Source organism: Heptranchias perlo, chromosome 2 (genome assembly GCF_035084215.1).
Source record: "Heptranchias perlo isolate sHepPer1 chromosome 2, sHepPer1.hap1, whole genome shotgun sequence".
In the NCBI taxonomy this organism is placed as follows: Eukaryota; Metazoa; Chordata; class Chondrichthyes; order Hexanchiformes; family Hexanchidae; genus Heptranchias; species Heptranchias perlo.
In genome coordinates, this window is record NC_090326.1 from 158,923,390 (window position 1) to 159,067,568 (window position 144,179).

General features: G+C 48.6%; 1 protein-coding gene across 1 annotated transcript; it reads left to right on the forward strand.

Annotated features, from left to right (window-relative positions):
- Positions 1-31,510: 31,510 nt before the first annotated feature.
- hhatlb (hedgehog acyltransferase like, b) lies at positions 31,511-113,196 on the forward strand. Its single transcript, XM_067999387.1, has 12 exons — positions 31,511-31,646; positions 44,473-44,611; positions 52,563-52,630; positions 57,826-57,939; positions 59,387-59,581; positions 63,659-63,868; positions 65,821-65,992; positions 66,742-66,886; positions 74,696-74,731; positions 77,288-77,489; positions 79,962-80,106; positions 110,906-113,196. Exons 2-12 carry the CDS (start codon positions 44,506-44,508, stop codon positions 111,016-111,018), a joined length of 1,506 nt encoding a protein of 501 aa, XP_067855488.1. The 5' UTR covers positions 31,511-31,646; positions 44,473-44,505; the 3' UTR covers positions 111,019-113,196.
- The last annotated feature ends 30,983 nt before the right edge of the window (positions 113,197-144,179 follow it).

The following is a 144,179-nucleotide window of genomic DNA, read 5'->3' on the forward strand; positions in this document are numbered from 1 at the left end:
ATGGCTGATCGTCTAACTCAGTACCCTGTTCCTGCTTTTTCCCCATATCCCTTGATCCCTTTAGCATTAAGAAATATATCTATCTCCTTCTTGAATACATCTAATGACTTGGCCTCCACTGCCTTCTGTGGTAGAGAATTCCACAGGTTCACCACCCTCTGAGTGAAGAAATTTCTCCTCATCTCGGTTCTAAATAGCATATTCCGTATCCTGAGACTGTGACCCCTGGTTCTGGACTCCCCAGCCATCAGGAACATCCTCCCTGCATCTAGTCTGTCTAGTCCTGTTAGAATTTTATATGTTTCGATGAGATCACTTCTCATTCTTCTAAACTCTAGTGAATATAGGCCTAGTCAACCCAATCTCTCCTCATATGTCAGTCCTGCCATCCCGGGAATCAGTCTGGTAGACCTTCGTTGCACTCCCTCCATGGCAAGGACATCCTTCCTCAGATAAGGAGACCAAAACTGCACACAATACTCCAGATGTGGTCTCACCAAGGCCCTGTATAACTGCAGTAAGACATCCCTGCTCCTGTACTCAAATCCTCTTGCAATGAAGGCCAACAGACCATTCGCCTTCCTAACTGCTTGCTGCACCTGAATGCTCGCTTTCAGCGACTGGTGTACAAGGACACCCAGGTCTCGTTGCACCTCCCCTTTTCCCAATCTATCACCATTCAGATAATAATCTGCCTTTCTGTTTTTACAGCCAAAGTGGATAACCTCACATTTATCCATGTTATACTGCATCTGCCATGTTCTTGCCCACTCAGCCAACTTGTCTAAATCACATTGGAGCCTTTTTGCATCCTCCTCACAGCTCACATTCCACTCCAGCTTTGTGTCGTCTGCAAACTTGGAAATGTAACATTCAGTTCCCTCATCCAAATCATTGATATATATTGTGAATAGCTGGGGCCCAAGTACTGATCCCTGCGGTTCCCCCCTAGTCACTGACTGCCACCTGGAAAAAGACCCATTTATTCCTACTCTCTGTTTCCTGTCTGTCAACCAATTTTCAATCCATGCCAGTATATTCCCCCCAGTCCCATGTGCTTTAATTTTGCACACTAACCTCTTGTGTGGGACCTTATCAAAAGCCTTCTGAAAATCCAAATACACCACATCCACTGGTTCTCCCCTATCTATTCTACTAGTTACTTACTCAAAAAACTCCAGTAGATTTGTTAAGCATGATTTCCCTTTCATAAACCCATGCCGACTTTGTCCAATCCCGTTAATGCCCTCCAAGTGTTCTGTTATCACATCTTTTATAATAGACTAGCATTTTCCCCACTATTGATGTTAGGCTAACTGGTCTGTAATTCCCTGTTTTTTCTCTCCCTCCTTTTTTAAATAGTCGGGTTACATTTGCCACCCTCCAATCTGTAGGAACTGTTCTGGAGTCTATAGAATTTTGGAAGATGATCACCAATGCATCCACTATTTCCAGGGTCACTTCCTTTAGTACTCTGGGATGTAGATTATCAGGCCTTGGGGATTTGTCAGCCTTTAGTCCCATTAATTTCCCTAGCACTTTTTTTTACTAATACTGGTTTCCTTCAGTTCCTCCCTCTCACTGGAGCCTTGGTTCCCTAACATTTCCGGGAGGTTATTTGTGTCCTCCTTTGTGAAGACGGAACCAAAGTATGTGTTTAATTGTTCTGCCATTTCTTTGTTCCCCATTATAATTTCCCCCATTTCTGACTGTAAGGGACCTACATTTGTCTTCACTAATCTTTTTCTCTTGACATATTTATAGAAGCTTTTGCAGTCAGTTTTTATGTTCCCTGCTAGTTTACTCTATTTTTCCCCTCTTAATCAATCTCTTTGTCCTCCTTTGCTGAATTCTGAACTGCTCCCAATCCTCAGGCTTGCCGCTTTTGCTGGCAATTTTATATGTCTCCTCTTTGGATCTAATACTATCCCTAATTTCTTTTGTAAGCCACGGTTGAGCCACCTTTCCTGTTTTACTTTTGCACCAGACAGGAATGAATAATTGTTGTAATTCCTGCACACGTTCTTTAAATATTAGCCATTGCCTATCCACCATCATCCCTTTTAGTAAAGTTCCCCAATCTATCCTAGCCAACTCACACCTCATACTTTCATAATTTCCTTTATTTAGATTCAGGACCCTAGTTTCGGATTCAACTACTTCACTCACCATCTTAATGAGGAATTCTATCATGTTATGGTCGCTCTTCCCTAAGGGACCCCGCACAACAAGATTGTTAATTAATCCTTTCTCATTGCACAATACCCAGTCCAGGATTGCCTGTCCTCTAGTTGATTCCTCAACATATTGGTCTAGAAAACCATCACGTACACACTCGAGGAATTCCTCCCTCACAGTATTATTGCTAATTTGGTTTGACCAATCTATATGTAGATTAAAGTCACCCATGATTATAGTTGTACCCTTCTGGCATTCATCTCTAATTTCTTGTTTAATGCCCTCCCCTACATCTCCGCTACTGTTTGGGGGCCTATAGACAACCCCCACCAACGTTTTCTGCCCCTTGGTGTTTCTTAGCTCCACCCATACAGATTCCACATCATGATTTTCCGAACCAATATCCTTCCTCACTATTGCATTGATTTCCTCCTTTACTAACAACGCTACCCCACCTCCTTTCCCTTTTTGCCTGTCCTTCCTAAATATTGAATACCCCTGGATGTTCAGTTCCCATCCTTGGTCACCCTGCAGCCATGTCTCCGTAATCACAACTATATCATAACTGTTAATATCGATCTGCGCTGTTCATTCATCTAGCTTATTGCGAATGCTCCGTGCGTTTAGACACAATGCCTTTAGACTTGTCTTTTTAAGATTGCTAGTCATCTTAGTTTTATTTTGCACTATGGCCCTATTTGTTTTTCCCCCTTGTTTTTTCTGCCTTCCACTATTGCTTCTTCCCTTTCTGAATTTTGTTTCTATCCTTGTTTCCCCCTCCTCTGTCTCCCTGCTCAGGTTCCCATCCCCCTGCCATTCTAGTTACTTGGGGGAGAGGGAGTTTAAAATGTTAAAATGATTCGAGAGGGTAGGTACAAGGAAATGGCCTGTTGTCTGATAGGCAACCTCCTCTCTGTCACAGTATTCTTCGCCTTTCTCTATCTTGGTTGGTGCTCCTCCCAACTTCTATTTCCTGCTCTTCTTATGTTTGTAATGGACCATCCTACACTGCCCTCCTCCTGCCTACATCCTCTTTGGTGGATTCTCCAGCAGCAACACTGAATGTTGGCTTAGTAAACTCACTTCCTGGAGAGGTTCTTCAATCTAAACTATAGTGCCAATCACCTAACTTAAAAACGTGCTTTCTTTGTTGCTTGTGTATGAAGTGAAACTGCGTGTTTGAAATTTTGTGTCACGTGTTTATTATGTAACATTTGTGAACAATGCATATCTGGGAGAGAACACAAAAATATGAGCAGCAGACAACTTGGCTTAAAGGAGGGAACTCCTGGAAGAGCTGTACCATCATTCACCTAAGAGCAAGATAAACATAGGTGATGAAACCATCCAGTGTGTACCATTTACAAGATGCACTGCAGTAACTCGCCAAGGCTTCTTCAACAGCACCTCCCAAACCCGTGACCTCAACCACCTAGAAGGACAAGGGCAGCAGGTACATGGGAACAACACCACCTGCACGTTCCCCTCCAAGTCACACACCATCCTGACTTGGAAATATATCGCCGTTCCTTCATTGTCGCTGGGTCAAAATCCTGGAACTCCCTTCCTAACAGCACTGTGGGAGAACCTTCTCCACACGGACTGCAGCGGTTCAAGGCAGCGGCTCACCACCACCTTCTCAAGGGCAATTAGGGATGGGCAATAAATGCTGGCCTTGCCAGCGACGCCCGCATCCCATGAATGAATAAATATAATTTATACTGAAATAGCAGGGATACTGAAAGATCCCTTGCCTCAGTTTTCACTGAAGAGGCTTACAAAGAGGGAATGACATCAGCAGAAGAAGTCAAACAGAATATTACAACAGTTAAAATAGAAAGAAAGGAGATATTAGAAAAGCTAGCCAAACTCAAGGAGGATAAGACCCCGGGTCCAGATAGATTGCAACCGCTGAAAGAATCTAGAAAGGAGATAGCAGAGGAATTGGTATCCATATATAGAAATTCAATAGAAAAAGGGAACTAAATGGGGTATAAAAGCAAAGAAATCTGGGAATACAGACACATAAATTACTAAAAATAGCAACACAATTTGATAAGACCATAAAGAGTGCAAATAAAGTATTGGGATTCATTTCTAGAGAAGTACAAAAGCAGGGAAGTAATGTTAAATTTATATAGAACCTTGGTTAGACCATACTTGGAGTATTGTGTACAGTTCTGGTCTCCATACTACAAAAAGGAGAGTGAAACACTGGAGAAAGTGCAGAAAATATTTACGACGGTGTTATCAGAATTGAGAGGATACAACTAACAGGAAAGACTGAACAGGCTGGGGCTCTTCTCTCTGGAAAAGAAAAATGTAAGGAGTCTTACAACACCAGGTTATAGTCCAACAGCTTTATTTGAAATTACAAGCTTTCCTCCTTACTCACCTGACGAAGGAGGAAAGCTCCGAAAGCTTGCGATTTCAAATAAAACTGTTGGACTATAACCTGGTGTTGTAAGACTCCTTACATTTGTCCACCCCCAATCCATCACCGGCATCTCCACATCATGGAAAAGAAAAGACAAAGAGGAGATCAGATAGAGGACTTTAAGATTATAATAGGGTTCGATAGGGTGGATGTGGAGAAACTGTTTCCACTTGTGGATGAGTCCCAAACAAGGGGCATAAAAATAAGATAGTCACTAACAGGTCAAATAAAGATTTCAGGAGGAATTTCTTTACTCAGAAAGTGGTGAGAATGTGAAACTCACTGCCACATGGAGTGGTTAAAGCAGAGTGTATTGGTGCATTTAAGGGGAGGCTTGATGCATACATGAGGGAGAAAGGAGTAAAGGGATATGGAGGCAGAGTGGGAAGAGGTAATTAGAGTGGGAGGTGACTTGTGTGGAGTATAAAGATTGGCATAGACCGGTTGGGTCGAATTGCCTGTTTCTGTGCTGTAGATTCCATGCAATTCAAATCAAACTACTGCAAAAAACAATTGGGTAGGGTTTCTATTTGCTCTCTTTAGGGTGCACTCTCTCCCCTCCTAGGGATACACCCCACTTATCTACGTCCAGAGAACTTAGGTGTAGGTTAGCAAGATCCTAGGGACCTCTCAAGTGTGCACAAAGGTACTGCTGGAGTTTAACCAACTAAAACCACACAGTTCACCAGCACAGATCTTCCTGCTGCTCGTTCAGCTGGTACTGCCTACCCATTACACTAGGAACAGGAGTAGGCCATTCAGCCCCTCGAGCCTGTTCCGCCATTCAATTAGATCATGGCTGATCTGTATTTTAACTCCATCTTCCCGCCTTGGTTCCATAACCCTTAATATCCTCGCCTAACAAAAATCTTATCAATCTCAGTTTTGAAATTTTCAATTGACCCCCAGCCTCAATAGCTTTTTGGGGGAAGAGAGTTCCAGATTTCCACTCCCCTTTGTGTGAAGAAGTGCTTCCTGACATCACCCCTGAACGACCTGGCTCTCATTTTAAGGTTATGCCCCCTTTGTTCTGGACTCCCCCCCCCCACCAGAGGAAATAGTTTCTCTCTAACTACCCTATAAAATCCTTTAATATCTTAAACACTAACTCATTCTTTCCCCGGACCTCAAAAAATGGAACTATTTACCTCCCTCAGTCTTCCCTCCCTCATACAATCTACAAGCTTTTAAAGCCCAAGTTGGGCATCGCCACGTCGCCATTTTGTGAATTATCCGCTCTTTTCCTCCTCGATGCCGCCCTGCACTATGGGCCTTGGCCATTCAGCCTCGGTTTCTTGATATGTCAGAACTTCTAACTGTAATAAGCTCTCCTATTGGACAGCCTTAAGGTTGTTGTCTGGAAGTCAGCCCCACAAAACAATCGGGGAAATCTAAAAGTTATTTTTTTAAATGTAACTTTTGAAGTATGCAAAAGCAAAATATTGCCGATGCTGGAAATCTGAAATAAAAACAGAAAAGTGGGTCAGGCAGCATCTGTGGAGAGAGAAACAAGAGTTAACGTTTCGGGTCGATGACCTTTCTGGATGATGTTAGAGATGAATAGTGTTTTCCTACATCACCTCAGTGACTACACTTCACGTCATTGGCTGTAAAGTGGTTTGGGGACATCCTGAGGTCGTGAAAGGCGCTATATAAATGCAAGTTCTTTCCTTGAAGCAAATTCTGAACCAGGAAAAAAGGGCGGCAGGGCAAGAACGAAAGGGAACGGTTTTGCGATAGGTTGGAGGGTAGGAGTGATTAAGGATATGGCTGCTTGCTCTGGGCTACCCCACCAGAGATAGGCAGGAGGGCAGGCTCGTGGGGAGCGTAAACACCGGTATGAACCTGTTGGGCCGAATGGCCTGTTTCTGTGCTGTACATTCTATGTAATTCTATGTAAATGACGAAAGGAAATGATGCTGCAAGGCAGAATTAGGTGATAATGGGACAAAGTAAAGAAACAAAAGATGAATTGTACACTTTAAGGATGGTGAAAGAAAATGTTCTTTTCTGTAAGGAAAAGATGCGACTTGTCTCTCTCACACATCATCGTTGCTGTAAACACGGCCCCCAGAGAGCGAGCTAACTTGTGGTATTAAATCATTGGCACTCAACAGAAATTTAAACTCCAGCAAACAAGCGAAAGGTGATTTATAACTGTGCTGTCCTGGAGGACGGTGAATTCGCTGAATGACATTTATAGTGATTGCTTTTTATTTCTGTGCCGCTGAGGCTCCGGCCTGTCAGTTGATATATCCCGGCACTGAGCACCAGCTAGATCCCATAAAAGAAAGCCAGAAATGAGCACAGGTCCCACATTTCTTCTAACATCTGTGCAGGCTGGCTGACTTAGGTCAACATTGCCAGTGCATCTAACCATCAAAAAAAGAAAGAACTTGCATTTATATAGCGCCTTTCACAACCTCAGGACATCCCAAAGCGATTTACAGCCAATGAAGTACTTTTTTGAAGCATGGTCACTGTAGTAGGGAATAGAGGCAACCAATTTGTGCACAGCAAGCTCCCACAAACAGCAATGTGATAATGACCAGATAATCTATTTCTCACTGATTTAAATGGTCTCCTTTTCTGGCTCAAAGTAATATTTTGGGTTCATCCTACCCACACCATTTAATACTTTGAATACCTCGAGGAATCCGTCCATAACCTCCTTCTTTCTAGACTGTACATCTTAAGATTCTTTAGTCTTTCATCACAACTCATCCCATTTATGTTTTTGGATTAGCCTCATTGCTGTTCCCTTCTCCCTCTCCAGTGCTGGTGCATGCTTTTAGTGATGTGGTGACCAGGATTGAACACAATACTGCAAATGAGGCCTTACCAGTAAATGGTAGAGCCCCAGAATAACCTCTGGAGACTTGTACTCTACTTATGCCATTTTTTGTCAATCACAAACTGGAGAATTTAACAGTAGGAACAGGAGGAGGCCATTCATCCCCCTCGAATCTGCTCCGCCGTTCAATTAGATGTCATCCGTGGTTCAGTGGAAGCACTCTGAGCCAATAGATTGTGGGATCGTCCCACTCCAGAGACCTGATCACATAATCTAGTCTGACATTTCAGTATAGTACTGAGGGAGTGCTGTACTGTCTTTCGGATAAGACGCTAAACCGAGGTCCCATCTGCCCTCTCAGGTGGAAGTAAAAGATCCCATGGCACTATTTCAAAGAAGAACAGGGGAGTTCTCTCTGGTGTCCTGGCCAATATTTATCCCTCAACCGACATCACTCAAACAGGTTTTTCTGCTCATGTATCTCATTGCTGTTTGTGGGACCTTGCTGTGTGCAAATTGGCTGCTGCATTTCCTACTTCATTGGCTGTAAAGCGCTTTGGAATGTCCTGAGGTGGTGAAAGGCGCTATATAAATGCAAGTTGTTTCTGTCTTTCCTTACATCATGGCCGATCTGTATCTCAACTCCATTTACTCGCCTTTACTCCATATTCCTTGATACCCTTACCAATCAAAAACCTAATGATCTCAGTCTTGAAAGAGAGTTCCAGATTTCTACTACTCATTGTGTGAAAAAGTGCTTCCTGCTTTCGTTCCTGAATGGCCTAGGTCTAATTTTACAATTATGACCCCTTGTTCTGGATTCCCTCACCAGAGGAAATAGTTTCTATCTACCCTATCGATTCCTTTTAATATTTTAAACACCTCCATCAGATCACCCCTCAAGCTGCGAAACTCAAGGGAACCCAAGTTTATGCAACCTGTCCTCATAATTTAACCTCTCGTTCCCCGGTATCATTCTGAACTGGAGGAATTTCACCCCTTGACTTCCTTACCGTTGTGGCTGTAGGCGCCTGTCCCAATTCCCCAACGACTTGTCTTATTTCTCAGAGATTCACTATTGTCCGTACCTGCTGTGCCAAGTGGTTTTAACCAAGTGTGCCATTCTGAGTTACGGGGATAAAGCGGACACCCCTGATGTTCAGGGAGCGGCTCTCTCCTTGGTTGTGGAAGCAGCTGGCAGCCTTGAACTGACTCCACTATGAAGACTTGCTGTGGTGCTGTGGTTACTGTACAAAAAAAATTTGAGCAGACAGCAACACATTTCAGGTTAATTCGATCTCACTTGTCTCCAGTTAATGGGCAGGGCCAGAGATTTGGCACGACGTCTGCTACACAGTCCTGTAGCTGCCACAATTGGGCATAAAAAGTCCCAGAGGTGGTGAATATGCCGGTTTGTGATTGGATCTGTGTGGTGACACCTATTTATTGCCCTATTTATGAGCACAAACAAGACTGGTGAGTGGAGGATTGCACAGTCCGGTACTGAATTCATTGTAAAACAGGTTTTGCATTTATTTTGTAACTTGGTCCGACTTTGTGCTGATGAAGATGCTGGGGACAATTATAATCTTCATACCCAGCAGTAGGTAGTGCGCAGTGGGCTAGATGCAGTTCGGAACTCTATCTGACCTTGCAAAGTGGTGCTCTGCACACTCTCGAATTACTGCACGACATGTTGGAGGATCAGATGGCAGCTTTCTTTTATACGCAGGCACTGTGAGGACTGCAGCCCTGGGCTCAACGTGTGAGGGAGGCAGGCCGGCCCTCGGCTAGCGGGTCCCTGCTCCGCCACTGCCACCTTGACTTGCTGCTCCTCATTCATGCTCAGTGCTTCACCTGGTGCTCCCCCCTCAAACTGACTCTCTAAATTCCCTGGGGTGGATGTACTTGTGCTTGCGAGGTGGAGCGAGCGATGCGTGGTCCTGTGAGTTGAGGCTTCTTCTTCAGCACTAGTTCTTGAGGGAAAGAGAAGAGGAAGATTAGTTAGAATGTTGGCCGCAGGCACCCCTTCAAACGGAGCTTCTGCGGGTTGGCTATATACCGCGTGTCATGTGATGGTGTCAGCTGTGGCTCAGTTGGCAGCACTCTCACCTCTACAGCCAGAATAGTTGTGGGTTCAAGTCCCACTCCAGAGACTTGAACACAAATTCTAGACTGACGTTCCAGTGCAGTAACTGAGGGAGTGCTGCGCTGTTGGAGAGTGCCGTCCTTCGAAGGATACATTAAACCGAGGCCCCATCTGCCCTCTCAGGTGGATGTAAAAGATCCCACAGCATTATTTTGAAGAATAACAGGGGAGTTCTCTCTGGTGTCCTGAGCAAGTATTTATCCCTTAACTAACATCACTAAAACGGATTTTCTGATCATTATCACATTGCAGTTGGTGGGATCTTGCTGTGCGCAAATTGGCAGCCGCATTTCCTACTTTACAACAATGTCTACACTTTAAAAGTACTTCATTGGTTGTAAAGTGCTTTGCAATGTCCTGAGATCATGAAAGGCGCTATATAAATACAAGTTCTTTCTTTCTTTCTTCTAGTGAGTGACTGAGTAGGAGGGGAATGTATAATTGGCCTCCTGCTCCTCCTGGTTCCACAAGGAAAGTAAAAATAAAGTTAAAAAATCTTACCCGTCTGGGCCTCTTCTGGCCCCATCTCCTCTTCCTGCTAGATTGACCTGACGAGAAAGCCACAACCACTTCCCCACTCAGGCCACTGGTTAAAATCGCAGTCGGGCAGTGACGACATCATCGGAGCCCGATCTGCATATTTAAGGAAGGACCCCGTTGGTTTTTGCCAAGTGTCCTTCCGGCCTTCGAGGGACATAGGAACAGGAGTAGGCCATTCAGCCCCTCGAGCCTGTTCCGCCATTCAATTAGATCGTGGCTGATCTGTATCTTAACTCCATCTACCCGCCTTGGTTCCGTAACCCTTAATACTTTTGCCTAACAAAAATCTAGCGATCTCAGTTTTGCAATTTTCAATTGACCCCCAGCCTCAACAGCTTTTTGGGAGTGAGTTCCAGATTTTCACTACCCTTTGTGTGAAGAAGTGCTTCCTGACATCATCCCTGAATGGCCCAGCTCTAATTTTAAGGTTATGCCGCCTTGTTCTGGACCAGAGAAAATAGTTTCTCTCTACCTACCCTATCAACTCCTTTAATCATCTTAAACACCTCAATTAGATCACCCCTTAATCTTCTGTATTCAAGGGAATACAAGCCTAGTCTATGAAACCTGTCCTCATAATTTAACCCTTTTAGCCCCGGTATCATTCTGGTGAATCTGCGCTGTACCCCCTCCAAGGCCAATATATCCTTCCTGAGGTGCGGTGCACAGAACTGAATGCGCCGTATTCCAGATGGGGTCTAACCAGAGCTTTATATAACTGTTCTCAAAAGAGCAGGTTAAAATTGAAAACTGTGGGTCATCAGCGGGTAAGTCTCCTGGGCAATTTTAACTGCCCGCCTGTCCAGTTTCCAAGGAGCAGGGGGTTAAAATCACCTCCTTTGGTGCTGTAAACATGAAGTGAATACAAGGGGTGCAGCAGTTTCTCTCTTCTGCAGACCGAGCGAGGCCTGTCAGGGGAGAATTCCCTGCTGTGCTCAGCTTTGAAAGAGAACTAATCACATTTAAATTAACAAAGAGCAAAATCAAGTCCATGTTGTAAAGTTGGTTACTGCTTCACTCTATCGCCGTCCTACGATTGCTGTGGGCGAGCCTGCTCAGCTGCGTGGGCCACGGGAACCTCTGGCGTATGTGCTCAAGAAAGAGAAACGTCAAAAGGCCGGTTATACACCATTAGTTACAAAAAGATTTAAACGTTTAGCCCGGTTGTCTTTTTTCCAACAATATCACTTTCCACTGTCCTAACCTCTATCCTGGTGTCAGCCTTGGCTCAGTGGGTAACACTCTCACCTCTGAAATCAGAAGGCTTTGGGTTCAAGTCCCTACTCCAGAGACTTAAGCACAAAATCTTGGCTGCCAATGCAGTGCTGTCTTTTGGAGGAGATGTTAAATTAAGGCCCCGTCTGCTCTCTCAGGTGGACATAAAAGATCCCATAGAACAATTTGGAAGAAGAGCAGGGGAGTTCACCCCGTGTCCTGGCCAATATTTATCCTCAACCAACATCACTAAAACAGATGATCTGGTCATGTATCTCATTACTGTCTGTTTCCCCACTCTTGCAGACATCTTCAGAAGTCACTCCAGACGTATGTCTCAGTGCTGCTTCAGACCTGTTCTATATTTCTCCCTGCAAAGTTGTTGACCTGCAGTCATTCGAATTTCAGACAGACAAACTAGATATACAATACTGTCCCTCGGGAGATTGAGGGCTCTGGGCTTGACAGAAGCAATGCACAGATACATGTTCAATTCTCAACACTCAGGACACCCTGGGCTTCTGTTAATACCTGTCTGAGGATTCACGCTGGACGATGTTCCAATGGCTGGTGGTTGCTCCAGTCCAAGTGCCCATCCTTCTTGATGTGTCAGTCTAGGGAGTGAACCTGCTATTGGAACATGGAAGTCATCAACAGCTGCTCCCAACCGTGTCCTCACCTGACAGGCAGGGGTCAACTAGACAGAGGTGAAGACTAGGAAGCCTGACCATGTTTCTGCTCAGTGTACTGAGGGCAATTATAGCCCTGTCACAAATTCCCTGGCAGAGATTAACCAACTCAGTACAGGCCGGCCAGGAATTGAACTTGGCACCTTCCTCGGCCACATGGCCCAGTACCACACTTCCGCCACGCATTTACGCATTGATTCAAATTTGGGGGAACTCTGGCTCAAGTTTTCTGTTGGAGCCGATTAAAAAAAAATGACATTTCCCCACATCCCTTGAAAGCCCAAGGGAATTGGGAAAATTAATCCAGGCAAATTGATCATTATGTTGAAGGAATTGAATAGCAGTCGTAACTTAGGAAGTCATGAGGATGAAGGGAAGTGAGGCAGCTTATTTTCATCTAGAGGGTTATAGAGTTGTTGAATAGTTTGCCAGGCAAGGACACTGAGGCAGACATTATAAATGGTTTAAGAGGCAATTGGATGTGTTTCTGGAGAGAGAAAGGATTGAAGATTATGCCGAGGAAGTGGGTCGATCTCCAGCGGAAGGGATGGGCTTTTTAGATTCTAACAAGACTTTTCCTGATCCTAAAAATTCCCCTGAAAAGAAAGAACTTGCATTTATACAGCACCGTTCACATCCCAAAGCGCTTCACAGCCAATGAAGTACTTTTGAAGTGTAAACACAGCAGCTAATTTTGCATACAGCAAGGTACCAAAATAGCAATGAGATAATTGACCAGATAATCTGTTTTAATGGCGTTGACTGAGGGATAAATATTGGCCAGGACTCCGGGGAGAACCCCCCTGCCCTTCGGATGTGTCAGATTATGTGCTCAAGTCCCTAGAGTGGGGCTTGAACCAGGATTGACATCTTTTAACCTTACATGAATTAATTGAATTACAACATCTTCAACTATCCACTGCAAAGAGGCAGATAGATGAATAGATTAGATCGATACAGATGATAGATACAGACAGATAATATAAAAGAGCTTAAATGAATGCCTTAGCTGTGATCAGAATGAATGCACTGTGATCAAATGCAAAGGATAGTCACACCACTGCTAAGGCACTCATTTAAATTCTTACTTGTGGTTTACATTTGAATTTCTGTTAAACAAGATAGATATAGCAAAAATGGTCACTACTCTAAGTGATAATTTTGTTAAGCCTATTTCACTGTTCCAATTTATGAGTTTCAAAGATAATATTGATGAGTTCTCTTTTACTTGAAGGGAAAAAAATTCATAGGGCTCTGGGGAAAGAGCAGGGGAATGGGACTAATTGGATTGGATTGCCGGCACAGCTACAATGGGCTGAATGGCCTCCTCCTGTGCTGTACTTACTATGATACTATGATACACAACCTCTAAACTTTACTATTACTGTTATATACAAGCTGTTGCCTTGCTAGCCTTGGCTCAGTGGGAGCACTCCAGCCTCTGAGTCAGAAGGTTGTGAGTTCAACCCCCACTCCAAAGAGTTGAGCACAAAATCTAGGCTGAGACTTCAGTGCAGTACTTGGTCATTTATCTCATTGCTATTTATGGGACCTTTCTGTGAGCAAATTGGCTGCTGTGTTTACCTACATCACAACAATGACTGCAATTCAAAAGTACTTCATTGGCTGTGAAGCTCCTGAGGACAAGAAAGGTGCTATATAAAGAAGGCAGCTCACCACCACCTTCTCAAGGGCAATTAGGGATGGGCAATAAATGCCGGCCTCGCCAGTGACGCTCACATAAATGAATATAAAAAAAATGCAAATAATTTCTTTCTTAAACGGTCTCTCACATTGTTCTCTTTACGGTTTAGTGTTTGCTTTTATTTTGATAGCTTTACAGATCTTAATATTGTTTCTTGGCTCTTACCAAGTACATTATTTACTTAATCTTCTTCCTAGTTCTGTATTTTAATTTTGCTTTCCTTTGCTTCTTGGACTAAATGACTTTTACCCTTTCTTTTTTTGCCGCTCAGTAATTTTGACGGTTTCGGCCACTTCTCTTCAAGTCAATCTACTTGCATCCTTCTAAACTGTCAATTACTCACCTCTTTGCACCATTCTTTCTGCATTCTGGAACTTGACAATTTCAAATGTCAATGTTCCAGCCCCTGAGCCAATGTGCCTTTAAGTAATTTAAGAACATAAGAAATAGGAGCAGGAGTAGTCCATCTGGCCCCTCGAGCCTGCTCTGCCATTCAACAAGATCATGGCTGATCTTCTACCTCAACACCATTTTCCTGCACTATCCCCATATCCCTTGATGCCTTTAATATCTAAAAATCTTTTGATCTCTGTTTTGAATGTACTCAATGACTGAGCCTCCACAGCCCTCTGGGGTAGAGAATTCCAAAGATTCACCACCCTCTGAGTGAAGAAATTTCTCCTCATCTCAGTCCTAAATGGCCTCCCCTTTATTCTGAGACTGTGTGACCCCTGGTTCTAGATTCCCCAGCCAGGGGAAACATCCTCCCTGCATCTACCCTGTCGAGCCCTGTAAGAATTTTATATGTTTCAATGAGATACAAACACTTACATGAACAGCTGATTTTCAGACCATATATAAAGTGCTCGAACGCATACAATAACCATCAGTGTGACTCATCCTCACACCGACCCGTTTGCCTCTCACAGCCTGCCCCTTTAGTTAGACTTTTCCACCTCACTCTCCAGCTGAAAAAAATTTTGTGCCGAAAATTGCTGGAAGTGTGAGGTCAGTGGGGCATCAGGGACCTTGGTGAAACAACAGGTCAAACGGTCTATCCCCTTAACCAGTGAGATTTAAGGATTGAGAAAGAAAGAGAGCAAATGACAGAGAAGGAAATAGGGTGAATTAGAGTCAAATTAGATACAGATAGAGAAATAAAGAGAGGGAAAGAAAGAGTGATGATTAAGAGAGAGAGAAAAAAAAATTAAATTTTGAATTTTAAAAAATCTCTCGCAACAATTTACTACCTGTAGGACTGAGACTCCACTGTTGCAATTGTTCCCTTTCTGGGCTGGAGAGGTTGAGTGGCATTGCAGGAACATAAATCTCCTCATTAAAAAAATCCTTACGCTGTTAAGTACAAGCCTTAACTTTCTGTGGCGAGTATAATTGGCAATTAATGTACAAATGCATCAATTTCTTGAAACTCACAAGGAGGTTGAGGGTGAGCTGACGTTTTTGCGAGGCTAACGGCGGAGAGGCACAAATCGTCCAGCAATTTGTGGCAAGTCACAATTCACTGAGTATCTCTCCCTCGCCACAAGTTACTGGACAATTTATACATTAATAACAGCAAGCGCCATTAAACTTGCCATTATTTTGGCAGCAAATTCTGGCCCATGTCTTGAGTCTTAATTACAATATAGTAAAGATGTAAGGGGGAGGAAGAGTGTTTAGGATGGGGTATTTTGGAGCTTAGGGAAAACAAGAGAGGAAAATTCAGAAGAGTACTGACAATACTGGTGAAATGGGCAGACACATGGCGGATGAAATTAACACAGAGAATTGGAAGGAAGAATGAGGAGAGGTAATATAAACTAAATAGTACAATTTTAAAAGGAACAGAGAGACCTGGGGGTTTATGTACACAAATCTTTGCAGGTGGCAAGACAAGTTGAGAAGCCTGTTAAAAAAGCATATGGGACCCTTGGCTTTATAAATAGAGGCATGGAGTACAAAAGCAAGGAAGTTATGCTGAACCTTTATAAAACACTGGTTAGGCCTCAGCTGGAGTATTGTGTCCAGTTCTGGGCACCGGTGGTCTGGTAGGACTGGAGGACGAGGGGGAGCAGCGAAGAAGGCAAGAGAGCGGGAGCATCTGGCAGGAGGGAGGAAGTGGAGGGCACTGTGGAGGAGGTTATGCCCACTGTGGTTCTTCAGGGAGCACTTCTCCTACATGAACTTCACTGAGGAGCAATGTCTGAGGTGCCTGTGCTTCACCAAGGAGGCTGTCACCAAGTTACGTCACCTGCTGCGGCCACAACTGCAGCCCCAAACCAGGATATTGGCAGCACTGCCTGTGGCTGCCAAGGTCACCGTGGCCCTTAACTTTTATGCCACGAGGACGTTCCAGGCTGCAGCAGGTGACGTCAGCAACTTATTGCAGTTTCCACTGTCTCAGGGAGGTGAGCGAGGCTCTCTACACCAGGAATAACACCTACATCACATTCCCCAAGGGCAGGACGAGAGAGCACTAGGCTTCGCCCGCATTGCAGGCTTCCCCAGGGTGCAAGGTGCCATAGTCTGCCCCCACGTTGCTTTGCACGCTTCCTAGCATCAGCCTGGCATCTTTCTCAATAGAAAGGGATACCACTCCCTGGTATGTGCAGTTTGTTTGTGACTACGGGCAGCGCATCATGCAGGTCTGTGCCCGGTTTCCTGGCAGCAGTCATGACTCTTCCACCCTGCGCCATTCCTCTGTGCCGCTTTTGTTCCGACCAGGCCGTCAGGTCAGAGGACGGCCACCCGGTGACAAGGGATATCCCCTGAAGACATGGCCTAGGAACCCGGGCACAGATGCAGAGCATGCCAACGATGAGAGCCATGCCGCCACCAGAAACGTCATCGCGCGGATCATCGGCTTGCTCAAGCAATGCTTCCGCTGCCTGGACCGTTCGAGGGGAGCTCTGCAGTACATCTCATACCGTGTTTCCAGATTTGTGGTTGCGATGTTGCATAACTTCATTGCATCGAGGGAGCAGCCCTTACCACCACCTGGGGAGCACGAAGTGGAGGAGGAGGAGGAGAAGCATCGACCACCAGTGCTCAGATCGTAACAACTCGCTGTGTAAAATAATTCTCCTCATCTCCTCTCTGGATCTTTTGCCAATTATCTTAATTCTGTGTCCTCTGGTTACTGACCCTTCTACCAGTGGGAACAGTTTGTCCTTATTTACTCGATCAACCACATCATATTATTTTGAATACCTCTATTAGGTCTCCCCTTAACCTTCTCTGCTCTACGGAGAACAATCCCAGCTTCTCCAGCCTCTCCACATAACTGAAGTCGCTCATCCCTGATTCTAGTAATTGTATTTTTATTGTTATTATTATTATTACAAATGGTTATTGTACAGGAATGTCAGCGATGGTCTGATTTCAGTTGCTTTATTTGATTATTGCTATGCTGCTGTGTTCAAAGTTGTGCCCACTGTAATTACATAGAAGGTACATCACAGAAACAGGCCATTCGGCCCAACTGGTCTATGACGGTGGTTATGCTCCACATGAGCCTCCTCCCTCCCTATTTCATCTCACCCATCAGCTTGCTAACTTGTTGCTGGGTCTAAGTAAACTGATTCTGTCGTATTCAACTATGTCTAGCACATAGTGTCTGAACCTGGCATTGACAAGGGCCTCAGCCTGTGAGGGTTCAGGAACCCTGTTGCACATATATCCCTGCTTTTATTAATTAGCATAATTAGCATAAAGGTGTTGCTTTTAATTCAGCGATCCGTCGCGGGTCCCTGGTTAAGTGGATTCTTTCCATTCATTTGAATAGACGGCCCTTACTGCTTCCAGTGGCAGGAGGGTCGGTAACCAGAGGACACAGATTTAAAGTGATCGACAAAAGAGCTGGAGGTGACATGAGGAAACATTTTTGTTACACAGCGAGTTGTAATGATCGAGAATGCACTGTCTGAAAGGGCGGTGGAAGCAGATTCAATAATAACTTTCAAATTAGAAGGGGAATTAGATAAATACTTGAAGGGAAAAAATTTGCCGAGCTATGGGGAAAGAGCAGGGGAATGGGACTAATTGGATAGCTCTTTCAAAGAGCCGGCACAGGCACGATGGGCCGAATGGCCTCCTCCTGTGCTGCACCTACTATGATATGATACTTTAAATGCATTCCCTCTTGCTGAGCAACAGCTTGGGTTGTTTTTCAATCTACACAAGAGAAATATTATTCAGACAAGGGAAAGGCTCAGCCCAGATCTTCATCAGAAGGAGTAGGTGACAGAAAACTGCCCATAATCCAGCAGTGATTGGCACTGCATTGCCAGTCTCACTCAGAGAGGCCACATGGTGTGGGAAATGGGAAAATGTCACCGGTGCAATGGTGGGAGGGGAGGGTGTTCTTTTGAGGGTCAGGTTAAGGAACATTGTCGGAGGACTCTGAACATTATTCTGCATCTAACCCATGTTGCTCTTGACCTGCAAATGTTTGACGCTAGCAGTGAGTGCTCCACCATTGGCGGCCATACCTTCAGCTGCCTAGGCCCTAAGCTCTGGAATTCCCTCCCTAAACCTCTCCGCCTCTCTCTCCTCCTTTAAGACGCTCCTCAAAACCTATCCCTTTGACCAAGCCTTTGGTCACCTGTCCTAATTTCTCCTTATGTGGCTTGGTGTCAAATTTTGTTTGATAATCGCTCCTGTGAAGCACTTTGGGACGTTTTACTATGTTAAAGGGGCTATATAAATGCAAGTTGTTGTTGTTGTTCCTCACAAGGGCACTGATGGATGTCTTGTATCCAACCACTATCACAATGGTTTGCTACTGTTCTGGCCCCGAGTGTGAAGGTGTGAGCAATTCACGTGTGGAGACAGAAGCAGAAGGCATGATGGACCGTGTAAAAACTGAACAACTGTATCAAAAACAAAAAAAATCAGACATCTGACACATCGAAGCTGTATTAAACTGTTTTTTAAAAAAAGTAACCAATTGAAATCGCTCCCTGGTGGCTCAGCTGGTTAAGGCAGGAAGTGGGTACGATAGATCAAGAAGGCCGCAGGTTCGGTCCTTTGTCAACAATCAGGTTCAGTGATATGGTAACTACATGTGACCTGGGTTACAGAGAGGAGAATTGGTCTGGAGTCCCACTCCTGACTGTCATCCAATAACTCCTGCTGGACGCCAGCGAGGAGTCAACGCCTTCAGGCGGAGGAGAGAAAACTTGCAGAGAACAAAGGAAACAACTGGCTGAGAACCAAGAACTTTTGCGTATGTTACACAGGATCGGCTTTATGCGTTGATACAATGCATGTCGTACAGTGTGTGCTGATACTAGCTGAGAGACTCCAATATCATAGAAACATAGAATCATAGAATGGTTACAGCACGGAAGAAGGCCATTCACCCAATCGACGTGCCGGCTCTATGCAAGAGCAATCCAGCTACTCCCACTCCCCCGCCCTATCCCTGTAGCCCCGCAAATTTTTCCTTTCAAGTACTTATCCAGTTCCCTTTTGAAGGTCATGATTGAATCTGCCTCCACCACCCCCTCAGGCAGTGCATTCCAGATCCTAACCAATCACTGTGTAAAAAATGTTTTTCCTCATGTCACCTTTGGTTCTTTTGCCAATCACCTTAAATCTATGTCCTCTGATTCTTGACCCTTCCGCCAATGGGAACAGTTTCTCTCTATCTACTCTGTCTAGACCCGTCATGATTTTGAATACCTCTATCAAATCTCCTCTCAACCTTCTCTGTTCCAAGGAGAACAACTCCAGCTTCTCCAGTCTATCCACGTAACTAAAATCCCTCATCCCTGGAATCATTCTAGTAAATCTCTTCCACACCCTCTCTAAGGCCTTCACATCCTTGCTAAAGTGCGGTGCCCAGAGCTGGACACCCAGGATCCCGTATGCTTTTTTAACCATTTTCTCAATCTGCCCTGCCTCCTTCAACAATTTGTGTATATATACCCCCAGATCTCTCTGTTCCTGTACCCCTTTTGGAATTATACCCTTTAGTTTATATTGCCTCACCTCATTCTTCCTACCGAAATGTATCACCTCACATTTTTCTGCGTTAAATTTCATCTGCCACCTGGTCCGCCCTTGTCACCAGCCTAACTATGTCCTCTTGAAGTCTATCACTATCCTCCTCACTGTTCACTACACTTCCAAGTTTTGTGTCATCTGCAAACTTGGAAATTGTGCCCTGTACACCCAAGTCCAAGTCATTAATATATATCAAGAAAAGCAGTGGTCCCAGCACCGACCCCGGGGAACACCACGGTACACCTCCCTGCAGTCCGATAAACAACCGTTCACCACTACTCTCTGCTTCCTGTTACTTAGCCAATTCTGCATCCATGCTGCTACTGCCCCTTTTATTCCATGGGCTTCAATCTTGATGACAAGCCTATTATGCGGCACTTAATCAAACGCCTTTTGAAAGTCCATATACACCACATCAACTGCATTGCCCTCACCAACCCTCTCCGTTACCTCATCAAAAAACTCAATCAAGTTAGTTAAACAGGATTTGCCTTTAACAAATCCGTGCTGGCTTTCCCTAATCGATCCACACTTGTCCAAGTGACTGTTAATTCTGTCCCGGATTATCGTTTCTAAAAGCTTCCCCACCACCGAGGTTAAACTGACTGGCCTATAGTTGCTGGGTTTATCCTTACACTCTTTTTTGAACAAGGGTGTAACATTTGCAATTCTCCAGTCCTCTGGTACCACCCCCCCCCCGTATCTACGGATGTTTGGAAGATAATGGCCAGCATCTCCGTAATATCCACCCTTACTTCCCTCAGCAACCTATGATGAATCCTATCAGGACGGGTGACTTATCTACTTTAAGTACACTTAGCCTTTCTAGAACCTCCTTTATTTCAATTTTTAGCCCATCCAGTATCTCAACTACATCTTCCTTTACTGACTCTGGCAGCATCTCCTTCCTTGACAGAAGCAAAGTACTCATTTAGTACCTCAGTCATGCCCTCAACCTCCATGAGTAGATATTCTTTTTGGTCCCTAATTGGCCCCACTCCTCCTCTTGCTACCCGTTTACTGTTTACATGCCGATAGACTTTTGGATTCCCTTTTATGTTGGCTGCCATATCCGAAGTACGAGAATCAGAAAATGGGCCGGGTCCTTGTTCTATTAAGTTGAATAGCAGGGCTATCTTCAGTTCTTGTCCATGGCAATTTTTCTCCGCCCAAAACCAGCCCAATACCCAATCAGTGCTGGCATTTCCTTTAAACCCACGGGAACATTAGGAACAGGAGTAGGCCATTCAGTCCCTCAGGGCTGCTCCACCATTCAATTAGATCATGGCTGATCTGCACCTCAACTCCATTTTCCTGTCTTTACTCCATATCCCCCCAAATACATTCAAGCATTTTTCTTTGTAATAATTTCACTTCCAAGATGTAACTTATTCTCCCGCTATCAAAAGATCCTGATAGTACAATTTGAACTTGCTAAGATACATTTAACCATGTCTTCTGTAACAATTAGATAAAAGACTTAGATGGAGGCATAGAAAGTCTCATATCTAAGTTTGCTGATGACGCAAAGATCGGTGGCATTGTAAGCAGTGTAGATGAAAACATAAAATTACAAAGGGATATTGATAGATTAGGTGAATGGGCAAAACTGTGGCAAATGGAATTCAATGTAGACAAATGTGAGGTCATCCACTTTGGATCAAAAAAGGATAGAACAGGGTACTTTCTAAATGATAAAAAGTTAAAAACAGTGGATGTCCAAAGGGACTTAGGGGTTCAGGTACATAGATCATTGAAGTGTCATGAACAGGTGCAGAAAATAATCAAGAAGGCTAATGGAATGCTGGCCTTTATATCTAGAGGACTGGAGTACAAGGGGGCAGAAGTTATGCTGCAGCTATACAAAACCCTGGTTAGACCGCACCTGGAGTACTGTCAGCAGTTCTGGGCACCGCACCTTCGGAAAGACATATTGGTCTTGGAGGGAGTGCAGCGGAGGTTTACTAGAATGATACCCGGACTTCAAGGGTTAAGTTACGAGGAGCGATTACACAAATTGGGGTTGTATTCTCTGGAGTTTAGAAGGTTAAGGGGTGATCTGATCGAAGTTTATAAGATATTAAGGGGAACAGATAGGGTGGATAGAGAGAAACTATTTCCGCTGGTTGGGGATTTTAGGAGTAGGGGGCACAGTCTAAAAATTAGAGCCAGACCTTTCAGGAGCGAGATTAGAAAACATTTCTACACACAAAGGGTGGTAGAAGTTTGGAACTCTCTTCCGCAAACGGCAATTGATACTAGCTCAATTGCTAAATTTAAATCTGAGATAGATAGCTTTTTGGCAACCAAAGGTATTAAGGGATATGGGCCAAAGGCAGGTATATGGAGTTAGATCACAGATCAGCCATGATCTTATCAAATGGCAGAGCAGGCACGAGGGACTGAATGGCCTACTCCTGATCCTATGTTCCTAAGATGACAGAGGAAGGGACGATTTTATAATTCCAATAATTTTTAACTCCAAATTTGTGACTCAGGATGTTTTTAGTGATAGCTTTTGTTTAGATTAAATCCTAAATACAAACTAAACCGTCTCAGAAATTGAACCTTATCGAAAAATAGGAGATGGAAGGTTGCAAAATTGGAAATTGGACAGATTAGATTCTGAGAAGGGCAAGTGATTTGTCATTGCTTGGATTTGCTCAGAAACAAGCCTTTGGGACTTTGAATATACAAAAAATGTGGTACTAGCTCAGCAAATCGCACCACTCCCATTAATGTAGAAATTCAGGGAATTTTACGCCGGAAGAGCTGCACTGAGCCAATTTACTCCCCCTTAATAACAAGCAATTAACAAGGAGCTTTTGCGTCATGGGAGCTCCAGTGCAGTCCTGATGTGTTCAAATTTGCACCTGGGGCTGTCAGAAAGCAAAAGTGAACTAGACGAGATTCACGGTGCAGGGCTCAGATCCTTATGCTGTTGTATGTTTTTGTGTAGAGATGCGGATTTTGCTCTGTAGGACTGAGGACCATGTCACTCCGAGTTCCATCTAGCGGGGTGCTGCACTGCTGAGTTGGCCCATCGCACAGTGGGCCATCTTTGTGAAGGTAATGGTATATATTTTTTAAAAAGGGACGTGCTTTTCACAGGCTCTGAGTGTAGGGCTCTCTTCTCAACGTATGACTAGCATCTCAAAATGTTTTGTTTAGAAAGTTTTTAAAGCATTTATTATTCTATTCATGAGGAGGAGGAGAGAGTAGCACAACTGAAGGTTGATGTTTGCTCCCAGCCCCGCATTTAATACCTTAATAGGAAAAAGGGCCTTAACTCTTATTCAATGCAGTGCCTGATAAATCTATAGATGTTAAAACGTCGTCATGTCGAAGGGTAAATTGGCTCATAATCATATGATTTACATTGAATTAGGGATGGGCAATAAATGCTGGCCTTGCCAGCGACGCCCACATCCCATGAACAAATATTTTAAAAATTGTAACACACCTTGTGATTATTCACAACTCAGAACAGCTCATGTCTATTTGGGAGTAAACTGATGCCATTTAAACATATCAAAATTTACGTATATAACCCACTTATATAGTATATTATACATCATACAAATTAGTTAATCTCCACTGGCATTGCACACAGTGCATGCACTGTAAGTGTGATTGTTTACATGAGTTTGCTTAAAGCACTGGTATAGAGTACAGTATTATGTACAATGCTGATTAATATAGTTATAAGGCTATCTCTTGTGCTTATCCATCCATTAGTCCATCAATTTCAGCATGAACATCTTAGCCTAGGTTTTCCTCTGAGGCAAAATCATAGAATGGTACAGCACAGAAGGAGGCCATTCAACCCATCGTGTCTGTGCTAGCTCTTTGAAAGAGCTATCCTATTAGTACCACGGCCCTGCAAATTTTTTGCTTTTTCAGGTATTTATCCAATTCCCTTTTGAAAGTTACTATTGAATCTGCTTCCGCCGCCCTTTCAGGCAGTGCATTCCAGATCATAACAACTCGCTGTGTAAATAAAAAGTCTCCTCATCTCCCCTCATCTTAAATCTGTGTCCTCTGGTTACCGACCCTCCTGCCAGTGGAAATAGTTTCTCCATATTTAATCTATCAAAACCCTTGATAATTTTGAACACCTCTATTAAATGTTCCTTTACCCTTCTCTGCTCTAAGGGGAACAACCCCAGATTCTCCAGTCTCTCCACGTAATTGAAGTCCCTCATCCCTGGCACCATTCTAGTAAATCTCCTCTGCACCTTCTCCACGGTTTCGGTAGAAAAAGGCTGAGCGCCATTCATTTCCAGCCAACCAGAAGTGGGTTGATCCCATCACATTTTCCGGGGTCAGCCTATTTTAAAGAATTGTAAACAATTTTACAACACCAAGTTATAGTCCAGCAATTTTATTTTAAATTCACAAGCTTTCGGAGGCTTCCTCCTTCGTCAGGTGAACGATGTGAAAATGAATGTTTTAAAGAATGATGGCTAGCTCCTGGTGTTATGGAGATTTATCACTGGGACTTTCCCATTGGGGTGGTGGGGTATTACCGTACTTTTCATTACATAGAATTACATGGAACGTACAGCACAGAAACAGGCCATTCAGCCCAACAGGTTATACCGGTGTTTATGCTGCACACGAACCTCCTCCCACCCTACTTCATCTAACCCTATCAGCATAACCTTCTATTCCTTTCTCCCTCATGTGTTTATCTAACTTTCCCTTAAATGCATCTATGCTATTCGCCTCAGCTACTCCTTAGCGAGTTCCACATTCTAACCACACTCTGGGTAAAGAAGTTTCTCCTGAATTCCCTATTGGATTTATTAGTGATTATCTTATATTTATGGCCCCTATTTAAGACCATAAGAGATAAGAGCAGGAGTAGGCCATTTGGCCCTTCGAGCCTGAGATCATGATTCTTACCTCAACTCCACTTTCCTGCCTTTTCCCCATATCCTTTGACTCCCTTGCTGATCAAAAGCTTATCTAACTCAGCCTTGAATGTATTCAATGACTCGGCCTCCACAGCTTTTTGGGGTAAAGAATCCAAAGATTCACGACCCTCTGGGAGAAGAAATTCCTCCTCATTTCCGTCTTAAACGGGCGACCCCTTATTCTGAGACTATGCCCCCAGTTTTAGATTCCTCCATGAGGGGTAACATCCTCTCAGCATCTACCCTATCAAGTCCCCTCAGAATCTTATATGTTTCAATAAGATCTCCTCTCATTCTTCTAAACTCCAATGAGTATAGACCCAAACTGTTCAATCTTTCCTCATAAGACAACCCTTTCATAGCCGGAATCAACCTAGTGAACCTTCTCTGAACTGCCTCCAATGCAAGTATATCCTTCCTTAAATAAGGGCACTACAACTGTATGCTGTACTCCAGGTGTGGTCTCACCAGCACCCTGTACAGTATTTTTTTATTCATTCATGGGATGTGGGCGTCGCTGGCAAGGCCAGCATTTATTGCCCACCCCTAATTGCCCTTGAGAAGATGGTGGTGAGCTGCCTTCTTGAACCGCTGCAGTCGTGTGGTGAAGGTTCTCCCACAGTGCTGTTAGGTAGGAAGTTCCAGGATTTTGACCCAGCGACGACGAAGGAACGGCGATATATTTCCAAGTCGGGATGGTGTGTGACATGGAGGGGAACATGCAGGTGGTGTTGTTCCCATATGCCTGATGCCCTTGTCCTTCTAGATGGTAGAGGTCACGGGTTTGGGAGGTGCTGTCGAAGAAGCATTGGCGAGTTGCTGCAGTGCATCCTGTGGATGGTACACACTGCAGCCACGGTGCGCCGGTGGTGAAGGGAGTGAATGTTTAGGGTGGTGGATGGGGTGCCAATCAAATGGGCTGCTTTGTTCTGAATAGTGTTGAGCTTCTTGAGTGTTGTTGGAGCTGCACTCATCCAAGCAAGTGGAGAGTATTCCATCACACTCCTGACTTGTGCCTTGTTGATGGTGGAAAGGCTTTGGGGAGTCAGGAGGTGAGTCACTCGCCGCAGAATACCCAGCCTCTGACCTGCTCTTGTAGCCACAGTATTTATGTGGCTGGTCCAGTTAAGTTTCTGGTCAATGGTGACCCCTAGGATGTTGATGGTGGGGGATTCAGCAAAGGTAATGCCGTTGAATGTCAAGGGGAGGTGGTTAGACTCTCTCTTATTCGAGATGGTCATTGCCTGGCACTTGTCTGGCGCGAATGTTACTTGCCACTTATCAGCCCAAGCCTGGATGTTGTCCAGGTCTTGCTGCATGCGGGCACGGACTGCTTCATTATCTGAGGGGTTGCGAATGGTAGTTGTAGCATGATTTCCCTGCTTTTATACTCCATCCCCCTAGAAATAAAGGCCAATATTCCGTTTGCCTTCCGGATTACCTGCTGCACCTGTATGTTGACTTTTTGTGTTTCACGTACGAGGACACCCAGATCCCTCTGTACCGCAGCATTTTGTAGTATTTCTCCATTCAAATAATATTTTGCTTTTTTTATTTTTCCTCCCAATGTGGACGGCTTCATATTTTCCCACATTATATTCCATCTGCCAAATTTTTGCTCTTTCGCTTAACCCGTCAATATCCCTTTGCAGACACATTCTCCCCGCAACTTGCTTTTCCACCTATCTTTGTATCATCAGCAAATTTGGCCACAAATGGCAATGAGATAGTGACCAGATAATCTGTTTTAGTGATGTTGGGGTTGAGGGATAAATATTGACCAGGGCACCGGTGAGAACTACTCTGCTCTTCTTCAAAATAGTGCCATGGGGTCTTTTACGTCCACCTGAGAGGGCCGACAGGGCCTCAGTTTAATGTCTCATCCAAAAGATGGCACCTCCGACTGTGCAGCACTCCCTCAGTACTGCACTGAACCATGCTCCACCACCTGTGGCAAAATCTTCAGCCATCGCGTTCCTACTCTCGGAAACTCTCTCCCTAAATTTCTTCCTCCTCGACCATTAATTTTAATTACCTCCAATCATCTTGCTCTTACTTGCCGCTCGATGTCCATTTCTCCTATAAAGCACCATGGGATGTTTATTATATGAAAGATGCCATATAAATTTTAGTTATTGTTCTGTTACTGCTTTTGAAGCCATTAAAGAAATGAGAGGGGAAATAGGCAGGGCTATTGTTGATATTTTCAAGAGTTCCATAAATACAGAGGTTGATGCTGAGAACGGAAGATAACCCATATTGTCTCAACATTCAAATAAGGAGTTAGACATGAACCAGCTAATTATAAGCCAGTTAGTCTGACATCTACAGTTGGGAAAATGCCGGATGGTAATTTATAAGATATTCATCTAAAGAGCATAAAAGGTGTAAAGGGGAGGTCAACATGCTTTTGGAAGCAATAGTTCGAGCCTCACAAATTACTAAAATTCTTTCAGATAGCTGCTAAATTAGACAATGAGGGATATACAATGGACATACTATACTTAGATTTTCAGAAGGCATTTGATAAAGTTCCCCACCAGAGACTTTTAAAGAAGGTAAAGGTGTGTGAAATTACTGGCAAACTAATGATTTGGATAGAAAATTGGGTAAGCAGTAAGAAGCAGAAGGAGATGATAAATCTGGGGGCAGGAATTCCATCGGGGCCTGTTTTGGTCTTAAACGATATGAAAGTAGGTACTGCTAATATAGAAAATAGGAGCAGGAGTAGGCCATTCGGCTCTTCAAGCCTGCTCCGCCATTCAATATGATTATAAAATTAGCTGTTGACGCCAAGCTATGTGATCAGGTGTCCAGTGTAAGAGATGCTGAAAGTTTGGAAATAAATCTGGACAAATTAAGCAGAAGGGGAAAGGAATGGTAAATAGAGTTTAATGTCGAGAAGTGTAAGTTAATGCATATTGCTTCAGGAAATAAGGAACATGTGTATATAATGGATACAGTTCCATTAAAGGTGAAAAAGGAAATGTTAGTGTCATTGTTGAGATATTGTTCATATATTAAAGTATTTAATCAGTGTGAGGCTGTTACTTACAAGGTAAACCAGGTCATCATGGAATCATAGAAATTTACGGCACAGAAGGAGGTTATTCGGCCCATCGTGTCTGTGCCGGCCGAAAAAGAGCCATCCACTTTCCAGCTCTTGGTCCGTAGCCTTGTAGGTTGCGGCACTTCAAGTGCACATCCAGGTACTTTTTAAAAGTGATGAGGGTTTCTGCCTCTACCACCCTTTCAGGCAGTGAGTTCCAAACCCCACATCACCCTCTGGGTGAAAAAATTTCTCCTCAGCTCCCCTCTAATCTTTCTACCAATTACTTTAAATCTGTGCCCCCTGGTTATTGACCTCTCTGCTAAGGGAAACAGGTCCTTCCTGTCCACTCTATCTAGGCCCCTCATAATTTTATACACCTCAATTGAATCTCCCCTCAGTCTCCTCTGTTCCAATGAAAACAACCCCAGCCTATTCAATCTTTCCACATAGCTAAAATTCTCCAGTCCAGGCAACATTCTCGTAAATCTCCTGTGTACCCTTTCTGGTGCAATCACATCTTTCCTGTAATGTGGTGACCAGAACTGTACGCAGTACTCTAGCTGTGGCCTAACTAGCGATTTATACAGTTCTAGCATAACCTCCCTAATCTTATATTCTGTGCCTCGGCTAATAAAGGAAAGTACCACCTTATCTACCTGTCCTGCTACCTTCAGGGATTTGTGGACATGCATTCCAAGGTCCCTCTGTTCATCTACACTTCTCAGTATCCTCCCATTTATTGTGTACTCCCTTGCCTTGTTTGCCCTCCCCAAATGTATTACCTCACATTTTTCTGGATTGAATTCCATTTGCCACTTTTCTGCCCACCTGACCAGACAATTGATATCTTCCTGCAGTCTACAGCTTTATCCTTCACTATCAACCACACAGCCAATTTTTGTATCATCTGCAAACTTCTTGATCATGCCCCCTACATTTAAGTCTAACTCATTGATATATACTGCAAAAAGCAAGGGACCTAGAAGTGAGCCTTGCGGGACCCCACTGGAAACAACCTTCCAGTCACAAAAACTCCCGTCAACCTTTGCTTCCTGCCACTGAGCCAATTCTGGATCCAACTTGCCACTTTCCCTTGGATCCCATGGGCTTTTACTTTTCTGACCAGTCTGCCATGTGGGACCTTGTCAAAAGCCCTGCTAAAATCTATGTAGACTACATCAAACGTGCAACCCTCATCGACCCTCCTTCTTGCCTCCTCAAAAAATTCAATCAGGTTAGTCAGACACAACCTTTCCTTAACAAATCCATGCTGACTGTCCTTGATTAACCCATGCTTTTCCAAATGGCACTTAATCAGATAATCTCAATCTCAATTAAAAATTACACATCGTAATCTTAATTACAAATCAAAACACGTAATTCAAGTTGTTTATAACTGATTAGTGTGGCCACATTTGGTATACTGCAAGGAATTTTGATCACTTTATCTTCAAAAGGAAATGGATGCATCAGAGAGGGTTCACAGAAGAATGGCAAGATGATTCTGGAACTTAAAACTCTAAATTATAATAATGGGTTGTCAGAACTAAAATTGTTTTCATTGGCGTGAAGAGATTGAGAGGCAATGTAACCCATATCTCTACAATGGAGAAAGGAATGGATAGCTTGATGTAAATAGGGTTTTTTTCCTAAACTTCAGTTGTGATCACACAAGAAGACACAAGTACAAAATGTTCGAGCTTCATGTGGGACTAGTGATTTGCAGAATTTTTCCAAACTGGTTAACGTGCAGAATAGACATACATCAGAGTTGGTAAAACCAATGAACTCTTTGTTGGATGGTTATCTGGCTAGAAGTTAGAACGTTGTGGGTTCAAGTCCCACTCCAGAGACCTGAGAACAAAATCTAGGCAGACACTCCAGTGCAGTACCGAGGGAGTGCTGCACTGTCGGAGGTGCCGTCTTTCGGATGAGACATTAAACCGAGGCTCTGTCTGCCCTCTCAGGTGGACATAAAAGATCCCATTGCACTATTTTGAAGACGAGCAGGGGAGTTTTCCCCAGTGTCCTGATCAACATTTATCCCTCAACCAACATCACTAAAAACAGATTATCTGGTCATTATCACATTGCTGTTTGTGGGACCTTGCTGTGCACAAATTAGCTGCCGTGTTCCCTACATTATATCAGTGACTACACTTCAAAAGTATTTCATTGGCTGTAAATCGCTTTGGGATGTCCTGAGGTTGTGAAAGGCGCTATATAAATTCAAGTTCTTTCTTTAGAAATTGGATTGAAAGTAACAAGAGTAAATTTAGGCAGAGATGAGTACGTTGTTTTATGGAGCATTAAGAGGCACATTATTTAGGTCAAATTATCTGGAGAAAGTTTACAGTTTTAGCTCCTTGGACTGATTAATTACCTCCCTCAGGAACTTTAAATAAGGTAAGAAACCATGATAAAGCAACTTGTATACAGTCCATTGGAGAGAATGGGTCCGTTGGCATCATGGCTTTTTCCCATTCCACACTTTCTTATGTTCTCAATGTTGTGAAATAATTACAAGAACCAGATTACCTGGTCATTATCACATTGCTGTTTGTGGGACCTTGCTTTTCGCTAATTGGTTGCCACGTTTCCTACATTACAACAATGACTACACTTCAAAAGTACTTGGTTGGCTGTAAAGCGCTTTGGGACGACCTGAGGTCATGAAAGGTGCCATATAAATGCAAGTTCTTTCTTTTAGGGAAAGCGATTGAAGCAGACAGTAGAGGCAAGTTCTTACTCTGGAGGGAGAAGAACTCAAGGGATGGGGTGAGAAAGTGGGAGGGAGGGTTTGGAGAGATGGACCTGTTGTGCTAAGGGGGCTTTTCCAGTGCTTGAAAATTATTTTTTTGTTAGGAACATTGGAACAGGAGGAGGCCATTCAGCCCCTCGAGCCTGTTCGGCCTTTCAATTAGATCGCGGCTGATCTGTGTCTTAACTCCATTTACCCACCTTGGTTCAGTAACCCTTAATACCCTCGCCTAACAAAAATATGCACGGATACCAATCTTAAGAAAGCAAAACACCTTTCCAGATATGGCACTGGATTTTTTAAAAAATTAATCTTAATTGGACACTTCGTAAAAAAAATCATTTGTTTGTGGAGGAAAAAGTGACATCTGCCATTTTTTTAATCACCAACGTGACACACACAAAGCTGCCTTGATTTACATCATTGTGTTTTGCCCATTCATCAATAAAAGGCTTGCCAAACACTAATTGAAGATGTTGCCCCTTTAACAGGGAGATGATCAAACCTGAGATTGCCTTGACCATTTGGTACTAGAATAATAAATAGAAGTACCAGTTTTTAGGATCTGGAACACACTGGCTGAAAGGGCACTGGAAGCAGATTCAATAATAACTTTCAAAAGGGAATTGGATAATTACTTGCAGGGGAGTGGGACTAATTGGATGGCTCTTTGAAAGAGCCAGCACAGGCACAATGAGCCGAATGGCCACATTCTGCGCTGTATCATTGTATGAGCTTATAATGTGACTGTAAGGATACAGATAGACAGAGGAGACATGGAATCATAAACCGAATATATAATTCATAAACATGTAGCACCTACTTGTTATTCACGATGTCTGACATGCACTGGCTGAGAGGAGGGCACTAATAATGCGGCTATCAGCTGATGGGTTTTTATTGGTTTAAAGAAGCCTATCCCTTCTCTCCCAAAAGCGCTGAGCCCAGGAGAGCAGGCGGGTTTGACGGACAGCTGTAAGGGGATGAGCCAAATTCTTTTCCTTGGCTGAATTTAAAAATAATCCGCTGCTCTTCACTTCTGCACAACCCGGGGCTGATCTCATCAGCAAAAAAAAAATCACTGGGACGAAGGCATGAGTTAGACCGTAGGCAAATTTTCCCTTATTTAAAAAATATCAACAAAAACTTGAGTCTTCCCAATTCCAGGGTGTGTGTCTGTTAACGTACTGGATTCAAGGTCAGTGCATGTATGAACTAAAAAAAAAATGCAAAACCGCTGCATTGTATAATTGATACCAATAGCAAACTAACCCTGCCTCGCCACTATGTAGCATGGGCTTTCAAAGCACTCCGACTGGCTGCATCTCTCTAATTGTGTTTCGATTTGCATGCATGTAGACCAGCCTAAGCAATTTGTCCAATCTCGACCGTAATGCTGCAGATTTGCGAATTAAAGACGCGTAATTCGCTGCCTATAAATGTCAAAAGAAAATCGCCCGCAGTGTCGGTGGTGAGTCTCGAACCGTCCATCCGAGGGCTGTATCCAGTGTCGCTGTAGCTGCAGTCCCCTAAAATTGGTAAAGGCAAAACGGTGCGGTTGACTCTGCTATTCCAGTGCACCTTCCCATTTGACTAATTTGCCCCATTAGTTTACACGGTTCTCCCCCCCCCACCCCCATAATGTCACTGCAGCTATATTTCCTCCCGCCTGCCCATGGCAATAATATATTTTTTAAAATTAAGGCCACTTACCCCAGCTATATTTGTTTCTCCTTAAAGCTCCAGTGTGCATTGTGTCCGTTTGTGGATGCTTAAATATAAGGACAATCAATCTCAAATTCATTTAAGAATGAAATGAATTGGGTCAAAAAGAGATATCAAAAGTCCATTTAATTTATAGTTGCTGTAAGCAGGAAGAAGTATTTTCATTGAATTAATATAAATTATAAAACTTTCCAAAAATTTGATTTAGAAAGACTTTATTTAGCACCTTTCATGACCTCAGGATATCCGAAAGCCCTTTGAAGTATCTTTTGAAGTGTAGTCACTGCTGTGATTTATGAAATGCAGCAGCTAATTTGCACACAGCAAGGTCCCACAAACAGCAATGTGATAATGATCAGATACTCTGTTCTGGTGATGTTGGTTGAGGGATAAATATTGGCCAGGACACTGGGGAGAACTCCCCTGCTCTTCTTCAAAATAGTGCAGTGGGATCTTTTACATCCACCTGAGGGGGCAGACAGGGCCTCTGTTTAATGTGCACTCCCTCAGTACTGCACTGGAGGGTCAGCCTAGGTTTTTGTGCTCAAGTCTCTGTGGTGGGGCTTGAACCCATGACCTTCTGCCTCAGGCGTGAGAATGCTACCAGCTGAGCCAAGGCTGACACCTTATTGGAGCACACCATCCTTTTTTTCTGAAGGCTCATTTTCCTAAATGCTCCCGTCATCACCGTGATCCACTGTGGAACTGAACCACAGGGACCAGGAAGGTCTTCAATCTTCAGTTCAGTCTTCAATCTTCAGTTTGCAATCAGTTGAATGATCTTGGTTACATCAGTGCAGTTGCCCTTAATGTCCCTGGGCTAAGCTGGGGAGGTATCAGCTAGTGTTCCCACTTGTGATCACTATCCAGTTACCCTGCTGGAGAATGTTCAGACGTACTGATGCTCAGTCCACGAGCTCACGTGAGGAATGGCCATTCAGATGAAGTTACCCCACTCTGGTGTGATGGAACAAATCTATCCTCTTTCCCCTGTCCGGTGGGTCCATCCTGGTACAGAATCCTTTCCACCCCCTGTGACTCCATCCCTGTTTACAGATTTCCCCACTCAAACACTCTCAACAGCATAAAGTTACCCCCGAACCATCATCCTGAACTGGGGAAACTCAGCTCTAACATCACTCTGAAACATGGACCTGTGAACCTGTCACATAGAATTCTTTGGGGGAAGAATTGGGGGTAAAATGTAACTTTGGGGGCACAAAATGGGCGATGGTGGTTCGGCCACCCAGTATACACCTGCCCGATGGAAAATCACGCCTGCCCCACCTTCATTGTGTCTGTACTATTATATCCATAAGAACATATGAAATAGGAGCATGAGTAGACCATACGGTCCCTCCAGCCTGCTCCGCCATTCAGTAAGATCGTGGCTGATCTTCCACCTCAACTCCGCTTTCTCGCCCGATCCCCATATCCCTTGATGTAAAAATGTATTGTTTTGTAGATTGAAGTTCCCAGGTCTAGACTGAATTTATCACAAGTTTCATCCTGATTCTCTTTCACGATTTAATTTTTTAAGAATATAAAACGGGAATATATAAACTTTTGCCATGAGAAAGTTTTGTCCACGTGCACCCTGGGGTAAATATTGTGCAATTGTTGTGGGTTCATGGTGCTCACTGAAAAGTTTTTTTTTTAATTGTCCGCGGTGGCAGTAATTATTGCCCATCCCTAGTTGTCCTGAGAAGGTGGCGGTGTGCTTGCTCCTCTTAAGCGACCGTTTGTACAACTGAGTGGCTTGCAAGGCTACTCTAAAGGGCATTAAGAATCACCCACATAGTGTGGACTAGAATAGTGGAGGCCAGATGGGGTAAGGGGTGGCAGGTTCCCTTTCCTGAATGACAATTTGGCAGGTTCCATGATCGTTTTCTTGTGTCAGCCCACAAGTTACCAAATTTATTGAATATACTTTCACAACTGGCCACGGTGGGATTTGAAATCGTGACCTCTGGGTTGCTCATCAAGTATCATTGCTCGTCCAGTATAACTACTACATTACCATACCTATAAAAGACTCTTCAATTCGTGACCAATCTATGATATTCAGCTCCTAGAATAATTTCAACAACAACTAGAATTTATTTAGCGTCTTTAAAATCCTAAACGACCCAAGGCCTGCTCCAGGATTAGGTCAAGTGCATGGTTGAGTGTACAAGTGTTTTCAGTACACTTAGGAAACACTTTGATCTTCTAAAATAAAAATGCTGTGATTTTAAAAGAAAGAAAAATGGAAATATGTAGTTACAGAGTCGTGAGGAAAAGATTGGATGCTGAGACAAAGAGGATGATGTTAGGAGGAGTGATCAAAAGTTTGGTCAAGGGTGTGTCTTAAAAGAGAAGAGGGAGATGGAGGAATTCCAGAACGTGGTGTCTAGGAAACTGAAGGCTCGGCCACCAATGGCGGGGCAAAAGACGCACAAGAGGCCAGAGTCAGAGAAACAGAGAGTTTGGGAGGTGTAGGGCTGGAGGAGGGTGCAGAGATAGGGAGGGGCAATGCAAGGATGAAAATGTTAAATTTGAGGTGTTGGGGGACTGGTAGCTAATGTAGGTCAGCGAGGACAGGGGTGATGTGCGTGTGGGACTTGGTGCGTTACAGGATATGGGCATCAGAATTTTGTGTCAGTTGAAGTTTGTAGAGGTTGGAGGATAGGAGACTGGCCAGTAGAGTATTGGAATAGTAAAATCTGAGGTAAAATAGGCATGAACGAGGATTTCAGCGACAGATGGGCTGAGGTGATGCAGAGGCAGGCCATCTTACGAAGGTGGAAGTAGGCAGATTCTATGATGGAGAGAACGTGGACATGGAAGTTCAGTTCAAGGTCAAATAGCAGACTGAGGTTGCAAATAATCTCATTTAGCCTGAGGCAGTGTCTGGTGTGGGTGGCAAGGGTAGCGAGTATTCGGCAGGGTCCAAAGATGATGGTTATGGTCTTCCCAATGTTTAGCTGGAAAAGGTTGTGGCTCACCCAACACTGGATGTCGGATAAGCAGTCTGACAACGCAGACAGCGGACAGGGTTGAGAGAGGTGGTGGAGAAATGGAGCTGGTGTTGACATCGGCTTCTACATGTATGCTGACATGTCTGGGACAATGACACCTAGAGGCAGCATGTAAATGAGGAAGAGGAGGGGGCCAAGGATGGATTCTTTGGGGAACCCGAGGTGATGGTGCATGGACGGGAATAGATGCTGCATGTGGATATGCAAGAGTGGAACCAAGCAAGGGCAGTCCCATGTGCTGGATAGTGGAGGAGAGGCATTGGAGCAGGACATGATATGGTCAACTGTGTCAAAGGCTACAGAGAGATTGAGGAGAACAGGGAGGAACAATGCACCGCAGTTGCAGTCACAGGGAATGTCGTTGATAATTTTGGTTAGGGCCGTTCTGGTGTCACGGGAGTGACAGAAACCTGACTGGAGAGATTCAAACAGAGAACTGTCAGAGGGACGGGCGTGGATCTGGGAGGTGACAACAGGTTCAAGAGCTTTGAAGAGGAAACAGAGGTTGGAGATGTGATGGTAATTTGCCAGGACAGGGGGATCGAAGTTGGGTTTTTGAGGAGAGGGTGATGACAGCAGTTTTGAAAGAGAACGGAACAGAGAGGGAGCTTTTTACACTGTTCTATGGTGATGGTACTGAACCACAGTGGTAGATAGGTGACTAAAAACGGGCTTGAAAAGTTGGGATTGGAGAAGGTTTTTAAAGGGAGAGAGAAGTGGAGAGATGGAAGCAACTAGGGAAGGAATTCCAGAGAGTTTGGCTGAGGCAGCTGAAGAATCTACCATCAATGGTGTGTTGCACAAGAAGCCAGAGGTGGAATAAAGAAGGGTAATGGAGGGGTCGTAAGACCGATCGGTGAGACAGGGTGGGGTGAGGCCATGGAAGGATTTGAAGATGAGGATTTTAAATTCCATGCACTGGGTGACAGGGAACCAGAGTAGATCACCAAGGGCAGGTCTGGTGGGCAAGTGGGACATAAGTGTGGGACAGGATATAGACATCTGAGTTTTGAGTATGTTGAGCTTCATGGAGGGAACATTAAGGAGAACTTGAGGAATTGAGTCTGGAGGTGAGAAAGTGTGGGTAAAGATTTCAGTGGCAGTCAGGCTGAGGTAGGGTGGAGGCAAACAGTATTGTGGAGGTGGAAGAACGTGGTCATGATGAGGGACAGGATATGGAGTTTGAAACTCAGCTCTTGATTGAAGAGGACACTAAATGGCCAGGGATGAAGATGGAGTCAATGGCAAGGGAGCAGAGTTTATGGTGTAGGCCAAGAACAAAAGCATCGATCATGCCAAGCTGGGGGGAACGTTTGACTCATCCATGACTTAATGTTAAACAGGCAGTCTGTCAGCACAGATGTAGTTGTGGGATCAAAGAAATTGGTGGAGAGGTAGAGCTGGGCGTCTTCAGCGAAGTATGGAAGTAAACCCCGTGCCTGCAGGTGATGTTGCCAAGGGGTGGTATGTGGAGGAGGAGGAGAAGGAGAAGACCGCCAAGAATAGATCCTTTGGGGGACTTTGGAGATGATGGCGGGTTGAAAGCCATTGGTGGGGATGCACTGGCTGTGTTTTGGGCAGGTCTGAGTGGAGCCATGCGATGGAGGTCCCACCGAGCTGCACAACATGGGCCAGGCGATGGAGGAGGATGGCACGGGGACACCAACTCACCTTATTCTATGCAGGCTGAACATTCTTTGCAAATACACAACGCAAAAATACAAAACCAAATGGCTTTTCAGCAATGAAGGATGAGGATTACTGTGCTTCTGTTAAACTGCTGATAAAACCTGCCCTTACAGATCCCGGTGTTGAACCAGTTAGCCTAACATCTGTGGTGGGTAAAATTTTGGAGTCTATTATTAAGGAGACAGTAACAGAACATTTAGATAAACATAATTTAATAGGACAAAGTCAGCATGGCTTTACGAAGGGGAAGTCATGTCTGACAAATTTGCTTGAGTTCTTTGAGGACATAACGTACAGGGTGGATAAAGGGGAACCAGTGGACGTAGTGTATTTAGACTTCCAGAAGGCATTCGACAAGGTGCCACATAAAAGATTATTGCTCAAGATAAAGAATCACTGGATTGGGGGTAATATTCTGGCATGGGTGGAGGATTGGTTATCTAACAGGAAGCAGAGAGTTGGGATAAATGGTACATTCTCGGACTGGCAACCAGTAGCCAGTGGTGTTCCGCAGGGGCCGGTGCTGGGTCCCCAACTCTTTACAATCTATATTAACGATTTGGAGGAGGGGACCGAGTGTAACATATCAAAGTTTGCAGATGATACAAAGGTGGGAGGGAAAGTAGAGAGTGAGGAGGATGTAAAAAATCTACAAGGGGATATAGACAGGCTGGGTGAGTGGGCGGAGATTTGGCAGATGCAATACAATATTGGAAAATGTGAGGTTATGCACTTTGGCAGGAAAAATCAGAGAGCAAGTTATTATCTTAATGGCGAGAAACTGGAAACTACTGCTGTACAATGGGATCTGCGGGTCCCAGTGCAAGAAAATCAAAAAGTTAGTATGCAGGTGCAGCAGGTGATCAAGAAGGCCAACGGAATGTTGGCTTTTATTGCGAGGGGGATAGAATATAAAAACAGGGAGGTATTGCTGCAGTTATATAAGGTATTGGTGAGACCGCACCTGGAATACTGCATACAGCTTTGGTGTCCATACTTAAGAAAAGACATACTTGCTCTCGAGGCAGTACAAAAAAGGTTCACTTGGCTAATCCCGGGGATGAGGGGGTGGACATATGAGGAGAGGTTGAGTAGATTGGGACTCCAGTCATTGGAGTTCAGAAGAATGAGAGGTGATCTTATTGAAACATATAAGATTGTGAAGGGGCTTGATCGGGTGGATGCGGTAAGGATGTTCCCAAGGATGGGTGAAACTAGAACTAGGGGGCATAATCTTAGAATAAGGGGCTGTTCTTTCAAAACGGAGATGAGGAGAAACTTCTTCACTCAGAGGATAGTAGGTCTGTGGAATTTGCTGCCCCAGGAAGCTGTGGAAGCTACATCATTAAATAAATTTAAAACAGAAATAGACAGTTTCCTAGAAGTAAAGGGAATTAGGGGTTACGGGAAGCGGGCAGGAAATTGGACATGAAGCTGAGTTCGGATCGGTCAAGGCCCTGTGGGTGGCGGAGCGGCCCCAGGGGCTGAGTGGCCGGGTCCTGTTCCTGCTTCTTGTGTTCTTTAGATTTGAAGTTAGGATCAGATCAGCCATGATCTTATTGAATGGCGGAGCAGGCTCGAGGGGCCGATTGGCCTACTCCTGCTCCTATTTCTTATGTTCTTATGTAACCAACAACTTGTTGTAAAGAAGGGAGTGCAGGGATTCTAGGGACTTCAGGTGCATAGAAGGTCTACATATTGCACAGAGAACAGGACATCATCAAATTATATTCCTGAGCAAGCGCCTACTGCCGCTGATTTATTGGCCTTTCTTTGTATTTTAAATTAAAAATATGCAAATTAGTGTTTTGGAGGATGGCTGAAGTTATTTATGATGTTGTAATTTCAATACTGAAATCCAATGTTATTAATTAAGCAAAGCTGAAGAATGCCAAAGCTGCAGCTTTCAAGTGTTCAGTGCGTTATGATTAAAACATATTTTTGCTGTTTTATTTGGTGATAGCCGTCCTTGGGAGATTAATCTAAAACCTGGGTGTTTGGAAAGGTGGAAAAGACATTCATTACTCAAGGGGAGGGTTAAAAGAAATGCGGGTAGCTCGATTAATAAACTGTGGACAGAATAAACAGAGTTGAGTTTAAGACCAGGAACATAGAACAAGTGTAAGATAAATTGGGAAATAAAACCTATGAGGGAAACTAAGGCAAGCAAAATATTTTTAGAGAGTGCTATCGTCTTAATGAAATGTGTTTGACAAGTCTTTAGTTATTTTGTTTACAAGTGCCCAATTCAGTGAAGTAAATCCCGTCAAAAAATCCTCAGGTCAAACACACAGCTATTCTTCCTCTCCAAGTAAGCAAGGAATAGTTTTTTGACCACTTTTCCTGAAGGTAGTGTCCCTTTAAGAATGTACTGAAGAGGATACTCATAAGATCTCTGACGTTAGGAATCACGGTGAATACTTGGCAGTTGAATCCAGATTATGGTGAAGAAAATGACTGATAAAGGTGCCTGAGAAAGTTGGTGTATTCCTCAGGAAAGGTTTGACATGCGTCACATTCACAACTTCAGCGTTCTATAAAGCCTACATTACACTTTGGGCTTTCTCCCTTCTCTTTGTCTTGTCGCCATGGGAGAGAGGCAGCTTCCGTACGGAGATTTGAGTCTTCTATAAACGGAGACACATTCCTTTATCTCTCCTGTGAGGGGGATAGCATGCCTTGGGACTAACAATTAACTCTGCTCTGAGATATAAAGCGCCAGAGATTATGTTAGATGCCCATCACTTTCTCCTGTTTTCTGTAAAAGGTGTTTTGGTTAGAACAGATGAGGTTATGGTGAGGGGTGGAGTGGGGGGGGGGCATTTTAAATTATGTTGGGGGGGGGGGCAGAATAGATAGAAACAGACTGTTTCCAGTGATTGGGGGACATTAGATTAAAGATTAAATGTAAGAGATTTAGGATAGAATGGAGGAGAAACTTTTTGTATGCAGAGGGTTGTGAGGCTGTGGAATGCGCTACAAAAGTTAGTGATTGAAGCAGACATCAGGTCAACACGTAAGAATAGGCTGGGTAAATGGTTGAAGGAAAGTGGGATAAAGGGCACATGGGAACAGGTTGGCACATGAGATGAGGGCTAATGATTTGTGGATGATAAACACCAACGCAGACTGGTTGGGCTGAAGGGCCTATTTCTGTTTTGTAATTCCAATGTAATTGTGTGTAAATATCACACCTCAGACCATTATGTTCTGCCTATAATTAGCAATGATGTGGAGATGCCTGTGATGGACTGGGGTTGACAAATGTAAGGAATCTCACAACACCAGGTTATAGTCCAACAGTTTTATAAATAAATAAAACTGTTGGACTATAACCTGGTGTTGTAAGATTCCTTACATTTATAATTAGCAAGTTTATTTACAAGTAAGATGATGCACAGAAGCAGTAAGACGTAGCAGGAAACTAGCAGTACAATATTTGAGCGTTGTGGACTGATTTGATTTTTGTTGTTTTAACAAGTACCCTTGAGAATGTATTTTGTACGCAGTCTGCAAGATTTTTGATAGAAACAGACTTTTGTAGACTTCCTAATGGGACGTGATACTAAGCAACACGATTCTTGCATGTACCTCAAGGAGTTCAACTTCATAAGTAGTTGAACATACAGTTCATACAGTTTTGGTGTCCATACTGAAGAAAAGACATACTTGCTCTCAAGGCAGTACAAAGAAGGTTCACTCGGTTAATCCCGGGGATGAGGAGGCGGACATATGAGGAGAGGTTGAGTAGATTGGGACTCTACTCATTGGAGTTCAGAAGAATGAGAGGCGATCTTATTGAAACATATAAGATTGTGAAGGGGCTTGATCGGGTGGATGCGGTAAGGATGTTCCCAAGGATGGGTGAAACTAGAACTAGGGGGCATAATCTTAGACTAAGGGGCTGCTCTTTCAAAACGGAGATGAGGAGAAACTTCTTCACTCAGAGGGTGGTAGGTCTGTGGAATTTGCTGCCCCAGGAAGCTGTGGAAGCTACATCATTAAATAAATTTAAAACAGAAATCGACAGTTTCCTAGAAGTAAAGGGAATTAGGGGTTACGGGGAGCGGGCAGGAAATTGGACATGAATTTAGATTTGAGGTTAGGATCAGATCAGCCATGATCTTATTGAATGGCGGAGCAGGCTCGAGGGGCCGATTGGCCTACTCCTGCTCCTATTTCTTATGTTCTTATAAGCAAATTTAACTGAGCTAAAGCCGAGCAGCAGTGTTTTTAATCGTAAAGGTCACGGTTGGCAAAGTTGAGACATTAAATATCTTCCCACCCCCTCCCCCTCAAGCATATCCATTGATGGGTCAGCCATCAGATTTAATGAGTTTGCCTCTTAACCCTGTCTGAAGACTCTCTTACATTAACATTACAAAAAGAGACTGCCCAGTCACCAAGCAATCTTTGATCTGATTAATTTTGAGTAGAGGCAGTGCCACTAATAAAGAAGGCTTGCCAACTCTCATTCAAATCATGGATGGATCTTGTCAGCTTTGTCTATCAGCCATTCCCATGGATTAAAGATAAAGGAGCTCCTTTAAAAATATAGATAGGGTAAATGTGAATTAGCTATCTAAAATTATTTTAAAATATAATACAAAAATTTCTCAAATAATTGCAGACTGTATCTGTGTTGTAGCCCTGGTAGGGCCACAGACACTCCCCCGAGGAAGCCCTGCCTGGTTCATAGAATCGTAAAGCACATTAGGAGGCCATTCGGCCCATCATGCCTGTGCTGGCTCTTTAAAAGAGCTATCCAATTAGGCCCACTCTCCTGATCTTTCCCCACAGCCCTGCAAATGTTTCCTTTTCAAGTATGTGTATATATATATATATCCAATTCCCATTTGAAAGTTACGATTGAATCTGCTTGCACGGCCCTTTCAGGCAGTGCATTCCAGATCATAACAACTCGCTGCGTTAAAAAAAAATTCTCATCTCCCCTCTGGGATAATTTGCCAATTATCTTAAATCTGTGTCCTCTGGTTACCTACCCTCCTGCCAGTGAAAACAGTTTCTCCTTATTTATTCTATCAAACCCCTTCAGGTTGAGATTGAGATAACACAACAGCTGCTTATTTACAATGGTTTTTCTCTGAGTGCAAATGGAATTGACAACATTGCTACTGGTCTGGAATTATTGGTCTGACAGTCTGGTCTTCTGAATAGGTTTTATGTTTGCGACAATGCCAGTTAATGGGGACAGCTGAAGTAAACTGGCCAGGGGAATATCTAGTTACTCGGTTCGAATATTGAGTACCTGGGATCAAGCTTCAGAAGGAAATGTTTAATCTTCTTTGATTTGGCTGATTGAGGCCCTTGGTCATTGCAGGTGAGGTGAGAGTGACTGCCCTTGACATCAAGGCAGCATTTGACCGAGTGTGGCACCAAGGAGCCCTAGTAAAATTGAAGTCAATGGGAATCGGGGAAAACTCTCCAGTGGTTCGTGTCATACCTAGCACAAAGGAAGATGGTAGTGGTTGTTGGAGGCCAATTATCTCAGCCCCAGGACATTGCTGCAGGAGTTCCTCAAGGCAGTGTCCTAGGCCCAACCATCTTCAGCTGCTTCATCAATGACCTTCCCTCCATCATAAGGTCAGAAATGGGGATGTTCGCTGATGATTGCACAGTGTTCAGTTCCATTTGCAACCCCTCAGATAATGAAGCAGTCCGAGCCTGCATGCAGCAAGACCTGGACAACATCCAGGCTTGGGCTGATAAGTGGCAAGTAACATTCGTGCCAGACAAGTGCCAGGCAATGACCCTCTCCAACAAGAGAGGGTCTAACGACCTCCCCTTGACATTCAAAGGCATTACCATCGCCGAATCTCCCACCATCAACATCCTGGGGGTCACCATTGACCAGAAATGTAACTGGACCAGCCATATAAATACTGTGGCTACAAAAGCAGGTCAGAGGCTGGGTATTCTGCGGCGAGTGACTCACCTCCTGACTCCCCAAAGCCTTTCCACCATCTACAAGGCACAAGTCAGGAGTGTGATGGAATACTCTCCACTTGGCTGGATGAGTGCAGCTCCAACAACACTCAAGAAGCTCGACACCATCCAGGACAAAGCAGCCCGCTTGATTGGCACCCCATCCACCACCCTAAACATTCACTCCCTTCACCACCGGCGCACAGTGGCTGCAGTGTGCACCATCCACAGGATGCACTGCCACAACTCGCCAAGGCTTCTTCGACAGCACCTCCCAAACCCGCGACCTCTACCACTTAGAAGGACAAAAGCAGCAGGTACATGGGAACAACACCACCTGCACGTTCCCCTCCAAGTCACACACCATCCCGACTTGGAAATATATCGCCGTTCCTTCATCGTCGCTGGGTCAAAATCCTGGAACTCCCTTCCTAACAGCACTGTGGGAGAACCTTCACCACACGGACTGCAGCGGTTCAAGAAGGCGGCTCACCACCACCTTCTCGAGGGCAATTAGGGATGGGCAATAAATGCTGGCCTTGCCAGCGACGCCCACATCCCATGAACGAATAAAAAAAAACTTTTTAGCAAATACGCAGTTCCAGAACTCTCCCTAGCCACAGAGTCGTGACGAGTGTCTCCATCCTTCACGAGGAGGAATACTGGAATCAGGCCAATCTTGATAACAGATTTGATGATCTCCAACCAATTCTTTGAGCCTATCCGAGGACAATGGGGCTTGGAGCTGCCGTCAGATTGTCCCACTGGCAACCTCCTAGCTTTCCACATTGGCACTGCGTATGGAGTTAGGATTCTTCGTCTGTTTGGTCACCTGACCTTTCCCGTCTGTATTACTGCTTTTCGGCAATTGGCATAGTACGTCTTTCAGTAAGATAAGACTATGGACCAATGCCAAGGATTAGGTGCTTGGCTGAGATGTGACACTCGGCAGCACTAAATGTGATCTGCCTGGTATGGACCTAGATGAAGTCTGGATGTCTTGACTGGTTGGTGGAATGCTAGCATGAGGTCGCAAATTCTTGCCTGAGACCACTCCAGCTGGCCCAGTTGTACTGCAAAACCTGCGCTTGACGTTCCCATAAAGGTGCCACAGGGAAAAAAGCTGCTCGGACACAAGCTCAAGGAGATTAGGTGTTTTGTTGACTGTTTTCAGGGGAGTTGGCTGCCCTAGATTTAAAAGAGCCATAACCTCTGGTTGTAGAGTGAACTCAATAATTTTGGATACTACAAACTGCATAGATATTGGTATTTTTCCTGTTATGTGTGTATATATGAGCATGACACTTTTCAATTAAAGGTACAAATGTTGAAATCACTCTTGGTAATATTAATCAACAGCTATTCAATGGATTCACACGACAGTCCTCTGCTCGCTGTTTTAACACAGGTGTTAACCTGTTTATTTTAAATGGCTTAACCCCCACCATTAAAATAGCCAGCGGAGGACTCCCAAAATAAGGCGTTAAGCATTTGTTTGCTATCATTGTCAGTGGTAATTTCTAGGTTGCAAAGTATGTTTAAAAGCAGAGTGCCAGATAGCCAAAACCTCCAGTGGTCATGGCTTGTTTTCATTTCAGTCTTGTTCTAATTTATGATTTTCCTTTCTTTCCTCCCCCAATTCAGGTCTTCCTTTCCCGGAGCTGGTGATCTGCAGACATGGGTCTTAAGACTGCCTTACCCAAGGCCGAGCTGTGCCTTTACACCCTGGTGTTGTCTCTGGCCATACTGTGGGCAGCAAGCTGGATCTTTGAAGCCTCGACAGGTAACGTGAAGAAGGTTTATCGATCAGTACCCATTTGTAATTTATCCCCTTCTTCCCTGCCCCCTCCACCCTCCCCCCATCCAAAATGATTCTCCTTGTATGACTTAATAGTTTAGTCACAGTTACTTAAAAAATGTCCTTTTTATTGCTGCTCCGTTGAGCTCAGTCATGGGGTCATCTGCCTCTCTAAGGTCTCATCACTTCAGAGTGCTGCTGGAAGAGAGGATTGGAAGGTTTTGCTGATGGGGTGGGAGGAAGCTCGTGTGGAGCATAAACACCGGAATAGACCAGTTGGGCAGAATGGCCTGAATGCTGTAAAATTCTATGTAAAGTTGCAACTGGAGCCAGTAGGAACTGAATAGCAGCAGCAAAGCTTCATGAACCCTTTACAAGTCTCTTCCCAAACACTGTCACCTGAAACTCCGTGTCCAGAAATTCAAACGCAGTTAGCCATCACTTTTTTAGTACCCTTTCTTCCCATTTGTTCCTGTAATTGTATCCTCTTCTTCATCTATCTTACCTGACACCCTGCAATTGAGACAGCTGGTGAACAGTCTTCTCCCAGGTCACTGCCAGTGTCCCCATAGACGGCCACTGGGAGACACTAAGGACTATGTGTGACTCCCTCCAATTTTCTCTTCTCCACCCCAATCCCTCCCCCACTAGAAGATGCTGCAGCTTCTGCTAGGCATCTATCTATGTGTCAGCCGTGGCTGAGTCAGAAGGTCGTGGATTCCTACATTACAACAGAGACTACACTTCAAAAGTACTTTGTTGGTTGTAAAACACTTTAGGATGTCCTGGGGTCGTGAAAGGCGCTATATAAATGCAAGTCTTTCTTTTTCAAGTCCCACTCCAGAGACTTGAGCACATAATCCAGGCTGACACTTCAGCGCAGTACTGATGGAGTGCTGCACTGCCGGAGGTGCCGTCTTTAGGATGAGACATTAAACCACAGCCCCACCTGTCCTCTCAGGTGGACTTGAACGATCCCACGGCACTATTTTGAAGAAGAGCTGGGGAGTTGTCCCCTGGAACTTGCACCCATAACCGTCTGACTCAGAGGCGAGAGTGCTACCCACTGAACCAAGGCTGACTTATCAATGAAATAATACTAGTAAATAAATTACAACCATTGAAGTTCACGGCACTTTAACAGGACATACGACCCACTGCGTCTCTGCTGGCTCATTGCTAGTGCAATGCAGAACTAATCCCAACACCCTCCCCTCTCCCTATGGCCCTGTGTTTTTCTCTACGTCAAATATTTATCCACTTTGTTCCTAAACGACTCTCTGTTGTTCCATGCTCTTAACAACTCTCTGCGCCAAAGACCTTTCCCCAAACTTCTTTCCTCAGCCTCCTAGTGACCGTTTTCAATTGATGACCTCCTTGCAACTGACTCCCCAATTGGAAGAAACAGTTTTTTTTCTCTATTCACCTTATCAAAACCCTTTGTAATTTAAAAAAAACCTCAATTAAATCTCCTCTTGGCCTTCTCAACACCACTGGGAATAGTCCCATTTTCCCAAGTCTCTCCTCATATCTATCATTTCCCATCCTTGCCATCGTATCAGTGAATCTACACTCTATGGCTTGATGGTCTTTTCTTGATTTAGGCGCCGGATTAGGCCCGCTGGGCTAAATTACATTTCCTGTTCCTAAATATTCTTGTTCTTCTAAGTATTTCTCACTTGCGTTTGCTCTGTTTCTCGGAGCTTGGTATCTTGAGTTTGACGCACCCCACCAAACGATGACACCAAGCTTGAACTGGTGTTGTGGAATCAGTTGTACTTGTGTTGCTGCAGTGTGAAATGATCGTGTCGCACTGGCACCAAACCTACCATGTAGCCAGGGCATTAAAATGTTTTTAAGGAGCATTTTGTGATTACTCCATCCATGGGGACAGAGGATGCCAGTGACTCTCTCAGTCTGTACAGTGCGTTCCCAGTACGTTAACTGTCTGGCTGGGCCGAGGATTGGAGGCTAGAGGGATAGGTATAAATTGAGATCAAACGCGGCCGGGAACATCTTAGCTGTTGTGCTACCGACGAGTCTGGGAGAAGGAGAACGAGTGTGTTGTCTGTAGAGGGTAGTAGACCAGGGTTGAACCGTAGAGATGAGATTGGATGAACATTCAGGAATCTTGCTTGATTACCTACGGGAATTGGGAGCATTTATACAGAATTTTTCCTCCAGAGATTAGGAACAGGAGTAGGCCATTCAGCCCCTCGAGCCTGTTCCGTCATTCAATTAGATCATGGCTGATCTGCACCTCAACGTTTACCTGCCATTGTTCCATATCCCTTGATACCCTTACCGAACAAAAATCTATCGATCCCAGTCTTGACAATTTCAATTAAACCAACATCCGCAGGCTTTTAGGTGAGCGAATAAATAAGTGGGGCAGAACCCCTGATGGGCTGGATTGTACTGGTCTGTGGAAGGGACTGGCTAGACAGGTCAGATGGCTTTTTCTCATCCCAGGCTGTCCCATCCTCTTATAAATGAACTGCTCAAAGTTGCAGTTACATGTGGTTCTTCCAGTTCAAGCTAATATAAACCGTGTTTTTACAGAATGTAGTGTTCCAGAGGGATTCATTGCCCTTGTGCTAATTTTAGTGCACAAGTTGATACATTCAAGTAAATAACTGGGTTGCAATAGGCACAAATGCATTAACCCATGCTGCAAAATTAGCAGGCAAAGGAAATCGTTTAAAGGGCGAACTAAGCCTTTATGAATAAATATTTCGGTAAAACTTTTTGTTGCATTTGACCCAATGCTCTGAAATCAACCATCACGTGAATCCTGAATCCTGTGAGATTTTTTTTACTGTTATTGAGGGGCAGGACGAGGGACATCTTTGACATTCAAAAGAAGGGGAGAGAAGAAGAATTATATCGGAAAGTAGTGGTTAGGTGACAATGAACTTGGATTTTAATAATCTGAGGAGGAGGGGAAGAGTAATGGAAGTAAGGAGTTCCACAGTTTTGAAGGAAGGAGTGGGTTAGAGTAGAAGATGGTGCGAATAGTCTTAATATCAGTACAGCGAGGCTGTGTAGGATGGGGGGGTGAGGGAGAGTGTAGGATGGGGGGGTGAGGGAGAGTGTAGGATGGGGGGGTGAGGGAGAGTGTATGATGGGGGGGTGAGGGAGAGTGTAGGATGGGGGGGTGAGGGAGAGTGTGTATGATGGGGGGGTGAGGGAGAGTGTATGATGGGGGGGGTGAGGGAGAGTGTATGATGGGGGGGTGAGGGAGGGTGTATGATGGGGGGGTGAGGGAGAGTGTGTATGATGGGGGGGTGAGGGAGAGTGTAGGATGGGGGGGTGAGGGAGAGTGTGTATGATGGGGGGGTGAGGGAGAGTGTATGATGGGGGGGGTGAGGGAGAGTGTATGATGGGGGGGTGAGGGAGGGTGTATGATGGGGGGGTGAGGGAGAGTGTATGATGGGGGGGGTGAGGGAGAGTGTATGATGGGGGGGGTGAGGAGAGTGTATGATGATGGGGGGGGGTGAGGAGAGTGTAGGATGCGGGGGGTGAGGGAGGGTGTATGATGGGGGGGGTGAGCAGAGTGTAGGATGGGGGGGTGAGGGAGAGTGTAGGATGGGGGGGTGAGGGAGAGTGTAGGATGGGGGGGTGAGGGAGAGTGTAGGATGGGGGGGTGAGGGAGAGTGTAGGATGGGGGGGTGAGGGAGAGTGTATGATGGGGGGGTGAGGGAGAGTGTATGATGGGGGGGTGAGGGAGAGTGTAGGATGGGGGGTGAGGGAGAGTGTATGATGGGGGGGGTGAGGGAGAGTGTAGGATGGGGGGGTGAGGGAGAGTGTATGATGGGGGGGTGAGGGAGAGTGTATGATGGGGGGGGGTGAGGGAGAGTGTTTAGGGTGGGGGGGTGAGGGAGAGTGTATGATGGGGGGTGAGGGAGAGTGTATGATGGGGGGGTGAGGGAGGGTGTTTAGGATGGGGGGGTTAGGGAGAGTGTTTAGGGTGGGGGGGTGAGGGAGAGTGTTTAGGGTGGGGGGGGTGAGGGAGAGTGTTTAGGGTGGGGGGGGTGAGGGAGAGTGTTTAGGATGGGGGGGTGAGGGAGAGTGTATGATGGGGGGGTGAGGGAGAGTGTTTAGGATGGGGGGGTGAGGGAGGGTGTTTAGGATGGGGGGGTGAGGGAGAGTGTTTAGGGTGGGGGGGTGAGGGTTGGGGGGGGGGTGAGGGAAAGTGTTTAGGGTGAGGGGGTGAGGGAGAGTGTTTAGGGTGGGGGGGGTTGAGGGAGAGTGTTTAGGATGGGGGGGGGTGAGGGGAGAGTGTTTAGGGTGGGGGGGGGTGAGGGAGAGTGTATGATGGGGGGGTGAGGGAGAGTGTTTAGGATGGGGGGGTGAGGGAGGGTGTTTAGGATGGGGGGGTGAGGGAGAGTGTATGATGGGGGGGGTGAGGGAGAGTGTTTAGGGTGGGGGGTGAGGGAGAGTGTATGATGGGGGGGGTGAGGGAGAGTGTTTAGGATGGGGGGTGAGGGAGGGTGTTTAGGATGGGGGGGGTGAGGGAGAGTGTATGATGGGGGGGGTGAGGGAAAGTGTTTAGGGTGGGGGGGTGAGGGCGAGTGTTTAGGGTGGGGGGGTGAGGGAGAGTGTTTAGGATGGGGGGGTGAGGGCGAGTGTTAGGGTGGGGGAGTGAGGGAGAGTGTTTAGGGTGGGGGGGGGGTGAGGGAGAGTGTATGATGGGGGTGAGGGAGGGTGTTTAGGATGGGGGGGTGAGGGAGAGTGTTTAGGATGGGGGGGGTGAGGGCGAGTGTTTAGGATGGGGGGGTGAGGGAGAGTGTATGATGGGGGGGGTGAGGGAGAGTGTTTAGGATGGGGGGGTGAGGGAGGGTGTTTAGGGTGGGGGTGAGGGAGGGTGTTTCGGGTGGGGGTGAGGGAGGGTGTGTCGGAGGTGGGGGGGTTTGAGGGAGGGTGTATGATGGGGGGGTGAGGGAGAGTGTGTCGGAGGTGGGGCGTTTGAGGGAGGGTGTATGATGGGGGGGTGAGGGAGAGTGTATGATGTGGGGGTGAGGGAGAGTGTTTAGGATGGGGGGGTGAGGGAGGGTGTTTAGGATGGGGGGGTGAGGGAGAGTGTTTAGGGTGGGGGGGGTGAGGGAGAGTGTTTAGGGTGGGGGGGTGAGGGAGAGTGTTTAGGGTGGGGCGTTTGAGGGAGGGTGTATGATGGGGGGGTGAGGGAGAGTGTATGATTGGGGGGGTGAGGGAGAGTGTTGAGGGTGGGGGGGGTGAGGGAGAGTGTTGAGGGTGGGGGGGTGAGGGAGAGTGTTTAGGGTGGGGGGGTGAGGGAGAGTGTTTAGGGTGGGGGGGTGAGGGAGAGTGTTTAGGGTGGGGGGGTGAGGGAGAGTGTTTAGGGTGGGGGGGTGAGGGAGAGTGTTTAGGATGGGGGGGGGTGAGGGAGAGTGTTTAGGGTGGGGGGGTGAGGGAGAGTGTTTAGGGTGGGGGGGGTGAGGGAGAGTGTTTAGGATGGGGGGGTGAGGGAGAGTGTTTAGGGTGGGGGGGGTGAGGTGAGAGTGTATGATGGGGGTGAGGGAGGGTGTTTAGGATGGGGGGGGGTGAGGGAGAGTGTTTAGGGTGGGGGGGGTGAGGGAGAGTGTTTAGGGTGGGGGGGTGAGGGAGAGTGTATGATGGGGGTGAGGGGGGTGTTTAGGTTGGGGGGGGGTGAGGGAGGGTGTTTAGGGTGGGGGGGGGTGAGGGAGAGTGTTTAGGATGGGGGGGTGAGGGAGAGTGTTTAGGATGGGGGGGTGAGGGAGGGTGTTTAGGATGGGGGGGGTGAGGGAGAGTGTATGATGGGGGGGGTGAGGGAAGTGTTTAGGTGTGGGGGGTGTGGGGAGAGTGTTTAGGGTGGGGGGGTGAGGGAAGTGTTTAGGATGGGGGGGGTGAGGAGAGTGTTTAGGGTGGGGGGGTGAGGGTGTGTGTTGTGGGGGGGGTGTGGGAGAGTGTTTAGGATGGGGGGGGTGTGGGAGAGTGTTTAGGGTGGGGGAGTGTGGGGAGGTGTTTAGGATGGGGGGGTGAGGGAGTGTGTTTAGGTGGGGGGGGTGTGGGTGAGTGTTTGGATGGGGGGGTGAGGTGGGTGTTTAGGATGGGGGGGTGAGGGAGAGTGGTATGATGGGGGGGGTGAGGGAATGTGTTAGGGTGGGGGGGGTGAGGGGAGTGTTTGGGTGGGGGGGTGAGGAGAGTGTTTAGGATGGGGGGGGTGAGGGGTGTGTTTAGGGTGGGGGAGTGAGGGTGAGTGTTTAGGGTGGGGGGGGTGAGGGAGTGTATGATGGGGGTGTGGGAGGGTGTTTAGGATGGGGGGGGTGAGGGAGAGTGTTTAGGGTGGGGGGGAAGTGAGGGTGAGTGGTTTAGGATGGGGGGGTGAGGCGAGTGTTTAGGGTGGGGGGGGTGAGGGGAGAGTGTTTAGGATGGGGGGGGTGAGGGAGAGTGTTTAGGGTGGGGGATGTGAGGGAGAGTGTTTAGGAGGGGGGGGGTGAGGGAGAGTGTTGATGGGGGGGGTGAGGGTGAGTGTTTAGGATGGGGGGGGTGAGGGAGGGGTGTTTAGGGTGGGGTGGGGGTGAGGGTGAGGGTGTGTCGGAGGTGGGGGGTTTGAGGGAGGGTGTATGATGGGGGGGTGTGGGAGAGTGTATGATGGGGCGGTGAGGGAGAGTGTTTAGGATGGGGGGTGAGGGAGGGTGTTTAGGATGGGGGGGGTGAGGGAGAGTGTTTAGGGGTGGGGGGGTGAGGAGAGTGTTTAGGGTGGGGGGGTGAGGGAGGAGTGTTGAGGGTGGGGGGGGTGAGGGAGAGTGTTGAGGGTGGGGGGGGTGAGGGAGAGTGTTTAGGGTGGTGGGGGGTGAGGGAGAGAGTGTTTAGGATGGGGGGGTGAGGGAGAGTGTTTAGGGTGGGGGGGGGTGAGGGAGAGTGTATGATGGGGGTGAGGGAGGGTGTTTAGGATGGGGGGGGTGAGGGTGAGTGTTTAGGGTGGGGGGGTGAGGGAGGAGTGTTTAGGGTGGGGGGGTGAGGGAGGGTTGTTTAGGGTGGGGGTGAGGGAGGGTGTTTAGGGTGGGGGAGTGAGGGAGTGTGTTTAGGGTGGGGGGGGAGGGAGGGTGTTTAGGGTGGGGGGGTGTGGGAGAGTGTTAGGGTGGGGGGTGAGGGAGGGTGTTTAGGGTGGGGGGTGAGGGGGGGTGTTTAGGGTGGGGGGGGTGAGGGAGAGTGTTTAGGGTGGGGGGGGTGAGGGAGGGTGTGTAGGGTGGGGTGGTGAGGGGGTGGTGTTTAGGGGTGGGGGGGGGTGTGTGGTGGGTGTATGATGGGGGTGAGGGTGGGTGTGTAGGATGGGGGGGGTGAGGGAGAGTGTTTAGGGTGGGGGGGGTGAGGGAGAGTGTTTAGGATGGGGGGGTGAGGGGAGTGTTTAGGATGGGGGGGTGAGGGCGAGTGTTTTAGGATGGGGGGGTGAGGGAGGGTGTTTAGGGTGGGGGTGAGGGAGGGTGTTAGTGGTGGGGGTGAGGGAGGGTGTGTCGGAGGTGGGGGGGTGAGGGAGGGGTGTGTCGGAGGTGGGGCGTTTGAGGGAGGGTGTATGATGGGGGGGGTGAGGGAGAGTGTATGATGGGGGGGTGAGGGAGAGTGTAGGATGGGGGGGTGAGGGAGAGTGTTTAGGGTGGGGGTTTGAGGGAGGGTGTATGATGGGGGGGTGAGGGAGGGTGTTTAGGGTGGGGGTTTGAGGGAGGGTGTATGATGGGGGGGTGAGGGAGGATGTTTAGGGTGGGGGTTTGAGGGGAGGGTGTACGATGGTACTGTGGTGAAATTAAGTACAGCTGGTCTGAAGTTCTCTCAACATGAACTGTAACAAAGTGTTCATCAAACAGTCTTTCACGGAGACGCCGTTCCTTTAGGAAATATTTACTCTCCACCTCGTGTTTGATTTCTATCTTGAATTTTATTTTTGTCGCCCCCACAGACAACATGAGCAGGCAAAGTTTTAAGCAGAGCGTCAAGCATGGCTGGTCCTACATTGGTCGGAAAATGGTAAGCTGGTGCCACCCCCGGCCGAGTGTTGTTAAAATTGCTCACTTTAGTTGCCTCGCTGGCTGAACCAGTCTATCGAGTTGGCCAGCTCGTCGCAAGGCACCAAACTCGAATCGATAAGAACGTTATTGGCAATCGATCTCAAAAGTGTCTGCGCTGAGTCGAAAAATACCTTCAAGGTTGTTTGACACTACACACCCTTTGACTGCTCTTCCTTTTGAATTATATTTTTCTCACCAATTTCCTCCCCCTCCCCCTCTCCTGAAGATATCGGCTGCTTGCCGGGTCGGGTTGCATGGGCGCTCGTACCTGGCTGTTATTAATGGGTGAGCCGTGACGGTTGCCGGCTGGCTATTCCACCATGGAGGCGTCGCAGTCGAGCCCTCCCCCGTCCTCACCAAAGCGCCGCATTTCCAGCAGCGATCATGGAATCTTACAGCACAGGAGGAGGCCGTTCGGCCCATCGCGCCTGTGCCAGCTCTTGGAAAGTGCTATCCAATTGGTCCCATTGCACCTGTTCTTTCCCCACAGCCCTGCAAATCTTTTCCTCTTCAGGTGTGTAGCCAATTCCCTTTTGAAAGTTACTATTGAATCTGCTTCCACCGCCCTTTCAGGCAGTGCATTCCGGAGCATAACAGTTCGCTGCGTTGGAAAAAATTTGCCTCATCTCCCCTCTGGTTCTTTTGCCAATTATCTTAAAACTGTGTCCTCTGGTCGCTGACCCTCCCGCCAGCGGAAACAGTTGTGAAGTGCCTTTATGTTAAAGGTGCTACATAGATGCAAGTTGTGACCGTAACAGCCTTCCTTATAGTGTGAGGCTCTCGTTTCAGATTTTTCGATTGAACGCCTCTCCATGCGGGCCCATTAATCCTCGCTGGGACTCTAATTTTGAAGAGTCGCACGTTGATGAAGGAGAAGAGTGATCGTGACGATGAAGGATAAAGAAAAATAACAATAGGACAGCGCTCCTCATCTTAAACACAAGTCTCAGGTTGTGAAACTGGGTGACTCACTTTTTGTGGAGTCGGTGCCCTCAGGAGAGAAACCAGAAAAGAAAAATATTTTTTTTTAATAAGACGTGCATTAGAAAATAGTGCTAAATTCTCAGCAAATGCATTAATTCTTCACAATCTTTTCATATTATTTTCAATTAAACTTTGTAGGACATAATTGCACTTGTAGCTAAACCCTCGTCTCTGTGTTCAATGTTTATACCCTGCTCCAGTCAGGTGCTGGAAAAAAAGAACAAAAAATTAAGTAATCTCAGAGTGTAGTATTTAGGATAAGATATTTGGCTTTGCTCCAAAATGTGAGTTCTGCTTATACAGAGCTGAGAGTGTTTTCCTTAACATCCCGTCACATACAGCTGCTAATTCTCCCCGTTAAACTTCCCTTCTCTCTCTCTCTCTCTCTCATTTGTTCTCTCTCCTCTTTCTCATTTGTTCTCTCTCTCATTTGTTCTTTCTCATTTGTTCTCTCTCCTCTCTCATTTGTTCTTTTTCTCTCTCTCTCTCATTTGTTCTTTCTCATTTGTTCTCTCTTCTCTCTCATTTGTTCTTTCTCTCCCTCTCTCTCTCTCTCTCTCTCTCATTTGTTCTCTCTCATTTGTTCTTTCTCTCTCTCTCTCATTTGTTCTTTCTCATTTGTTCTCTCTTCTCTCTCATTTGTTCTTTCTCTCCCTCTCTCTCTCTCTCTCTCTCTCTCATTTGTTCTCTCTCATTTGTTCTTTCTCTCTCTCTCTCATTTGTTCTTTCTCATTTGTTCTTTCTCTCTCTCTCTCTCATTTGTTCTTTCTCATTTGTTCTTTTGTTCTCTCTCATTTGTTCTTTCTCTCTCTCTCTCATTTGTTCTCTCATTTGTTCTTTCTCTCTCTCTCATTTGTTCTCTCTCATTTGTTCTTTCTCTCTCTCTCATTTGTTCTCTCTCATTTGTTCTTTCTCTCTCTCTCTCTCATTTGTTCTCTCTCATTTGTTCTTTCTCTCTCTCATTTGTTCTTTCTCTCTCTCTTCTCTCTCATTTGTTCTTTCTCTTCTCTCTCATTTGTTCTCTCTTCTCTCATTTGTTCTTTCTCTCCCTCTCTCTCTCTCTCTCTCTCTCTCATTTGTTCTCTCTCATTTGTTCTTTCTCTCTCTCTCTCATTTGTTCTTTCTCATTTGTTCTTTCTCTCTCTCTCTCTCATTTGTTCTTTCTCATTTGTTCTTTTGTTCTCTCTCATTTGTTCTTTCTCTCTCTCTCTCATTTGTTCTCTCATTTGTTCTTTCTCTCTCTCTCATTTGTTCTCTCTCATTTGTTCTTTCTCTCTCTCTCATTTGTTCTCTCTCATTTGTTCTTTCTCTCTCTCTCTCTCATTTGTTCTCTCTCATTTGTTCTTTCTCTCTCTCATTTGTTCTTTCTCTCTCTCTTCTCTCTCATTTGTTCTTTCTCTTCTCTCTCATTTGTTCTCTCTTCTCTCATTTGTTCTTTCTCTCTCTCTCATTTGTTCTTTCTCTTCTCTCTCATTTGTTCTCTCTTCTCTCTCATTTGTTCTTTCTCTTCTCTCTCATTTGTTCTTTCTCTTCTCTCATTTGTTCTCTCTCTTCTCTCTCATTTGTTCTCTCCTCTCTCATTTGTTCTTTCTCTTCTCTCTCATTTGTTCTTTCTCTTCTCTCTCATTTGTTCTTTCTCTTCTCTCTCATTTGTTCTCTCTCTTCTCTCTCATTTGTTCTCTCTTCTCTCTCATTTGTTCTTTCTCTTCTCTCTCATTTGTTCTTTCTCTTCTCTCTCATTTGTTCTCTCTCTCTCGTTTCATTTTAAAAACATCAGTTACAGCTAATATATTTTTAAAGTCTCTTATTAATAGGCTCATTCCTGAACACACAATCTTAGTTCCTGTTATGATTTTTGATTACACTTTTGTGCTAACATTTACCATTGTAAATTGCTATATCAACATTTCCCATTTGATTTTGCTGTCAACTGTCATGATGTAGTTGCAGGTTCTGACCAGTAGGTGGCTCTGCAGAACAAGATGCTGAAATCTCTCTCCCAACCCCACCACCATCTTGTAAATATATTTTAAAATGGTATTAGTCACTGCCCAGTATGGAAATAAGTAAGAAGGTTTCATGTTGAATCTATAGTCTGAGCTGAATACCTGACTACCGCAGGTGAGGAGTTCTCAGTACTATTGTTAGCCAATTGTAGCACCGAGAGAAGGGAAAATCATCCACAGTATTCATAGGAACATAGGAACAGGAGTAGGCCATTCAGCCCCTCGTGCCTGCTCTGCCATTTGATAAGATCATGGCTGATCTGTGATCTAACTCCATATACCTGCCTTTGGCCCATATCCCTTACTACCTTTGGTTGCCAAAAAGCTATCTATCTCAGATTTAAATTTAGCAATTGAGCTAGTATCAATTGCCGTTTGCGGAAGAGAGTTCCAAACTTCTACCACCCTTTGTGTGTAGAAATGTTTTCTAATCTCGCTCCTGAAAGGACTGGCTCTAATTTTTAGACTGTGCCCCCTACCCCTAGAATCCCCAACCAGCGGAAATAGTTTCTCTCTATCCACCCTATCTGTTCCCCTTAATATCTTATAAACTTCGATCAGATCACCCCTTAATTCCATTCCTAAGTGAGTGAGGTTAAAATGTGGTCCAGCTGTGAAGCTTTCCATGATCGTAAAGCCTACCAACACCCGCTATCTAGGCTTCTACATGAAGAATAGGCCCTTGGGCAAGTACTGGAGGGTGGCTGGTGTCTGTGGGATTGAACATTGTGAGTCAGCTCCTCCTGTCAACTGGGGATCTCCCTCTTCCCTCAGCACTGGACCTGATAATTTGGAATCGGCGGAACTGAGTTCAGTTCTGGGCACTGCACCTCAGGAAGGATATATTGGCCTTGGAGGGGGTGCAGCACAGATTCACCAGAATGATACCGGGGCTAAAAGGGTTAAATTATGAGGACAGATTGCACAGACTGGGCTTGTATTCCCTTGAATAAAGAAAATTAAGGGGTGATCTAATTGAAGTGTTTAAGATGATTAAAGGATTTGATAGGGTAAATAAAGGGAAACTATTTCCTCTGGTGGGGGGAGTCCAGAACAAGGGGCCGTAACCTTAAAATTAGAGCCAGGCCGTTCAGGGGTGATGTCAGGAAGCACTTCTTCACACAAAGGGTAGTGGAAATCCGGAAGACTCTTCCCCCACAAAGCAGTTGACGCTCGGGGTATATTGAAAATTTCAAGACTGAGATTGATAGATTTTTGTTAGGTAAGGGTATTAAGGGTTATGGAACCAAGGCGGCAAAATAGAGTTGAGGTACAGAACAGCCATGATCTAATTGAATGGCGGTGGATCAGGCTCCTGTTGCTATGTTCCTGCTTACCCGACTTCAGCACTAGATGGTGTAAAGTTGCTGCTTTCAGAGGGGCACCAGAGCCATGACGTAACCAAGCCTCTGGTACTTTTGTTTCGGCTACGGGTGTGGCGAATGCTCAGCCCACCCACACGGACTAATGATGTGGTTTCCTGGTTGCTGGTCTGTGACTTCCTCAGCCATTGGGGAAGATCTGACGGGCAAAATTTTTTTTAAAGTAGAGTTGCTTGTTGCTGCTGGGACAGTGGAACCCACCTGGAATCTATGGTGTGGAGTCCAGGAGCTGCCTGTACTTGAAGTGCAAACACAGCATCAGTCACTTGTAAACGGCTACACCATTCACACTGAAAGAAAGAGATACTCTTATAGTTAAATAGTGACCTTCACAACGTCCCAAACACTTCAATTGAAGTACTTTTGAAGTGTAGTCACTTGTTGTAATGTAGGCAACGCAGCAACCAATCTGCGCACAGCAAGATCCCACAAACAGCAATGACCAGATAGTCTGTTTGTGATGTTGGTTGAGGAATAAATATTGGCCAGGACACTGGGGAGAACTCCCTTGCCCTTCTTCGAAATAGTGCCATGGGATCTTTTGCGTCCACCTTAGAGGACGGGGCCTTGGTTTAACATCTCATCCGAAAGACAGCACCTCCGCCAGTGCAGTGCTTCCTCAATACCGCACTGAAGCGCCAGCTTAGATTATGTGCTCAAATCTCTGAAGTGGGACTTGAACCCACAACCTTCTGACGCAGAGGTTAGAGTGCTACCCACTGAGCCACGGCTAATGCCATGAACGGTTCTACCAGGTGTTAATTCTCCTCTTTCTTTTCCAGGATGTTGCTGACTTTGAATGGGTTATGTGGTTCACCAAGCTCCGAAACTATATCCTTTTTGCCTTATCGGGTCATATTCTGTTTGGCAAAGCCATTTCCATGACTATACCTCAGGTGGGTACAGTTTCTCTTCTGTGTCAGCTTTTAAAAAATTATTTGTTCTTGATATGCGGGCGAAACTGACAAAGTAGTATTTATAGATAAATCATAGAGTCAACCCACATAGTGTGGGGCCATATTGGTGTTGAATTTTGCGCTCATCAATGTTGAGAAATGGAATATTTGGGATAAGTACAAACAGAGTTGACAGAAAGCTGTGTAGAAAACGACGGTGCCCGGGCTAAATGATGGAGGTTGTAATGTTAGGTGACGTCCAGGAGATTTACTGTTAGTCACAAAAAAAAACTGCAGAGAGCTTTCACTGTGATTGTTCCCCTCCCTCTGGAGATTAAGTGATGAGGACCAGCCATGATGGTGCCAGTTGTTACATGGTCCATTGGAATGAATGGATTTGATGGGCCAATTGTTGCTTGGTCAGTTGGATGTAATGAGTTTAATGGTTCATTGGTATGAATGGGTTTGACGGGCAGAGAGGCATTTTCTTATTCTGCACTTGCATTCTCCCATAAGCTACAAATCTGAATTTCACTCAGCAATCACGATAACAGGTGGCAAAGCTCTCGTATCTTGTAAGCATCAGCCCACCCCAAATGTGTTACAACCTGGAGCACGCTCCAGCTTGTTCCAAAACATGCATCCAGTTTTCCGGTTAAAGCCTCCTGTTTCTTGAGTGCAGTTGGAGTTTATATCTTCCAGTACTGAAAGAGAATTTTCTGACCGCTAGGTTTTGCCAGGTGGATGTAGGAGGCTAGCAGTAGCATCAGCTGACAGAACAAGAATGGTTCACTGAAAACAAATGATGGCCTCCAGTTCACTGGGTCATAATAATCCTGTATATATGTCACATTATGGGCTATAATAATATGGTATGTGTTATGCTGTCCCTAATCATCCAGAGCATTCATGATGTGATGGTTAATATCACATTTCCGGATTCTTTTTGACCATTTTCCCACATTACGGATTTGGGAAAAAAAATTACGTTTAATGTTGGGTTTTTTAAGCACTGTATTCTCAAGTATTTTTTGCCTGGTCACAGGATGATTAATATGCTAAATAGAAATTGTTTTTGCTTAGAGATTTGAGCCATTCCTTAGCTTAACTAAGTAATTGTAAAAAAAAACAGCTCGCACCCTTTGTGTTGTAAAGTCCTTTGGTCCCTGCCTGTGAACCAAGGCAGTTAGAGAGAGATGGGCATAGGGGGCAGGGAGGGTGGAGGCGGTCGGAATTGGGGGGGTGCGGGGCGGGTATTGAAACAGCTTAAATGGAAAGCTGTGAGGCACTTCATGTTCATTTGTTTGTTCTTATGCGTAGTCTGGTCGTTTTACTACATTGAAGGAGCTACAAAAATGCAAGTTGTTGTTGTAATACACTGAACAATGTACCGTTTTTATTATTGATGTGGATATTTACTATATTACCAATGTTCTCTTTTTCACAGCACAGATCCATATTTTTTATGGTTTATGGGATACTTGCAGTCCTGGCTACAATGGGCGTCTCGTACCTCATGTTAATCCTGAGCCACTGCATTCTGCTGTATGGCGTTGGCTTGGCTAAACAGAAGTGGCTGTGTTTTGCTGCAGGCCTGTGCAGCTTAGCAACGTTCAAAATAGAGCCCGCGTGCTCTTGGCAGGTAGATCGTCTTCGCGTAGTGTCTGTATTTTCCTCTCATTGAATCTGATTTGACTTTTGGTGAGTGGGTTGTGTTAGGTTGTTTACGATTCAGGAAGGTCCCTAGAACTGTACCCTTTAACACACTGAATGCCGCTGTGCGATCCATACCTTGTTATATCTTACAGCCCTGACTTTGGAAGCAGCCCCATGATATGAAATTGAGGTAACATCATAACGGTGCCAACCCATAAGGTTAGCAATAGCTGACCAGCAGCCTTCAAAAAGCTTGCTACTCCAAATCAGGCCTGAATATAGGCTTATGACGTGAAAACAAGTAGTTACACTGAAAGTGCAGTGGGACCTGGTGTATTTTTTAATAACATAAACTGCATGTGTACCCAGTGTTTAATGACTCGTCTAGGGAATAGGCGTAGGCCATTCAGCCTCACGAGCCTGTTCAGCCATTCAATTAGATCAAGGCTGATCCATACCTCAACTCTATTTACCCACTTTTACTCCATAACTTGGGTACGTAATTGGCTAAGGGATAGGAGGCAGAGAGTAGTGGTGAACGGATGTATTTTTGACTGGAGAGAAATATGCAGTGGGGTCCCCCAGGGATCTGTATTAGGACAATTGCTTTTCTTGTTGTATATAAATGACCTGGACTTGGGTATAGGGAGTACAACTTCAAAGTTTGCGCATGGTACAAAACTTGGCAACGTAGCAAATAGTGAGGAGGATAGCAGACTTCAGGAGGACATAGACAGACTGGTGAAATGGGCAGACACAAGGCAGATGTGTGTGAAGTGATGCACTTTGGGAGGAACAACATGGAGAGGCGGTATAATTTAATTGATACTATTTTGAGGGGGGTGCATGAGCAGAGGGACCTGGGGGCGCATATTCACAAATCTTTGAAGGTGGCAGGCCAAATTGATAAGGCGGTTAAGAAAGCGTATGGGATACTTGGCTTTGTAAATATTGGCAAAATACAAAAACGAGGAAGTCATGCCGAACCTTTACAAATCACTGGTTAGGCCTCAGTTGGAGTATTGCGTACGATTCTGGACGTCACACTTTAGGAAGGATGTCAAGGCCTTGGAGAGGGTGCAGAGGAGGTTTAGAAGGATGATAACAGGGATGAGGGACTTCAGTTATGTGGAGAGATTGGAGGAGCCGGGATTGTTCACCTTGGAGCAGAGAAGGTTAAGGGGAGGCCGATTAGAGGTGTTCAAAATAATGAGGGGTTTTGATAGAGCAAGTAGGGAGAAACTGTTTCCTCTGGCAAGAGGTCACAGATTTAAAATAATTGGTAAAAGAACTAGAGGGGAAATGAGGAGAATTTTTTTTCACACAGAGGGTTGTTAAGATCTGGAATGCCCTCCCCATGAAAGGGTGGTGGAAGCAGATTCCGTAGGAAGTTTCAAAAGACAATTGGTTATGTACTTGACGAGGACTAATTTGCAGGGTTATGGGGGAAAAAGCTGGGGTGTGGGACTAAATTGGACAGCTTTTTCAAAGAGCCAGCACAGGCACGATGGGCCGATTGGCCTGCTTCTGTGCTGTAAGATTCTATCATTCTATCCCTCGATACGATGACCTAAGCAAAATCTATCAATTTCGGTCTCGACGCTAAGCAAGCAGCAACACAAAATCCAAGCGGGGCAAAATAAACTTTCCAGAAAGGTGCAGAGCACTGAGCAATAAAGTAATCTTTGAGGCCGAGACAAGTTTTTAAAAGGAGGGCTATTCACATTATTTATTTATTTATTCCCTCTAAACATCAGGGGGAAACCCAAGGGTTCATGAGGACTTCGATTCAGGGGGAAAAAAAACACAGATGCTCCACAGAACTGCAAACCTCGGAGTAAAGGACCTTTAGACAGACTCGTGTGGGGGACACCGACCCACCGACCCACCGACTGCTGTTTATTTATTTATTTATTTCTTTCTTTCTCTGCGGCACCAAGGACCCAGGGCTCAGGAGCACTTCGAAAAAGAAATTTATGCTTCACAGAGATACAGACCAGAAGGCTAACAACTTTTCCTTTAATGGAAAGAAACACATTTAAACTGAAGAGTCTGGAAAAATACCTGTGATGTGGGGCTGTTTGCAGAGGGGATGCTTGAGTTTTGGAGAGAGCAGTCTGGAATCAGCCAGAGAGAGTTGAGGGGCGTGCTACAGCGCCACCTATGGAGGAAATATGTATTGCAGGCATTAACCATTACATCGAATTTACAGCATAGAAACAGGCCATTCGGCCCAACTGGTCCATGCCGGTGTTTATGCTCCACACGAGCTTCATCTCACCCTATCAGCATATCCTTCTATTCCTTTCTCCCTCATGTGTTTATCTAGCTTCCCCTTAAATGCATCTATGTTATTCGCCTCAACCACTCCATGTGGGAGCGAGTTCCACATTCTAACCACTCTGAGTTTCTCCAGAATTCCTTATTGGATTTATTAATGACTATTTTATATTTATGACCCCTAGTTTTGAACTCCCCCGCAAGTGGAAGCATTTTCTCTATGTCTACCCTAACAAACCCCTTCATAATTTTAAAGACCTCTATCAGGTCACCCCTCAGTCTTCTCTTTTCTAGAGAAAAGACCCCCAGCCTGCACAATCTTGCCTGATAGGTATAACCTCTCAGTTCTGGTATCATCCTAGTAAATCTTTTTTGCACCTTCTCCAGTGCCTCTATATCCTTTTTATAATATGGTGACCAGAACTCTGTGCACAATACTCCAAATGTAAGTGAGTTACAGTTAGCGTCCTCCTCGTTCCCCCACCCCCCCCCCCTGATAACCACGTTGTGTCCCTCTGGGGGTGGAGGGTCTGGGGTGGGGGCGAGTTTGGGAATCTCTGATTTATGATAACGATTGAGAAACAGAAATATTGATAATACAAAGACCAAAAGTGATAGATTGGGAAAAAGCCAACTATGAGGGAATGAGAGATGGAGCTGAGGAAGGTAAACTGGAGAAAAATATTGACAAAGAGGCAGAACAACAGTGGGCAATATTTAAAGGAGAGATCAATGGAGTTCAGGAGAAATGTATTCCACTAACAAAACTGGAACAAACTAACCAAGAATGAGATGTCATGGAAAAAATAGGAGTTAAGGAAAACCTCTTAGACTGGCAGAAAGTGGGAAGTGATGTCCCCCAAGTGATGGGACCATTGTTGTTCACCATGTACATAAATGATTTGGACTTGGGAATTAGAGGTATGGTGGCGAAATTGGCAGATGATACCAAATTGGGAGGTTTAACTAATCATGTGGAAGACCAAAATACTGGAAGACCTGAATAGGTTTGCAGAGCAGGCGGATAAATGGCAAATTAAATTCAATATAGTGAAATAGGAGGTGGTTCAGGAGGCCACTTAATCCTTGGAAGGTAAGAAACTAAATGTGGTGGAGGAGCAATGAGATCTGGGAATACAACAACAACAACAACAACAACAAGGGGTAAGCACAGCTGGCATGGGAGGTCATTGGCTGCCACTAGTGGTACATGTCACAGGGGTGACCATTTTGTTCTTGTACGCTGTTACTTTTGTTCCACAAAATGACCAAACCAAAGGTTTATATAACTGCCTTCTGGTGTCTGGTAATTAACGAGCATTATTGACCGATCATGGTAAGGTCCAGCGAAGCACTGTCCGACGGTTAAGAGCAGTCTGTTCCCATCCTGCGTTTCTCATATTGCCATAACATAAGCCACTTCAGGCAGAGTGACTCACTGTCTGTCTCTACAGCTTCCAACAAGCTCACCTGCTGCGTACGGACACATTTCTTCCTGACACCATCCTCCCAAACAAAAGATCCAGTGCAATAAATTCCATTTGAACCCTTGCTTGTAAGCCTTGTAGGGTTGCCAAATATTAACGGGCCGGATCTTGCTGGAGCGAGGCATCGCGCAGCATCCGCCATTAGATGGACTCTCTCCTGCAGCATCAAAGCCCGGGAGAGTGGGCCACTTTCTCTTTGTTTCCCAACAGTGGAATTGGTCTTAAAATGTTACCAGTTTGACAGGGGGCTGGAACTTACCGGTCGTAATTCTATCATCTGGGCCGTCTTGTCCTAGACCGGGTTTGTGACGGGGACCTTCCAGCTCCAGGACGTCCTATTTTACGGAGGGAGTGGTTTCACCATCATGCGATGCATGAGCTTCATGTTGGAAAATGCCGAGAAGAAAGATGGACACTACTCCATCCTGGACCTGCTCATATACAACTTCTACCTCCCCTTCTTCTTCTTCGGACCGGTGATGACGTTCGATCAGTTCTACGCTCAGGTAAGCTTTGAAACAACACCTGGGAGATTAAAGAAAGAACTTGCATTTAGATAGTGCCTTCAGGACGTCCCAAAGCGCTTTACAGCCAATGAAGTACTTTTGAAGTGTAGTCACTGTTGGAATGTAGGAAACGTTGGCAGCCAATTTGTGCACAGTAAGCTCCCACAAACAGCAACGTGATAATGACCAGATAATCTGTTTTAGTGATGTTGGTTGAGGGATACATATTGACCAGGACACCGGGGGAGAACTCCCCTGCTCTTCTTTGAAATAGTGCCGTGAGTTTTTTTACGTCCACCTGAGAGGGTAGACGCGGTCCAACGACTCATCTAAAAGACAGTACCTCCGACAGTGCAGCACTCCCTCAGTACTGCATTGGAAGTGTCAGCCTAGATTATGTGCTGAAGTGGGGTTTGAACCCATGACTTTCTGACTTGGAAGCGAGAGTGCTACCCACTGAGCCACTGTTGACACCAATGGCCGGAAATTTCCTTGGACGACCTCCTGCTCTGCCGGCTTAACTTCGCTGGAAACGCCAGGGAGCAGATCTGAGGAAATTCCCGGTTAATATTTTTATCAACTTAAATACATGCCGAAAAACTACAGCTTTTACACTTTCCTTTGAGAGGCACTTGGTGAGGTAATTCCTTGATAGATGTTTTACGTTTCATCAAAACCAGCAGTAGCAATAAATGCTATATATTAATAAACAAATTATTGTGCTGTGAGAATTCCGAGTAGGTCTTTAAAAACGTTCACTGGACGGTTTAGTAAATTCACTGCAGTGCGATTCTGAGCCACACAAAGCAGCAAGCTCCAGGGTTTGTTCCACCCAGTCTGTGCTGAAGTGTCAGTTTTAGCTCAGAGGTCGCACTCTCGTCTCTTGAGTCAGACGGTTGTGGGCTCAAGTCACACTTCCCTCAGTACTGCACTGAAATGTCGGCCTGGATTATGCGCTCAAGTCTCTGGAGTGGAGTTTGCACCTCCCTCCTTTGGAGGCGAGAGTGCTACCACTGAGCCAAGGCTTGACACTCTGTTCCTTAGGCATTACGTGTTAGGGCCCACAGGTGCAATAGGCTCAACGAGTGTTGGTCATGTCATCAATGCAAGACTGTTGGGACTCACCAGTTTGAGATGATGTCCTCCCACTAGACTCTGAAGGATCAATCCAGCCCAAAGCCACATCCCTTCACCAGACTATCAGTGAGAGTCACACATGACCCCAATCCATCTCCCTCCATTAGGCTATCATGATCCATGCTCACGCCGCCCAGTTTCAGCTGACGGTCCAAACGAAGAGGAGCCCAGAAGGTAGGTTTTTGTTTATTTTTGTGGGACAGGGAGGACCAAGAGTGCTCCTCTGGGCTCCACGTAAACAACCTGGGCTACTGTGGCACTGGAATCCCCCCCCCTCCAAGAACGGACACCCCCCCCCCCCCCTCCCCAGACCTACCTTTGTCCGACGGGGCGCCTGATACAGCGTTTCCCGCCCGCGGCTCACCGGCCCTCGAAATGGACCGGGGCCTCCAGTCGGGAATATCGGATCGGCTGCCCAAACAGCGCTCGGGGAGACAGTCTATCCCCGGGCCTCCGGTGTCACCCGGGCCTTGTGCAGCTTCCCTCGGGAGCAGGTTGAGGGCCGTCCCCTACTGGGCAGTGAGGGTTGCAGGGCCTCCAGCCGTCTGGGCCCTATCCTGGTGGTTCTGTGCGGCCTTGGAATGGAAGCAGAACACTGAAGAATATTGGAGGGACTAATATCGCAGAACACGAGTCTGCGCCCCACACCACGAGCGGGCCCACCTCAAATTATCCCTCATTGTAAAAATCGGGACTATAGTGAGAAGGTGGGTAGGTGAAGGTTGAGATGTATCCAGTGGCTATGGGCTGGTTGACCCCCAGTGACCTTTTCCTGTTTCCAAAAGTTCTCCTATTCTGAGCCTTGTGTCCCACAGGTAAAACAAGCAAATTTCACTCGGAAAGAGAATGAGATGTGGAACATCAGGAAATATGCTTTAGTTCATCTTGCTGTAATAATCCTCGTCGATGTCTTCTTCCATTACCTCTACATTCTGACCATACCTTCGGACCTGAATCTTGTGGCCCGTCTTTCCGACTGGGCATTAGGTAGGTCGCCAGATAGGTTTCACTTGTCGATCATCGGTTTCTCCATCGCGCTACTCACCAGCATGCTGAGCTCCACCCAACGCAAACTCCCATTTCCATCAGAACTCTGCTGTCCATGTCTAATCCCCCACACCAAGTCCTGCTCGATCATCGTCCCTGACCTTGCTGACTCCCCGGATTGGAAAATCCTCACCTGCCTTTACAAATCTCTCCACGCTCCACCCTATCTCTGCGACTTCTACCAGCCCTGCGCTCAGCTCCCCGCCCCTACCTTCTGCTGTTGTGAGTCTGGGCTATTGTCTGTGTTCCTCCCCACCTCCGCACTCTCTCCACAAGCTGTACCATTGAAAGCAGAATCTTCAGCCACCACAGCCATGGAATTCTCCTCCCAATGTCCCCTAAATAAAAAATTAATCATCACTAAAAAAGCACTACACGGCCAATGAAGTACTTTTGAAGTGCAGTCACTGTTGTAATGTAGGGAAACACAGCAGCCAATTTGCGCACAGTAAGTTCCCACAAACAGCAATGAGATAAATATGCGATTAACCGGTTCAGTGCCTATTCCTACAAAGCCAAGGCGTGCCACTGTTTTCCCACCCACAAGCACAGCTACTTAGATACACAGACTGATAGAAGCACCCAGCAACTCTCTCAAATCAAACCCTGTGCTGATATAAGAGTCCAAAGATTTTTTACTGACGAATTTTGTCTTTCCTTTTGCCCCGTACCTGATTCCACTGGAACAGCCAGCTTGGCCTATTTCAACCTGGTGTATGACTGGATAAAGGCAGCGGTGATGTTCGGAGTTGTTGGGACAGTCGCCAGGCTGGATTATCTGGACCCGCCCAAGCCGCCGAAATGCATCACCATGCTGTACGTTTTTGCTGAAACGTAAGTGGTTTTTGGAATTCTGCTCTATTCTGTTTCCTCTGCACTTGTCCGTCTAACAAAAAACGATCGAGGCCGAGGTTGTTCCACGATGCAAGGGTCGGGAGCTCAGGGGAAAACAAATTGACCGCAAAAGCTGTCGGGATCATAGAATCGTGGAAATTTACGGCACAGAAGGAGGCCATTCGGCCCATCGTGTCTGTGCCAGTCGAAGAAGAGCTATCCAGCCTAATCCTACTTACCAGCTCTTGGTCCGTAGCCGTGTAGGTTACGGCACTTCAAGTGCATATCCGTGTACTTTTTAAATGTGATGAGGGTTTCTGCCTCTACCACCCTTTCAGGCAGTGAGTTCCAGACCCCCACCACCCTCTGGCTGAAAACATTTCTCCTCAGCTCCCCTCTAATCCTTCTACCAATTACTTGAAATCTATGCCCCTCGTTATTAACCTCTCTGCTAAGCGAAATAGGTCCTCCCTATCCACTCTCTCTCTAGGCCCCTCATAATTTTATACACCTAAATTGAATCTCCCCTCAGCCTCCTCTGTTCCAAAGAAAACAACCCCAGCCTATCCAATCTTTCCTCATAGCTAAAATTCTCCAGTCCTGGCAATATCCTCGTAAATCTCTTCTGTACCCCCTCTAGTGCAATTACATCCTTCTTGTAATGTGGTGACCAGAACTTTATGTAGTACTCTAGCTGTGGCCTAACTAGTGTTTTATACAGTTCGAGCATAACCTCCCTGATCTTATATTCTATGCCTCGCCTAATAAAGGAAAGTATCCCGTATGCCTTTTCAACCAGCTTATCTACCTGTCCTGCAGGGATCTATGGACATGCACTCCAAGGTCCCTCTGTTCCTCTACATCTCTCAGTATCCTCCTATTTATTGTGTATTCCCTTGGCTTTCTCGCCATCCCCAAATGCATTACCTCACACTTCTCAGGATTGAATTCCATCTGCCAATTTTCTGCCCACCTGACCAGTCCATTGATATCTTCCTGCAGTCTACAGCTTTCTTCCTCACTATCAACCACATGGCCAATTTTTGTATCATCTGCAAACTTCCTAATCATGCCCCCTATATTTAAGTCTAAATCATTAATACATACCACAAAAAGTAAGGGACCTAGTACTAAGCCCTGCGGAACACCACTGGAAACAGCCTTCCAGTCACAAAAACACCCATCGACCATTACCCTTTGCTTCCTGCCTCTGAGCCAATTTTGGATCCAACTTGCCATTTTCCCTTGGATGCCATGGGCTTTACTTTCCTGATCAGTCTGCCATAGGGGGCTTTGTGGAAAGCCTTGCTAAAATCTATGTAGACTACATCAAAGGTGGTACCCTCATCGACCCTCCCTGTTACCTCCTCAACAAATTCAATCAGGTTAGTCAGACACGACCTTCCCTTAACAAACCCTTGTTGACTGTCCTTGATTAATCCGTGCCTTTCTAAATGACTATTAATACTGTCCCTCAGAATTTTTTCTAATAATTTGCCCACCACCGAGGTTAGACTGACTCGGTCTATCCCTTTCTCCCTTTTTAAGCAATGGTACAACATTAGCAGTCCTCCAGTCTTCCAGCACCGCACCTGTAGTCAGAGAGGATTGGAAAATGATGGTCAGAGCCTCTGCTATTTCCTCCATTGTTTCTCTTAACAGCCTGGGATACATTTCATCCGGGCCTGGTGGTTTATCTACTTTCAAAGATGCTAAACCCCTTAATACTTCCTCTCTCACTGTTTATCCCAACCAATATTTCACACTTCTCCTTAACCACAATGTCTGCATCATCCCACTCTTTTGTGAAGACAGACGCAAAGTATTCATTGAGAACCATACCCACATCTTCTGCCTGTACACATAAGTTACCTTTTTGGTCTCTAATAGGCTCTACTCTTTCCTTAGATATCCTCTTGCTCTTTATGTATTTATAAAACATCTTTGGGTTTTCCTTGATTTTACTTGCCAATATTTTTTCATGCCCTATCTTTACTTTCCTAATTTCCATTTTAATTTCAGCCCTGCACTTACTTTACTCCTCTAGGCTTTCTGCAGTATTGAGCTCTCGGTAGCTGACATAAGCTTCCCTTTTTTGCTTTATCTTACCCTGTATGCTCCTTGATATCCAGGGGGCTCTAGATTTGGCAGTCCCATCCTTTTTCTTTGTATTAACATGATTACTGTGAACCCTTTGAACCTTCCCCTTGAATGCTCCCGCTGCTCTGACATTGATTTACCTTCAAGTAGCTGTTTCCAGTCCACTTTTGCTAAATCACTTCTTAGCTTAGTAAAATTGTCCTTTCCCTATTTGACAACTTCTACTCCTGTTCTATCTTTGTCCTTTTCCATAACTATGCTAAATCTAACTGAATTAAGATCACTACCACCAAAATGCTCTCCCAGTGTTACTCCTTCCACCTGCCCAGCTTCATTCCCTAAAACTAAGTTCAGAGCTGCCTCCTCTCTTGTTGGGTTTGCTATATACTGGCTAAAAAAGTTCTCCTGAATGCATTTTAAGAATTCTGAGCCCTTTATACCTTTTACACTGATTGTATCCCAGTTAATATTCGGGTAGTTGAAATCCCCTACTATTACTGCCCTATTGCTTTTGCACTTCTCAGAAATTTGCCTGCATATTTGCCCTTCTATCTCTCTCGGATTGCTTGGGGGTCTATAGTTCACTCCCAGCAGTGTGATTGCCCCTTTTTTGTTCTTCATTTCAACCCTTATGGCCTCATTATCCTATGGATTTCCAGGAAGCTTTTGACAAGGTGCCACATTAAAGCCTACTACACAAAATAAGAGCTCATGGTGTAGGGGGGTAACATATTAGCATGGATAAAGGATTGGTTAGCTAACAGGAAACAGAGAGTATGCATAAATGGGCCATTTTCAGGTTGGCAAGATGTAACAAGTGGAGTGCCACAGGGATCAGTGCTCGGGCCTCAACTATTTACAATCTATATCAATGACTTGGATAAAGGGACTGAATGTATGGTTGCTAAATTTGCTGATGACACAAAGGTATATAGGAAAGTAAGTTGTGAAGAGGACATGAGGAGACTACAAAGGGATATAGATAGGTTAAGTGAGTGGGCAAAAATTTGGCAGATGGAGTATAATGTGGGAAAATGTGAACTTGTCCACTTTGGCAGGAGGAATAGAAAAGCAGAATGTTATTTAAATGGAGAGAGATTGTAGAACTCTGAGGTACAGAGGGATCTGGGTGTCCTAGTACACAAATCACAAAAAAAGTTTGTATGCAGGTACAGCAAGTGATTAGGAAGGCAAATGGAATGTTGTCATTTATTGCAAGGGGAATGGAATATAAAAGTAGAGATGTTTTGCTCCAGTTGTACAGGGCATTGGTGAGACCACATCTAGAATACTGTGTGCAGTTTTGGTCTCCTTATTTAAGAAAGGGCATAATTGCTTTAGAGGCGGTTCAGAGAAGGTTCACTCGACTGATTCCTGGGACGAGGGGGTTATCTTATGAGGAAAGGTTGGACAAGTTGGGCCTGTATACATTGGAGTTTAGGAGAATGAGAGGTAATCTTATTGAAACATATAAGATCCTGAGGGGACTTGAAGGAGTAGATGCTGAGAGGATGTTTCCCCTTGTGGGAGAGACTAGAACTAGGGGCCACAGTTTAAAAATAAGGGGTCTCCCATTTAAGACGGAGATGAAGAGAAATTTTTTCTCTCAGAGGGTCGTGAGTCTGTGGAACTCCCTTCCCCAGAGAGCGATGGAGGCAGGGTCATTGAATATTTTTAAGGCTGAGTTAGATAGAGTTCTGATTAACAAGGGAGTCAAAGGTTATAGTAGGTAGATGGGAAAGTAGGGTTGAGGTCACAATCAGATCAGCCTTGATCTTATTAAATGGCAGAGCAGGCTCGAGGGGCCGAATGGCCTACTCCTGCTCTTAATTCATATGTTCGTATTTGATGATCCTTCTAACATATTATCCCTCCTCACGGCTGTAATTGTTTCTTTAACCAATATTGCCAACCCCCTCCTTTTTATCCCCCTCTCTATCTCACTTGAAAACCCTGTAACCAGGAATGTTGAGCTGCCATTCCTGCCCCTCTGTCGGCCATGTTTCAGTAATAGCTATGATATCATACTTCCACGTGTCTATCTGTGCCCTCAGCTCATCTGCCTCATTCACTATACTCCTTGCATTGAGGTATCTGCCATTAAGCACTGCCAAACTCCTTTGTTGTCTGTTTTCTAGTCTTTGTTTCCTCTGCCTTCTGAACTTGCTTACTAATTTTCTGCCTTCCATTTCCAGCTCTGCTGTCCGTTCTGAATCTACTCTCAGGTTCCCATCCCCCTGCTAAATTAGTTTAAACCCTCCCCAACAGCACTAGCGAACCCCCCGCGATGATATTGGTCCCGGCCCTGTTGCAGTGCAACCCGTCCAGCTTGTACAGGTCCCACCTCCCCCAGAACCAGCGCCAATGCCCCAGGAATCTAAAGCCCTCCCTCCTGCACCATCTCTCCAGCCACGCATTCATCTGCACTGTCCTCCTATTTCTATACACACTAGCATGTGGCACTGGGAGTAATCTGGAGATTACTAGCTTTGAGGTCCTGCTTATTAATCTCTTTCCCAACTCCCTAAAATCTGCCTGTAGGACCTCTTCCCTCTTTCTACCGATGTCGTTAGTACCGATATGGACCACGACCTCTGGCTGTTCACCCTCCCCCCTCAGAATGTTCTGCAGCCACTCAGTGACATCCTTGATCCTGGCACCAGGGAGGCAACATGCCATCCTGGAATCACATCTGCAGCCGCAGAAACGCCTATCTGTTCCCCTAACTATTGAATCCCCTATCACTACTGCTCTCCTGATCTTACTCCTCCCCCATTTTATAGCTGAGTCACCCATGGTGCTGTGGACTTGGCTCTGGCTGTACTCCCCAGAGGAGCCCTCTCCCCCACCAGTATTCACTGAATACTGGTTAGAGAGTGAGATGTCCTCAGGGAACTCCTACACTACCTGCCTGGTCCTCCTTGTCTGTCTGGTGGTCACCCAGTCCCTCTCTGCCTGCACTCTGTTAATCTGCGGGGTGACCACCTCATGAAACGTGCAGTCCACGAAACTCTCAGCCTCATGAATGCGCTGTAGTGACGCCGACTGCTACTCAAGCTCCGAAACCTGGAGCTCGAGCTCCTCCAGCTGATGACACTTCCTGCACATGTGGTTATCCAGGACATGGAAAGAGTGCTGGAGATCCCACATGGCACAAGATGTTCATTCAACGAGACTGAGCTGCCCTGCCATGCCTCGATTTATTAGATTATTAACTAAACTTAATAGAAAAAAACTAAAGACTTAAAAAAAAACACTCACCAGCTACTCACCAATCAGCTCCTTCTCTTGTGCTGACGTCACACCTGAAACTGCTGTCCTGTGATGTCAATTTCGAGTTTCTGCCAGCGCTCAGCTCTCCCGCTCTCGGGCCCTCCGTTATTCACCTCCGATCTCGCTCAGCTCTCCCGCTCTCGGGCCCTCCGTTATCCACCTCCGATCTCGCTCAGCTCTCCCGCTCTCGGGCCCTCCGTTATTCACCTCCAATCTCGCTCAGCTCTCCCGCTGTCGGGCCCTCCGTTATTCACCTCCAATCTCGCTCAGCTCTCCCGCTCTCGGGCCCTCCGTTATTCACCTCCAATCTCGCTCAGCTCTCCCGCTCTCGGGCCCTCCGTTATTCACCTCCAATCTCGCTCAGCTCTCCCGGTCTCGGGCCCTCCTTTATCCTCCTTTGATCTTGTTGAAACTTAACACTATACCAATGCACTAGCACACCCAGACCAGTATCACAAAGGGAAAAGTCTTACTTTAATTGACTTGTATACAAGGGAAGAGCGCCCTCAAGCAAAAGTTGAAGGCGCTGCTTCTTCGAGTCAGTGAGACAGCTCATGTTTATACAGTTAATCGTGTACCTGTCGTAGAATATGGGCGTACACGTACATTCTTTATTGGTTCAGGTGGTTGGTCAATCAAGTAGTGAGCCTGCCCCCTCTGGACGTCCATAGCTCATTCCTATATTGGCACGTAGGCCTCATAGGCCTGAGCGCACTTATCCTCCCCACTTTCTTGAGCTGGTTATCAGTAGGGCTGAAGTCAGTCTCAAGGCCACATGGCCTTTCAAGAAATTGTATTCTCATTATATTTTATAGTCAGCAATACCCTTATCTGCTCGGGGGGCCAGACAGTACTAAGCACCTGCTCAGCTAACTTAATTATCAACATACCAAGGCTTAAACTTAATTACACAATTGTGCCTTTCTGTGTGTGTGTGCTGTAGCTACCCCATTATGTGAGCCAAAGAGTTAATATGGTCAAATATCCATCATGCATTTCTTTTTTTATGGTTTAAGGGTATTAGAAAGTTAATATGGTCAGGTATTGCTTGATGCATTTCCACAATCTCGCTCAGCTCTCCCGCTCTCGGGCCCTCCTTTATCCACCTCCGATTGCGCTAATCTCCCGCTCTCGGGCCCTCCTTTATCCACCTCCGATCTCGCTCAGCTCTCCCGCTCTCGGGCCCTCCGTTATTCACCTCCGATCTCGCTCAGCTCTCCCGCTCTCGGGCCCTCCGTTATTCACCTCCGATCTCGCTCAGCTCTCCCGCTCTCGGGCCCTCCGTTATTCACCTCCAATCTCGCTCAGCTCTCCCGCTCTCGGGCCCTCCGTTATTCACCTCCAATCTCGCTCAGCTCTCCCGCTCTCGGGCCCTCCTTTATCCACCTCCGATTGCGCTAATCTCCCGTTCTCGGGCCCTCCTTTATCCGCCTCCGATCTTGTCGTTAAAAACCCAACGGGTTCACTAATGTCCTTCAGGGAAGAGAAAGCTGCCATCCTTAACTGGTCTGACCTGCAAGTGACTCCAATCCCAAGCTATGTGCTTGACTCTTAATGCCCTCTGAAGTGACCCAGCAAACACTCAATTGTAAAGTCACCAGCTGAATGCAGGATACTTGTACTCACACAGAGTTGGTTTTGTTCCCTGTCGGAAGCTTTGCACCCGTTACTGTAACTAAAGAATTTTCCCACCTGACCTGCTCTGGGAAGCTGCTGCCACAAGAGAGCGAGCAATGGGAATAGACTGGGGCAGGTCTGCACTGTGGGCTTTTAGTGCCTTACTTCCCCTTGGCTCAACATTTTTATGAACTCTCGGTTACTGTCGTTAACGCTGTGTTGATTAGCTCCTTTAACATAGAACTAGATGAATATCTAATTTAGGATCAGGATTGAGGGGTCATACAGATAGAGGGAATCGAATGCTTGGTGGAACACGATGGTTACTGAATTGTTGGGAGCAGTGGTTACGTCAGGCCAAGGAAGGCAGCCGATCAAGGCAATCTGATCCCGTTTTTTAAAAATTCATTCTCAGGATTTGGGCGTCGCTGGCAAGGCCGGCATTTGTTGCCCACCCCTAATTGCCCTTGAGAAGGTGGTGGTGAGCTACCGCCTTGAACCGCTGCAGTCTGTGTGGTGAAGGTTCTCCCACCGTGCTGCCAGGTAGGGAGCTCCAGAATCTTGACCCGGCGACGATGAAGGAACGGTGTAATTTAGGAAACACGTTGCAGAACCTTCCCTCAGGAGGTGGAATGGGTTGGGTAGACGGGGCAGGTTGCAGCTGGTCTGTGAAAGGAATGGGCTTCAATGGATTGAACAGCCTTCCTCTCATTCTGTGCTTTTATGTCCTCGTGAGACAAGCAAGAATAGACATGAGAACATGTGGGGAAATTTAAAATAGTTGGCATCATCCGCTAATTGCACGATTTTATATTTCAGGCACTTTGACAGAGGGATAAATGACTGGCTGTGCAAGTAAGTAACAAGCGATTGTTTTTATTCTTTATTTTTATTTGTTCCCGGCAAGTGGGCGACACTGGCATTGCCACATTTCATGCCCATCCATAATTGCGCTGAGAAGGTGGCGGTGGGTTTTCTGGTGGTGGAGGTGCTCCCACGGTGGTGGGTAGGTAGGGAATTCCAGGATTGTGACCCCGTGACACTGAAGGAACGTCAACATATGTCCAGGTCAGGATGGTGAGCGACTTGCTGGTGATGGTGTTCCCATGATCTTGTTGCTGGAGGTGGCAGGGCTGTGAGGTGCCATGAAAGCAAGTTCTTATTGAGAGATTCTTATTGAGAGACCTGGAACTCAGCATGGTTTGGATAGAACACAGGTCGTTCCTTAGAAACCTCTAGAAGGATCGGCTGTGCAGCCCTGTAATTCACTGTTAGGCTGAGCAGATACTTTGCAAAGGGTTTGTTTACAGGAGGAGCAGACAGTAGATGTTGCAGAAAGGTGAGACATTGGGGACAGGAATGTCCAATCACAAGGGTTTGGGCACTTTATTAGAATCATAGAGCACAAAGGAGGCCATTCAGCCCATCGTGCCTGTGCCGGCTCTTTGAAAGACCTATCCAATTAGCCACACTTCCCTGCTCATCCCCCATAGCCCTGCAGATTTTTCCTTTTCAAGTATTTCTCCAATTCCCTTTTGAAAGTTACTACTGAATCTGCTTTCACCACCCTCCTCTCCCCTCTGGTTCTTTTGCCAATTATCTTAAATCTGTGTTACTGACCCTCCTGCCAGTGGAAACAGTTTCTCCTTATTTTGAACACCGCAATTAAATTCCTACCTAACTTTCTCTGCTGTAAAGAAAACAATCCCAGCTTCTCCAGTCTTTTCACATAACTGAAGTCCCTCATCCCTGGTACCATTCTGGTATTAGCATCTCTGCATCCTCTCCACACACCAGGAATGAACAGGAGTCCTGTCACCCACGTGGCACAGCACAACCAGCCTCCAACACGCCACCTGGAAATCCTTCATGATAAACCACCTGGAAGATTTAATTGATGTTTAATTGATTCAGAAGGTCGCGGGTTCAAGTCCCACTCCAGAGACTTGAGCGCACTATCCAGGCTGACATTCCAGTGCAGTGCTGAGGGAGTGCTGCACTGTCAAACACTAAACTGAGGTCCCATCTGCCCTCTCAGATGGCCGTAAAAGATCCCACGGCACTATTTCGAAAAAGGGCGGGGGAGTTCTCCCCAGTGTCCTGGGCCAATATTTATCCCTCAACCAACATCACTGAAACAGATTATCATTATCACATTGCTGTTTGTGGGACCTTGCTGTCCACAAATTGGCTGCCGTGTTTCCTAAATTACAACAGTGACTACACTTCAAAAGTACTTCATTGGCTGTAAAGAGCTTTGGGACATCCTGAGATCTTGAAAGGCGCTTTTTTAAATGCAAGTTCTTTCTTTTGTAGTTAATATTCTCGGTGTGGCTCCCTCTGGAGGCTTCATGACTAAATGCACCACCCTTTGGCGTTGAAGGTTCCAGGTTTAATCCCTCGGACCATACCGAGTTAGCTGAGCACAGCTAGGGCAGCGAGTTGGAGCTACAGTTCACAGTAGTATCATAGAATGATACAGCACAGATGGAGGCCATTTGGCCCATCGTGCCTGAGCCGGCTCTTTGAAAGAGCTAGCCATTTAGTCCCATTCCCCTTCTCTTCCCCCATAGCCCTGTAAATGTTTTCCCTTCATGTATTTATCCAATTCCCTTTTGAAAGTTACTATTGAATCTGCTTCCACCACCCTTTCAGACCAGTGCTTTCCAGATCAGAAAAACTCACTGCGTAAAAAAAGTGTTTCCTCATGTCGCCTCTGGTTCCTTTGCCAATCACCTTAAATCTGTGTCCTCTGGTTACCGACCCTTCTGCCACTGGAAACAGTTTCTCCTTATTTAGTCTGTCAAAACTGATTTTGGACACCTCTATCAAATCTCCCTTAACCTTCCCTACTCTAAGGAGAACAATCCCAGCTTCTCTAGTCTCTCCACAGAACTGAAGTCCCTCATCCCTGGTACCATCCTAGTAAATCCCCTCTGCACCCTCTTTAAGGCTTTGAAAGGCTTGCTAAAGCGTGGTGCCCAGAATTGGACACACTACTCCAGCTGAAGCCAAACCAATGTTTTAAAAAAATTAAAGGTTTAGCATAACTTCCTCACTTTTGTACTCTATGCCTCTATTAACAAAGCCCAGGATCCCATGCGCTTCTTTAACAGCCTTCTCAACTTGTCCTGCCACCTCCAGAGATTTGTGTACGTACACCCCCAGTTGGCAGGTGTGGTCCTGGGATAGGAAGGTGAAATTCAGGCCAGCACACCCGCGCTCCATCCAGTGCCCCCTGTTGGAAAGTGTGCACGTGAGGGCAGGATAAGGCTCGGCTATATCGGCCCTCCCTGGTTGAACTAGGGCCACTAGGGTGAGATACCGGTGGGCAGCTGCGACACTCTGCCCCAGCGAGAGCAGGGAACTCTCAGCAGCCGAGCACTGCCGCCTTTAATTTTTTTTTTTCAGGTACGTCTATGACTATTTGGGAGAAAACCACGACAACATTCTGAAGGAGCTGCTGGCGACGATCTGCACCTTCTTAGTCACTACACTCTGGCTGGGCCCGGGCAATGTGGTCTACCTCTGGTCCGTGTGCAACTGCTTTGGCCTCAACTTTGAGCTCTGGGTACAAAAGTTCTTCCAGCGTGAACCTTTTGCTTCTATTGAGGTGAGGTCCTAGTTCAGGAACGTTTCCCTACGTGGTTTCGAAACAATGTTTTTTTTGTTTTTCACCCCTTGAAGCTGAGAGGTCCTGCAACTACACTGGCTCGGTTGGCACAGGCACTGTCCAGCATGGGGCTGAGCCATTAGACTTGGTGTCAGCCGTGGCTCAGTGGGTAGCACTCTCGCCTCTGAGTCGGAAGGTTGTGGGTTCAAGTCCCACTGCAGAGACTTGAGCACAAAATCTAGGCTGACACTCCCAGTGCAGTACTGAGGGAGTGCTGCACTGCCGGAGGTGCCGTCTTTCAGATGAGATGTTAAAATGGGCCCCCGGCTGCTCCCTCAGGTGGATGTAAAAGATCCCATGGCACTATTCGAGGAAGAGCAGGGGAGTTCTCCTCGATGTCCTGGCTAATATTTATCCCTCAACCAACATCACTAGAACAGATTATCTGGTCATCATCACATTGCTGTTTGTGGGATCTTGCTGTGCCCAAATTGGCTACCCCTGGGGAACACCACTGTACATGTCCCTCCAATCCATAAAACCACTGTCTGTCTGTTTCCTCTCACTTAGCCAATTCTCTATCCATGCTGCCACTGCCCCTTTTATTCCACGGGCTTCAATCTTGATGACAAACCTGTTATGCGGCACTTTATCAAACGTCTTTTGAAAGTCCATATACACCACATCAACCGCATTGCCCTCATTGACCCTCTCTGTTACCTCATCAAAAAACTCTATCAAGTTAGTTAAACATGATTTGCCTTTAACAAATCCGTGCTGGCTTTCCCTAATCAATCTACACTCGTCCAAGTGACTGTTAATTCTGTCCCGGATTATCGTTTCTAAAAGTTTCCCCACCACTGAGGTTAAACTGACTGGCCTATAGTTGCTGAGTTTATCCTTACACCCTTTTTTGAACAAGGGTGTAACATTTGCAATTCTGCAGTCCTCTGGCACCACCCCCCGTATCTAAGGATGTTTGGAAGATTTTGGCCAGTATCTCCGCGATTTCCCCCCTTACTTCTCTCAGCAACCTAGGGTGCATCCCATCCAGACTTACTTTAAGCACAGCTTAAGGGGATACTTAAAGGGATATCATTTGCTGAGTGACATATTGATGTATGATGACATCACGTCACGTGGCAGATAACATCTTGAGTAGCGGTAAAGAGTTTGAATTATATTAAATATTATACTATTTTTGCTTACGTTTATGTTGTGTGAGCGAGCCACAATAAAATATATTTTTTTTAAATGAGCTGTGCCCACCCTTGTAAGTAAAAGGGTGAAGAAAGGGTAACACCTGTGAAATGGGAGGGTGTCTTTACATTTAGGGGGCATTCTGTTGACTATACTTCTCCTCTAACGACTAAGTGTTGTAAGAAGGCAGTTCACCTACTATAGGTGGTGGCATTTGTGAGGCCAGGTCTTCCACTGATATTATTTATTGTGTCTGATGAATAAGATTCTCCACAGGAGGGTATTTTAAAAAAAAAATGCATTCAGTGATGTGGGCGTCACTGGCAAGGCCGGCATTTATTGCCCATCAATAGTTGTCCTTGAGAAGCTGGTGGTGGGCCTTCCTGAACCGCTGCATGTAGCGGTTTGATACAACTGAGTGGCTCACTAGGCCACTTTAGAGTCAACCACATTGGTGTGAGCCTGGAGTCACACATAGGCCAGAGCGGGCAAGTTTCCTTCCCTTCCCTAAAGGACATTATGATGTGGAGATGCCGGTGATGGACTGGGGTTGACAATTGTAAACAATTTTACAACACCAAGTTATAGTCCAGCAATTTTATTTTAAATTCACAAGCTTTCGGAGGCTTCCTCCTTCGTCAGGTAAATGTTTCTGACGAAGGAGGAAGCCTCCGAAAGCTTGTGAATTTAAAATAAAATTGCTGGACTATAACTTGGTGTTGTAAAATTGTTTATAAAGGACATTAGTGAGCCAGTTACATAGAATGTACAGCACAGAAACAGGCCATTTGGCCCAACTGGTCCATATGAGTCTCCTTCCACCCCTTTTCATCTAACCCTATCAGCATATCCTTCTATTGCTTTCTCCCTCATGTACTTATCTAGCTTCCCCTTAAATGCATCTACGTTGAGTTTTTAACGACAATGCGACAGTATCATGTTCACTTTTATTTCTAGATTTATTTTTTTTAAGCTGTGTTCAAATTCTCGAACTGTCACGGGTGGGATTTGAACTCACGTCCTCTGGATTACTAGTCCAATAACATAACCATTACACTACACGGTGATACGTTTCAGGCAGAATCTCCATCAGACGCAGTGATCAGTCTGCCGGCCGCTCTGCCTGCCGATCACCATCACTGTCGTTGTGGTCCAGGTCCAGTGGCTTTAGACAATGCCTTGTCTCCAACACACTCGGTCAAAAAATGAATTGTTTTTTTGGGGTTGTTACAATATGATGTGTTCTTTTCCCTCCCCCTCTCCCCACCCCAGGCCAACCGGATGTCTGAGGCAATGTCACGAAGAATCAGAGGAGTATTTGGTGCTGCAAACTTCTGGGCTATTGTTTTGTACAACGTCCTTTCACTGAACAGTGTTGATTTTGCTGTAATAGTCGCGAGAAGGTTGATCCTTGGTGGTAAGTTTTATCGTGGGGGAGGCGGATGGCAATTAGCAGCTTTTTATTTAAGTTATTTAGACCTAGACAGTTTTTCTTTAATGCCCGTTTCCTCACAGACCCATCCCCCCACCCAAACCAGGCACCTCCTGATTTTATCAGGTGGGTTGGGTTCTGCGCTTTAAATTTCTGGTGGATTGCCCTATCGGGTTGCTCTAGGAAAGAGCCAGCATACACATGATGGGCCGAATGGCCTCCTTCTGTGATGTAAATCTCTATGGTTGCATGGATGGTTCGCTCCCAAAGCAGCTGCTATTGCCCATGATTGCCTGGATGCCAGGAGACAAACAAAGGCAGCACGGTGGAGACACCACATCCGATCATCCCTTCCATCCATTCACCGCCTCGCCAGAGCACCGTGGCTGAGATTGGGAACTCGTGAGGTGGAAGATCGAGTCTCACCGCCTGGCGGTGCTGCCCACTTGGTGCTCCAACAATCGGTATTGACTCCTATTACTTTCTTGCCGAAGTACAGTGCTACAGGCAGTAGGCACCACGCCAACACTTCACCTGAGTGGTCGTTATTTACGAGCGAGCCTCGGTTAGGTTGCCACGGCTTTGGTGGTGGGTGGGGGGGGGGGGGGGGGCATAACAGCCAATTCTATTCACGTCTTCACCCAACATCCACTCACGCAAGTTTCTAGCAGCAGACACCGCGAGTGATCAAGAGCTGAACACCTGGCTGATAGTCCCCTCCTCAACTCTCCCTCTCTCCCTCCCACCCCCTCCTTCCCTCCCCCTCCTTCCCTCCCCCTCCTTCCCTCCCCCTCCTTCCCTCCCCCTCCTTCCCTCCCCCTCCTTCGCTCCCCCTCCTTCTCGCTCCCTCGCCCTCTCCCCTTCTCGCTCCCTCGCCCTCTCCCCTTCTCGCTCCCTCGCCCTCTCCCCTTCTCGCTCCCTCGCCCTCTCCCCTTCTCGCTCCCTCGCCCTCTCCCCTTCTCGCTCCCTCGCCCTCTCCCCTTCTCGCTCCCTCGCCCTCTCCCCTTCTCGCTCCCTCGCCCTCTCTCCCCCTCGCTCCCTCGCCCTCTCTCCCCCTCGCTCCCTCTCCCTCTCTCCCTCTCGCTCCCTCGCCCTCTCTCCGTCTCGCTCCCTCTCCCTCCCTCTTCCACTCTCCTTCTCACTCCCTCTCCCTCTCGCTCCGTCTCCCTCCCTCCCCCTCTCTCCCTCTCGCTCCGTCTCCCTCCCTCCCCCTCTCGCCCTCCCCCTCTCTCCCCATCGCTCCCTCTCTCCCTCTCTCCCTCTCTCCCTCTCTCCCTCTCCCCCTCGCTCCCCCTCCCTCCCCCTCCCGCTCGCTCTCCCTCCCTCTCGCTCGCTCAGCCTCCCTCCCTCTCGCTCGCTCCCCTTCCCTCCCTCCTCGCTCGCTCCCCCTCCCTCCCTCCCTCCCGCTCGCTCCCCCTCCCTCCCTCCCGCTCGCTCCCCCTCCCTCCCTCCCGCTCGTTCCCCCTCCCTCCCTCCCGCTCGTTCCCCCTCCCTCCCTCCCGCTCGCTCAGCCTCCCTCCCTCCCGCTCGCTCAGCCTCCCTCCCTCCCGCTCGCTCAGCCTCCCTCCCTCCCGCTCGCTCAGCCTCCCTCCCTCCCGCTCGCTCAGCCTCCCTCCCTCCCGCTCGCTCAGCCTCCCTCCCTCCCGCTCGCTCAGCCTCCCTCCCTCCCGCTCGCTCAGCCTCCCTCCCTCCCGCTCGCTCAGCCTCCCTCCCTCCCGCTCGCTCAGCCTCCCTCCCTCCCGCTCGCTCAGCCTCCCTCCCTCCCTCCCTCCCGCTCGCTCCCCCTCCCTGCTGGCTCCCCCTCCCTCCCTCCTCGCTGGCTCTCCCTCCCTCCCTCCTCGCTGGCTCTCCCTCCCTCCCTCCTCGCTGGCTCCCCCTCCCTCCCTCCTCGCTGGCTCCCCCTCCCTCCCTCCTCGCTGGCTCCCCCTCCCTCCCTCCTCGCTGGCTCCCCCTCCCTCCCTCCTCGCTGGCTCCCCCTCCCTCCCTCTCGCTCGCTCAGCCTCCATCCCTCCTCGCTCGCTCAGCCTCCCCCCCCCCCCCCCCCCCCGCTCGCTCCGCCTCACCCCCCCGCCGCTCGCTCCGCCTCCCCCCCTCCTCGCTCGCTCCGCCTCCCCCCCTCCTCGACTGCTCCCCCTCCCTCCCTCCCGCTCGCTCCCCCTCCCGCTCGCTCCGCCTCCCTCCCTCCCTCCCGCTCGCTCCGCCTCCCTCCCTCCCTCCCGCTCGCTCCCCCTCCCTCCCTCCCGCTCGCTCCCCCTCCTTCCCTCCCTCCCGCTCGCTCCCCCTCCTTCCCTCCCTCCCGCTCGCTCCCCCTCCTTCCCTCCCTCCCGCTCGCTCCCCCTCCCTCCCGCTCGCTCCCCCTCCCTCCCTCCCTCCCGCTCGCTCCCCCTCCCTCCCTCCCGCTCGCTCCCCCTCCCTCCCTCCCGCTCGCTCCCCCTCCCTCCCTCCCGCTCGCTCCCCCTCCCTCCCTCCCGCTCGATCCCCCTCCCTCCCTCCCGCTCGATCCCCCTCCCTCCCTCCCGCTCGATCCCCCTCCCTCCCTCCCGCTCGATCCCCCTCCCTCCCTCCCGCTCGCTCCTCCTCCCTCCCTCCCTCCCGCTCGCTCCCCCTCCCTCCCTCCCTCCCGCTCGCTCCCCCTCCCTCTCTCCCTCCCGCTCGCTCCCCCTCCCTCCCTCCCTCCCGCTCCCTCCCTCCCTCCCGCTCGCTCCCCCTCCCTCCCTCCCTCCCTCCCGCTCGCTCCCCCTCCCTCCCTCCCTCCCTCCCGCTCGCTCCCCCTCCCTCCCTCCCTCCCTCCCTCCCGCTTGCTCCCCCTCCCTCCCACCCGCTCGCTCCCCCTCCCTCCCTCCCGCTCGCTCCCCCTCCCTCCCTCCCGCACGCTCACCCTCCCGCCCTCCCGCTCGCTCCCCCTCCTTCCCTCCCTCCCGCTCGCTCCCCCTCCTTCCCTCCCTCCCGCTCGCTCCCCCTCCTTCCCTCCCTCCCGCTCGCTCCCCCTCCCTCCCTCCCTCCCGCTCGCTCCCCCTCCCTCCCTCCCTCCCGCTCGCTCCCCCTCCCTCCCTCCCGCTCGCACCCCCTCCCTCCCGCTCGCTCCCCCTCCCTCGCTCCCGCTCGCTCCCCCTCCCTCCCTCCCGCTCGCTCCCCCTCCCTCCTTCCCGCACGCTCCCCCTCCCTCCCTCCCGCTCGCTGCCCCTCTTTCCCTCCCGCTCGCTCCCCCTCTTTCCCTCCCGCTCGCTCCCCCTCCCTCCCTCCCGCTCGCTCCCCCTCCCTCCCTCCCTCACTCTCCCCCTCACTCCCTCCCTCACGCTCCCCCTCCCTCCCTCGCTCACGCTCCCCCTCCCTCCCTCCCGCTCGCTCCCCCTCCTTCCCTCCCTCCCGCTCGCTCCCCCTCCCTCCCTCCCTCCCGCTCGCTCCCCCTCCCTCCCGCTCGCTCCCCCTCCCTCCCGCTCGCTCCCCCTCCCTCCCGCTCGCTCCCCCTCCCTCCCGCTCGCTCCCCCTCCCTCCCGCTCGCTCCCCCTCCCTCCCGCTCGCTCCCTCCCTCCCGCTTGCACCCTCCCTCCCGCTCGCTTCCCCTCCCTCCCTCCCGCTCGCTCCCCCTCCCTCCCTCCCGCTCGCTCCCCCTCCCTCCCTCCCGCTCGCTCCCCCTCCCTCCCTCCCGCTCGCTCCCCCTCCCTCCCTCCCGCTCGCTCCCCCTCCCTCCCTCCCGCTCGCTCCCCCTCCCTCCCTCCCGCTCGCTCCCCCTCCCTCCCTCCCGCTCGCTCCCCCTCCCTCCCTCCCGCTCGCTCCCCTCCCCCCCTCCCGCTCGCTCCCCCTCCCCCCCTCCCGCTCGCTCCCCTCCCCCCCTCCCGCTAGCTCCCCCTCCCTCCCTCCCGCTCGCTCCCCCTCCCTCCCTCCCGCTCGCTCCCCTCCCTCCCTCCCGCTCGCTCCCCCTCCCTCCCTCCCGCTCGCTCCCCTCCCTCCCTCCCGCTCGCTCCCCCTCCCTCCCTCCCGCTCGCTCCCCCTCCCTCCCTCCCGCTCGCTCCCCCTCCCTCCCTCCCGCTCGCTCCCCCTCCTCCCTCCCGCTCGCTCCCCCTCCCTCCCTCCCGCTCGCTCAGCCTCCCTCCCTCCCGCTCAGCCTCCCTCCCTCTCGCTCGCTCAGCCTCCCTCCCTCTCGCTCCCCCTCCCTCCCTCCCTCCTCGCTCGCTCCCCCTCCCTCCCTCCCGCTCGCTCCCCCTCCCTCCCTCCCGCTCGCTCCCCCTCCCTCCCTCACGCTCCCCCTCCCTCCCTCCCTCACGCTCCCCCTCCCTCCCTCCCTCACGCTCCCCTCCCTCCCTCCCGCTCGCTCCCCCTCCCTCCCTCCCGCTCGCTCCCCCTCCCTCCCTCCCTCACGCTCCCCCTCCCTCCCTCCCTCACGCTCCCCCTCCCTCCCTCCCGCTCGCTCCCCCTCCTTCCCTCCCTCCCGCTCGCTCCCCCTCCCTCCCTCCCTCCCGCTCGCTCCCCCTCCCTCCCTCCCTCCCGCTCGCTCCCCCTCCCTCCCGCTCGCTCCCCCTCCCTCCCTCCCTCCCGCTCGCTCCCCCCTCCCTCCCTCCCGCTCGCTCCCCCTCCCTCCCTCCCGCTCGCTCCCCCTCCCTCCCTCCCGCTCGCTCCCCCTCCCTCCCTCCAGCTCGCTCCCCCTCCCTCCCTCCCGCTCGATCCCCCTCCCTCCCTCCCGCTCGATCCCCCTCCCTCCCTCCCGCTCGATCCCCCTCCCTCCATCCCGCTCGATCCCCCTCCCTCCCTCCCGCTCGATCCCCCTCCCTCCCTCCCGCTCGCTCCCCCTCCCTCCCTCCCGCTCGCTCCCCCTCCCTCCCTCCCTCCCGCTCGCTCCCCCTCCCTCCCTCCCTCCCGCTCGCTCCCCCTCCCTCCCTCCCTCCCGCTCGCTCCCCCTCCCTCCCTCCCTCCCGCTCGCTCCCCCTCCCTCCCTCCCTCCCGCTCGCTCCCCCTCCCTCCCTCCCTCCCCGCTCGCTCCCCCTCCCTCCCTCCCGCTCGCTCCCCCTCCCTCCCTCCCGCTCCCCCTCCCTCCCTCCCTCCCGCTCCCCCTCCCTCCCTCCCTCCCGCTCGCTCCCCCTCCCTCCCGCGCGCTCCCTCCCGCTCGCTCCCCCTCCCTCCCTCCCGCTCGCTCCCCCTCCCTCCCTCCCGCTCGCTCCCCCTCCCTCCCTCCCTCCCGCTCGCTCCCCCTCCCTCCCTCCCTCCCGCTCGCTCCCCCTCCCTCCCTCCCTCCCGCTCCCTCCCTCCCTCCCGCTCGCTCCCCCTCCCTCCCTCCCTCCCGCTCCCTCCCTCCCTCCCGCTCGCTCCCCCTCCCTCCCTCCCTCCCTCCCTCCCGCTCGCTCCCCCTCCCTCCCTCCCGCTCGCTCCCCCTCCCTCCCTCCCGCTCGCTCCCCCTCCCTCCCTCCCGCACGCTCCCCCTCCCTCCCTCCCACTCGCTCCCCCTCCTCACTCCCGCAGGCTCACCCTCCCGCCCTCCCCGCTCGCTCCCCCTCCTTCCCTCCCTCCCGCTCGCTCCCCCTCCTTCCCTCCCTCCCGCTCGCTCCCCCTCCTTCCCTCCCTCCCGCTCGCTCCCCCTCCTTCCCTCCCTCCCGCTCGCTCCCTCCCTCCCTCCCGCTCCCTCCCTCCCTCCCGCTCGCTCCCCCTCCCTCCCTCCCGCTCGCTCCCCCTCCCTCCCTCCCGCTCGCTCCCCCTCCCTCCCTCCCGCTCGCTCCCCCTCCCTCCCTCCCGCTCCCTCCCTCCCTCCCGCTCGCTCCCCCTCCCTCCCTCCCGCTCGCTCCCCCTCCCTCCCTCCCGCTCGCTCCCCCTCCCTCCCTCCCGCTCGCTCCCCCTCCCTCCCTCCCGCTCGCTCCCCCTCCCTCCCTCCCCGCTCGCTCCCGCTCTTTCCCTCCCGCTCGCTCCCCCTCTTTCCCTCCCGCTCGCTCCCCCTCTTTCCCTCCCGCTCGCTCCCCCTCTTTCCCTCCCGCTCGCTCCCCCTCCCTCCCTCCCTCACGCTCCCCCTCACTCCCTCCCTCACGCTCCCCCTCCCTCCCTCGCTCACGCTCCCCCTCCCTTCCTCCCGCTCGCTCCCCCTCTTTCCCTCCCTCCCGCTCCCCCTCCCTCCCTCCCTCCCGCTCGCCCCCCTCCCTCCCTCCCTCCCGCTCGCTCCCTCCCTCCCTTCCTCTCGCTCGCTCCTGCTCCCTCCCGCTCGTCTCCTCCCTCCCGCTCGCTCCCCCTCTTTCCCTCCCTCCCGCTCGCCCCCTCCTTCCCTCCCTCCCGCTCGCTCCCCCTCCCTCCCTCCCTCCCGCTCGCTCCCCCTCCCTCCCGCTCGCTCCCCCTCCCTCCCTCCCGCTCGCTCCCCCTCCCTCCCTCCCGCTCGCTCCCCCTCCCTCCCTCCCGCTCGCTCCCCCTCCCTCCCTCCCGCTCGCTCCCCCTCCCTCCCTCCCGCTCGCTCCCCTCCCTCCCTCCCTCCCGCTCGCTCCCCCTCCCTCCCTCCCTCCCGCTCGCTCCCCCTCCCGCTCGCTCCCCCTCCCTCCCTCCCTCCCGCTCGCTCCCCCTCCCTCCCTCCCTCCCGCTCGCTCCCCCTCCCTCCCTCCCGATCGCTCCCCCTCCCTCCCTCCCGCTCGCTCCCCCTCCCTCCCTCCCGCTCGCTCAGCCTCCCTCCCTCCCGCTCGCTCCCCCTCCCTCCCTCCCTCACGCTCCCCCTCACTCCCTCCCTCACGCTCCCCCTCCCTCCCTCGCTCACGCTTCCCCTCCCTTCCTCCCGCTCGCTCCCCCTCTTTCCCTCCCTCCCGCTCGCCCCCTCCCTCCCTCCCTCCCGCTCGCTCCCCCTCCCTCCCTCCCGCTCGTTCCCCCTCCCTCCCTCCCGCTCGCTCAGCCTCCCTCCCTCCCGCTCGCTCAGCCTCCCTCCCTCCCGCTCGCTCAGCCTCCCTCCCTCCCGCTCGCTCCCCCTCCCTCCCTCCCTCACGCTCCCCCTCCCTCCCTCCCGCTCGCTCCCCCTCCCTCCCTCCCGCTCGCTCCCCCTCCCTCCCTCCCTCACGCTCCCCCTCCCTCCCTCCCTCACGCTCCCCCTCCCTCCCTCCCGCTCGCTCCCCCTCCTTCCCTCCCTCCCGCTCGCTCCCCCTCCCTCCCTCCCTCCCGCTCGCTCCCCCTCCCTCCCTCCCTCCCGCTCGCTCCCCCTCCCTCCCGCTCGCTCCCCCTCCCTCCCTCCCTCCCGCTCGCTCCCCCTCCCTCCCTCCCGCTCGCTCCCCCTCCCTCCCTCCCGCTCGCTCCCCCTCCCTCCCTCCAGCTCGCTCCCCCTCCCTCCCTCCCGCTCGATCCCCCTCCCTCCCTCCCGCTCGATCCCCCTCCCTCCCTCCCGCTCGATCCCCCTCCCTCCCTCCCGCTCGCTCCCCCTCCCTCCCTCCCGCTCGCTCCCCCTCCCTCCCTCCCTCCCGCTCGCTCCCCCTCCCTCCCTCCCTCCCGCTCGCTCCCCCTCCCTCCCTCCCTCCCGCTCGCTCCCCCTCCCTCCCTCCCTCCCGCTCGCTCCCCCTCCCTCCCTCCCTCCCGCTCGCTCCCCCTCCCTCCCTCCCGGTCGCTCCCCCTCCCTCCCTCCCGCTCCCCCTCCCTCCCTCCCTCCCGCTCCCCCTCCCTCCCTCCCTCCCGCTCGCTCCCCCTCCCTCCCGCGCGCTCCCTCCCGCTCGCTCCCCCTCCCTCCCTCCCGCTCGCTCCCCCTCCCTCCCTCCCGCTCGCTCCCCCTCCCTCCCTCCCTCCCGCTCGCTCCCCCTCCCTCCCTCCCTCCCGCTCGCTCCCCCTCCCTCCCTCCCTCCCGCTCCCTCCCTCCCTCCCGCTCGCTCCCCCTCCCTCCCTCCCTCCCTCCCGCTCGCTCCCCCTCCCTCCCTCCCTCCCGCTCGCTCCCCCTCCCTCCCTCCCTCCCTCCCTCCCGCTCGCTCCCCCTCCCTCCCTCCCGCTCGCTCCCCCTCCCTCCCTCCCACTCGCTCCCCCTCCCTCCCTCCCGCACGCTCCCCCTCCCTCCCTCCCACTCGCTCCCCCTCCCTCACTCCCGCAGGCTCACCCTCCCGCCCTCCCGCTCGCTCCCCCTCCTTCCCTCCCTCCCGCTCGCTCCCCCTCCTTCCCTCCCTCCCGCTCGCTCCCCCTCCTTCCCTCCCTCCCGCTCGCTCCCCCTCCTTCCCTCCCTCCCGCTCGCTCCCTCCCTCCCTCCCGCTCCCTCCCTCCCTCCCGCTCGCTCCCCCTCCCTCCCTCCCGCTCGCTCCCCCTCCCTCCCTCCCGCTCGCTCCCCCTCCCTCCCTCCCGCTCGCTCCCCCTCCCTCCCTCCCGCTCGCTCCCCCTCCCTCCCTCCCGCTCCCTCCCTCCCTCCCGCTCGCTCCCCCTCCCTCCCTCCCGCTCGCTCCCCCTCCCTCCCTCCCGCTCGCTCCCCCTCCCTCCCTCCCGCTCGCTCCCGCTCTTTCCCTCCCGCTCGCTCCCCCTCTTTCCCTCCCGCTCGCTCCCCCTCTTTCCCTCCCGCTCGCTCCCCCTCTTTCCCTCCCGCTCGCTCCCCCTCCCTCCCTCCCTCACGCTCCCCCTCACTCCCTCCCTCACGCTCCCCCTCCCTCCCTCGCTCACGCTCCCCCTCCCTTCCTCCCGCTCGCTCCCCCTCTTTCCCTCCCTCCCGCTCGCCCCCTCCCTCCCTCCCTCCCGCTCGCTCCCTCCCTCCCTCCCTCCCGCTCGCTCCCCCTCGCTCCCGCTCGCTCCTCCTTCCTCTCGCTCGCTCCTCCTCCCTCCCGCTCGTCTCCCTCCCTCCCGCTCGCTCCCCCTCTTTCCCTCCCTCCCGCTCGCCCCCTCCTTCCCTCCCTCCCGCTCGCTCCCCCTCCCTCCCTCCCTCCCGCTCGCTCCCCCTCCCTCCCGCTCGCTCCCCCTCCCTCCCTCCCGCTCGCTCCCCCTCCCTCCCTCCCGCTCGCTCCCCCTCCCTCCCTCCCGCTCGCTCCCCCTCCCTCCCTCCCGCTCGCTCCCCCTCCCTCCCTCCCGCTCGCTCCCCCTCCCTCCCTCCCTCCCCGCTCGCTGCCCCCTCCCTCCCTCCCTCCCGCTCGCTCAGCCTCCCTCCCTCCCGCTCGCTCAGCCTCCCTCCCTCCCGCTCGCTCAGCCTCCCTCCCTCCCGCTCGCTCAGCCTCCCTCCCTCCCGCTCGCTCAGCCTCCCTCCCTCCCGCTCGCTCAGCCTCCCTCCCTCCCGCTCGCTCAGCCTCCCTCCCTCCCGCTCGCTCAGCCTCCCTCCCTCCCGCTCGCTCAGCCTCCCTCCCTCCCGCTCGCTCAGCCTCCCTCCCTCCCGCTCGCTCCCCCTCCCTCCCTCCCTCACGCTCCCCCTCCCTCCCTCCCGCTCGCTCCCCCTCCCTCCCTCCCGCTCGCTCCCCCTCCCTCCCTCCCTCACGCTCCCCCTCCCTCCCTCCCTCACGCTCCCCCTCCCTCCCTCCCGCTCGCTCCCCCTCCTTCCCTCCCTCCCGCTCGCTCCCCCTCCCTCCCTCCCTCCCGCTCGCTCCCCCTCCCTCCCTCCCTCCCGCTCGCTCCCCCTCCCTCCCGCTCGCTCCCCCTCCCTCCCTCCCTCCCGCTCGCTCCCCCTCCCTCCCTCCCGCTCGCTCCCCCTCCCTCCCTCCCGCTCGCTCCCCCTCCCTCCCTCCCGCTCGCTCCCCCTCCCTCCCTCCCGCTCGCTCCCCCTCCCTCCCTCCCGCTCGCTCCCCCTCCCTCCCTCCAGCTCGCTCCCCCTCCCTCCCTCCCGCTCGATCCCCCTCCCTCCCTCCCGCTCGATCCCCCTCCCTCCCTCCCTCCCGCTCGATCCCCCTCCCTCCCTCCCGCTCGATCCCCCTCCCTCCCTCCCGCTCGCTCCCCCTCCCTCCCTCCCTCCCGCTCGCTCCCCCTCCCTCCCTCCCTCCCGCTCGCTCCCCCTCCCTCCCTCCCTCCCGCTCCCTCCCTCCCTCCCGCTCGCTCCCCCTCCCTCCCTCCCACTCGCTCCCCCTCCCTCCCTCCCGCACGCTCCCCCTCCCTCCCTCCCGCACGCTCCCCCTCCCTCCCTCCCACTCGCTCCCCCTCCCTCACTCCCGCAGGCTCACCCTCCCGCCCTCCCGCTCGCTCCCCCTCCTTCCCTCCCTCCCGCTCGCTCCCCCTCCTTCCCTCCCTCCCGCTCGCTCCCCCTCCTTCCCTCCCTCCCGCTCGCTCCCCCTCCTTCCCTCCCTCCCGCTCGCTCCCCCTCCTTCCCTCCCTCCCGCTCGCTCCCTCCCTCCCTCCCGCTCCCTCCCTCCCTCCCGCTCGCTCCCCCTCCCTCCCTCCCGCTCGCTCCCCCTCCCTCCCTCCCTCCCGCTCGCTCCCCCTCCCTCCCTCCCTCCCGCTCGCTCCCCCTCCCTCCCTCCCGGCCGCTCCCCCTCCCTCCCTCCCGCTCCCCCTCCCTCCCTCCCTCCCGCTCCCCCTCCCTCCCTCCCTCCCGCTCGCTCCCCCTCCCTCCCGCGCGCTCCCTCCCGCTCGCTCCCCCTCCCTCCCTCCCGCTCGCTCCCCCTCCCTCCCTCCCGCTCGCTCCCCCTCCCTCCCTCCCTCCCGCTCGCTCCCCCTCCCTCCCTCCCTCCCGCTCGCTCCCCCTCCCTCCCTCCCTCCCGCTCCCTCCCCCTCCCTCCCTCCCTCCCGCTCCCTCCCTCTCGCTCCCCCTCCCTCCCTCCCTCCCTCCCGCTCGCTCCCCCTCCCTCCCTCCCTCCCGCTCGCTCCCCCTCCCTCCCTCCCTCCCTCCCTCCCGCTCGCTCCCCCTCCCTCCCTCCCGCTCGCTCCCCCTCCCTCCCTCCCACTCGCTCCCCCTCCCTCCCTCCCGCACGCTCCCCCTCCCTCCCTCCCACTCGCTCCCCCTCCCTCACTCCCGCAGGCTCACCCTCCCGCCCTCCCGCTCGCTCCCCCTCCTTCCCTCCCTCCCGCTCGCTCTCCCTCCTTCCCTCCCTCCCGCTCGCTCTCCCTCCTTCCCTCCCTCCCGCTCGCTCTCCCTCCTTCCCTCCCTCCCGCTCGCTCCCCCTCCTTCCCTCCCTCCCGCTCGCTCCCCCTCCTTCCCTCCCTCCCGCTCGCTCCCTCCCTCCCGCTCCCTCCCTCCCTCCCGCTCGCTCCCCCTCCCTCCCTCCCGCTCGCTCCCCCTCCCTCCCTCCCGCTCGCTCCCCCTCCCTCCCTCCCGCTCGCTCCCCCTCCCTCCCTCCCGCTCCCTCCCTCCCTCCCGCTCGCTCCCCCTCCCTCCCTCCCGCTCGCTCCCCCTCCCTCCCTCCCGCTCGCTCCCCCTCCCTCCCTCCCGCTCGCTCCCCCTCCCTCCCTCCCGCTCGCTCCCCCTCCCTCCCTCCCGCTCGCTCCCCCTCCCTCCCTCCCGCTCGCTCCCCCTCCCTCCCTCCCGCTCGCTCCCCCTCCCTCCCTCCCGCTCGCTCCCCCTCCCTCCCTCCCGCTCGCTCCCCCTCCCTCCCTCCCGCTCGCTCCCCCTCCCTCCCTCCCGCTCGCTCCCCCTCTTTCCCTCCCGCTCGCTCCCCCTCTTTCCCTCCCGCTCGCTCCCCCTCTTTCCCTCCCGCTCGCTCCCCCTCCCTCCCTCCCTCACGCTCCCCCTCACTCCCTCCCTCACGCTCCCCCTCCCTCCCTCGCTCACGCTCCCCCTCCCTTCCTCCCGCTCGCTCCCCCTCTTTCCCTCCCTCCCGCTCGCCCCCTCCCTCCCTCCCTCCCGCTCGCTCCCTCCCTCCCTCCCTCCCGCTCGCTCCCCCTCGCTCCCGCTCGCTCCTCCTTCCTCTCGCTCGCTCCTCCTCCCTCCCGCTCGTCTCCCTCCCTCCCGCTCGCTCCCCCTCTTTCCCTCCCTCCCGCTCGCCCCCTCCTTCCCTCCCTCCCGCTCGCTCCCCCTCCCTCCCTCCCTCCCGCTCGCTCCCCCTCCCTCCCGCTCGCTCCCCCTCCCTCCCTCCCGCTCGCTCCCCCTCCCTCCCTCCCGCTCGCTCCCCCTCCCTCCTGCCTCCCTCCTCCCGCTCGCTCAGCCTCCCTCCCTCCCGCTCGCTCAGCCTCCCTCCCTCCCGCTCGCTCAGCCTCCCTCCCTCCCGCTCGCTCAGCTCCCTCCCTCCCGCTCGCTCAGCTCCTCCCTCCGCTCGCTCAGCCTCCCTCCCTCCCGCTCGCTCAGCCTCCCTCCCTCCGCTCGCTCAGCCTCCCTCCCTCCCTGCTCGCTCAGCCTCCCTCCCTCCCGCTCGCTCAGCCTCCCTCCCTCCCGCTCGCTCAGCCTCCTCCCTCCCGCTCGCTCAGCCTCCCTCCCTCCCGCTCGCTCAGCCTCCCTCCCTCCCGCTCGCTCAGCCTCCCTCCACCTCCCGCTCGCTCAGCCTCCCTCCCTCCCGCTCGCTCAGCCTCCCCTCCCTCCCGGCTCGCTCAGCCTCCCTCCCTCCCGCTCGCTCAGCCTCCCTCCCTCCCGCTCGCTCAGCCTCCCTCCCTCCCGCTCGCTCAGCCTCCCTCCCTCCCGCTCGCTCAGCCTCCCTCCCTCCCGCTCGCTCAGCCTCCCTCCCTCCCGCTCGCTCAGCCTCCCTCCCTCCCGCTCGCTCAGCCTCCCTCCCTCCCGCTCGCTCAGCCTCCCTCCCTCCCGCTCGCTCAGCCTCCCTCCCTCCCGCTCGCTCAGCCTCCCTCCCTCCCGCTCGCTCAGCCTCCCTCCCTCCCGCTCGCTCAGCCTCCCTCCCTCCCGCTCGCTCAGCCTCCCTCCCTCCCGCTCGCTCCCCCTCCCTCCCTCCCGCTCGCTCCACCCTCCCTCCCTCCCGCTCGCTCCGCCTCCCCCCCCCTCTCGCTCGCTCCGCCTCCCCCCCTCCTCGCTCGCTCTCCCTCTCTCCTTCTCGCTCGACTCTTTCTTCAGACTGCCGAGTATTAAACCATTTGAAGGAGGTTTGCAGTTACCACAGCTGTCACACTCTGCTCTCTGGTATAGCAGGTTTACCTTGATGCCAGCGGTAGGTCAATCCGTCTAGTTGGGAGATCAGTTGAAATGATTTAACTGGTGGGCAAAATGGAGCTACTTATGTTAATGAAGTGACCTCCACAGGTGGTGGCACAGGTCGGACAATCGAAACTACATTTTGATTGGATGGAGCTGCAATTCTCAGTTGCACAGTCTTAAAGTTTGTTGCTGGCACCAAAGCAGATGTTGGTGAGATGGTACAGAATGAGGAAGTAATTTGCCCGTCCGTCCTCTTCCTTCTACAGACCGTGTACAATCTGCACTCTCGTGACGCCACTCAATCCATTGAACCTCCTACAGAAAAGTTCAGCAAAATCTATCACTCATTCCCCCCACCCCCACAAAGGTAAATTGAGCATTGCCCTAAATGTCTAACCTGATGTCCTTTACGTGGCATTTCCATGGACCCAGCAGCTGAGGGGACCATTATGTTCTCCACAGGCTTTGATTGCTCCCTGTCCTCATCCTTTATGATCTTCAGTGGCATTCTGACCAGATATTATCCAGCGGGTCTGTGGTAGACTAATTGATAGAGATTGATCACTATGATTAGTCAATGATTCCATTATTGTTTCATGCAACTACCAGGATGGTGGAAAGCGAGCTGGATGGACCTTAGTCTTTCTCCATCTAGCAATTCCTATGTTTGAAGTTGTTAAATGGTTTTATTTGGGATTCTATCTGACATAATCCAGGACATGATTGGGCCCTGCTGCCGACAGCTTCCCATTGGCCGGATGTTTTGCAATGAGACAGACTGTCCACATTAAACTGGGCAAATCTGTTAATGGGTAAAACGACTGATGATCAGTGGGAAATGTTTAAAGAAACATTTAACGTGATACAGAATCAGTTTATACCCCTGAGGCGCAAGAACTCTACTTGCCAAAAAAAAACAGCCATGGACAACTAAAGAGGTAAGGGACAGTATAAGACATAAGGAAAGGGCATACAAAAAGGCAAAAAATGGCACAGATCCTGGCGAATGGGAAAGATACAAAGATCAACAAAGGGTCACAAAACAGATAGTAAGAGCTACAAAAAGAGAGTATGAAAAGGAACTTGCAAGGGATATCAAAACCAATACGAAGAACTTTTATAGTTATATTAGGAAAAAGAGGGTGGTCAGGAGCAGTATTGGCCCCTTAAAAACTGAAAGTGGGGATGTTGTCATTGAGAATGGGGAAATGGCGGACATGTTGAACAATTACTTTGCGTCAGTATTTACAGTCGAAAAAGACGGAAATCCCAAGAAAACTAATATTGAATCGGGGACAGGGACTCAATAAAATTAACATAAGTAAAGCAACAGTAATGAAGAAAATAATAGCACTAAAGAGTGACAAATCCCTAGGACCAGATGGTTTCCATCCCAGGGTTTCAAAGGAAGTAGGTGAGCACATTGCAGATGCCCTAACTATAATCTTTCAAAGTTCTCTAGATTCAGGAACTGTCCCTCTAGATTGGAAAATTGCACATGTCACTCTGCTTTTTAAGAAAGGAAAGAGAGGGAAACTGGGGAATTATAGACCAGTTAGCCTAACATCTGTTGTGGGGAAAATGCTGGAGTCTATAATTAAGGATAGAGTGACTGAACACCTCGAGAATTTTCAGTTAATCAGAGAGAGCCAGCTTGGATTTGTGAAAGGTAGGTCGTGCCTGACAAACCTGATTGAATTTTTTGAAGAGGTGACTAAAGTAGTGGACAGGGGAATGTCAATGGATGTTATTTATATGGACTTCAAGAAGGCATTTGATAAGGTCCCACATAAGATACTGTTAGCTAAGATAGAAGCCCATGGAATCGAGGGAAAAGTACGGACTTGGTTAGGAAGTTGGCTGAGCGAAAGGCGACAGAGAGTAGGGATAATGGGAAGGTACTCACATTGGCAGGATGTGACTAGTGGAGTCCTGCAGGGATCTGTCTTGGGGCCTCAATTATTCACAATATTTATTAACGACTTAGATGGAGGCATAGAAAGTCTCATATCTAAGTTTGCCGATGACACAAAGATTGGTGGCATTGTAAGCAGTGTGGATGAAAACATAAAATTACAAAGGGATATTGATAGATTAGGTGAATGGGCAAAACTGTGGCAAATGGAATTCAATGTAGACAAATGTGAGGTCATCCACTTTGGATCAAAAAAGGATAGAACAGGGTACTTTCTAAATGGTAAAAAGTTAACAACAGTGGATGTCCAAAGGGACTTAGGGGTCCAGGTACATAAATCATTGAAGTGTCATGAACAGGTGCAGAAAATAATCAAGAAAGCAAATGGAATGCTGGCCTTTATATCTAGAGGACTGGAGTACAAGGGGGCAGAAGTTATGCTGCAGCTATACAAAACCCTGGTTAGACCGCACCTGGAGTACTGTGAGCAGTTCTGGGCACCGCACCTTCGGAAGGACATATTGGCCTTGGAGGGAGTGCAGCGTAGGTTTACTAGAATGATGCCTGGACTTCAAGGGTTAAGTTACGAGGAGAGATTACACAAATTGGGGTTGTATTCTCTGGAGTTTCGAAGGTTAAGGGGTGATCTGATCGAAGTTTATAAGATATTAAGGGGAACAGATAGGGTGGATAGAGAGAAACTATTTCCGCTGGTTGGGGATTCTAGGGGTAGGGGGCACAGTCTAAAAATTAGAGCCAGGCCTTTCAGGAGTGAGATTAGAAAACATTTCTACACACAAAGGGTTGTCAAACTTTGGAACTCTCTTCCGCAAACGGCAATTGATGTTAGCTCAATTGCTAAATTTAAATCTGAGATAGATAGCTTTTTGGCAACCAAAGGTATTAAGGAATATGGGCCAAAGGCGGGTATATGGAGTTAGATCACAGATCAGCTATGATCTTATCAAATGGCGGAGCAGGCACGAGGGGCTGAATGGCCTACTCCTGTTCCTATGTTCCTATGATTGGTCGTTATTGTTCAGGAAAATTTACAAGCGCACAAGGTGCCCGGAGCTGCGCAGGAGTCAGTCACCTGAAAAGGTGTAAACAGCCGGGCTACAACCCAGCGGGTAACACAAATCAACATGAATAGTCAGCAAAATATCTAGGAAATAACTGTCGGGGCCTGAGAAGGAGATTGCCCAACCGTTCAAACTCCAAGGGGGTTACAGCAGATCCTCGCAACCTTGAATGAGTGTGGTACGTGATTCAAACAGTGTCTACTGCATGAAAGCACCTCCTACAACGAGGCCCCTCGCATTGCTGGTGCTAAATGTACACTTGAAAAATCAAGATTCCCGACCTGGTGTATCCAGGATCCACCGTTCAATCTGCCGTCGCTCATTCTCAGCAAAAATCAGTACTGCAAAAAATGAGATGATATTCTGGCCGTCTTCTTTGATACCGAAGGACGAATGACTACGTATAACATCGGCAGAGCAATGTCCGTGATGCTGTTTCTGGTGTGCTTGCTCACAGTTATAACTTTTGCGTCTAACGATGCAGGAATATATTTTGGAGTCCTATCAATCAATCAGAATCCAGAACCAGAGGCCTCTGTCCCTTCACCCAATCATATCCCACAACTTCGACCAATGAGATCCCAGAGATCAAATGTCTTCACCAATCCTCTCCCACAATTTCGACCAATGAGATCCCAGAGATCACAGGTCTTCGCACCAATCGTATCCCTGAATGTGCTGCCGCCCTTTCCCCGCTATTGCTCCCTCCTTGTTCCCATGCTGACTCTGTGAGGACCACCTTCAACAGGCTAACTGTACCACCTGCCCTCTCGCCAACCCGATGCAGCCCCAGCCTGGTCAACCAAAGCCACCCCAGACCATGGCTGAGAATGGTGTGAACCTCAGAAAGTGACTCGGCTCCTTTTCTGCTTTTAACCGTACCCTCCGCCGCCCCACATCTCAACCCTTTATTAAGATGGCAACGGAGAGGATTGGCCCTGGCTGCTGCAACAGCAACACAACGCTCGGAGTCTCAAAGTATTAACTATGGAGGAGGGACAGCGCCCCTCACCCACCCACCCCTCGCCCCACCAACTGACAGGACCTGGGGCATGACTTGCACGTGGTCTAACATGGAACGGTTCATAGCTGGGGGCAGAGATCACATCATATAAAAGGCCAGTGGTTTAAGAACATAAGGAAAAGGAGCAGCCATACGGCCCCTCAAACCTGCTCTGCCATTCAGTCAGATCATGGCTGATCTTCGACCTCAACTCCACTTTCCTGCCTGATCCCCATATTCCTTGATTCCCCTAGAGTCCAAAAATCTATCCATCCCAGCCTTGAATATATTCAATGACTCAGCATCCATAGCCCCCTGGGGTAGAGAATTCCAAAGATTCACAACCCTCTGAGTGAAGAAATTCCTCCTCATTTCAGTCTTAAATGGCCGACCCCTTATCCTGCGATTATGCCCCCTAGTTCTAGACTCTCCAGCCAGGGGAAACAGCCTCTCAACTTTTACCCTGTCAAGCCCCCTCAGAATCTTATATGTTTCAATGAGATCACCTCTCATTCTTCTAAACTCCAGAGAGTATAGGTCCATTCTACTCATCCTCTCCTCATAGGGCAACCCTCTCATCCCAGGAATTAATCTAGTGAACCTTCGTTGCACTGTCTCTAAAGCAAGTATATCCTTCCTTAGATAAGGAAACCAAATTACAGTTTAACAGTTAACACAAGCATAGTCAACGTGATCTCCTGGACTGGTTTCGATCGCCGGAGGGGGCGGGGGGGGGGTGGGAGAGGAATTTTCCAGATTTTGAAACGGGGTGGGGGGGGGAGGGCGGGATTTATTTATTGCAAAACCACAGCCCAGAATGTTGTAGAATTGCAAGATAAGGTGGGCTGGCATATTGTGAGGAGTGTCGGAGATTTTTTTTTCCTCACATGTCCACATCGATCAGTTTACCTTGGTCTCACAAACTGCCACTCCGGCAGACTCGCACACCAGGACTGTGCTCCCTGCTAAATCTGGAACTGTCTCACTTCACGACAGGCAACCGACCACCCAATGGGCAGGTACAGAAGTCAAGAGCCACACCGATTGGCCACTGGTAGGTTGCAGTCTCAGTTCTGCGTGGATAATCGTGAAGCTGGCACAATTGACCGGTATCTCCATGGCGACAGGTTATCAGAAGGCATCTCCATGGTGACTTAGGGGGGTCCACGTACATAGATCATTAAAATGTCATGAACAGGTACAGAAAATAATCAAAAAAGGCTCATGGAATGCTGGCCTTTATATCTAGAGGACTAAAGTACAAGGGGGCAGAAGTTATGCTGCAGCTATACAAAACCCTGGTTAGACCGCACCTGGAGTACTGTGTTCCGTTCTGGGCACCGCACCTTCGGAAGGACATATTGGCCTTGGAGGGAGTGTAGCGTAGATTTTCTAGAATGATACCTGGACTCCAAGGGTTAAATTACGAGGAGAGATTACACAAACTAGGGTTTTATTCCCTGGAATTTAGAAGATTAAGGGGTGATTTGGTCAAAGTTTTCAAGATATTGAGGGGAACTGATAGGGTAGATAGAGAGAAATTATTTCCGCTGGTTGGAGAGTCTAGGACTAGGGGACATAACCTAAAAATTAGAGCCAGGACTTTCAGGGATGAAGTTAGGAAATACTTCTACACACAAAGGGTGGTAGAAGTTTGGAACTCTCTTCTGCAAATGGCAGTTGATGCTAGCTCAATTGTTAACTTTAAATCTGAGATTGATAGATTTTTGTTAACCAAAGGTATCAAGGGATATGGGGCTAAAGCAGATGTATGGAGTTAGGTCACAGATCAACCAGGCTGAATATAGAAAGTTCAGAGGGAAGTGAAAAAGGAAATAAGAGAGGCAAAGAGAGAATAAACTGGCGGCCAACATAAAAGGGAATCCAAAAGTCTTCTATAGGCATGTAAACAGTAAACGGGTAGTAAAAGGAGGGGCGGGGCTGATTAGGGACCAAAAAGGAGATCTACTCATGGAGGTAGAGGGCTTGGCCGAGGTACTAAATGAGTACTTTGCATCTGTCTTTACCAAGGAAGAAGATGCTGCCAGAGTCACAGTAAAGGAAGATGCAGTTGAGATACTGGATGGGCTAAAAATCGATAAAGAGGAGGTTCTAGAAAGGCTAGCTGTACTTAAAGTAGATAAGTCACCCGGTCCGGATAGGTTGCTGAGGGAAGTAAGGGTGGAAATTGTGGAGGTCCTGGCCATAATCTTCCAAACATCCTTAGATACGGGAGTGGTGCCAGAGGACTGGAGAATTTTGTTCAAAAAAAGGTGTAAGGATAAACCCAGCAACTATAGGCCAGTTAGTTTAACCTCAGTGGTGGGGAACTTTGAGAAACGATAATCCGGGACAGAATTAATAGTCACTTGGACGAGTGTGGATTGATTAGGGAAAGTCAGCACGGATTTGTTAAAGGCAAATCGTGTTTAACTAACTTGATTGAGTTTTTTGATGAGGTATCGGAGAGGGTTGGTGAGGGCAATGCAGTTGATGTGGTGTATATGGATTTTCAAAAGGCGTTTGATAAAGTGCTGCATGTTAGGCTTATCATCAAGATTGTGGCCCATGGAATAAAAGGGGCAGTAGCAACATGGATACAGAATTGGCTAAGTGACAGGAAACAGAGAGTAGTGGTGAACGGCTGTTTTAAGGACTGGAGGGAGGTGTACAGTGGTGTTCCCTATGGGTCGGTACTAGGACCACTGCTTTTCTTGATATATATTAATGACTTGGACTTGGGTGTACAGGGCACAATGTCCAAATTTGGAGATGACACAAAACTTGGATATGTAGCGAACAGTGAGGATAGTGATAGACTTCAAAAGGATATAGACAGGCTGGTGGCATGGGCGGACACGTGGCTGATGAAATTTAATGCAGAAAAATGCGAAGTTATACATTTTGGTAGGAAGAATGAGGAGATGCAATATAAACTAGAGGGCACAATTCTAAAAGGTGTACAGGAAAGGAGAGATCTGGGGGTATATCATTGAAGGTGGCAGGGCAGGTTGAGAAAGCGGTTAAAAAAGCAAAAAGGATCCTGGGCTTTATAAATAGAGGCATAAAGTACAAAAGCAAAGAAGTCACGATGAACCTTTATAAAACACTGATTCGGCCACAACTGGAGTATTGTGTCCAGTTCTGGGCACCGCACTTTAGGAAAGATGTGAAGGCCTTAGAGAGGGTGCAGAAGAGATTTATTAGAATGATTCCAGGAGTGAGGGACTTCAGTTACCTGGATAAACTGGAGAAGCTTTGGTTGTTCTCCTTGGAACAGAGATGGTTGCGAGGAGATTTGATAGAGGTATTCAAAATCATGAAGTGCCTAGACAGGTAGATAGAGAGAAACTGTTCCTATTGGCGGAAGGGTCAAGAACTAGAGGACAAAGATTTAAGATGATTGGCAAAAGAACCAAAGGTGACATGAGGAAGAACTTTTTTACACAGCGAGTGGTTAGGATCTGGAATGCACTGCTCGAGGGGGTGGTGGAGGCAGATTCAATCATGGCCTTCAAAAGGGAACTGGATAACTGCTTGAAAGGAAAAATTTGCAGGGCTACGGGAATAGGGCGGGGGAGTGGGACTAGCTGGATTGCTCTTGCATAGAGCCGGCATAGACTCGATGGACTGAATGGCCTCCTTCCGTGCTGTAATCTTTCTATGATTCTATAACCATGATCTCATTGAATGGCGGAACAGGCTCGAGGGGCAAAATGGCCTACTCCTGTACCTTTGTTCCATGTTCCTAGGCACCACACCACTGAGGTGGCAGGGCAAGAGCTAAAGGAATGCGGTGGATAAAATGTGCAGGACCATATCAGCGACTGTGCTCGGCACAATGAGGTGTTGTTAAAGAGTTCTTTCTCTCTCTGTGCTTCGGGTGGGGGTAACTCAGCCCCTCAGCTGCTCCGCCCCTAGTTCTGTTCTTGCCTCTCCCTCTCCGAGGTCGGTTGTCCTTCTGACTGACCGTCCAAAGTCAATCGTAGAGCGGATGACATCGAAGTAAAACCCTGGTAGGATTACTTGTATGAGGACTGAGTGATCATACCTCGGAGGGATCTTAGCTACATGGGAGAGCACTGGAGATTGTGGTCGGGGATTGAGCTACAAGATACAGCAGTTGTTGAGGGAGGAGCAGATCCAGTAGACGGTTCTGATGCAAGTGAGGGGAGGTGCTTGATTTCCTTTCCCAAAGCGTATCCTGAAAGCTTCCTTGTACATACAGCAGGGAGGAGAGAAAACGGGGGAAGTGTTGAAGGTTACTTTATATAATAGAAAGAAAGAAGTTGCATTTATATAGCGCCTTTCACAACCTCAGGACGTCAAATGCGCTTTACAGCCAATGAAGTACTTTTGAAGTGTAGTCACTGTTGTAATGTAGGGAAACGTGGCAGCCAATTTGCGCACAGCAAGGGCCCACAAACTATGAGATAATGACCAGATAATCTGTTTTTAGTGATGTTGGTTGAGGGATAAATATTGGCCAGATCACCGGGGAGAACTCCCCTGCTCTTCTTGGAAATAGTGCCATGGGATCCTTTATGTCCGCCTCAGAAGGCAGACGGGGCCTCGGTTTAACGTCTCGTCCGAAAGACGGCACCTCCGACAGTGCAGCACTCCCTGTGCTCAAGTCTCTGGAGTGCGACTTGAACCCACAACCTTTTGACTCTGAGGCAAGAGTGCTGCCCACTGAACCACAGCTGACACCCTATGATGTTTGTGAATTACTTTCTTCTAATTCTACCATCGTTTCTATGAGTTGACTGATGGTATAAACAGATTAACTTAGTGAGATCAGGAAAACATATCTTAGGAACATCGCAATTGCGAGCTGAAAAAAGACCAAAGTCCATCTAGTTCAAGACAACAGTAAATGAACAATGGCAGGCCTTCAAGGCCAGAGAGTTCAGCTACAAACCAAGCATATTCCCATAAGGAGGAAAGATAAGGCATCCAAATTGAGAGCTCCTTGGATGAAAAAGGAAATAGAGGTTAAAATAAAACAGAGAAAGGAGGTTTATGGCAAATGTAAGGTACAGAATACAGTCGAAAACCAGGCAGAATACAGAGAGCGCAGGGGGATATTGAAAAAGGATATAAGGGCAAAGAGAGAATATGAGAAAAGATTAGTGGGTAACATAAAGAGAACCCAAAAATCATTTCTAAACATATATAAAGTAAAAGGATAATTAAAGGAAGGGTGGGGCCGATTAGGGGCCAAAAAGGAAATCTTCTTGTGGAGGCAGAGGGCATGACTGAGGTACTGAATGAGGACTTTGCATCTGTCTCACAAAAGAAGAGGATGAAGTTAATGTCGCAGTAGAGGAGGAGGGAGTAGAGATATTGGATAGGATGAAAATAGAAGAAAGGAGGTGATAAATACATTGGCATCACTCAAAGTTAACAAGTCACCCGGTCCAGATGGGAGACATCCTCGGTTGCTGAGGGAAGCAAAGGTGGAGATAGCAGAAGCTCGGACCACAATCTTACAATCCTCCTTGGATATGGGAGTGGTGCCAGGGGACTGGAGGATTGTAAATGTTACACCCTGTTCAAAAAAGGGGAGAGGGATAAACCTGGTAACTACAGGCCGCCAGTCTAACATCAGTGGTGGGAACTATTAGAGATTATTGTCAACATCAAAATTAATTCTCACTTGGAGAAGCAAAGTTAATAAGTGACAGTCAGCACGGATTTGTTAAAGGCAACTAGTGTCTGACTAACCCGATTGAGTTCTTTGATGAAGTAATGGAGAGGGTTGATGCAGGTAGTGTAGCTGATTGACCTGATTATCTACATTCCAGGGTTTTGAAAGAGGTGGCTATAGAGATAGTGGATGCATTGGTTGTCATCTTCCAAAATTCTATAGATTCTGAAACGATTCCTACAGATTGGAGGGTAGCAAATGTAACCCCACTATTTAAGAAAGGAGGGAGAGAGAAAATAGGGAACTACAGATATATTTGCCTGTCATCAGTAGTAGGGAAAATGCTAGAATCTATTATAAAGGATGTGATAACAGGACACTTAGAAAATAATAGTAGGATTTGAGAGTCAGCATGGATTTATGAGAGGGAAATCGTGTTTGACAAACCTATTGGAGTTCTTTGAGGATGTAACTATTAGAATAGATAAGGGGGAACCAGTGGATGTGGTGTATTTGGATTTTCAGAAGGCTTTCGATAAGGTCCCACACAGGAGGTTGGTGAACAAAGTTAGAGCACATGGAATTGGGGGTAATATACTGGCATGGATTGAGAACTGGTTAACAGACAGAAAACAGAGAGTAGGCATAAACATGTCTTTTTCAGGTTGGCAGTCTATGACCAGTGGGGTACCGCAGGGATCAGTGCTTGGGCCCCAGCTATTCACAATCTGTATCAATGATTTGGATGAGGGGACCAAATGTAATATTCCAAGTTTGCTGATGACATGAAACTAGGTGGGAATGTGAGTTGTGAGGAGGATGCAAAGAGGCTTCAAGGGTATAGAGACAGGCTAAGTGAGTGGGCAAGAACATGGCAGATGGAATATAATGTGGAAAAATGTGAAGTTATCCACTTTGGTAGGAAAAACAGAAATGCAGAGTATTTTTTAAATGGTGAGAGATTGGGAAATGTTGATGTTCAAAGGGACCTGGGTGTCCTTGTACATGAGTCATTGAAAGCTAACATGCAGTGTTGGAGCATTGTGCCCAATTCTGGACGTCACACTTTAGGAATGATGTCAAGGCCTTGGAGAGGGTACAGAGGAGATTTACCAGGATGATACCAGGGATGAGGGACTTCAGTTATGTGGAGGAATTGGAGAAGCCGGGACTGGTCTCCTTAGAACAGAGAAGGGAGACCTAATAGAGGTATTCTAAATTTTGAGGGGTTTTGATGCAGCAAGTGGAGAGAAACTGTTTCCTCTGGCAACTGGGCCGGTAACCAGAGGTCATAGATTTAAAATAATTGGCAAATGAACTAGAGGGGAAATGAGGAGAAATTTTTTCACACAGAGGATTGTTAAAATCTTTTTTTTTATTCGTTCATGGGATGTGGGCGTCGCTGGCGAGGCCGGCATTTATTGCCCATCCCTAATTGCCCTTGAGAAGGTGGTGGTGAGCCGCCGCCTTCTTGAACCGCTGCAGTCCGTGTGGTGAAGGTTCTCCCACAGTGCCGTTAGGAAGGGAGTTCCAGGATTTTGACCCAGCGACGATGAAGGAACGGCGATATATTTCCAGGTCGGGATGGTGTGTGACTTGGAGGGGAACGTGCAGGTGGTGTTGTTCCCATGTACCTGCTGCCCTTGTCCTTCTAGGTGGTAGATGTTGTAGGTTTGGGAGGTGCAGTCGAAGAAGCCTTGGCGAGTTGCTGCAGTGCATCCTGTGGATCGTACACACTGCAGCCACTGTGCGCCGGTGGTGAAGGGAGTGAATGTTTAGGGTGGTGGATGGGGTGCCATCTGGAATGCACTACCAGAAAGAGTGGTGGAAACAGATTTCAGAGGAACTGTCAATAGGCAATAGGACATGTACTTGAAGAGGATTAATTTGCAGGGTTATGGGGAAAAAGCTGGGGTGTGGGACTAAATTGGACAGCTGTTTCAAAGATCCGGCACAGCTGTAAGATTCCATGATTCTAGTTCTCCTTTTTTTTATTCGTTCACGGGATGTGGGCGTCGCTGGCGAGGCCGGCATTTATTGCCCATCCCTAATTGCCCTCGAGAAGGTGGTGGTGAGCTGCCTTCTTGAACCGCTGCAGTCCCTGTGGTGACGGTTCTCCCACAGTGCTGTTAGGAAGAGAGTTCCAGGATTTTGACCCAGCGACAATGAAGGAACGGCGATATATTTCCAAGTCGGGATGGTGTGTGACTTGGAGGGGAACGTGCAGGTGGTGTTGTTCCCATGCGCCTGCTGCTCTTGTCCTTCTAGGTGGTAGAGGTCGCGGGTTTGGGAGGTGCTGTCGAAGAAGCCTTGGCGAGTTGCTGCAGTGCATCCTGTGGATGGTACACACTGCAGCCACAGTGCGCCGGTGGTGAAGGGAGTGAATGTTTAGGGTGGTGGATGGGGTGCCAATCAAGCGGGCTGCTTTATCTTGGATGGTGTCGAGCTTCTTGAGTGCTGTTGTAGCTGCACTCATCCAGGCAAGTGGAGAGTATTCCATCACACTCCTGACTTGTGCCTTGTAGATGGTGGAAAGGCTTTGGGGAGTCAGGAGGTGAGTCACTCGCCGCAGAATACCCAGCCTCCGACCTGCTCTCGTAGCCACAGTATTTATATGGCTGGTCCAGTTCAGTTTCTGGTCAATGGTGACCCCCAGGATGTTGATGGTGGGGGATTCGGCGATGGTAATGCCGTTGAATGTCAAGGGGAGGTGGTTAGACTCTCTCTTGTTGGAGATGGTCATTGCCTGGCACTTATCTGGCGCGAATGTTACTTGCCACTTATCAGCCCAAGCCTGGATGTTGTCCAGGTCTTGCTGCATGCGGGCTCGGACTGCTTCATTATCTGAGGGGTTGCGAATGGAACTGAACACTGTGCAGTCATCAGCGAACATCCCCATTTCTGACCTTATGATGGAGGGAAGGTCATTGATGAAGCAGCTGAAGATGGTTGGGCCAAGGACATTGCCCTGAGGAACTCCTGCAGCAATGCCCTGGGGCTGAGATGATTGGCCTCCAACAACCACTACCATCTTCCTTTGTGCTAGGTATGACTCCAGCCACTGGAGAGTTTTCCCCCTGATTCCCATGGACTTCAATTTTACTAGGGCTCCTTGGTGCCACACTCGGTCAAATGCTGCCTTGATGTCAAGGGCTGTCACTCTCATCTCACCTCTGGAATTCAGCTCTTTTGTCCATGTTTGGACCAAGGCTGTAATGAGGTCTGGAGCCGAGTGGTCCTGGCGGAAGCCAAACTGAGCATCGGTGAGCAGGTTATTGGTGAGTAAGTGCCGCTTGATAGCACTGTCGATGACACCTTCCATCACTTTGCTGATGATTGAGAGTAGACTGATGGGGCGGTAATTGGCCGGATTGGATTTGTCCTGCTTTTTGTGGACAGGACATACCTGGGCAATTTTCCACATTGTCCTGGAACAGCTTGGCTAGAGGCGCAGCTAGTTCTGGAGCACAAGACTTCAGCACTACAGCTGGGATGTTGTCGGGGCCCATAGCCTTTGCTGTATCCAGTACACTCAGCCGTTTCTTGATATCACGTGGAGTGAATCGAATTGGCCGAAGACTGGCTTCCGTGATGGTGGGGATATCGGGAGGAGGCTGAGATGGATCATCCACTCGGCACTTCTGGCTGAAGATGGTTGCAAACGCTTCAGCCTTGTCTTTTGCACTCACGTGCTGGACTCCGCCATCATTGAGAATGGGGATGTTTGCAGAGCCTCCTCCTCCCGTTGGTTGTTTAATTGTCCACCACCATTCACGACTGGATGTGGCAGGACTGCAGAGCTTTGATCTGATCCGTTGGTTGTGGAATCGCTTAGCTCTGTCTACAGCATGTTGCTTCCGCTGTTTAGCATGCATGTAGTCCATCCTGGTAGTCACATGATACAACGATAATGGAGTTGTTGAATAATCATAACAATCAATCTCTATCAATTAGTCTACAACAGATCCAGACGTGAGGTGAGGAAAAACTCCACTGGTGGAGAGATTTGGGAACCATCGGTCCAAAGTCACCTGCTCCCCCCAAGCATGTAACACTCACCACATGTCATGTCTCAAATTACTCACATACTGCATCCTAAAATATCCTACTTATAGGCCATTACAGTTGAATGGCATCCTTCTGTGCTGTAAGATTCTGTGATTTCCCTGTTGTCTGTCTTCTATTTACATCGCAGCTGTTGACTCTGACTGATTCCAAACTTCAACCAATTTAGATCAGAGAATTCAAGAGAGGAAAGTTATTCTGAGCAAATCTGATTTAGAAATTATCCTCCAGAGGCCGTGGATTCACTTTGAGTTGGCTCAGGAGTAAATTTGCATCAAGCCTTCTATGAAACATTTGGATTAATCATTCTTAATGTGATTCTCTTTCATGTGTAAGAACACTCCACATGCAGTGACTTGCATTTTTGAATGGTGTCTTTAAACTGTTCCGGCCGTATGCCAAGCAGTGATGAGAGAAGAGTTAGGGGAGATTGACTGAAGGCATAGCCACAGAAGTGGGTTTGGAGGATGCTTTCGAAGGAGGGGAGGGAGGTAACGAGGGGGAGGGGGATGGGTGAGGGGAGAGAGCATTCCAGAGTGGGGGCTGAGACTGAAGGTATTGCATAGAATTTACAGCACAGAAAGAGGCCATTCGGCCCAACTGATCCATGCTGGCGTTTATGCTCCACATTAGCCTCCTCCCACCCCCTCTTTATGTAACCCTATCAGTATAATCTTCTGTTGCTTTCTCCCTCGTGCTTATCTAGCTTCCCTTTAAATGCAGCAATTAAGGGATAGAGTGAAGAGAAAGGGTTGGACAGAAGAGCATGGGGCTTGTGCTGGGGTATGGGGTGAAAGGGGGGAGGGAGGGGCAAAGCCTCAGATGGACTTGTAAACAAGGACAATGATTTTGAATTCAGTGTGATGAGGCAATGGGGAGTTAGTGGAGGTTGGTGAAGGTGGTGATCGGAAAGTGGAACTTAATGCGGGATAGGATGTGGGGAGCCGAGTTTGGAATGAGTTGATGAAGAGTGGAACTCTGTAGGCCAACAGGAAAGCGCTGTGGTAAATAGTGTGGATAAGGGGATTCAGCAGCGTCGGGAGTGAAGCAAGAGCGGAGGTGGCTGATGTTGCAAAGGTGAAATAGGGAGTCTTGGTGCTGGCTGGAATGTGGGGTCAAACAGGAGAACTGAGATTATACACCGGCAGGTAGAATCTGAGAGGACCAGAAGGGGAAGGAATGGAATCGGGAATGGGGGGAACTGTGATGTGGAGTTTTTGGTAGGATCTGAACAGGATGGGCTCACTCTTGCCGTTAAGTCGATGAAGTTGTTGACTATTCCACTGCTCTCCTGGCCGGCCTCCCATCTTCCACCCTCCGTAAACCTGAGCTCATCCAAAACTCGCACCAAGTCCCGTTCACCCATCACCCCTGTGCTCGCTGACCTACATTGGCTCCCAGTCCGGCAACACCTCGATTTTAAAAATTCTCATCCTTGTTTTCAAATCCCTCCATGGCCTTGCCCCCTCCCTATCCCTGTAACCTCCTCCAGCCCTACAACCCTCTGAGATGTCTACACTCCTTTAATTCTGGCCTCTTCCGCATCACCTATTTTCATCGCCCCACCATTGGCGGCCGTAAACTCAGCTTCCTAGGTCCTAAGCTCTGGAATTCCCTCCCTAAACCTCTCCGCCTCTCTACCTCTCCTTTGAGATGCTTCTTAAAACCTACCTGTTTAGCCAAGCTTTTGGTCACCTGTCCTAATATCTCCCTTTGTGGCTCGTTGTCAAATTTTGTTTGATAATAGCTCCTGTGAAGCGCCTTGGGAGGTTTTACTACATTAAAGGCACTATATAAACGCAAGTTGTTGTTGATCTCCTGTGACTTAATGTTGGACAAGGAGTTGGACGGCCCATTGACGGTTTGGTGGCAAGAGAATTAGGACTGGGTAACATCTGCGTACCTGTGAAAACTGACCGTACGCCTATGAATGATGGTGCCAAATAGCAGCACGTAGACGAGGAAAAGAATCGGGGGGCGGGGGGGGCAAGGATGGGAACTTTAGGGCATAGCTGAGGTGACCAGGTGGGGCGGCAGGAGAAGCCATTGCAGAATATGTGCTGTTGTCATTGGAACAGGTAAGAGTGGTCCTTAGTGAGGGCAGCGTCACTCCTTAGAGGAGAGGCTGTGGAGAAGGTTGGAGTGGTCGACTGCGCGGAGAAATTGAGTGTGACAAAGTGGGATAGTGCAACACTGTCACAAGAATTATGTGTGACGGAGAGAGCCCCCCACCCCCAACCGGCCTGGGGAGTGAGAGCCCCCCCCTCCACCGGCCTGGGGAGTGAGAGCCCCCCCCCCCCTCCACCGGCCTGGGGAGTGAGACCCCCCCCCCCCTCACCAGCCTGGGGAGTGAGACCCCTCCCCCCTCACCGGCCTGGGGAGTGAGACCCCTCCCCCCTCACCGGCCTGGGGAGTGAGACCCCTCCCCCCTCACCGGCCTGGGGAGTGAGACCCCTCCCCCCTCACCGGCCTGGGGAGTGAGACCCCTCCCCCCTCACCGGCCTGGGGAGTGAGACCCCTCCCCCCTCACCGGCCTGGGGAGTGAGAGCCCCCCCCCCCCCTCACCGACCTGGGGAGTGAGAGCCCCCCCCCCCCCTCACCGGCCTGGGGAGTGAGAGCCCCCCCCCCCCCTCACCGGCCTGGGGAGTGAGAGCCCCCCCCCCCCCTCACCGGCCTGGGGAGCGAGAGCCCCCCCCCCCTCACCGGCCTGGGGAGCGAGAGACCCCCCCCCCCTCACCGGCCTGGGGAGCGAGAGACCCCTCCCCTTCACCGGCCTGGGGAGCGAGAGCCCCCCCCCCCCCTCACCGGCCTGGGGAGTGAGAGCCCCCCCCCCCCTCACCGGCCTGGGGAGTGAGAGCCCCCCCCCCCCCTCACCGGCCTGGGGAGTGAGAGCCCCCCCCCCCCCTCACCGGCCTGGGGAGTGAGAGCCCCCCCCCCCTCACCGGCCTGGGGAGTGAGAGCCCCCCCCCCCCTCACCGGCCTGGGGAGTGAGAGCCCCCCCCCCCCTCACCGGCCTGGGGAGTGAGAGCCCCCCCCCCCCTCACCGGCCTGGGGAGTGAGAGCCCCCCCCCCCCTCACCGGCCTGGGGAGTGAGAGCCCCCCCCCCCCTCACCGGCCTGGGGAGTGAGAGCCCCCCCCCCCCTCACCGGCCTGGGGAGTGAGAGCCCCCCCCCCCCTCACCGGCCTGGGGAGTGAGAGCCCCCCCCCCCCCTCACCGGCCTGGGGAGTGAGAGCCCCCCCCCCCCCTCACCGGCCTGGGGAGTGAGAGCCCCCCCCCCCCCTCACCGGCCTGGGGAGTGAGAGCCCCCCCCCCCCTCACCGGCCTGGGGAGTGAGAGCCCCCCCCCCCCTCACCGGTCTGGGGAGTGAGAGCCCCCCCCCCTCACCGGCCTGGGGAGTGAGAGCCCCCCCCCCCTCACCGGCCTGGGGAGTGAGAGCCCCCCCCCCCCTCACCGGTCTGGGTGCGTTAATCAAATGTAATTAATGAACACTTGTGGCATATAGGAGTGTGCAGCCTATAGGTGTAAAATTACAGTACAGCGCTGCTGTGTTCAGCTTCCAATTCTTGAATTTGTATTTTCCAGCAGGGCTTAATGATAACAAACATAGGGCCGTGCTGCCCTCCGTAGCTAAATAGCCTGCCAGCACTCACTGTCAATGCTGACACAAGAAGAATGGTCATTTGAGCAAGATACAGGAGGGTTGCCAGTACTTGTGGAATTGGTGACTGGGCAAGGGAGAGGCGGCGATGTGACAATAATTACAATATATAAAAACATTTTTCAGAAGTGATCCTGTCATTGTTTAAACAAAGAAAGGTTTCAGCTGATCTTGCACACAACGCTCTCTCCATCCCCTCTCTCCATCCCCACCTCCACCGTTCACTTCCCCCCCCCCCTTTTTTTTAGGTCGATCGCTGATTTATTTAAAGTAAGACTGACCTCTTGTTCTCTGCAATCGGTCCCACCTCCAGTAAAGACACGATGGGCCGAACGGCCTCCTTCTGTGATGAATCCTGCTATTACCACACCACAGCATTGTGGAAGAAACCAATCTGACTCGAAGCAGCTTAAGGCTTTAGGGCTTTTAGTCCATTACTATTTTTTTTTTTGTACCCAGCTTGAGGCTCCTAAAAACTGTGGTGTTTGTTTTTTTTTTAAATATCATTTCAGGATTTCCCTTGAGCCTGTCGGGCGTACTGTTCGTGACTTACTGTGGAGTTCAGCTGATCAAAGAGAACGAACGCAGGCTGGCACTGGAAGCCGAGAAGGAGAAGACGGAATAGGAGACCCGCCAAGAGCAAAACCAAAAACAGTACAGAGAAAAGCTTTCCTTGTAAACAGCTACCAAATTGGCCATTCACGAGAACGCACGAAGAAGGAAGCTTCTTCTCACAGAAACGAGCAATTGTCTAATTGAATTGTTACATCGCCAAGTCGCCCCCCCCCTCCTCCGCTCCCCTTTCCCCCAGTTTCCCCCTGTGTGAAAGACTCGATTGAGTGTTAATCTTCCCGCTCGGGATGGACAGGCCTCGGCCCTTGATTCCGGCGGTTACTGTCTCCGCACCCCCCCCCCCCCCGCTGGGAGTTTGCGGGGAGGGTATCCGATTCGCTCGGGGCTGATGGGTGGCTCTCCGGCAGTGGCCTGTCCTGGGTGCACCTGCCTGTCGCTGGGGTTTCCCAGGCCCCCCGCTCCCAGACTCTGGTTTTATTGTCTTAGGGGACGTGTTCGGAGTCTTGGGGGGGCGGGTTTGGGGGTGGGGGGGCGCTGGGAAATCCCAATGATCGACAACTATGTGAGGAGGCTGATTTAAAATATATATATTTTGAAATCAATCTGTAGAGGGGGGGGGGGGGTCCAGGTTGCAGCCTTGACCTGGACATAGGAACAGGAGGAGGCCATTCAGTCCCTCGACCCTGTTCCGCCATTCAATGAGATCATGGCTGATCTGAATCTTAACTCCACCGACCCCTACCAGTCGGGCCCACTTACACTCATCTGAAGGTCAGTCCATCTCATCTCTCTCTTAGTGTACAGGCCTACAGTGATGGGCTGGGTCCTGAGTGAACCAGGCAAGCAGGATGTCCTCATGGAGGGATTCTCGCTCTGACCTCTCCCCCTGATAACATTTGCCTTGTGATGAGGTTCCAGCCCCCTTACCGGACAATCAATGATACAGCACAGAAGGAGGCCATTCAGCCCATTGCGCCTGAAAGAGCTAGCCAATTAGTCCCACACTCCCCCCTGCCCATTCCCCAGAGTCCTGCAATTTTTTTTTTCCTTTTTAAGTATTTATCCATTTCCCCTTTTGAAAGTCACTGTTGAATCTGCTTCTACCGCCCTTTCAGGCAGCGCACTCCGGATCATGACAACTTGTTGCGTTTTTATATTAAAAAAAAATTCTGATGTTGTAAAATCCTGGAATCCGCATTCCCAGGTCGAGGCCATTTTCCGGTGGGTTCCGTGGGTCTCTTGCCAGTTATGATGAGGGATCTGGGGCGACCTCCTTCCCCTCCCCCCCACTCCCCCCTCTACAGGTTTTCACGGGCCATTTCTCTCGTGGGGTGGGGGGGGAGCGGAAACCACACACACACACACACACACACACAATCACACACACACACATACATACACGCACACATACATACACGCACACACACACGCACACACACACATACACGCACACACACACGCACACACATACACGCACACACACATACACGCACACACGCACACACACGCACACACACACATACACGCACACACACACGCACACACACACATACACGCACACACACACGCATACACACACATACACGCACACACACACACACATACACGCACACGCACACGCACACATACACGCACACATACACACACACATACACGCACACGCACACACATACACGCACACACACACGCACACATACACACACACATACACGCACACACACACATACACACACACACACACATATACACGCACACACACATATATATACGCACACACACACACATATATATACGCACACACACACACACACACACACACATATATATACGCACACACACACACACACACACACACACATATATACAATTGCTGGGACGGCTACGTGGAGGTTTATGGGTTTTGAACCACAATAACGGATGGAGTCAGCAATTAACAGACTAATGGAGTTTGCGAAGAATCATTGTTCCCTAATTATTTGGGCGGTGAGCTTTTTCTCTGTCCCGAGTGTTTCTGGCACGCAGTGCACAATTATTATCAAAGGTTTAATTTATTCTTTTCAATCGTGAAGTTTTCGTTATAAATAAAATCCACCGTACCTCAGGTGCCCGTGCGAAGGGTGACTGGAGGTAACGGTGTGTGAGCACTCGACCCTGTGTCCCTTTAAACTGGACTGGTTAATAAACTATTTTATAAGCACTTGACATACAGGAGAGAAATAAATGTAATATTGGACTCACTCCTTTGTTTTGTTTTGTGTGTTTTTTCTCCCGTTCTCTCAGGCCTCTCACTTCTTGACCCTTCACCTTGACCTGTTTACGTTTCCCTCCCCGATCCCCGATCCCCCACCCCCATCTCCAATGTTCTCCCTCTCCCGAAGCCACCAATTTCATAAAAAGAAAGAAAAGACTTCATATATTTATATAACGCTTGTACAACCTTTCCATATTATGAAAAGGGCATTGGAGAGGGTGCAAAAAAAGATTCACAAGGATGATACCAGAACCGAGAGAATATCCTTACCAGGAAAGGCTGAACAGGCTGGGGCTCTTTTCTCTATAAAAGAGAAGGTTGAGAGGTGACCTGATAGAGGTCTTTAAGATAGTGAAAGGGTTTGATAGGGTAGATGTGGAGAAAATGTTTCCACTTGTGGGGGAGTCCAAAACTAGAGGTCATAAATATAAAACAGTCACTAATAAATCCAATAGCGAATTCAGGAGAAACTTCTTTACCCAGAGAGTGGTTGGAATATGGAACTCGCGACCACAAGGAGTGGTTGAGGTGACTAGAATATATGCATTTAAGGGGAAGCGAGATAAACACATGAGGGAGAAAGGAATAGAAGGATGTGCTGATAGGGTTAGATGAAATAGGGAGGGAGGATGCTCCAGTGGAGCATAAACACCGGCATGGAGCAGTTGGGATGAATGGCCTGTTCCTGTGCTGTATTTTTATTGTAACTCTATGACCTCAGGACATCCCAAAGTGCTTTATAACCAATGAAGTACTGTTGAAGTACAGTTACTGTTGGAATGTAAGAAACGAGGCAGCCAATTTGTGCACAGAATGATCATTCCTGACCTCGCTGACTCCCCGTTCCCCCAATGCATGGAGTGGAAAACCTTCCTTTACAAATCCCTCCAAGGTCTTTCTCCGTTGGCCTCACTCCACCCTGTCTCTGCGACTTCTACCAGCCTTGCGCTCGGCTCCCCGCCCCCACCTTCTGCTCTTCTGAGTCTGGGCTACTGTTTGTGTTCCTCCCCCCCACCGCCCCTTCTCCCTCCACAAGCTCTACCATCGAAAGCAGAATCTTCAGCCACCACAGGCATGGAGTTCTCTCAATACCCCTCTTAAAAGCAGATTACTGAAAAATTAATCACCACTGAGAAAAAGTACTACATGCCCAATGAATTAGTTTTGAAGTGTAGTCACTGTTGTAACGTGGGAAACACAGCAGTCAATTTGCACACAGCAAGGTCCCAGCAAACAGCAATTGATAAATGATCAGATCATCTGTTTTTCAGTGATGTTGGTTGAGGGCTAAATATTGACCAGGACACTGGGGAAGAACTCCCCTGCTCTTCTTTGAAATAGTATCAGGGGATCTTTTACATCCACCTGAGACAGGGCCTTGGTTTAACATCTTATCCAAATGACAGCATTGACCAACACTCCCTCAGTGTTGCACTGGAGTGTCAGCTTAGATTATATGTTTAATGTCCTGGAGTGGGACTTAAACTGACAACCTTCTGACTCTAAGGCGAGAGAGTTACCACTGAACCATGGCCGACAGCTTAACGGTGCCACCACGGATGCCATTGTCCTCCATTTATTTCAATTTCATTTTTCATTTTTGTCAGGCCATTCATCCACCTCATCACCTGCGGCCAGGTTAGTTCGACTTCATCAGAAACCTGTCAATTGGGGAATGGCCAAGGCCTCCCACTTTGAAAGGTATTTTCTCCCTTTTTGTTTGGTAAAGTCTTCCCATGCTGTGCTCCCCCCCGCCCCCCCAGCCAAGATGGTGGACCTGCTCTCAGACATCAGTTTATGCCATGACGAAGCCTGACACTCTTGAGATGTTGAGCAAGGAAGGATGCAGTACTAGATCTAGCTCTAGGTGATGAAGCAGGACAAGTACGAGAGCTGAAGGTAGGAGAACAGGCTCAGTCTCAGGCCCACTGCTCGGTCTCAGTCTCAATCTCCTCAGTCTCAGGCTCAGTCTCAGGCCAAGTCTCCTCAGGCTCAGGCCTAATCTCAGGCCTAGTCTCAGTCCCACTGCTCAGTCTCAGTCTCAGGCCCACTCTCCTCAGGCTCAGGCCTAGTCTCAGGCTCAGTCTCAGGCCCACTGCTCAGTCTCAGTCTCAGGCCCAGTCTCCTCAGGCTCAGGCCTAGTCTCAGGCTCAGTCTCAGGCCCACTGCTCAGTCTCAGTCTCAGGCCCAGTCTCCTCAGTGTCAGTCTTTTTTTATATTCGTTCATGGGATGTGGGCGTCACTGGGCGCTGGCAAGGCCGGCGTTTATTGCCCATCCCTAATTGCCCTTGAGAAGGTGGTGGGGAGCCGCCTTCTTGAACCGCTGCAGTCCGTGTGGTGAAGGTTCTCCCACAGTGCTGTTAGGTAGGGTGTTCCAGGATTTTGACCCAGCGACAATGAAGGAACGGCGGTATATTTCCAAGTCGGGATGGTGTGTCACTTGGAGGGGGAACGTGCAGGTGGTGTTGTACCTGCTGCTCTTGTCCTTCGAGGTGGTAGAGGTCGCGGGTTTGGGAGGTGCTGTCGAAGAAGCCTTGGCGAGTTGCTGCAGTGCATCCTGTGGATGGTACACACTGCAGCCACTGTGCGCCGGTGGTGAAGGGAGTGAATGTTTAGGGTGGTGGATGGGGTGCCAATCAAGCGGGCTGCTTTGTCCTGGATGGTGTCGAGCTTCTTGGGTGTTGTTGGAGCTGCACTCATCCAGGCAAGTGGAGAGTATTCCATCACATTCCTGACTTGTGCCTTGTAGATGGTGGAAAGGCTTTGGGGAGTCAGGAGGTGAGTCACTTGCTGGAGAATACCCAGCCTCCGACCTGCTCTCGTAGCCACAGTATTTATATGGCTGGTCCAGTTAAGTTTCTGGTCAATGGTGTCCCTCAGGATGTTGATGGTGGGGGATTCGGCGATGGTAATGCCGTTGAATGTCAAGGGGAGGTGGTCAGACTCTCTCTTGGTGGAGATGGTCATTGCCTGGCACTTGTCTGGCGGGAATGTTACTTGCCACTGATGAGCCCAAGCCTGGATGTTGTCCAGGTCTTGCTGCATGCAGGCTCGGACTGCTTCATTATCTGAGGGGTTGCGAATGGAACTGAACACTGTGCAATCATCAGCGAACATCCCCATTTCTGACCTCATGATGGAGGGAAGGTCATTGATGAAGCAGCTGAAGATGGTTGGGCCTAGGACACTGTTCTGAGGAACTCCTACAGCGATGTCCTGGGGCAGAAATGATTGGCCTCCAACAACCACTACCATCTTCCTTTGTGCTAGGTATGACTCCAGCCACTGGAGAGTTTTCCCCCTGATTCCCATTGACTTCAATTTTACTAGGGCTCCTTGGTGCCACACTCGGTGACTTTGCTGATGATTGAGAGTAGACTGATGGGGCGGTAATTGGCCGGATTGGATTTGTCCTGCTTTTTGTGGACAGGACATACCTGGGCAATTTTCCACATTGTCAGGTAGATGCCAGTGTTGTAGCTGTACTGGAACAGCTTGGCTCGAGGCGCGGCTAGTTCTGGAGCACAAGTCTTCAGCACTACAGCTGGGATGTTGTCGCGGCCCATAGCCTTTGCTGTATCCAGTGCACTCAGCCGTTTCTTGATATCACGTGGAGTGAATTGAATTGGCTGAAGACTGGCTTCTGTGATGGTGGGGATATCGGGAGGAGGCCAAGATGGATCATCCACTCGGCACTTCTGGCTGAAGATGGTTGCAAACGCTTCAGCCTTGTCTTTTGCACTCATGTGCTGGACTCCGCCATCATTGAGGATGGGGTTGTTTGCAGAGCCTCCTCCTCCTGTTAGTTGTTTAATTGTCCACCGCCATTCACGACTGGATGTGGCAGGACTGCAGAGCTTTGATCTGATCCGTTGGTTGTGGAATCGCTTAGCTCTGTCTATAGCATGTTGCTTCCGCTGTTTAGCATGCATGTAGTCCTGAGTTGCAGCTTCACCAGGTTGGCACCTCATTTTTAGGTACGCCTGGTGCTGCTCCTGGCATGCTCTTCTACACTCCTCATTGAACCAGGGTTGATCCCCTGGCTTGTTGGTAATGGTAGAGTGAGGAATATGCCAGGCCATGAGGTTACAGATTGTACTGGAATACAATTCTGCTGCTGCTGATGGCCCACAGCGCCTCATGGATGCCCAGTTTTGAGCTGCTAGATCTGTTCTGAATCTGTCCGAATCTCCAGGCTCACTGCTCAGTCTCAGTCTCAGACCCAATCTCTGTCTCAGTCTCAGTCTCCTCCGTCTCAGTCTGAGTCTCCTCCGTCTCAGTCTCCTCAGTCTCAGTCTCAGTCTCAGACACGAAGATCAGCCCAGCATGAAACAGCAACTTCAGTTGAGGGGAGCGGGGGTGGTGGGGGGGGGGGAAGAAACAAAAAGAGTGGAAAAATATATTTTAAACTGAATATAACCGTATACTTTTCCTCAATATGGAGTGAGGTCAGTGTTATCTGAGTTTAAGAAGTACAGAATGTGATTAACAGTAGAGTTATGTTTTGTCCTCTCATAGCAACAGGTGGCCCATTGATGTGTGATTTGGAGCTCAGATGAATCCCAGAGGCCGGTCATAGTCCAGGAGAGCAGAGTGACACAGACACGGCAAGATCGGAAGAGCTGACACCTTTCCTACATTTATAACACGGCCTCATTTTGGGCAGTTACTGAGAATGACTCATCCTTTTTAACCTTCAAAACGGCATTTAGTGCAGCAGAGGACAGGCATTGCTCCCAGACATCATTGATTGAACAAATTGGGTCTCTGGATCCAGGCCAATAACAACAGAGTCTGTGGTCAGATAAAAATAGACCAAACTGGAGATCCGTCAAGGGGAGGGAAATCTTCATTTTCTTCAGACACCTTGGCTTGACTTGCCGGACTATAGAGCTGTCGACACTGGGCAGATCGCAGTGGTGAATTTTTCAGACAGGAATCATACACTCAGGTAGTGCTCTGAACCCAAAAAACACAAAGGTGCGTAAAAGTGGCAAAGTCCGTCCCTCAAACAGACTGCAGGGGACGTTCAAATGACATTAATATATTCCTCTGACCTTCTCTCTCTCTTGCTCCCTCTTTTCTTTGCCCTGTGGTTTTAATTATAACTACTTATCTTAAAACCTACCTCTTTGACCAAGCTTTCGGTCACCTGTCCTAATATCTCCTTATACAGCTCGGTGTCAGATTATGTTTGATAATCACTCCGGCGAGGGGCCTCGGTTGTACTTTTTCCCACGTTAAAGGAGCTGGATAAATGCAAGTTGTCATTACTGTTAATAAAAGGACTTTCATTACCACTTTGGACGCTGGGATAGCCTCACTTTCAAAGCATTCTCGCTTTCTGACCGTCCGGCTGGAGAAAGCGCGATTCGGACTTGACGGGACAGAATGTAGTGTTGCTGAGCCAGGGGTGGGGGGCAGATTGTAATCTTTTGCTCGAGACTCCCACTAAATGAGGGAGAGTCAGTAAACCTGCCAAACTATGTGTTGTGCAGAATAAAAGGAAACAGTCCAGTGGTGTTATAGTAGAAGGGGTCTGGATGTGTTAGTTTAAGACTGTCCCCTGACTTGGCAGGTTGGCGTAATAATGCTTTTGCATCTCTTGCCCAGACAGTGAGGTCACAGTCATGAGCACAAATGCTAGGCTAACACTCCAGTGCCAGTACTGCAGGAGTGCTGCACTGTCGGAAGTGCCATCTTCCAGATGAGACATTAAACCGAGGCCCCGTCTGCCTTCTCAGGTGGATGTAAATGATCACATGGCACTATTTCGAGAAAGAGCAGGGGAGTTCTCCCCGGTGTCCTGGGGCCAATATTTATCCCTCAACCAACATCACAAGAAAAAAACAGATGATCTGGTGATTATCACATTGCTGTTTGTGGGATCTTGCTGTGTTCAAATTGGCTGCTGCGTTTCCCACATTACAACAGTGACCACTTCATTGGCTGTAAAGCGCTTTGGGATGTCCTGAGGTCATTAAAGCTGCTATATAAATGCAAGTTCTTTCCTCTTCGATGGGCTACGTCAGATGGACATGAGACTTTTGACCTAATGGAGGGATTGAAAATGGACGGCTGGATCAAGCTGGTTCCCTTTGGTCACTTCTACCTTCTGGTCACACCTGCCAGTTTGGCTCAGTGCCAACACTCTCAGCTCCGAGGCAAAAGGTCATGGGTTCAAGCCTCACTCCAAGACTTGATCTAGGCTAACATTTCCGTGTAGTACTGAGGGAGTGCATTGAAATGGAGGTCCCGTCTTTCAGATGAGTCATTAAACCAACGGCCCATCTGCCTGTTAAGAGGGACGTAAAAGATCCTACGGCACTCTTCGAGGAAGATGAGTGAGGCCTCCTGGCTGACATGCATCTGTCAGCAAACACCGGATTAAGTGATCATTTACCTCGTTCCTTCCTGGCCCCCATGTTAGTTGATATTGTGAATGGTTCCCTCTCCTCAGGTACTGTCCCCCTCCCCTTCAAATCTGCCATCATCGCCACCCTCCTCAAAAAACCCACCCTTGACCCCTCTGTCATTGCAAACTACCACCCCATCTCCAACCTCCCTTTCCTCTCCAAAGTCCTTGAACGTGTTGTCGCCTCCCAAATCCGTGCCCATCTTTCCCGGAACTCCATTTTTGAATCCCTCCAATCAGGTTTCCAACCCTGTAGTGAAACGGCCCTTATCAAAAGGGACAAATGACATCCTATGTGACCGTGGTAAACTATCCCTCCTCATCTTTCGCAACCTGTCTGCAGCCTTTAACACGTTTGACAACACCTCTCCTCCGTCAAGCAGCTGGGTGGGACTGCTACTCGCCTGGTTCCATTCTTATCTATCCAGTTGTAGCCAGGAAACCACCTGCAACGGCTTCTCTTCCCACTCCCGCACCGTTACCTCTGGAGTCCCCCAAGGATCTATCCTTGGCCCCCTCCTATTTCTCATCTACATGCTGCCCCTCGGCGACATCATCCGAAAACACGTCATGTTCCACATGTACGTTGACGACACCCAGCTCTACCTCACCACCACCTCTCTCGACCCCTCTGCTGTCTCTCATTTGTCACACTGCTTGTCCGACAGCAAAAATTTCCTCCAACTAAATATCGGGAAGACGGAGGCCATTGTCTTTGGTCCCCGCCGCAAACTCCATTCCATAGCCACCGACTCCATCCCTCTCCCTGGCCAGACCGTTCGCAACCTTAGCGTCCTATTTGACCATGAGATGAGCTTCCAACCACATATCTGCTCAATCAGCAAGACCGCCTACTTCCACCTCTGTAACATCTCCCGTCTACGCCCCTGCCTCAACTCATCTGCTGCTGAAACACTCGTCCATGCCTTTGTTACCTCTAGACTGGACTATTCCATCTTCCACCCTCCATAAACTTGAGCTCATCCAAAACTCTGCTGTCCGTATTCTAACTCACACCAAGTCCCGTTCATCCATCATCCCTGTGCCCGCTGACCTACATTGGCTCCTGGTCCGGGAATGCCTCGATTTTAAAATTCTCATCCTTGTTTTCAAGTCCCTCCATGGCCTTGCCCCTCCCTATCTCTGTAACCTCCTCCAGCTCTACAAACCTCAGAGGTCTCTGCACTCCTGCAATTCTTGCCTCTTGCGTATCCCCAATTTTAATCACTCCAACCATTGGCGGCCGTGCCTTCAGCTCCTAGGCCCTAAGCTCTGGAATTCCCTCCCTAAACTTCTCCGCCTCTCTAACTCTCTCTCCTTTAAGATTCTCCTTAAAACCCACCTCTTTGACTAAGCTTCTGATCACCTATCCTAATATCTCCGTATGTGGCTCGGTCTCAAATTCCGTTTAATGGATTGGAAGAATGGTGGGTAAAGAAGAGCTTGCTGTCAGTCACCATCTAACCGCGGACATGAGGCCATTCCGACGTGGTACTAGAAGGCAGTTAGCACCCAGAACTCCAGCATCGCTAGGGGAGGAGGGAAGGAAAATTAAGGGTGGGTGGAAATGAGCCTTTATAAAACACTGGTTAGGCCTCGTCTGGAGTATTGTGTTCAATTCTGGGCACCACACTTTAGGAAGGATATCAAGGCCCTAGAGAGGGGGCAGAAGAGATTTAATAGAATGGTACCAGGGATGAAGGGCTTCAGTTATTTGCAGAGATTGGAGAAGAACGTAAGAACATAAGAAATAAGAGCAGGAGAAGGCCATAGGGCCCCTCGAGTCTGCTCCGCCATTCAATAAGATCTTCAACCCATATCCCTTGATTCCCCTAGAGTCCAAAAATCTATCAATCTCAGTCTTGAATATACTCAACGACTCAGCATCCACAGTCCTCCGAGGTAGAGAATTCCAAATATTCACAACCCTCTGAGTGAAGAAATTCCTCATCTCAGTCCTAATTGTCTGACCCCTTATCCTGAGGGTCTGTCCCCTAGTTATAGACTTTCCAGCCATGGGAAACAACCTCTCAGCATCTGCCCCATCAAGCCCCCTCCGAATCATATATGTTTCAATGAGATCACCTCTCATTCTTCTAAACTCCACAGAGTATAGGCCCATTCTACTCAACCTCTCCTCATAGGACAACCCTCTCATCCCAGGAATTAATCTAATGAACCTCCGAGGCAAATATATCCTTCCTTAGATAAGGAGACCAAAACTGTACGCAGTACTCCAGGTGTGGTCTCACCAACGCCCTGTACAATTGCAGCAATACTTCCTTACTCTTGTACTCTTGCAATAAAGGCCAAAATGCCATTTGCCTTCCTAATTTCCTGCTGTACCTGCATGCTACTTTTTGTGTTTCTTGTATCAGGACACCCAAGTCTTTCTGCACAACAACATTTAATAGTTTCTCACCGTTTAAAAAATATTCTGTTTTTCTATTATTCATACAAAGTGAATAATCTCACATTTCCCCACATTATACTTCATCTGCCACCTTCTTACCCACTCACTTAACCTGTCTATATCCCTTTGCAGACTCTTTGTGTCCTCCTCACAGCTTACTTTCCCACCTAACTTTGTATCGTCAGCAAACTTGGATACATTACACTCGGTCCCTTCATCCAAGTCATTAATATAGATTGTAAATAGCTGAGGCCCAAGCACTGATCCTTGTGGCACCCCACTAGTTACAGACTGCCAACCTGAAAATGACCCGTTTATTCCTACTCTGTGTTTTCTGTCCATTAACCAATCCTCAATGCATGCGAATTTATTACCCCCAATCCCATGAGACCTAATCATTTCTTTTATTCGTTCACGGGATGTGGGCGTCGCGGGCGAGGCCGGCATTTATTGCCCATCCCTAATTGCCCTTGAGAAGGTGGTGGTGAGCCGCCTTCTTGAACCGCTGCAGTCTGTGTGGTGAAGGTTCTCCCACAGTGCTGTTACGAAGGGAGTGCCAGGATTTTGACCCAGCGACGATGTCAGGATGGTGTGTGACTTGGAAGGGGAACGTGCAGGTGGTGTTGTTCCCATGTGCCTGCTGCTCTTGTCCTTCTAGGTGGTAGAGGTTTGGGAGGTGCTGTCGAAGAAGCCTTGGCGAGTTGCTGCAGTGCATCCTGTGGATGGTGCACACTGCAGCCACAGTGCGCCGGTGGTGAAGGGAGTGAATGTTTAGGGTGGTGAATGGGGTGCCAATCAAGGGGGCTGCTTTGTCCTGGATGGTGTCAAGCTTCTTGAGTGTTGTTGGAGCTGCACTCATCCAGGCAAGTGGAGAGTATTCCATCACACTCCTGACTTGTGCCTGTAGATGGTGGAAAGGCTTTGGGGAGTCAGGAGGTGAGTCACTCGCTGCAGAATACCCAGCCTCTGACCTGCTCTTGTAGCCACAGTATTTATATGGCTGGTCCAGTTTGGTTTCTGGTCAATGTGACCCCCAGGATGTTGATGGTGGGGGATTCGGCGATGGTAATGCCGTTGAATGTCATGGGGAGGTGGTTAGACTCTCTCTTGTTGGAGATGGTCATTGCCTGGTACTTGTCTGGTGTGAATGTTACTTGCCACTTATGAGCCCAAGCCTGGATGTTGTCCAGGTCTTGCTGCATGCAGGCTCGGACTGCTTCATTATCTGAGGGGTTGCGAATGGAACTGAACACTGTGCAATCATGAACGAACATCCCCATTTCTGATCTTATGATGGAGGGAAGGTTATTGATGAAGCAGCTGAAGATGGTTGGGCCTAGGACACTGCCCTAAGGAACTCCTGCAGCAATGTCCAGGGGCTCAGATGGTTGTGTAACAACCTCTTATGTGGCACTTTATCGAATGCCCTTTGATAATCCATATATACTACATCCACTGGTTCCCTGTTATCTACCTTGCTAATTACAACCTCAAAAAATTCTAATAGATTTCTCAAACATGATTTCCCTTTCATAAAACCATGTTCACTCTGCCTAATCATATTATGATTTTCTAAGTGTCCTGTTACTACGTCCTTAATAATAGATTCTAGTATTTTCCCTTTTATTGATGTCAGGTTAACTTACCTATAGTTCCCTGTTTTCTCTCTCCCTCCTTTCTTGTATAGCGGGGTTACATTTGCTACCTTCCAATCCACTGGGACTGTTCTAGAATCTAGGGAATTCTGGAAGATCGAAACTAATGCGTCCACTATCTCCGCAGCCACCGCTTTTAAAACCCGAGGATATAGGTCATCAGGTTCAGGGGATTTGTTGGCTTTTAGTCCCATTAGTTTCTCCAGTACTTTTTCTTTACTAATCTTAATTACTTTAAGTTCCTCACTCTCATTAAACCCTTGGTTCCCCACTATTTCTGGTATGTTTTTTGTGTCTTCTACTGTGAAGGCAGTTATAATATATTCATTTAATGTCTTTGCCATTTCCCCATTATAATTTCTCCTGTCTCTGCCTCTAAGGGACCCAGAAGCTGGGGATGTTCTCCTTAGAACAGAGAAGGTTAAGGGGAGATTTGATAGAGGCGTTCAAGATCATGAACGGTTTTGATAGAGTGAATAAGGAGGAGAAACTGTTTCCAGTGGCAGAAGGGTCGGTAACCAGAGGACACAGATTTAAGGTGATCAGTAAAAGAGCCAGAGGCGACACCATTTTTTAAAGCGGTGATCTGGAATGCACTGCCTGAAAGGGCGGTGGAAGCAGATTCAATAGTAATTTTCAAAAGGGAATTGGATAAATACTTGAAGGGAAAAATTTGCAGGGCTATGGGGAAAGAAGGGAATGGGACTAAATGGATAGCTCTTTCAAAGAGCCGGCTCAGGCACGATGGGCTGAATGGCCTCTTCCTGTATTGTACCTACTATGATGATAAGAAAGAAAGAAAGAAACAAAGAAAAAGAGAGGAAGGAAGGAAAAAAAAGGAAAAGAACTTACATTTCTATAGCGTCTTTCATGACCTCAGGACATCCCAAAGCACTTTACAGCCAATGAAGTAGTTTTTGAAGAGTGGTCATTGTTGTAATGTAGGAATCGTGGCAGTCAATTTGCACACAGCAAGGTCATACAAACAGCAATGAGATAATGACCAGATAATCTGTTTTAGGTGTTGGTTGAGAGATAAATATTGGCCAGGACACCAGTCAGAACTCCCCTGCTCTCCTTCGAAATGGTGCAGTGGGATCTTTTACGTCCATCCGAGGGGGCAGACGGGGCCTCAGTTTAATGTCTCATCCAAAAGACGGCACCTCCGACAGTGCAGCACTCCCTCAGTACTGCATTATGTGCTCAAGTCTCTGGAGTGGGACTTGTATCCATAACCTTCTGACTCAGGTGAAAGTGCTACCCACTGAGCCATGGCTGACACACTAAGAAAACATCCCAAATTATAGATGCTGTAAAAACGGTTCCATCCATCACCTGTGGAGAGGTGAAGATCTAGACTAACAAAGGAATTAATAAATGGGGTTCCAATTGAGATGAAACAAGTCACAGGAAAGTAATTCAAGAAAGTTCTCTGTTCCAGTTTCCAGTGGAGTCCTCAGTACTAGGTTCCTTGCTTTTTGTAGTTTATATTAATGATTTGGACTTGTATGTGGGGGGCTTGATCAAGAAGTTTGCAGATGATACAAAAATTGGCCGTGTGGTTGATAATGAGGAGGAAAGCTGTAGAAGGTATACTGCAGGAATATATCAATGGACTGGTCAGGTGGGCAGAAAAGTAGCAAATGGAATTCAATCCGGAGAAGTGTGAGGTAATGCATTTGCAAGGCAAGGGAATACACAATAAATGAGAGGATACTGAGAGGTGTAGAGGAACAGAGGGACCTTGGAGTGCATGTCCACAGATCCCTGAAGGTAGCAGGACAGAAAGATAAGGTGATTAAAAAGGCATGCAGGATACTTTCCTTTATTAGCTGAGGCATAGAATATAAGAGCAGGGAGGATATGCTAGAACTGTATAAAACAGTTTGAGCACTGCGTACAGTTCTGGTCACCACATTACAAGAAAGATGTGATTGCACTCGAGAGGGTACAGAGGAGATTTACGAGGATGTTGCCAGGGCTGGAGAAATTTAGCCATGAGAAAAGATTGGATAGGCTGGGGTTGTTTTCTTTGAAACAAAGGAGGTTGAGGGGAGATTTAATTGAGGTATACAAAATCAAGACGGGACTGGATAGAGTGGTTGGGAGGACCTATTTCCCTGAGTAGAGGGGTCAGTCACAAGGGGGCATAGATTAAAAGTAATTGGTAGAAGGATTAGACGGGAGCTGAGGAGAATTTTTTCACCCAGAGGGTGGTGGGGGTCTGGAACTCACTGCCTGAAAGGGTGGTAGAGGCAGAAACCCTCAACTCATTTAAAAAGTACTTGGATGTGCACCTGAAGTGCCGTAACCTACAGGGCTACGGACCAAGTGCTGGGAAGTGGGATTATGCTGGATAGCTCTTTTTCGGCCGGCACGGACACGATGGTCCGAATGGCCTCCTTCTGTGCCGTAACTTTCTATGATTCTATGATGTGCGCAGGTCTACAGTGGAAAATTAGACTTAGGCATCATAATTGATACTTTCATAATCAGCCTGAACTAAAAAGCAAGCATTAAAGGGGCAATGTCTTAATAATAAAGAAAGAATTTGCCAAACCATCTCTTCTTTGAGAGAAAGAATAATTGGTAGGGCTGTCTCTCATTTTTGTTGCAATGGCCGTGATTTTGCTGGAGCGAGGCGTCTCGCAGTATGTCCTGTTAGTTAGACTTGTTCGTGCACGTTTAGGTTTTTAAAAATTTTGCCCACAAAGTTGCTGGAAGTGCGAGCTGATAACAGTGCAGTAAGGGAAACAGGGCACCTGGGACCTTAGTGAACGGCGGGACTAACAGTCTATAGGACAAGAGCAGCAGGCACATGGGAACAACATCACCTGCACGTTCCCCTCCAAGTCACACACCATCCCGACTTGGAAATATATCGCCGTTCCTTCATCGTCGCTGGGTCAAAATCCTGGAACTCCCTTCCTAACAGCACTGTGGGAGAACCGTCACCACACGGACTGCAGCGGTTCAAGAAGGCGGCTCATCCCCACCTTCTCAAGGGCAACTAGGGATGGGCAATAAATGCTGGCCTCACCAGCGACGCCCACATCCCGTGAACGAATAAAAAAACACAAAAAAAAACATAAGAACATAAGAAACAGGAGCAGGACCAGGCCACACGGCCCCTCCAGCCTGTTCCGCCATTCACTAAGATCATGGCTGATCTTCGACCTCAACTCCACTTTCCCACCCGATCCCCATATCCCTTGATTCCCTTAGGGTCCAAAAATCTATCGCTCTCAGCCTTGAATATACTCAATGGCTCAGCATCCACAGCCCTCTAGGGTAGAGAATTCCAAAAATTCATAACCCTCTGAGTGAAGAAATTCCTCCTCATCTCAGTCTGTAATGGCCGACCCCTTATCCTGAGACTGTGCCCCCTAGTTCTAGACTCTCCAGCCAGGGGAAACAACCTCTCAGCATCTACCCTGTCAAGTTACCTCAGAATCTTGTATGTTTCAATGAGATCACCTCTCATTCTTCTAAACTCCAGAGAGTTTAGGCCCATTCTACTCAATCTCTCCTCATAGGACAACCCTTTCACCCCAGGAATTAATCTAGTGAACCTTCATTGCCGCCTCTAAGGCAAGTATATCCTTCCTTAGATAAGGGGACCAAAACTGTACGCAGTACTCCATGTGAGGTCTCACCACAGCCCCGTACAATTGTAGTAAGACTTCCTTACTCTTATACTCCAACCCCCTTGCAATAAAGGCCAACATGCCATTTGTCTTCCTAATTGCCTGCTGTATCTGCATGCTGACTTTTTGTGTTTCTTGTACAAGGACACCCAAATCTCTCTGGACACCAACATTTAATTGTTTCTCAACATTTAAAAAATATTCTGTTTTTCTATTCTTCCTACCAAAGTGAACTTCACATTTCCCCACATTATACACCATCTGCCACCTTCTTTCCCACTCACTTAACCTGTCTATATCCCTTTGCAGACTCTTTGTGTCCTCCTCACAGCTTACTTTCCCACCTAGCTTTGTATCGTCAGCAAACTTGGATACATTACACTCGGTCCCTTCATCTAAATCATTAATATAGATTGTAAATAGCTGAGGCCCAAGCACCCGTTTATCCCTACTCTCTGTTTTCTGTCCATTAACCAATCCTCTATCCATGCTAATATATTACCCCCAATCCCATGAGCCCTTATCTTGTGTAACAATTTTTTTATGTGGCACCTTATCTCCTTAACCAATGAGGTTTAAGGATTGAGAAAGAAACAGAGGAACAATGGAGAAGGAAGGTGAATTAGAGTCAAATCAGGTGCAGAAAGAAATAAAGAGAGGGAAATCAGATATTATATTAATGACCTGGACTTGCGTATAGAGGGTATAATGTCAAAGTTTGCAGATGACACGAAACTTGGAAATGTTGTAAACAATGTGGACGAAAGTAACAGACTTCAGGAGGACAGAGACAGACTGGTGAAATGGGCAGACACATGGCAGATGAAATTTAAAGCAGAGAAGTGTGAAGTGATACATTTTCTTAAGAAGAATTAGGAGAGGCAATATAAACGAAATTGTACAATTTTAAAGGGGGTGCAGGAACAGAGAGACCTGGGGGTGTATGCACACAAATCTTTGAAGGTGGCAGGACAAGTTGAGAAGGCTGTTAAAAGGACGAAGGAGAAAGCCTCCGAAAGCTTGTGATTTTCAAATAAAACTGTTGGACTATAACCTGGTGTTGTAAGATTCCTTACATTTGTCCACCCCAGTCCATCACCGGCATCTCCACATCATGTTTATTAATAGAGGCATAGAGTACAAAAGCAAGGAAGTTATGCTAAACCTCTATAAAACACTGGTTAGGCCTCAGCTGGAGTATTGTGTCCAGTTCTGGGCACCTCACTTTAGGATGGATGTCAAGGCCTTAGAAATGGTGCAGAAGAGATTTACTAGAATGGTACCAGGGATGAGGGACTTCAGTTATGTGGAGAGATTGGAGAAGCTGGGATTGTTCTCCTTTGAACAGAGAAGGTTAAGGGGAGATTTGATAGAGGTATTCAAAATTATGAGCGGTTTTGATAGAGTGAATAAGGAGAAACTGTTTCCATTGGCAGAAGGGTTGGTAACCAGAGGACACAGATTTTAGGCGACATGAGGAAACACTTTTTTACGTAGTGAGTAGTTATGATCTGGAATGCACTGCCTGAAAGGGCGGTGGAAGCAGATTCAATAATAACTTTCAAAAGGGAATTGGATAAATACTTGAAGGGAAAAAATTTACAGGGTTATGGGGAAAGAGCAGGGGGACGGGACTAATTGGATCGCTCTTTCAAAGAGCCAGCACAGGCCCAATGGGCTAACTGGCCTCCTCCAGTGATACAATGAAAGAAAGATTGGATTGAAAGAGTAGAAAGGGACAGAAAGGAAAAGTAAGAAAAAAAAAATTAAATTTAAAGTTTGACATTTTTAAAATCTCCAAAAACAATTCATGACCTGAAGGAATGAGACTCCAGAATTATAATTGTTCACTTTCTGGGCAAGAGAGGTTGATTGGCAGTCATTAACAATTATCAGGTCGTTAAAAGGGTACTTACGCTATTAATTACTAGACTTATCTTTCGGTGCCATGTTTAACAGGCAATTAATGTGCAAATGCAGCAATTTCATGAAACTCGTGGGGAGGTTAAAGGCGAGATGCCGTTTTCATGAAGCAACAGCGGAGGGGCGCAAATCGTCCGGCAACTTGTGGCGCTTCGCAATTCATGGCGTATCTCTTCCTCGCTACAAATTGCTGGACGATTTGCCCATTAATAACGATGTAGGTCGTTCAGACGCCGTTATTTTTTCAGCAAATTCTGGGCCAATGTTGCCAAGTGCAAGTGGTGTGATGAGGTGATTTAAGTTGTTTAGTCGTGTGTTTTTAAACAAATTTTAATAAAAGATCTGCTTTCCCTTTGTTCCCCTGAAGACTATAAAAAAACATTGTTATTGGGACGCCAGGTTATAAACATGTCACAACATAATCGCAACACATTAAAGTAATTTGAGGTATGAAAGCATAACTTGTGCAAGATAATGGCCAAGAAAACAATTTAATTTCCCTCATCTTAAGTGGAAAGAGCTTCCTAACAAATTGGAGGGTTAATTTGCTCTGTGTATTAGAGCCAGTGCTAAATGTGCTCTATGGTGCAGTCATTCTGTTTGATAGTGTTAATGAAGCTGGTGCTAAATTTTGCTCTGGTCTGGGAGTAAACAGATGTAACGCACATTAATCCTGGATTAATAATGGTTTTACTCATTACGTGTTCATTAAGGAGCAATTCCCAAGGCTTAACTTCTCCCGGTAAAGGTTTTTTTTGACACCTGTTCAAATTGGACGTTATAGCTGCAAATGGAATGGGAAGGGCGTACGGTGGCCTAAGACAGACAAGGAGAGTGCAGAAACTGCAAAATGTCCTGATGGGAAAGTGCTCTACATTCTACAAACAGCCCGATGTGTTATCACTGATGCCAAGGCCATTAGTTGTGTTGCTGTGATACCTCCCATCCAATGGCTTAAACATCCATTCCCTCCACCACCGGCGTACTGTGGCTGCAGTGTGTCCTAGCCACAGGATGCACTGCAGCAACTCGCCAAGGCTTCTTCGACAGCACCTCCCGAACCCGTGACCTCTACCACCTAGAAGGACAAGGGCAGCAGGCACATGGGAACAACACCACCTGCACGTTCCCCTCCAAGTCACACACCATCCCGACTTGGACATATGTGGCCGCATGAGATAAAGGCAGTAATGAGAAAGGATCTTAGCTCAGAAAATCAGGATGTAGAATCAGTATGGGTGGAAATAAGAAATAACAAGTGCAGAATACACTGGTGTGAGTAGTTTATAGGCCCCCTAACAGTAGTTATAGTGTTGGACAGAGTATAAATCAGGAAACTAGAGGAGCATTTAGCAAGTGTAATGCAATAATTGTGGGGGACTTTAATCTTCATATAGACTGGGCAAACCAAATTGGCAAAAGTAGTTTGGAGGATGAGTTCATGGAATGCATTTGAGACAGTTTTCTAGAACAATATGTCAAGGAACCAACTGGGGAACGGGCTATTTTAGATCTAATATTGTGTAATGAGACAGGGTTATTTAGTAATCTTATAGTTAAGGATCCCCTGGGGCAGAGTGATCATAATATGATAAAATTTCATATTGAGTTTGAGTGTGATGTAGTTAAGTCTGAAACTAGGGTCTTAAATTTAAACAAAGCCAATTACGAAGGTATGAGGGGCAAGTTGGCTATGGTAGATTGGGTAATTAGATTAAAAGATATGATGGTAGATAAGCAATGGCAAACATTCAAAAAAATAATTCATAATTCTCAACGAATATACATTCCCCTGAGGAATAAAAACTCCACAGGAAAAGTGATCCAACCGTGGCAAACTAGAAAAGTTAAGGATAGCATTAGATTTAAAAAAGAGGCTTATAATGTTGCCAAAAAGAGTAGTAAGCCTGAAGATTGGGAGGGTTTTAGAAATCTGCAAAGGCCAAGAAATTGACCAAGTAATTGAGAAAGAGGGAGGAAATTGAATATGAAAGTAAACTAGCAAGAAATATAAAAACAGATTGTAAGAGCTTCTACAAGTATGTAAAAAGGAAGAGATTAGCAAAAGTAAACGTGGGTCCCTTAGAAGCTGAGACAGGAGAAATTATAATGGGGAATAAGGAAATGGCAGAGACAACCGAATATTTTGTATCTGTCTTCACAGTAGAAGACTCGAAAAACATACCAGAAATAATGGGGAACCAAGGGGCTAATGGGAGTGAGGAACTTAAAGTAATTAACATTAGTAAAGAAAAACTACTGGAGAAATTAATGGGACTAAAAGCCAACAAATCCCCTGGATCTGATGGCCGACATCCTAGGGTTTTAAAAGAGGTGGATGCAGAGATAGTGGATGCATTGGTTTTGATCTTCCAGAATTCCCTAGATTCTCGAACGGTCCCGGTGGATTGTAAGGTAGCAAATGTAACCCCGCTAATCAAGAAAGGAAGGAGAGAGAAAACAGGGAACTACAGGCCAATTAGCCTGACATCAGTCGTCGGGAAAATGCTAGATTCTATTATTAAGGACGTAGTAACAGGACACTTAGAAAATCATAATATGATTAGGCAGAGTCAACATGGTTTTATGAAAGGGAAATTGTGATTGACAAATTTATGAGAATTTTTTGAGGGTGTAACTGGCAGGGTAGATAAAGGGGAACCAGTGGATGTAATAGATTTAGATTTTCAAAAGACATTCGATAAGGTGCCACACAAGAGCTTGTTACACAAGATTAGGGCTTCTGGGATTGGGGTAATATATTAGCATGGATAGAGGATTGGTTAACAGACAGAAAACAGAGAGTAGGAATAAACAGATCATTTTCGGGTTGGCAGGCTGTATCTAGTGGGGTGTCGCAAGGATCAGTGCTTGGGCCTCAGCTATTTACAATATATATCAATGACTTAGATGAGGGGACCGGCAGTAATGTATCCAACTTTGCTGACGATACAAAGCTAGTGGGAAAGTAAGCTGTGAGGAGGACACAAAGAGGCTGCAAAGGGATATAGACAGGTTAAGTGAGTGGCGAGAAGGTGGCAGATGGAGTACAATGTGGGGAAATGTGAAATTATCCACTTTGGTAGGAAGAACAGAAAAGCAGAATATTTTTTAAAAGGTGAGAGGCTCAGAAATATTGTTATTCAGAAGGGTTTAGGTGTCCTTGTACATGAATCTCAGAAATTTAACATGCAGGTACAGCAAGCAATTAGGAAGGCCAATGGCATGTTGGCCTTTATTGCAAGGGGGTTGAAGTATGAGAGTAAGAAAGTCTTGCTGCAATTATATACTGGTCTGGTGAGACCTCACCTGTGTACAGTTTTAGTCTCCTTACCTAAGGAAGGATATGCTTGCCTTAGAGGATGTGCAACAAAGGTTCACTAGATTGATTCTTGGAATGAGAGGGTTGCCCTGTGAGGAGACACTGAGTAGAATGGGCCTATTTTCTCTGGAGTTTAGAAGAATGAGAGGTGATGCCTTTTCCCCTGGCTGGAGAGTCTAAAACTAGGGACCATAGTCTCAAGATAAGGGGTCGGCCATTTAGGACAGAGATGAGGAAAAATTTCTTCACTCAGTGGGTTGTGAATCTTTGGAATTCTCTACCCCAGAGGGCTGTGGATGCTCAGTTGTTGAGTATATTCAAGACTGAGATTGATAGATTTTTGGGCACTAAGGGAACTAAGGGATATGGGGATAGGGCGGGCCAGACAAGTGCCGGGCAATGACCATCTCCAACAAGAGAGAGTCTAACCACCTCCCATTGACATTCAACTGCATTACCATCACCGAATCCCCCACCATCAACATCCTGGGGGTCACCAGGAACTTAACTGGACCAGCCACATAAATACTGTGGCTACAAGAGCAGGCCAGAGGCTGGGTATTCTGCGGCGAGTAACTCACCTCCTGACTCCCCAAAGCCTTTCCACCACGTACAAGGCACAAGTCAGGAGTGTGATGGAATACTCTCCACTTGCTTGGATGAGTGCAGCTCCAACATCACTCAAGAAGCTTGACACCATTCAGGACAAAGCAGCCCGCTTGATTGGCACCCCATCCACCACCCTAAACATTCACTCCCTCCACCACCGGCGCACTGTGGCTGCAGTGTGTACCATCCACAGGATGCACTGCAGCAACTCGCCAAGGCTTCTTCGACAGCATCTCCCAAACCCGCGACCTCTGCCACCTAGAAGGACAAGAGCAGCAGGTACATGGGAACAACACCACCTGCACGTTCCCCTCCAAGTCACACACCATCCCGACTTGGAAATATATCGCCGTTCCTTCATTGTCGCTGGGTCAAAATCCTGGAACTCCCTTCCTGACAACACTGTGGGAGAACCGTCACCACACGGACTGCACGGTTCAAGGAGGCGGCTCACCACCACCTTCTCAAGGGCGTTTAGGGATGGGCAATAAATGCCAGCCTCGCCAGCGACGGCCACATCCTGAAAGTGAACTTAAAGTAAACACATCCGTACCTGAAAATGAAAGACTGAAAAGCAGTCCTACAAAATTGTTATAAAGTATGAACTTTGCATTGCGAGTGATTATGTACTCAGAATCAGGATGTTACTAACGGTTCTAATAACATTTACCAACATTTAACCTGCTATTAGCATCTATATGCTGAGTCAGCCTTGGCTCAGTTGGTAGCACTCTCGCCTCTGATGTTACGAAGGTTGTGGGTTCAAGCCCCACTCCAGAGACTTGAGCACATAATCTAAGCTGACACTCCCAGTGCAGTACTGAGGGAGTGCTGCATTATCGGAGGTGCCATCTCTTGGATGAGATGTTAAACTGAGGCCCTATCTGCTCTCTCAGGTGGGTGTAAAAGATCTCATCTCGACCCTATTCAAAGAAGAGCAGGGGAGTTCTCCCCAGTGCCCTGGCCAATATTTATCCCACATCACTAAAACAGATTATCTGGTCATTACCACATTGCTCTTTGTGGGATCTTGCTGTGCGCAAATTGGCATTTCCTACATTACAACAGTGATTGTGCTTCAAAACTACTTCATTGGCTGTAAAGCACTTTGGGACGTCCTGAGGTCATGTCTGGTGCTATATAAATGCAAACTCTTTCTCTTATATTAGATATAAAACTGGGGGCCTAAACACTCGATCCATTTAAAGGTTGTGATTGGACAAAAAGGCCTTTTACTGAACTGAGCAGATAACTTGGTTAAAGCTGCTGATAATTGAGGAATACGTCCGTAATTTGTCATTCTTCAAAATCAATAGTTTATAAATATCGTGAATATACCTGGGTTTATAAGATTTTTTTTTAGTTCATTCTCAGGAGGTGGGTGTCGGAGCAAAACAAAATATTTATTCTTTTCCAAAAACAAAGCTGCCTGCTAATGTAATTCGGTTTTTTTGGCCACGTTACGCACAGAAAACTCGGTAAGAATGAATTTGTATAATTGTCACATGCTTCACATTTCCATCTTAATTAACTTCAGCCACAACTAAAAAAAAAATCGCATAGAACCGCTATAAACCGACGGTTACCATGGATACTCAGCAAAAAATAGCGATTGTATAGCTAACACCCAGAAATGCCTCGTTAACTCAGCGACTCTGACAGGTATTGCTTAATGAAGAAATGCAAAAAGAAAATCAGATGTTTTATGAGAGAAAAGGTGGACACATTTTGAAAGAGGTTTTTATTTTCTCCCTCCTCGAATGGGTTAGGCTAATTCTGCCCGCCGTCTAAAACAGAATTCAAAGCTCTGGGGAGATTTTATTTTTCCCACTTAGGTGAAGCATCACATATTTACAGGATGGGGCTGCTAGGCTTAATGGTTACAGCGATGGACAGCTCCCATCCATCCAGTCACAGGGCTCTGGATGGTGGGGTAAAACCCTCTCAACCAGCCCTGGTTTTAATCGACGCGTCCTGACTTTTAAAGAGTGTTGCTGAGGAAGGTAGCAGAGTTGCCCCTGGAACTGCACCCCATCCAACAAGAGAGTCACAGGCCTTCAGGAGATGAAAATTACACGGAAAAACAGCAGCGCCAACAGAAGCTGGTGGAGCGCGGATTTACCACGTTTTCCAATATGGTGGATACAGAAGATTGCAACCAGAGTGATTGAGGGGGTGGAGGGATTGGATTACGAGGAGCAATTATGTAAATTGGGAATGTTCTCACTGGAAAAGAGTAGGTTGAGAGGTGATATGATTATTGTTTTTAAGATTCTAAAGGGAATGGATAATGTAGACCATGACAAGCTTGTCCAAAACAGTAGAACCAGAGGACACGGCCTGCCTTTGAAGGGGAGGTAAATTCAAAACTAATCTGCGGAACTATTATTTCTTTGAATGAGAGGTCAATCTATGGAACAGGCTCCCCAGGGAGACGGTGGAAACAGTTAGTATTGATTCGCTCAAATGCAAATTAAATAGATTTCTTTCAGAAAATAATAGTTATGGATACATTATATGAGTAATTTGAGACATGGCGTGGTAAGTGTAGCGAGCTTGGAACATGTAACTTTGGACCTATGGTTCCCAAAGCTCTCCACCACTGCGGTTTTTCCTTGTCTTATGTCTGGATCTGTTGTAGACTAATTGATAGAGATTGATTGCTATGATTAGTCAACAACTCCATTATCGTTGTACCATGCGACTGCCAGGATGGTAGAAGGCGAACAAGATGGACCGTGGCCTTTTCTCGGCTCGCAATTCCTACGTTCCACTGTGAAATTTTGGAACATGCTGTTCGCAGTAGCTAGATCTGCCCAAAAATTTGGCTCCCCATTTAACACCAATCACCTCAGCAGAGATTAAACTCAAAAGAAAAATTTCTACAGCACCTTATCGCAGCATTTCAAATAACATCTTAAGAGTGCCTGACGTACAATTCCAACAGAGGTCATTGGATAGTGATCAGGAATAAGAACATAAGAAATAGGAGCAAGAGTAGGCCAAATGACCCCTCAAGCCCGCTCCGCCATTCAATAAGATCATGGCTGATCTTCTACCTCAACTCCACTTTCCTGCCTTATCCCCATATCGATTGATTCCCTTAGTGTCCAAAAATCTATTGATCTCAACCTTGAATATACTTCTTGCCACTCACTTAGCCCCAATCCCATGAGCCCTAATCTTGTGTAACAACCTCTTGTGTGGCACTTTATTGAATGCCTTTTGAAAATCCAAATATACAACATCCACTGGTTCCCCCTTATCTACCCTGCTAGTTACACCCTCAAAAAACTCTAATAGATTTGTCAAACATGATTTCCCTTTCATTAAACAGTGTTGACTTTGCCTAATCATATTATGATTTTCTAAGTGCCCTGTTACTATGTCCTTAATAATAGATTCTAGCATTTTCCCTACTACTTATGTCAGACTTACCTATAGTTCCCTGTTTTCTCTCTCCCTCCTTTCTTGAATAACGGGTTACATTTGCTACCTTCGAATCCGCTGGGACTGTTCTAGAATCTAGAGAATTCTGGAAGAACAAAACCAATGCATCCACTATCTCTGCAGCCACCTCTTTTAATACCCTAGGATGTAGGCCATCAGGCCCAGGGGATTTGTTAGCTTTTAGTCCCATTAATTTCTCCAGTACTTTTTCTTTACTAATATTAATAATTTTAAGTTCCTCACTCTCATTAGACCCTTGGCTCCCCACTATTTCTGGTATGTTTTTTGTCTTTTCCACTGTGAAGACAGAAAGAAAATATTTGTTTAACATCTCTGCCATTTCCTGATTCCCCATTATAATTTCTCATTTCTGCCTCTAAGGGACCCACGTTTACTTTTGCTAATCTCTTCCTTTTTACATACTTGTAAGAGCTCTCACAATCTGTTTCTATATTTCTTGTTAGTTTACTCTCATATTCAATTTTCTCCTTCTTTATCAATTTCTTGGTCATCCTTTGCTGATTTCTAAAACCCTCCCAATCCTCAGGCTTACTACTCTTTTTGGCAACATTGTAAACATCGTCTTTTAATCTAATGCTATCCTTAACTTCTCTAGTTTGCCACGGTTGGATCACTTTTCCCATGGAGTTTTTATTCCTCAGGGGAATGTATATTCATTGAGAATTATGAATTATTTCTTTAAATGTTCACCATTGCTTATCTACCATCATATCTTTTAATCTAATTACCCAATCTACCATAGCCAACTCGTCCCTCATACCTACGTAATTGGCTTTGTTTAAATTTAAGACCCTAGTTTCGGACTTAACTACATCACCCTCAAACTCAATATGAAATTCTATCATATTATGATCACTCTGCCCTAGAGGATCCTTAACTATAAGATTATTAATTAACCCTATCTCATTACACTAGATCTAAAATAGCTAATGCCCCTGTTGGTTCTTTGACATATTGTTCTAGAAAACTCTCTCGAATGCATTCCATGAACTCATCCTCCAAACTACTTGGGCCAATTTGGTTTGCCCAGTCTATATGAAGATTAAAATCCCTCATGATTATTGCATTACCCTTTTTACATACTCTTCTAATTTCCTGATTTATTCTCTGTCCAACACTATAACTACTATTAGGGGGCCTATAAACATAAAAACATAAGAGAACATAAGAAATAGGAGTGGGAGTAGGCCACGTGGCCCCTCGAGCCTGCTCCGCCATTCAATCAGATCTTCGACCTCAACTCCACTTTCCTGCACGATCCCCATATCCCTTGATTCCCCTAGAGTCCAGAAATCTGTCTATCTCAACCTTGAATATATTCAATACTGAGCATTCACAGCCCTCTGGGGGTAGAGAATTCCAAAGATTCACAACCCTCTGAGTGAAGAAATTCCTCCTCATCTCAGTCTTAAATGGCCGAGCCCTTATCCTGCGACTATGCCCCCAAATATAAAATGCTCCCCCCAGTGTTTTCTGCCCCTTGTTATTTCTTATTTCCACCCATACTTATTCTACTTCCTGATTTTCTGAGCTAAGATCCTGTCTCACTATTGCCTTTAGCTCATCCTTTATTATCAGGGCTCCCCCCTCCCCAAGTTTTCCATTTTTCCTACCTTTTCTAAAAGTCAAGTACCCTGGAATATTTAGTTCCCAACCTTGGTCACCCTAGAAACACATCTCAGCAATGGCTACTAGATCAAACCCATTTATCTCTATTTGTGCCATTAATTCATCTATCTTGTAACGAATGCTTCAAGCATTCAGATATAGCGCCTTTAATTTTAACCTTTTGCTATTTTTCCCTGATGTGACCTTAGTCACCAGTGCCCAATTGTCTTTGTTAAACTCTCCGTCCCTTCCTGACACACTCTGCTTGTTTTTACCCAAATCACTACTCTGCTCCACAGCCTTGACTTTTCTCTTTAGACTTATAAATTTACCCTTACCTGAACCCTCCCACAGTGCAAAACCTGACTGATCTTACACTTCCTGCCTCACCAACAACAACAACCTGCATTTATATAGCGACTTTAATGTAATAAAATGTCCCAAGGCGCTTCATAGGTGCGTTATCAGGCAAGATTTAACACCGTGCCACATAAGGAGATATTAGGACAGGTGAGGTCAAAGAGGTAGGTTTTAAGGCGCGTCGTAAAGGAGGAGAGAGAGGTAGAGAGGTGAAAAGGTTTAGGGAGGGAATTCCAGAGCTTAGGGCCTAGGAAGCAGAAGGCATGGTTGCCAATGGTGGAGTGATTAAAATCGGGGATGTGCAAGAGGCCAAGATTGGAGGAACGCAGAGATCTCAGAGGATAGAGCAGAAATTTCCTCCAACTAAATATTGGGAAGACTGAAGCCATTGTCTTTGGTCCCCTCCACAAACTCCATTCCCTAGCCACCGACTCCATCCCTCTCCCTGGTCACTGACTGAGGCTGAACCAGACTGTTTGCAACCTTAGCCTCTTATTTGACCCGAAGATGAGCTTCTGACTCCATATCCGCTCCTTCACCAAGACCGCCTACTTCCGCCTCCGTAACATTGCCCATCTCCACCCCTGCCTCAGCTCATATGCTGTTGAAACCCTCATCCATGCCTTTGTTACCTCTAGACTGGACTATTCTAATGGTCTCCTGGCCGGCCTCCCATCTCCCACCCTCCGTAAACTTCAGCTCATCCAAAACTCTGCTGTCTGTATCCTAACTTACACCAAGTCCCGTTCACCCATCACCCCTGTGCTCACTGACCTACATTGGCTCCCAGTCCAGCAACGCCTCGATTTTAAAATTCTCATCCTTGTTTTCAAATCCCTCCATGGCCTTGCCCCTCCCAATCTCTGTAACCTCCTCCAGCCCTACAACCCTCCGAGGTCTCTACGCTCCTCCAATTTTGGCCTCTTGCACATCCCCGACTTCTTTCTCTCCACCATTGGAGGCCGTGCCTTCAGCTGCCTAGGCTCTAAGCTCTGGAATTCCCTCCCTAAACCTCTCCGCCTCGCTACCTCTCTCTCCTCCTTTAAGACGCTCCATAAAACCTACCTCTTTGACCAAGCTTTTGGTCACCTGTCCTAATATCTCCTTATGTGGCTCGGTGTCAAATTTAATTTGATAATCGCTCCTGTGAAGTGCCTTGGGATGTTTTACTACATTAAAGGCGCTATATAAATGCAAGTTGTTGTTTTTGGGTTGTTGTTGTTGGTTGTAGGGCTGGAGGAGGTTACAGAGATAGGGAGGGGACGAGGCCATGCAGGGATTTGAAAATAAGGATGAGAGTTTTAAAATCGAGGCATTCCTGGACCGAGAGCCAATGTAGGTCAGTGAGCACGGTGGGTGATGGGTGAACGGGACTTGGTGCGAGTCAGGATATCTCAGAGGCGCTAAAGCCAATTGTAACGCCCCTATTGCCACAATGACTCCTGTCAGAAGTTGGGTGATATTTTTGGAAATGAGTAATTATTTACCTCAGGCTGACCTTCCCCTGCACTAGAATTAGAAATAGATCTCAATGAGATACAATTATAACCCATGCAACTGCCAAGCAGTGTGTTGTAAAATCACTGCTACACTCACTGATTACACCCTATCGAAATTGTTGAATTATATCCATCCCACCACAGGCACAGACATACTGACACACACACACACACACACCGAGACACAGACACACACACAGACACAAACACACACACACACCGAGACAGACCCACACACACACCGAGACAGACCCACACACACACCGAGACAGACCCACACACACACCGAGACAGACCCACACACACACCGAGACAGACCCACACACACACCGAGACACACATGCTGACACACAAACAAACACACAAAGTCACTGAGACACAGACATATACAGACTGACACAGACAGACACAGACACACACACACACCCAAGCAGACACACACACAAACAAAAACACACACTGACACACACACACAAACAAAAACACACACTGACACACACACACAAACAAAAACACACACAAACAAAAACACACACTGACACACACACACACAAACAAAAACACACACTGACACACACACACACAAACAAAAACACACACTGACACACACACACAAACAAAAACACACACTGACACACACACACAAACAAACATACACACCAACACACACACACATGCACATGCACACACACACACACACACACATCCCGATAACACGCACACACAACTTGGAACTAACTGCCACTCCAACAGAAACAGAAAATGTCCGTCAGCATCCAAAAGAGGAAAGAGGAGTTAATGTTTCAGTCAGGATTCTGTCCCAGTTGTTGACCTGTCTCTTCTGGTTCTGTTAAATGACTGCCTAGCTGCGTGCTTCCCGTATTTTGTGTGTTCTACTTCCAGGGCTCACAGGTTTTCTCCCCCCTAAAGCACCTTTCACATAATGAACTGCCCAAGTTGTTTTATGGGGGAGGTGGGGCAAGGAATTTGGGGGACGCACCAAGCAGGAAGAGGGTGAGAAGTTAGAGGAAGTGGCCAAAGAGTTAAGCATCGACTTAAACTTAAGAATAAACTTACATTTATATAGTTCCTTTCACCACCTCAGGGCGACCCAAAGCGCTTTACAGCCAATACTTTTGAACATTACTGTTGTTATGTATGGAAACACGGCAACCAATTTGTGTACAGCAAGGTCCCACTAACAGCAATGTGATATTGACCAAATCATCTATTTTAGTGATGCGGGTTGAGGGATAAATATTGTCCAGGGCACCGGGGAGAACTTAGAATACTGATATGGGATCTTTTACGTCCACCTGAGAGGGCAGACGGGGTGTCAATTTAATGCCTCATCCAATGGACAGCACCTCAGACAGTGCAGCACTCATCAGTGTAGAAGAAAACATAAAATTACAAAGCGATATTGATAGATTAGGTGAATGGGCAAAACTGTGGCAAATGCGAGGTTATCCACTTTGGATCAAAAAAGGATAGAACAGGGTACTTTCTAAATGGTAAAAAGTTAAAAACAGTGAATGTCCAAAGGGACTTAGGGGTTCAGGTACATAGATCATTGAAGTGTCATGAACAGGTGCAGAAAATAATCAATAAGGCTAATGGAATGCTGGCCTTTATATCTAGAGGACTGGAGTACAAGGGGGCAGAAGTTATGCTGCAGCTATACAAAACCCTGGTTAGACTACACCTGGAGTACTGTGAGCAGTTCTAGGCACCGCACCTTCGGAAGGACATATTGGCCTTGGAGGGAGTGCAGCGGAGGTTTACTAGAATGATACCCGGACTTCAAGGGTTAAGTTACGAGGAGAGATTACACAAATTGGGGTTGTATTCTCTGGAGTTTCGAAGGTTAAGGGGTGATCTGATCGAAGTTTATAAGATATTAAGGGGAACAGATAGGGTGGATAGAGAGAAACTATTTCCGCTGGTTGGGGATTCTAGGAGTAGGAGGCACAGTCTAAAAATTAGAGCCAGACCTTTCAGGAGCGAGATTAGAAAACATTTCTACACACAAAGGGTTGTCGAACTTTGGAACTCTCTTCCGCAAACGGCAATTGATACTAGCTCAATTGCTAAATTTAAATCTGAGATAGATAACTTTTTGGCAACCAAAGGTATTAAGGGATATGGGCCAAAGGCGGGTATATGGAGTTAGATCACAGATCAGCCATGATCTTATCAAATGGCGGAGCAGGCACGAGGGGCTGAATGGCCTTCTCCTGTTCCTATGTTCCTATGAGTGTCAGCCTGGATTACGTTCTCATCTCCGGAGTGGGGGTTGAACCGTGACCGATTGGGGGGGGGATGATTTTTGACTCTCAGTCAAACGGCTTCCTCTTTCACCGCCCATCTTCAGTATTTCTATAACTAATAAATGAATAAGTGTTCAAAGAAAATGAAAAAAAATCCCCACCATGGTTTTTTTATGATTTTCCTCTTGAGTGGCTCGCAGCAGTGTCTTGGAGATCCATCTTCAATTCAATTCCCAGAGACTCCAAGGACAATCCTGGAGAGTTGGCAGCCCAGGGCCTTTACTGACTAGAGGGCTCAAGTTTAATTCCGGGTCCATGTTAAGTTCACTGATCTCAGTCGGGGCAGCGGTCGATGTGCTGCAATTAATCGCAGTGTCTCAAGCTACAAAGTAGGGGGGGGGGGTGAAAAGAAAATTTCCCCAAGTTCCTGCTCTCGTCGGCTGGAAACTGCATCAAGCCGAGCGAGCACGCGATGCCCTCTACAGTCGAATAGCTCGCTGCACCCACCACGCAGGCTTGCATATGAAGAATGGCCACGCGGGCAAGGTGCCAGGGAGCCGTGGAACCGTATCCCCAGTGAGAGGCAGCGCCCTCAGGAGAAGAAGGCAAGGAGATTAGAAGCAAAAATGGAAGGAAGTAAACAGATAAAGGTTAACATAACTCGTTATTAATCAGTGTACTCAGAACAAGGTTGGACCTCCTGTGCATTTACTGGCCCAAATGTCAGGGAGGCCTTGTCATAAGTGATATCCCAGGCAGTTGCGCTCAAATGCTAAAAATAAAGATTAATATTAATACGTTGTGACTGAGAGGGGTTTAGGCTGCTTCTAGTTGCTGTGTTTCATAAAACATATAAGAGCAAATGGTGAGTCAGAGAGAATCTTTATAAACATCACACAATCCAAATAAACCAATGGCTCGTTTTTCTAGAACATTCCATCCAGGATCAGCCAAAATTGAACTGGTCCTGTTTTCCGCAGAATCAGACAATCGTCAGCAAAATTCAATTCAGGTCCAGGGTACAAGAGGTGGCTGATTGATATGAATATTGTGTTTCCTTTGTGTGAAATCACAAGCATAGAATTAAATATTAAGCACAAGTGAAAAAAAATGATTTAAACAACGTTAGCCGTGGCACAGTTGGTAACACACTCTTGCCTCTGAGTTAGAGAGGTCATGGTTCCAAGTCCCACTCCAGACACTTGACCACAAAAATCTAGGCTGATAGTCCCAGTGCAGTACCGGGGGAGTGCTGCACTGTTGGAGGTGCCGTCTTTCAGATGAGATGTTAAACCAAGGCCCTGTCTGCCCTCTCAGGTGGATGCAAAATATCCCATGGTCGTGCTATTTCGAAGAAGAGCAGGGGAGTTCTCCCCTGACATCCCGGCCAATGTTTATCCCTCAACTTCACTAAAGACAGATTATCTGGTCATTATCACATTGCTGTTTGTGGGATCTTGCTGTGCGCAAATTAGCTGCCGCCTTTCCTACATTACAGCAGCGACCACACTTCAAAAAACACTTCATTGGCTGTAAATCGCTTTGGGACGTCCTGAGGTTGTGAAAGGCGCTATAGAAATGCAAGTTCTTTTAAGTCTTTTATATTTCGCACCACGATCCCTTGCGCTCGAACCTTCGTGCTCACTTCAGTGATTTAAAAAGAAAGAGACACAATGAAACTGGGTCGGTGGGGGGGGGGGGGGGAAGATAGGGGGATGGGTATGACTAACACTTTTGGGCAGATTGTCCCAGTCAGGGACCTGCAGTTGC

Bases quoted from the DNA above. Each gene is read 5' to 3' on its own strand.
- hhatlb (XM_067999387.1), top strand. From the start codon at position 44,506: ATGGGTCTTAAGACTGCCTTACCCAAGGCCGAGCTGTGCCTTTACACC. The intron at 44,612-52,562 runs GTAACGTGAAGA...TCGCCCCCACAG, and splicing joins GATCTTTGAAGCCTCGACAG to ACAACATGAGCAGGCAAAGT. The intron at 74,732-77,287 runs GTAAGTAACAAG...TTTTTTTTTCAG, and splicing joins ATAAATGACTGGCTGTGCAA to GTACGTCTATGACTATTTGG.